Source organism: Syzygium oleosum, unplaced genomic scaffold, assembly GCF_021117445.2.
Source record: "Syzygium oleosum isolate NSW1041296 unplaced genomic scaffold, Sole_v2.1 Sole_v2.04, whole genome shotgun sequence".
Lineage (NCBI taxonomy): Eukaryota > Viridiplantae > Streptophyta > Magnoliopsida > Myrtales > Myrtaceae > Syzygium > Syzygium oleosum.
Genome location: NW_026607488.1, coordinates 7,980,673 through 8,121,403, shown reverse-complemented (window position 1 = coordinate 8,121,403; position 140,731 = coordinate 7,980,673). Strand labels below are relative to the sequence as shown.

General features: G+C 40.6%; 4 protein-coding genes and 5 long non-coding RNA genes across 19 annotated transcripts; 3 read left to right on the top strand and 6 right to left on the bottom strand.

The window, feature by feature from the left end:
* Nucleotides 1-12,096: 12,096 nt before the first annotated feature.
* On the top strand, nucleotides 12,097-16,784 carry LOC115685334 (reticulon-like protein B21). Of its 3 annotated transcripts, XM_056310951.1 has the most exons (10): nucleotides 12,109-12,751; nucleotides 12,782-13,474; nucleotides 13,612-13,665; nucleotides 13,758-13,860; nucleotides 13,972-14,046; nucleotides 14,149-14,293; nucleotides 14,407-14,476; nucleotides 14,951-15,016; nucleotides 15,992-16,114; nucleotides 16,430-16,784. In XM_056310951.1, the coding sequence occupies exons 1-10, from the start codon at nucleotides 12,226-12,228 to the stop codon at nucleotides 16,597-16,599; spliced, it is 2,025 nt and encodes a 674-aa protein (XP_056166926.1). In that variant the 5' UTR covers nucleotides 12,109-12,225; the 3' UTR covers nucleotides 16,600-16,784. The 3 variants fall into 3 exon arrangements, with proteins under 3 accessions (XP_056166927.1, XP_030466248.1, XP_056166926.1); XM_030610388.2 differs by having other exon boundaries at nucleotides 12,106-13,474; XM_056310952.1 differs by lacking the exon at nucleotides 14,951-15,016 and having other exon boundaries at nucleotides 12,097-13,474.
* A 3,809-nt stretch (nucleotides 16,785-20,593) lies between these two features.
* Nucleotides 20,594-23,101, bottom strand: LOC130137961 (uncharacterized). Of its 3 annotated transcripts, XR_008816412.1 has the most exons (5): nucleotides 22,960-23,101; nucleotides 22,664-22,788; nucleotides 21,930-22,111; nucleotides 21,668-21,820; nucleotides 20,594-21,124 (listed from the first exon to the last, which is right to left on the bottom strand). It is a non-coding gene; the product is annotated as an uncharacterized LOC130137961 (long non-coding RNA). The 3 variants fall into 3 exon arrangements; XR_008816410.1 differs by lacking the exon at nucleotides 22,960-23,101 and having other exon boundaries at nucleotides 22,664-22,951; XR_008816411.1 differs by lacking the exon at nucleotides 22,960-23,101 and having other exon boundaries at nucleotides 20,594-21,120; nucleotides 22,664-22,951.
* Nucleotides 23,102-27,003: 3,902 nt separating this feature from the next.
* On the top strand, nucleotides 27,004-28,906 carry LOC130137963 (uncharacterized). The gene is made up of 2 exons (XR_008816414.1): nucleotides 27,004-27,817; nucleotides 28,552-28,906. It is a non-coding gene; the product is annotated as an uncharacterized LOC130137963 (long non-coding RNA).
* Nucleotides 28,907-42,426: 13,520 nt separating this feature from the next.
* On the bottom strand, nucleotides 42,427-43,076 carry LOC130137865 (polyol transporter 5-like). Its single transcript, XM_056310361.1, has 2 exons — nucleotides 42,930-43,076; nucleotides 42,427-42,756 (listed from the first exon to the last, which is right to left on the bottom strand). The coding sequence occupies exons 1-2, from the start codon at nucleotides 43,074-43,076 to the stop codon at nucleotides 42,427-42,429; spliced, it is 477 nt and encodes a 158-aa protein (XP_056166336.1).
* A 611-nt stretch (nucleotides 43,077-43,687) lies between these two features.
* On the bottom strand, nucleotides 43,688-44,909 carry LOC130137864 (polyol transporter 5-like). Its single transcript, XM_056310360.1, has 3 exons — nucleotides 44,858-44,909; nucleotides 44,306-44,475; nucleotides 43,688-44,188 (listed from the first exon to the last, which is right to left on the bottom strand). The coding sequence occupies exons 1-3, from the start codon at nucleotides 44,907-44,909 to the stop codon at nucleotides 43,688-43,690; spliced, it is 723 nt and encodes a 240-aa protein (XP_056166335.1).
* A 161-nt stretch (nucleotides 44,910-45,070) lies between these two features.
* On the bottom strand, nucleotides 45,071-119,253 carry LOC130137960 (uncharacterized). Of its 4 annotated transcripts, none has more exons than XR_008816408.1 (5): nucleotides 119,193-119,253; nucleotides 83,369-83,502; nucleotides 82,512-82,833; nucleotides 48,568-48,786; nucleotides 45,071-45,555 (listed from the first exon to the last, which is right to left on the bottom strand). It is a non-coding gene; the product is annotated as an uncharacterized LOC130137960 (long non-coding RNA). The 4 variants fall into 4 exon arrangements; XR_008816406.1 differs by lacking the exon at nucleotides 119,193-119,253 and adding an exon at nucleotides 86,337-86,515; XR_008816407.1 differs by lacking the exon at nucleotides 119,193-119,253 and adding an exon at nucleotides 83,631-83,943.
* Nucleotides 49,153-52,907, bottom strand: LOC130137962 (uncharacterized). Its single transcript, XR_008816413.1, has 3 exons — nucleotides 52,854-52,907; nucleotides 49,868-50,001; nucleotides 49,153-49,322 (listed from the first exon to the last, which is right to left on the bottom strand). It is a non-coding gene; the product is annotated as an uncharacterized LOC130137962 (long non-coding RNA).
* Nucleotides 119,254-123,105: 3,852 nt separating the features above from the next.
* LOC130137959 (uncharacterized) lies at nucleotides 123,106-126,023 on the bottom strand. 3 transcript variants are annotated; one of them, XR_008816404.1, is made up of 5 exons: nucleotides 125,428-126,023; nucleotides 125,141-125,311; nucleotides 124,400-124,579; nucleotides 124,146-124,289; nucleotides 123,106-123,619 (listed from the first exon to the last, which is right to left on the bottom strand). It is a non-coding gene; the product is annotated as an uncharacterized LOC130137959 (long non-coding RNA). The 3 variants fall into 3 exon arrangements; XR_008816405.1 differs by having other exon boundaries at nucleotides 123,106-123,512; nucleotides 125,448-126,021; XR_008816403.1 differs by having other exon boundaries at nucleotides 123,106-123,512; nucleotides 125,428-126,020.
* A 1,884-nt stretch (nucleotides 126,024-127,907) lies between these two features.
* LOC115685314 (RNA polymerase II C-terminal domain phosphatase-like 4) lies at nucleotides 127,908-134,308 on the top strand. Of its 2 annotated transcripts, none has more exons than XM_030610353.2 (9): nucleotides 127,908-128,040; nucleotides 129,388-129,530; nucleotides 129,813-129,898; nucleotides 131,368-131,483; nucleotides 131,569-131,749; nucleotides 131,928-132,217; nucleotides 132,886-133,071; nucleotides 133,286-133,324; nucleotides 133,771-134,308. In XM_030610353.2, the coding sequence occupies exons 2-9, from the start codon at nucleotides 129,388-129,390 to the stop codon at nucleotides 134,083-134,085; spliced, it is 1,356 nt and encodes a 451-aa protein (XP_030466213.1). In that variant the 5' UTR covers nucleotides 127,908-128,040; the 3' UTR covers nucleotides 134,086-134,308. The 2 variants fall into 2 exon arrangements, with proteins under 2 accessions (XP_030466213.1, XP_056166795.1); XM_056310820.1 differs by having other exon boundaries at nucleotides 127,926-128,062.
* Nucleotides 134,309-140,731: the final 6,423 nt, after the last annotated feature.

Below are 140,731 nucleotides of genomic sequence, written 5' to 3'. Positions count from 1 at the left end.
TATGCTCCGGACAGGGACGATAAGAAAAAGAATATCTTTCCTCGTCTCCTTTTTATCTGGATTCTGGAGCAATATGACATTATGTTATGACAAAAACAACACATGATTAGCTGTCCAAGGACCGGTCTGGCGACCCCGATTTGCTTTCCCACAAGATTCAAATAAACAAATAAATTAATTAAAAAAAAATTGTTGGCGCAAATGTTGGCTGATGTGAACAGTGCCTCTGGCCAGTAAGTCCTGGAGTTAGTAGGAGAATACGTTGTAAGAGAGCACTTGTTCGCGAATCGAATCATCCTTAATTTATTCCAATCAATTCGAGGAAAATCTCGTAAAACAATTTTTTTTGGTTTTTCCCTTATCAACTTGTAAGAACAATGCACGTAATTTGACCCCGGAGGGTCAACGCGATTTTCCCATATTTTAGGTTAAAAAACGTGGGAGTCGCATTGAATAAAATACTCGAGATCAAAGACAGCAGTTTCCAACTTTCAAGATTTTGTATAATTGCGTCTATTAAAACATTATAACAATAAAAAATAAAAATATAAGAAAGGTGGCAGCAGGTGACCCGCCCATCAAGCCTAAAGAAAAGCGTGGCGGAACGTGAGACCTGTGTAAATGTTCCGTTCCTTCTCCTCCCTCGGCGTTGAATGCCATGCAGCTACTGGCTTTGGAAAAAGTAATCTCCCCCTCGCACCCATCACGTGCCGTCGACGGAATCGCAGGGCGTGGGGGCCAGCGCGCGACCAGAAGATCGCCACCGTCGCTGGCGGTGGACAGGTGGCGCGTCTGATCATTGTCTCCCCCAAGAACGATCCCGATGTACCCTCTGCAAATTCCCAAGAACACCCCCCCCCCCCCCCAAACCATGGATTTTCCCCCAATTTAGGGTTTTTCTGCTGCGTTTCGTTTTCGGACTTCAGTGAAGTTCTGGGTCGGTGTGCCAATTCCGGACTAAACAGTTATTAATGATTAGGGATTTTGATATGGATTTTCTACAAATTTAAGTAATTCATTAAGAAAACTCTTAGGTTGCGTTTGTTCGACCGGATAAAAGTCAGGATAGGATATGTTTTATCATATCCTGTGTTTGGTGGTGGTCCAGAATAGGATAAGGTCGGATATAGATCGGATAAAAAAATCCGAGGGGGGTGGGATAGACCTGGATAGGATTTCTAATGCCTATTTTTCCAGAAACCCTACGCTCCACTTGTCGTCATCTTCATACCTACTCCTTGTGCGCTTTCACCAAAAAAATTTCTCGGCTTTTTTTCCTTCACCGACTCCTCCGGACCCGTGAATAGCAAAAAAAAAAAATTATCTTATCCGACTTTAAATCCGTAGTCTACCAAACAGTGGATAGGATATGAAGAAATCCCAGGATTTCTTATCCTATCCTATCCAGTCCTATTCTGTTTAGAAATCCGGACAACCAAATGCAGCCTTACAGTTTTTTAATGTACTGAGATCTTATTGAGGACAGTCCGCTTGGGCGCTCGTTAACTATGCTTATCGTAGAATCGTTTTTGATTTTCGATGCACCGATTAGGCATGGTACGAAAGAGACCGGTACATGAAAAATAATAGACTTTCTTTAATTAGGCGCTTAACGGGTTGTCGACAAAATTTAACACACGCTTTGTTTGATTAAGTGTAATTAACAAGTGATCCGAGACCGCCCGTTATACCGTCTTCTAGAAATATTCGCTACTTTTTTTTTTTTAACGTTGGGATTCCTCATCGAAATTAAGACCAAGAAATTACATTATTACATCGTCGTCTTGCGTCGGTGAGCGTTAAAGAGAGAGACAAGCGCTTGCTTGTCGCCATCCGAATCCAAAGGGGAGAGCTCTCTCTCTCTCAGTCTCGCTCTAACAACGTACGATTTGGCCTCACATGGTCAGTCCTCCAAAAGGGCTCATCAATTGTATATGTCTCCCACTTTTTCTTTAGTGACGCTTTTGATTCCATCGGCCGGTCCTCCGCCAAACATTCTCTTCCCCACAACACAACCATGCGATCAAATCATGGTTCGCACTCGATTTTTCTAACTGTTGAAGGAGCGGGCGATTCACGTTTTTTTTGGACCACGGATCTCTCTCGGTGTAAAGAAGATCAGCTGAGATGATGTACCTCTCTTAAACATGATCACGATCAAGTTGTAGGACGACAACTGGGTCATTGAGATGCCAATTATTATCGTGGGTAGCACTATCGTTGTTATCATCATTATTGTTGTTATTATAATCGTTATGATTGAACATAACATTGGCCCTTTTAATCTTTCTTTCCGATAATGTGCCGTGATATTAATAGCGTGTGATGTTCATCGACCGGCTTAAGCCCTAATGGGATGATGATGGCTCCGACCATGTCTTTGATTGGTGGTTACAAACATGTACATCACTCACACTTGTACCTGATTAGATCGATTTCAAATTGCTTAGTACATGAGTTTTCCAAGGTGTGGGTTGGGTTGTTTTTAATTTCGGTCGGGATGAGTTTGGGTTATTGGCTTTTTTAAATCAACTCGGATGTGAATTGAGTTTGATCTTCGGATGGGTTCGTCGAGTTTATCAGGGTTAAGTCGCAAATTGCCACCTCTACCTAAATGGCAACACCCGATATTTCCCTTGCTAAAAATAAACGCAAAACAATGGGATAATTGTCCAAAAAATCATAAACATAGTATACGGCAATCAATTTAATCTTAAACCTTTCAATTGTGTTAATTTAATCCTAAACATTTTTTCAACCAAAAAAAAAAAAAATCCTAAACATTTTAATGATTTTCTAATATAATTCTTCCGACTAATTTTGGCCAGAAATCGCTAACGTGGACCCTGGCCATACAGTCAGCGCAGATGTGGACAATTTTTTCAATTTATTTTAAATTTTTTTATGAATTCTTATTCTTTTATTTTCTTCTTGAAATTAAAAAATTAATAGAAAATTAAATAAATTGAAAAATTGAAAAACCTATCCACATCAACATTGGCCATGCCACGTAAGACGGTCAACATCCATATCAGCAATTTCCTGCTAAAATTGGCTGGAATGACTACATTGGCAAATCGTCAAAAGGTTTAAGACTAAATTGGCACAATTGAATTTAAGACTGAATTGACTATCATACAATAAGTTTAGGACTTTGTGGACAATTTTCCTCGGAACAATCCAACACTGAATCCAAGAAGATAGGCAAATTTGAGGACAGGTTATACATGTTGGTGCTTGTACTTTTGGATCAGAATGATCATTTTGTTCCTTCCCTGAGAGGCATAAGTTTGACATCTTCTCATTTTGGGTCATGTGGATATGTTTATACATACAAAGGAACGGCATTGCATTATTGATTGTACATTCAATTCAACCCTGCCAAAATTTAATAGAAAAAGGTAGACAAGATTGTCACTCTTGATAAAGTAAGAAAATTTGACAGTTTAGTCCTTGAATAAAGACTAGCTACTTTTCCACTTCCATAGATATAATAGGGAGATTTGTTAGGAAATCAGAAAGATAGATTACATTACGTAAATACATTTTGATGATTAACAAAATCACAATTAATTACGGGCAATGGATTATCTAATCACGAAATGTAATTTCTCGTGAATCACGGTGCAAAGGAGAGAGGAATCGAAGAGGGTAAAGCTTGAAGTGAACTACTTTTGACGAGATTTTGTTAGTATATTCAATTAGATTCTTCGAGGTTAGAAGTGTTGGTCGATATTATATGTAGCGTTGGCACTATGTCACATGACCTAATCACATAACAAATGGTTATACCAAAATAAGCAATCGATTCAAGATAATACAAGCTAATTTTGTAGAACCAACACCAACAAAAATATTGTTCTACCCGTAAAGTGAACTAGCGATATAAACAATAGTGGTTTGCCTTGGGTATGCCTACTCCTCTCTTCCTGCTCCAACAGTCCAGTAGACTACCCTCCACTAGTTATGCCAAGCGTACGCACCGTTATAAATGCAGAAACCGCTATCACGCAGAATTTGACTTCTTTCTACAGCATTTTCGCTATAGACTGAGAAACTATCGGACCCCTCAATAGTCGTTCTCACTTAATACACAGAGCATAGTAGATCCTCTCCCCAAACCATAAACCCCACCTCTAAGTGTCTAGAAAGAATCTTATGCGCGCTTTGTCTCTCACCGACACAAATGACTTCGCTCTAAGTACAGCCACTCCTCTTACGTGTTTGTAAATGGGTTTATCACTCTTGCTAACTTTTAAGAATAACGCTTAAACTGGTATTGTAAGCCTACAAAAGAGATGGACCCAAAAAACTCTTAAGAATGCTCAATTTCTCTTGTTTTTGCCTTTCGTTTTTTTTTTGTTTATCTCAAAATAATCATTGGATGTGACTTTTAAGTCCCTTAGGTCAACGGATGCGTTTTCTCATCGGCCAACATCAATGTGGTGTACCAATCGTCTAGCTCAACCAATGCTTGGTGAAGAATAAATTGGCCATTGTGCTACATATACGAACAATCTCGAGTGTCTATAGTGGGGTTCGGATCTTGTACTAAACAAATCGATCGAGCTAATTGGATTTTTCCAATTTGTTTATGTTCTCCCTTTGTTTAATATGCCTAGGTTTATTTTTCAAAGGGTGACCTAAGATTATTCTCACGCATTCTTGTCTCAGAGCAAGAATTTCCCTTTTGTTTAAAGGAGTAATTCATTTGGACGAGAAAAAGAATGAGTCATTCAATTGAATGTGGACGCTACAGAACCCAACTGCAGTACCTAAAAGTTAATGTCATTAGTTGGACTTTGATTAATATTTAAAGAGTCGAGGACTTCATACGTTGTTACGACTTATGAGATGCTTAAGTTAGATTCTTTGAGCACTTCAAGAAATACGTACTAATTTTGTGAAACTGTTAAAATATGTCTCGAGTTTAAACCCGATAGACGAAATCCGATATGAGATTAAATATTATTTATGGAAGTTTGAATATTTCGAATTGGATATTTTAAGGATGTCCGAAAGTTAGCAAAGGAAAATATACGAAATCAAATTCCGAATTAAAGTTGGAATGTGCATCGGAGTCTTTGCCCACTGAAACAGCAAAGTCGAACAGGGAGCTTCCACGTTGAAGTCGGTCAACAAAGAAAGAAAGGAAAGGATATTGTGCCCAAGTGGAAAGAAGAAATAAAATAAAAAGAAAATAAAAGCATGGCTGGATTTTGTTTCCTGATCCCAGGCGTATACTTCTTTTGTTGACCAACATGGGACTACTTTCAGGCGGTGGATATACATGTATATATGCACACATACACACATACACACACACACACATATATATATATATGCTCATGGTCAGGGGATGCTTTTAACGAAGACTTGTTAAAGCGCTGCTTGCTTGCAAGTGCTTGGCAGTTGGTTTTGTTCGTGAATTACATCCAAAAAAGAGTTAGTGTTCAATCTGATTAAATCTTATGGTAAGATTTGTGTATAATTCTTTCGTGAGATTGAGAGATTATTTCGTGAGGAATTGTGAGGGTAAACACTGCGTGAGCTATTAAGTGTAATTGGGGTTTGGGAAATACTTAGAGTGTTTGAGTGACTCGAGTGTGGTTGTAATCTCCGTTGAATCGCTTGATCTATAATGGAATTATGTGCTATTTTCCCCATGGACGTAGGTCACTATGACTAAATCACGTAAATCTAGTGTCCGATTTATTTTCTTGTTCTGTCAATTTTATTGTACGATCACTTGGCTTCCGCAACAGGAACCAACCCCAATAAAAATATTGCTTCCACGCTCGAGTGAAATGGCAATATAAGTAGTGGAAATTAATGAGTTCACGGAAAGAGAAATTTGAAAGAAGATTTATATAAGTTCGCCTTGGGCGTGCCTAGTCTCTTCTTGCTCTAATAGCTCAAACATGCTAAATTTCACTAGTTACTCTGATATGCCGTTCATATCAAACAATAGACAAAATATGACTTAAAAATATTCGGTTTTATCACCGTGATTCACCAGCAGTAGATATGATATTATATCATAGCCGGTCCTATCCTGATTAGAAATCTAGATGATCAAACTTAGCCCAAGAGTATAAGTACCGTCGTGTTACAAGTATAGAACCTTCTACCGCGCAAAAACATTATTTCCTTTTACCTCAACCTCTTTATAGATTTATGATTTTTCCGACAATTTCTGTCTCAAAAACGGTAGAAACAATGTTACTGCTGCTTCACTGCACTCACCTGTTTTCGGTGGTGTTTACACCCGTAGCCTCACGACCCTAGAATTTGACTAATCTTGTTAAATAGTTAGGTTGTTCTAATTGGTCCGTTGTCTTGTACATCTCGTAATCATCAATGGACGTCACTTTCAATCCTTAGAGGTCAATAAATCCGTTTTCTTATTGACCAAAAACATCAATGTGGTGTACCAATCTTCTACTTCAACTAATGCTTGGTGAAGATAAAATTGTTTATTGTGTTGCTACATACATGTCACATTTTAAGTGTCTATAGCGGGTTGGATTTTGCACTAAACAATCAATCAAGCAAATTGGACTTTTCCAATTTGTCTTTACGCTCTCCCTTTGCTCAACCTAGGTTATATTTTTCAGGGGCGACCCAAGATTATTCTCATGGGTTTTTGTGTCGAAGCAAGAATTTCACTCTTGTTTAAAGGAAGCAGTTTGATTGGCCAAGAAAAAGTATAGTTTCATCTAATTTGCCCGTGTATGCTATTGGGCGAAATGTCACGGGCAGTGTCTTCCAAAAATTATGTCATTTGATTGGACTTTGATTAATATCTAAAGACTCGAGGACTGACCAAGGTCGTTGCGACTTATGAGATGCCGTCCGTCTCGTCTCGTCTCGTCTCATCTCATCTCAAGATTTACTCATTTTAAGTTCGATTTCTTTGACCTCTTCTTGCAAAAATAGGGGGGTATCGTTAAAAGTGACATTTTCTTGACCAAGTTGAGTTACCCAAAAGGGGGAGGAAAGAGGAATCATATCAGATGAATTGTCCGACTAGACTCTTGCCCACATTAAGTACAGAAACTCCTCCTTGGCACTAGCATTAGCAATGCTCCACGTAAAAACCTCTACAGAAGTAGATGTAGATTCCACTCTATCGAGGACATATAATCTCCGAAAGAGCTATAATTATGTCTAGGGAGCGCATCATTGGTTTGATAAATTCTAAGGAAAATAACTAGAAACCATCCTTGCGGTTCATTTCATTGTCATTCACGCTCCTCCGTTTTTAAAAACACCGAATCACTATCTGGAGTTTTTATCTATGGAGACTACTTTGGGTCTTCGCAGCTTGCCTTATTAATAAGAACGTCACTTCCTTATCAAAAAAAGGCACCCCCCATCACCCTCTTGCCACACCCAAACCCCCCAAAGTAAACCCAAAATGTAACCACCAGAACCCTAAGCTAGGTTGTGGCCACGGGTGATCGCCGAAAGCCTTAGGGTCCATTTATTTGAAAGAAAACTATCTCACGAAAATTATTTTCAGACTTTCTTATATTTGGATGAAGGAAAATTAGACAATCTACAAAAAGCATTTTCCATGGATTGAAAGCAACAAGACTAGAATAAGACTTTGTTAATTATTTTCGATTAAACGACTTCCCCTTCACGCAAGAAGAAAAGATTTCGTGCTAATTATTTTCGATTAAATTAACTTAAATAAGACTTTGTTAATGCTTTTTAGTGAATTCGCTTATTATCATCAAACACCATAAACTTGATTCTTTTCATCTTGTTTTGGCATAAACAAACACTAGAAAATGATTTCCTTTCTCTAAAATCGGATTTCCCAAAAACTATAAGTTTTCAATGAGATAAACGCACCTTTAGTGAAATTTGACTCATATACTTGTAGAGTCGGATCCTAGTTTCTGCATGGTTTAGATATGAGCCTCTGGACATTTCAATGAGTTCTTTAATTACTCGGACAAAGCTTTTGTTATCATCAAAATCCTTTGGGGATATTTTCAAACTAACACGGTAAATGGATCAATCCATTTACACTTTCAGCTTCAATCCAGCTCATGGTGTTGAATATTAACTAGATGGAAGATCAAAGTTACATTATACACTATTGATGACTCCAAATAATTTGTATGTCATGCCTTACAAATCTGTAAGAACACGGCCACGAAAATATATCTACACCTCCAAAATGGGAAAATTGTCCAAAAATTCCTAAACCTATTGTACAACAGTCAATTCAGTCCTAAAGCTTTCGATTATGCCAATTTAGTCATAAAGCTTTCAATTATATTAATTTAGTCCTAAACGTTTTGAAATTTTGTCAATTTAGTCATAAACCTATCATTTGGATAATTGGCCGAAAGGATTATATTGACAAATCGTCAAAAAGTTTAGAACTAAATTGATAAATCGTCAAAAGGTTTATGACAAAATTAGCTCAATTGAAAAGTTTAGGATTTTCGATAAAAAAAAAAGTTTAGGATTGAATATACCCATGTACAACATGTTTATGACTTTTCCAACAATTTTCCCCTTCCAAAATGGTAGCAACAAGGTTACTGCTGCTTCATTGCACTCGCCAGCTTTCGGTGGTGTTTACACCTATGGCCTCGCGACCCTAAAATTTGACTAATCTTTTTAATTAGTAAGGTTGTTCTAATTGGTCCGTTATCTTGTTTATCTCGTAATAATCAATGGATGTCACTTTCAAGCCCTAGAGGTCAATAAAATCCGTTTTCTTATTGACCAAAACGTCAAGGTGGTGTACCAATCTTCTACTTCAACTAATGCTTGGTGAAGATAAAATTGTTTATTGTGCTACAAACATGTCAAATTTCAAGTGTCTATAGCGGGTTGGATTTTGCACTAAACAATCAATTAGTCAAATTGGATTTTTCCTATTTGTCTTATGCTCTCCCTTTGTTCAACCTAGGTTATATTTTGCAGGAGTGACCCAAGATTATTCTCATGGATTTTTGTGTCGAAGCAAGGATTTCACTCTTGTTTAAAGGAAGCAATTTGATTGGCCAATAAAAAGTATAGTTTCATTTAATTTGCCCGTGTATGCTATTGGGCGAAATGTCACGGGCAGCGTCTTCCAAAAATTATGTCATTTGATTGGACTTTGATTAAATCTAAAGACTCAAGGACTTACCAAGGTCATTGCGACTAATGAGATGCCTTTCCTCTCATCTCATCTCATCTCAAGATTTACTCATTTTAAGTTCGATTTCTTTGACCTCTTCTTGCAAAAATAGGGGGGTATCGTTAAAAGTGACATTTTCTTGACCAAGTTGAGTTACCCGAAAGGGGGAGAAAAGAGGAATCATATCAGATGAATTGTCCGACTAGACTCTTGCCCACATTAAGTAGAAACTCCTCCTTGGCACTAGCATTAGCATCACTCCACGTAAAAACCTCTATAGAAGTAGAAGTAGATTCCACTCTATCGAGGACATATAACCTCTGAAAGAGCTATAATTATGTCTAGGGAGCGCATCATTGGTTCGATAAATTCTGAGGAAAATAATTAAAAACCATCCTCGCATTTCATTTCATTGTCAATTATCTAGAATTTTTATTTATGGGGACCACTTTGCATCATTACATCTTGTCTTATTAATAGGAACGTCACTTCCTTATCGAAAATGTCACCCCCAGTCACCCTCTTGCCACACCCAAACCCCCAAAGTAAACCCAAAATGTAACCACTAGAATCCTAAGCTGGGTCGTGGCCACAGGTCCTCGCCGAAAGCCTTTTACCACCGTGCCCGCCGTCGCCAAGATTAGGGGTGTGTAAAAAAATCGAGAATTGCCCGAACCATCAGGAATTGGACCGGACCGGACCGGACCGGCCCGGAACCGGCAGTTCCCATGAGGATCGATTCGGTTTCCTGTTCTAATTTACTAAAATCAGTGAGTGCCAGTTTGGTTTCCGATTCTAGACGTGGAACTGCCCATCCGCCCACTCGGACAGGATCGGTAATATATATATACATATATATAATTTTTAAAAAAAATTTCAACCCAAAAAAAAAAGAAAACATTTTTAGAAAAATGAAAATCATAAAATCTCTAATATAAAGCTCGACTCTCAACTTCCATCAATTCACGGCCGCGCCTTTAGCAGTTCATCGCTTCCCTCTCTCACTCTCGGTCATCTCCATTTGCGCGAAACTTGGTGGAACAGGTTCCATGGACTCACCTGGGAACCGGACCGGATCGGCGATCCGATTCCCGAGTGGATCCATGGAACTAACGGGCGATTTCAGATTCCAATTTCTCGGAACCGGTCCTTAGTGGGCGGTTCCCGGTTCCATGTTGAGAACCGCCTGCCCGGACCACGCTCACTCCTAACTAAGATCACTGTCGCCAGCCGTTGGCCCCGCCACCTCTCTCTCTACACACTCATGAATCATGATTGGCTATCAAAGTGATTATTAATATATTCCCTATAATTCCAGTTTTATGGGTATTTTGAGAATTCCAATACTATTCCCTTCTATTGTATATGCCATTCATAAAATCAAACAGTGTAACAAGTATTACATTACTTAAACCAAACGAGAAATAATTACTAGAGCTCTAATAATTATTTACATCACAGCAATTTCATTACTCTAATCAAATGGGCTGCACATGATGTGCTACGCCTTTTTTTGGATCTTAAGCATGACCTACTCGATTAAATGTCACACTCAAAAGCCGTCACGTCGCGCGCTTATTAGTCTTACGGGCCAATTTTAGCATAATCAGTGGTGCCCTTTTGACTTAACTCCACTGATCGGCTCAAACTCAGCCCAATTTTTAGTCTTCTTCGATAACCGGCATGACCAACAACAATAACAATAAGCGGTACAACAAAATGCATTCGGGTATGACGTCTTTAAGACGGGATCGGTCCCCGTCCCTCGAGAGACGTTAGAAACTCCGACCCAAAAATGGCACTTTCTATTTTTTTTTTTTTCCCTACTCTTCATCGACGTGCACATTACTCTGCCTCTGCCTCCGGACAAAAGCAGTTAACCTTATTCCCCTTACTATAATATAATCTTTACCATATAGTCTCCTTCTGCATGTGAGATCGGGTGACTTTTGGTTGCCTCGTTCGCAGCGCCTCCTCCTCTGGAGGAATCCCTTTGGTTGCAAAAGTTAAAGTTGCGATAATTTATTTTAATCTTAATCCCGATCTTTGCCCAACAAAAAGCGAAGGTTCGTATCACATCCCTCGGCGCCCCCCATCATTTATCCCCGCTTTTCCCCCCAAATCCAGAGACACGAAAAAGCGAAAGCGTAAAGTTAAGAAAATGCAAAACACAGATTAACAGACCGACAGTACAGAAATATTAGTGATTAAATTATGTCATTAAAACCGACCGACAGTACATAAATTATGTCATTAAAATTCTACATATTTCGTGTTTATCACAATCGACATGAATGGTTTAACTATTAGTGATTACTCGGAGCCTAGGACGTGAGATGCGTAACTCGCGTTCACATAATTCGTGCTAGCTTAGATTACGTAATAAATGGATTTCATAAGTTAAACTTTACGTCTTTCCCATCATTGAAATTGGGAAAAAAAAAACAACCGAGAAAAGCAATCGAAGTTATCGAGCGTTGAATTTGGATGACACAGATCGTGTATCGGAATTACGGCGCGTTCCGTTCAGAGCAATCTTTCGAGACCCGTTTCCCGTTTCATCGATTCCCATGGACGGAGCGGCGGAGCCTTATCCGATGCATGCGGACGAGCGGGAATAATACGAATTCCCAATAGGATTAGTCCAATTATTAGAAGGAAAAAAAGGAAGTGGGAAAAAAAAAAGGAAGGAGGAAAACAAAAAAAATAACCTACACTGTCACTTGCAACACAATCTCTGTCTCTCTCTCTCTCTGTCTCTCTCTGTGCAGTCTGTGGTACAACTCCTCCTATTCTTTTGCCATAGGAATCATGTGTGAGTGTGAGTGTGTGTGTGTTTCCTCTTTTTACCCCTACCCCCACCACCATCACCAAACTCCTGCCCCCCCCATTTCTTTAGCTTAACGCTTCTTATCCAATTCAATCCCCCACCATGTCCCAGTGAGAAAGAGTGTGTGTGTGTACTCATTGGGCCACCGGAAAAGGGAAGAAAAGAGAGAGAGAGAGAGAGAGAGAGAGAGAGAGAGGGGGCGACATTACATTGTAATATCATCCTCATTATAAGGATCGAGGAGATGGACGTGGGCAGGCGAAGGGCGGGTGTCAAGACGGGCGTCGTTGCGGGGTCGGTGTGGGAGAGCAGGATGAGGAGCGACGAAGTCAGGGGCGGCATCAAGGTCTTCAACGGCGACGAGAAGAAGGCGGCGGCGGAGGAGCCCGCCGAGAGTGGCGCCGGCGGCAATGCCGGCAGAGCCAAGCGAGCCGGGCCGGTCGGCGGGAAGAGGAAGACGTGGAAACCCGAGAGCGGCGGCGAGGGTCCGGCTGTTCAAGTACCGAGTGGGAGAGGGAGAGGGAGAGGTGAATTGAGCAAGAGCGGTGATGAGATGGTGAAGGAGCTGAGTGTTTCGGCTGTGGCCAAGAGGGGGAAGAGGGACGCCGTGTCTGGTGCTGATCAGGGGATTCCGAGAAGCCCAGTTCAGATGAGAAGGTCGAGATCCGAAGCTGTTAGGGGGTCGGTTGAGAAGAGTTCGGTTGAATTGACGAAAGTTAAATCTGGTTCTACCAAGATTTTGGATCAATTAAGAAGGGATGGCGATGATGGTAAAAGTGAAGAGAATGCAGTAAGTGAAGAGAATGCAGTTCGGTTGAGTACGGAGAACTCGGAGCCAACCAGTGTTCTTGATGGATCGTGCCAAGACGAGGAGGAAGAGGAGGAGGAGGAGGAGGAGGAGAAGGAAGCGGAGAAGGAAGAGGAGGAGAAGGAAGCCATTGATGGGTCTGCTGATGGATATGAGGAAGACCCAGTTGGCGAGAGCAAATCGGATGAAATTCGCAAGGAGGTCATTTCAAGCAACGCGAGTCAGGTCAAGTCTGATCCAAAAGAAGCATCTCGTGAAGATGATAACATTAGCAATGATAATGCAGCCAACGATTTGGTCGAAGAAGAAAAAGAGGAAGAAGAATTTTCTGAAGAATTTGAGGAAGAGGAAAGAGAAGGAGAGTTTGATGAAGGTACTGACACTGAGCGTGAGAACAAGAGCTTGGAGATCAAAGAAATTGTAGTGACAGAGCAAAAGACCAGCGATGTTGCTGTGAAGGAAGAGACAAAGCCCATCCAAGTCGCTGAAAAACCCAAATCCATTTCTCCAATTGCGAAGAAACAGCCTTCTCCTGTGGTGAAGCCAGCGACAGTAAACAGAAACATTGCGCATCCAACTCCGACCAAGATCTTCACTTCCTCCTCCTCCAATGTCCAAAAACCTCCTCCTCCCGTCACAAGACGTTCCTCGCTTCACCAAAATTTCGCCACCAAGACCAATTCATGTGAGTCCCTCAATTTGTTTTTTCCTTCTACTGTTCGAGAACTTTCATGGGTGGAATTCTGGGTTTTGTCCCATTTTCTTGCATTTTCTCTGTTTTTGACCGTGTTCTTTCTTTCTTTCTTTTTTCTCTCCCTACAGCTTCAGAAAAATACCAGACTTTTCCAGAGAGACAGAACAAGTTGCAGAATTTAGGTCAATTTTACTTCACTCGCTGGCTCTTGACTTACGGTTCTTCGAATTCTCCTTTCTTGGGATGTCTAAATTTGTCTCTTTTTATGTTTCAGTGGATTTGGTTATGTGGAGAGATGTATCAAAATCAACGTTGATCTTCGGATTGGGAACGTTTGTTGTGATCTCATCCTCCTACACAAAGGACATAAGTTTCAGGTAAAAGGATGTCCCCAAAATTTATGAAATTTCATGAAATTTCACCCACACCCATTTCTCAGAGCAGGAGGATCAAGCTAAAAATTCTCTGTTGGTTTTTCCCTTCTGCAGTTTCATCACTGTGACTTCTTATCTGGGTTTGTTCTATCTTGCTGCAATTTTCCTGTACAGATCCATTATTTGCAGGTAATTTTTCAGCTCACTCCTCGACGTGTGTGTCATGACTTGGCAATTGATCAATCGATTTACGATTCTTTCTTCTCATTGGATTTGTGCAATTTATTTCAGAGGTTATGTAGATATAGATGGTAGCAGCTGTGTTTTGGGAGAGGAAGAGGCGATCTGGTTGCTGAAATTGGTGCTCCCTTACTTGAATGAGTTCCTGTTGAAGCTCAAGGCTCTGTTTTCTGGAGATCCAGGAACCACGATGAAGGTCAATTCAATTAATTTTTGTGCAAGTTATTTTTTCAGATAAATTTAGAAAAAGGGAAGAGAGAAAATGGGAAAATTGTAGCGAATTTGATGGATGGTGTTTGACAATGGCAGTTGGCAGTGCTGCTCTTTGTTTTGGCCAGGTGTGGGAGCTCCATCACCATCTGGAAGATGGCAAAATTTGGTAAGTCCACTAACAAATTTTCGTTTTCTGGAACAGTTAAATTTATTATGAATTTTTACTTTTAACTTTTTTTTGTCTAATCTAAATCATATCACGCACTCACTTTGATTTTTTTTCTTAACCCAAAAAATACCTGAAATATTCACAGTATACCAGTGGTGGTACACAAATTCAAATATAATTTTTTCATAATTCTTTGAGACTTAGTTATATATTAGATTTTATACAGAAAGTGCAAAAAAAAAATCTCTTTTTGACTTGGTAAACAAATACTCTTTCTCAATTAAGCATACAGTCATTTTGGGAGGTGGAATTTGTCTTTTTTCTCTTTTAATTTTTATTATTGGTGTGCAGTGCAACTGCAGACAAACAAGAAGGAACTGTTAAATTCTGAATATTCTGTCCAAAATTTTCTTTCCATCTTTTTCTGTCGACTGACGTTTGGGAGTGCTCACATGTACACTGGGCAAACAGGCTTTTTTGGAGTATTCACCGTACCGAAAGTCTGCTCTTCCTATTCCAGCCACATCACTGCATACGGTAAAAAGCCTTGCCTTGAATTCAAGTGCCCTCTTTCTTTCCATCATTGGAGCATCATCACATTGTGCAGTCATAGCATGAAAATGTCGGTGCTTGTAAAATGCATGCATTCTCAAACCGGCAAGCTTTACTCTCTTCTCCTTTCAAATACCGTAGCTAGTAATAGTCTTTTTGCCGGGCAGTTCAGCCTCCCGTGCAGTTCTTTTGCCGGGTTTTTTTTCCCGCTTTTGACCAATTCAACTTATTCAACCGCATCCCACTTAAAAGTCCAGTTCACACTTCCGTACGGTTTCAAAAACTTTGCCATCAACATGCCTTAAAACATTCGACCAAAAAAACAAAGCATGCCTTAAAACATTCAGCAATGCATAATTCGAAACTGGAAATTTCCTATCAATATGGTAATTTATCGGTACGGTATAGGGTCTTCGAGTACTTGCCTCAACTCAAACATCAATTAACGGGTTAGGACAAGGAGTGAGGGTGGGGAGTCATGATAGTAGCCGTTAATGGGACATGGGCCCTCCTGTCTTTTGGACCTTTTGGTGGAAGAACTGAAAGGTTCGTTCTATGTTGTCTCTGTTATCCAACGGCTCTTTTGTTGGATGATGCTTTGCTTTGGCAAAGTTTTAGAACCGAAAACAAATGAACAGGAGAGGAACAGCTTCTAGTAGTGCATGCTGGACCATCTTGCGTCCTTTTTCTTTGGGTCTTTCTATTGGGGCCCATTTGACAGATCATGTGTCAGCAGATCTCATTGCGATTGGGTTAGGCCCCGCAATTATAGGGTCATTATGGCTCTCACCTGCCCCTGCAATTTGCCTTGCCATATTTTCTAATTTCATGCGAGTTACTTAATCGAGCCAAATCGAGTTGATATACCGGTGAATGGCTCGACGAAACTTTAATATGAAGTTCATGAATTTGTCGTAAATCTATTAATGTGTGGTGGTTCCTTTTTTCCTTGGTGTGAAGGTAAATTTTGGATACGGCGCTTCCGAGATGCTTGGAACTCATGTTCTCACAAGAAAGCTGTGGCGGTGGGCATCTTCACTCTCGTGTGGAACTTATGTTCGGTCGTCGCTCGAATTTGGGCAGGTAAAAACAATGTCATGGAAAAAAAGGAAATTAGTTTCTTTGAATTTTGCATAATTTCTTTTCTTTTTTTCGGGTTTACTAGATGTACTCCTGGACTTTGGAATTCCTCGGGAGTTCGATGGGCCCCTTATGGGCCCACCTGGAAAAACCCCATAAACCCTTAAACCCCCCATTCAAAAAAGGGAAGTTTCAAACTCGCCACCTCTCCATTTCTATGCGGGAATGGTGGCCACTGGGGTTTGCACAATTTCGAAGTTGTGATTTTGATGATTTCTAAGTTTGAACTCACCACCTTCTTTTCCTTTTGGGTTTCAGTGTTCATGCTGTACGTGGCCTTCAGATATTATCAACAGAATCTAGTGAGAGAGGATTGGGCCGCGGACGACGAATGCGCAGACGACAAGTGTCGGGGACAAGTAGGGGGGCGCAAAAACAGCTGTGGGCCCACTATAATAGAATCATCAAAGGGAAAGAAAGCCTCCTAAGAATTGTATTAACCTCTTATAGGCCCAATGAGAAAGCCTCTCATCTCATGTGTGTATCCACGTGATGTGTTCATGCTCAGCTTTTGTAAAATAAAGTCAAAAGGGGAAAAAAAAAAGGTGTTGTGCGTGTTGTGCTAAAGCCATGATTTTGATGAGTCAGCTTCACGAGAGCAGCCTTCCTTTCCCTTTTCTTTCTTATCTCCTTTTTACCTCTCCACCACCCTCTTTAATCACAAGTTTGGTTCAAATCGCAATTTAGTTTTAGGCACGAGGAATCTACGTGTTTCGGAAGCAGTGAATACATTTGCCCATGATTAATTTGTATTAAACATGATCATTGTTTTCTTCATGACCCCAAACTTCGTTCACCAATGAATAAGGAGTCTCGATTCATGATAAACTTGTGTCTGGAATGTGATAGGGAGGCTAATTCTTGCTGGACATGTAAAAAATGTGATCTTTCGTGTATGATAAGTGGTAAAAATGATCTTATAATAAAATCATTATTCCATAGTGTTTAAGTGATAGTCACGAACTTATGGTAGTCATTAATTATCTCATTGGAGTGGTTGAATTGTTCTTCAATTCCAAACCAGTTTGAAAGGCAGGTCACCACCACCTTTTGATGGGAAAATTGTTCAAAAAGTCCTAAATCTATAGTGCGGAGGTCAATTGTGCCAATTAGTCCTATACCTTTTGACAAATTGCCAATTTAGTCCTTAATATTTTGACAACTTACCAATTTAGTCATAAACCTTTCAATTATGTCAATTTAATTCTAAAACTTTTGATGATTTGCCAATTTAGTCCCAAACCTTTTAACAATTTGTCAATTTAGTCATTCCTGCCAATTTTGATCGAAAATCGCTGATATGACAGTCTAGTTAGTGTTGACCATCCTATATGGAAACAGCTGACGCTGACGTGGTTAATTTTTACAATTTTTTAATTTTATAACTTATTTTCTTTATTTTCCATTCCATTCCTTTTTTCTTTTTTTCTTTTTCCCTCTGCCGCTGTCACTAGCCTTAGGCGAGGGTGACCATTGCCCAGGTAAGAGTTATCCTTGCATGCCTCGGCAAGGGTGGCCCTCACTCACCTAAGCATGGGCACCCTCGCTTGAGGCTGGCAAGGGCTATCCTTGCTAGCCTAGTTGCGGGCGGTCCTCACTTGAGGCCATCATTCTTTGTTGGCCATCGACAAGGTTCGGCAATGGAAAAAGTAAAAAGAAAAAGAAAAAGAAAAAGGAAAAGGAAAAAAAGAAAAAATTCATAAAATAAAAAAAATTGTAAAAACTTTCAATGTCACTAGAATGGTCAGCGTTAACTAGACCGTCATGGAAACGGCTGACACTGATGTGGAAACGGCTGACGTTGACTTGGTTAATTTTTACAAATTTTTTAATTTTTTTCTTTATTTTCCATTCCTTTCGTTTTCTTTTTTCTTTGTTTCTTTTTCCCTTTGCCGCCATCACTAGCCTCAGGCGAGAGTGACCCTCGCCCAGGTAAGGGTTGTCCTCGCGTGCCTCGGCGAGGGTGGCCCTCGCTCACCCAAGCAAGGGCACCCTCTCCTGAGGCTGGCGAGGACTATCCTTGCTAGGCTAGGTGCGAGCGGCCCTCACTTGAGGCCATCATTCTCTATTGGCCATCAACGAGGTTTGGCAATGGAAAAAGGGAAAAAAGAAAAAGGAAAAAAAGAAAAAGGAAAAAAAGAAAAAAATTCAGAAAATAAAAAAATTGTAAAAATTTTCCACGTCACTAGAATGGTCAGCGCTAACTAAATCGTCATATCAAAATTTTTAGGACTAAATTGGCACAATTGAAAATTTTATTACTAAATTAGCAAGTTATCAAAAGATTTAAGACTAAATTGGAACAATTGAAATGTTTATGACTAAATTTGACTGTCGTACAATAGGTTTAGGACTTTTTGAATAATTTCCTCACTTTTTAACCAACCAATGACAGACTCATAACCTATCAACAAGTAAGTTCGATCCAGTCCATTTATCACACATTGCTGTGCTCTTTTATTTTTTTAGCTTTTTTATTTTGTCCGGTAACGCCTAAAATTTATGGTTTTCAATGTTGTCGTCCATTGTATAAAAAATTAGTAATTGAATTTTACCCTATATCAAAATATCAATATAGTATGATTTGGCATTCACAATGCATCTAGACATTAGGAGCAAATTTCGTTTAGCAAGAAAATGTCCACATTAAGTAAATTTCATGGGTTATATCGAAATTAACCCGACGTGCTTAATGAACTTGGACTTTAGAGAGAGGCGAGGCCCTAAACTTATTGGAACCTTCAAGATCAAGCCTATTTAATCTCGGCTGAGCCCATTGCTTCCCTTGCTTTGGCAGAATACCCCGAGTTCTAAAAAATAAAAAAATTTGGGTCAGACCTGAGTTCGAAACTTTTAATTTTTTGTTCAGACTAGAGTTCTAAATTAGGAGGTAAATTTCTGAAAAAAACTTGGAGAGGAATAAAGATCTTGAAAATTCGACCGCAACGGAGAATGAAAAAGAAATATTCTGGGCAAGAGAAGAATATATGAAGCCAATGGAAGAAAAAAATATTATAGGGATAAGTGCACTAGAAGTTCTAAAACTTATTGCGAAAGTGTAGTTGAATTCTAAAATTTTCTATAAGTGCAATCAACTCCAAACTGCCAAAATTCAGTAATTAGTTCTGAAAATTAAATTCTTAACTACTTAAAAGCTACATATACATAAATTAATTTGAACTACTACAGGGAACGAGGCCAAACCAAAGAACCAGTATTTTGCCCAAATTGCAATTTCAGCCCAGCTTTAAAACTTTTCAGCAAAATACTGCACTTTTTGATTTTGCTTTAGATCTAGCTCGCATGCGCAAGAGCTCACTAGTTAACAGTACAAGACAATTTTAACTACCCTTCGCCACCTAGCGTTTCATTGATGGATCAAGTGCTGAGGCGGTTGAAGGTGGCCTGCCAGTGAACTTTGACCCTTATTTTCGATCTTTAGACATCCAAGATGTACCATCTGTAACCCCGATCACACTAATTCTAATAGTAGGGAAAACAAAATCACAGTTCTTGTGAAAACAAAGATGATGTATGAACCTTTAAGAGAAATTAGCGGTGAAAAGTCGAGCACAGAAAAAGCCATAAAGGAAAAGATAAAAATAAAAAAGATTGGAGCTTGGCCGACCAAGGAGAAAGAAGCTAGAAGAGAGACCATCGGAGATTGTGTACAATTCCTTTTGCCAAAGTTGCTCCCACAAAGGCAAGTTCTCCATCCTCGTGACGCCGGTGGAGGTAGTTGCCATGTACGGGGTTGTCTTGTTTGACAAGAGAAACTCTCCTCTGGTTCTTTCTTTCATGAATAGAATAAACTCTAGAGCGAGCAAATTTGGTCATTTGATTTGAATCGGTAATCTTTGGTGAACCAAATAAGGGTGAGACTCTCTTATTTGTCGATTATTGGGCATGCCTCCTTATTTGTCTTTCATTGAGCATCTCTCCTTATTTTTTGACAATATGAGATCGCGTCCCCCAATTTTTGTTGTGGTAGAGAGAGAGAGAGAGAGAGGCCAACAAGGATGGCTATAAAGTCGAGGATATGATGATGACGGGAAGCAAACGCCGACATGGGGCTGCACGGTTGTCATGCATAACATTCTTTTACTTTAGATATCACATCCTTTAAAAAATGCAAGCTTACCTTACCAACTAAAATGCAAGAAGTTCTATGGTACATTATCTAGTTTAAAATGAAGGACCTTATGGTAATTCATCGATTATGAAAAGTGCCTTCACATTCCTATTGAATATATCATGTAAGCCATGCTTTGCATGAATTTTATCTTTTATAATTTGAGGAGATTCGTATTGACTAAGGTTCCTATCCTAGTTTTGCTTGTTTGACTTGTATGCAAGTATTATATTTTCTAGGAATTATATTAATGACAATCATAGTGAAATTCTAAATATGAGATAGATGAATGATAAAGAAAAATAAAAAATACCTTACAAAAGCAATATAAACTGAAATATACAGTTAATCGAAAATAATATCTTTAAGTCGATTAATCCTGACAAATGCTCTCCGTTGAACATGTGGTGGACATATGGGATCAAGTGGGAGGAGATCCTACCACTTGCCCTCTCTTGTGCTTTGCTTGGTGATCTTGACAACGTCCTAGTTGCAATTCTTAGGGATGTCGGCGAGCTGGAGTGCGGCCTCCTCCTTGGAGTCGGAGGTCCCGGCGAAAAAGCGCTTCGCATGGCCCAGGCAGCCTTGCATGATGAGCCATTAGTGGATTCCAACATGACGAGGACCCCAATGACGAGCAAGACCAAGGAGATTTTCACACGTTGAGCATGATGAGCCAACAGGTCATGTAGCGGCGGCTCATCCAGTTGGAGATTCGCCCTGCAATCACCGACCCAAGGAGAGAGTCCCCGTCTGGACCTTAACCTGCACATCTTCAGCTCCTTCTTTACATATAGCATCGCCCCTTTCATCACTCCTATCTTTGCCAAAATTCAAAAACAAAAAAAGAAAATCTTATAAATCATCAAAATGTTACCACATAATAGTAACCATACACAAGAAATAAAAAAATAAAGAATAAAAGAAAATATTATGTGCCATATCTTCCTCCTTCTTTCTTTGAATTTATTTTCCAAATATATATGATTATAAGATAAAAATTATGAGAAATAATAAGTGCTTGGACTTTTTCTGAAATTAACTCTCTTGGCAAAAAAAAAGTGGATGATGTTTTCAAAATTAGGTAATTTTTTATTTTCTATGCATTAAAAAATTGACCTGTTGCAGTAGATCTATCATTTTTTATCAATAATAAAGCTAGAAAAAGAAAGTGCAATGACTAAGATATAACTTAATTATTATATCTTTTACAACAGAATTAAGTTTCAAGATATTGATTCACTGTATGAAAAATTGATTTGCAGAGACATATTTCCAAACTTTATGGACTACCATGGGGTGAGTCTTCCCATGCTTCACAACATTGAACGTAGAGAGAGAAAAGAGAGAGAGAGAGGACTGACCAAAACCGAGTAAAATAGAGGTAATGGAGGTCACGACGGCGCATTTTAAGGCGTACTTGTTCGAGAGGGGCTTCGCCGGAGGATTGAAGTCTTGGTTGACTTCAGTTGGACGTTGCCGTCGACCTTAGGATCACTGTATGTGTCTTCTAATATCTGCAAAGCAAGTTAATTGGGACTCAATCAGTGGGCGTGTAGCCGCAATAGAAACTCGTGTTAAATTTAAGCATCTGGCTATAAAAGAGGATGAGAAAAGGAAACTTACATCTATCAATTCTTCGGGAGCTTCTTGAATCTCATCATTGGTGTTACTTTCATTTACTATGAGTGCTTGGTCCAACGCTTCTAGATACTCAAGATTTTCTTCCATTTCCCTCATATCCAATAGCCAAACGACATCCATGACGTTTAATGAGCCACTCAGTTTTTCAATTCCAAATTCAGAGGCTTGTTGTTTTTAGCAAGCTGCTTTTCATTAAATATGTAATCAACATATCGAATATGAAAATAGAATCAACCACATGAGTAACGACTCGATTAGTCAGTCTTGTTCATGGTAATTTCAAAGCTACGAAATACGGTTTCCACATCAATAGTTAAATCGACAAACAATGTGAATCGATTTATGCATGATTGAAGTAACATGGTTTTGATGAGTCGGGTTATATAGTTGGGTTTACAAGATATGGCTCTCGGTTCAATCAGGACATATACATACATGAAGATGCGACAATCATATTGCAAGATGTAAAACACCGGACGAAATGGCTATTGAACTTGTTTCCTTCACAGAACATGCATTCTGATTTCACTAAGACATTTCCTCGAATAGGTGGCATGCAATTTGATTAATGAACTTCTACTGACATATAAGGCAAGGAATCACTATGAGGTCTTATTTGAAACATTGATAAAGCTTTTAACCAGAGACGAATTTCACATTACCCTCAGCCACATTTTCAGACTCGATTAGCCATGCTAGATTAAGAATACTCGTACCTGGCAGATGCAATGACCAGGAGCATTGATTAAACAGAGAACCAGAATTTCCAAGACGTCGTGGCCAGTGGTTGACGCTGTAGGAGTAGGATCGAGCAAAGTCCAATTACTTCAAAGCATTTTGGCTGCGAAACAGAGCGGAAACAGAGCATTGCAATTGCGTCTTAGAAACTGAAGACGGAGATAATCGATGCCTCAGACAACGTTCAGAAATAATGGAGAAAGCTTAAAGACTGAAGGGAATTTTCGATCCAGAAGAATTTCGGCTCTCATTTCTGTGACGGATGTGTACGAACCTCGTTCTCTGAATCCTTAACTCCGGTGGCGTCAGCGAATGCTAGTGACCGTAAATGGCGGACTTCAGCATCGATAAGTGTGTTCTCGAAGGCTCTCGCACTTGGTTCGACGAGAGAAATTTTGTGTTCGAGCGTTCCTCTCACGTGCTCTCTCTCTCTCTCTCTCTCTCTCTCTCTCTCTCTCTCTCTCTCTCTCTCTCTCTCTCTCTCTCAGCTGGGAACCGGAACAAAAATAATTTTCTTCCTTCAGTCCTGCGCCCTCTTGAGATTGATGATCGACCCTGACCGGCGAAAACTCTATAAGCTCTCAACCTCAATGCGCCAAGGATGAAGATCAGGGCCGGCGAGCAGAGTCACTTCACACGTTTCCGGCCAGAGAAACAGAGCAGAGCCGAGCTCTCCGATGCACGGCGTTAGAAATGAATATATAGCAGCGGTGAACAGCATCTGGAGACAGTCAGAAACAGAAAATGCCAAGAGAATCGCTCCCTAGAGAGAGAATTTCTCCGTCGGTTCTGCGTGTGCCTCCGCGTGTGCATGAACAAGAACTGATTCCGCCATGCACATCCCAGACCAGTTCAGCCAACTTCTAGAGAAAGAATCGGGCGACCCATTGACAGTTCACCTCCAGACGTGAGCTAATAGGAAGGAAGGGAAATGGAAACGTGGGCTGATCTCTTAATTATATTGGAGCTAAACGAAGAGGGAAGAACGGGTCAAGCTACGAGAAAATTTCTGAGCTGGAACACACTCAGAATCAACCCCCCTCCTCGTTTGACCCGAATACCCGGATCGGGAGGCCCGGTTACTTAGCCCCCGCGTGTGGGACCGCTCGGACTTGGATTGGAGTAGGATAGAATTGATAAAATATGAGATCCTTCATGTATGAAGCTATCGAATGTCCTGTTCGGTTATATACCGAACATAGCGATGGATACAGTGAAAACCAATCCCATGACGTGTTTGGTGAGTTTGGAGTAGGATTATATCACAGAATAGATGAAAGTTTCTAATAAATGGTGGATCAAGGCTTCGTTTGATAATTTAGAATTTTTAAATAATTAAAGGTGGTAGTCTGGCAAACTTTCATAAAATAAAATAAAAAGAATTGAAAGTTCTGAATGGCAACCGCCACCGCCACGCAAGGCGACCGCCATAGGTCCACAACAAAAAAATCCACAGAGATAGAGGGGGCAAGAGTCAAGAAGGGAAAGAAAGAGAATCATGACCACCACACAGTGTTGGTTGAATTGGTTCAAATTAACTTGAGTTTAATCGCTTCTTAATTTTTATTTTTTCCATTTAGTTGAAATGAGCAGTTTTAGTGCCTTTACAGAACATGTCTTGGCTCGATAACTCAACGAAAATTCACAGTCCACACAAAGTCTAAACTGGCAGGAAAGGGTATGCCTTGCCAAGAGTCTACTTTGCCTCTCATGTGATCATCCTCCGTAGTAATTTGCGTAAGCAAAGTTGGATTGAGCAATGTATGATATAAGTCGAGGATCAAGTACAACCTTTTGTAAAGTAGCAAATTTTTCATGTCAGTTTCCGCAACCGGGCAATTTCATCGTTAGCAAGCCTTAAACTTTGCATATACAAATATTAATACGTCATTAGAGTTGTAAAATAATCTTGAACTGTGTGGATCAAGATGTTTGTTTCTTTGAAATAGCTTGGGGGTGACCGTAACATTCTTCTTTCTGCAAAAGGAACTGTTTGACTTTTGGTTTGCCGTTTATGAGTAGCTTTTACCATTTTCATCTTAGCTGGATATGCCTCCTTAGTAAGAGGTTAAACTGCTTCATTTGGGACCTCGTGCGGACCTCAGCATCCCTTAGACGTTAAACATAGAGAGAGTATTCCCTCCCTTTGGAGAAGATAAAAATACAAGGGGAATAAGGGGAGCTCGGCGTGCGGGTATCGGCACATTAAAATAAGAAATGCAGTCCTATTAGCCCGCTAGGTGTACACACCTCGATAGGTGGGGCGCCCCCAATTAGTGCTTCGGCACCTGCTTTGTGAAGGATACCCTAACCACCAAGGATCCATGGAGTACCCCTAGACGACAAACCAAAAGTCAAACATTTCCTTTTGCAAAAAGACAAATGTAACGGTCACCCTGAGCTATTTCAGAGAAATGAACATCTTGATCCACACACTTCAAGATTATTTTGCAACTCTAATTAATTTATACGTTTCCATTCTGGATCACTGTCTATCAATGGCAAAACAGAAATTTTTAGCATATAAAATAGCTTCCGAGGTGCAGGACTTATGCTATCTCGACACAAAACTATTTCTCTAAATTCCTCTTATGGAAAAGAATCACCACTAGATGGCATCCACATTAGCTAAAATGGAAATTAAGTAATTCTTGAATGCTAATCCTAAGCAGGGCTCGTCCAGAAGAGGACCTGGCATTCAGTAAAACGTAAATTTCAACAACAAACAAAAAAATCAGTAAAATGTATGGATTTGATTGGTAATTTTAAATCCTGAATAGAACGTGGGTGTTCAACGTGGGGTTCTCCGTTTTTGGCTACAATAGATGACAATTTCATCGGCATTCATGCCCCCAAGTACCATGTGAAATTTCAAGACAAAAGCCATGTTTCACAAGCAGATGATTCAGCTTGGCAGAGGAGTAATTTGTTCCTTCCAAGGGAGTCTCTCTATAGTTCTTTTGAGTCATCATTTAGATCAGTGAAATGAACGGAAAACAACCTTCAGGAAATTTTTAGATTTTCCGGCATTCGTTTAACGGAAAATAAACTAATCATAAAAAACATTTTTCACTAATGGAAAAAACACTTTCAAAAGAGCAGAAAATATTTGCCGTTTCTTCTTTCACCTCATTTTTTTTAAAATAACACATTTTTCTTTTTCTTTTTAAATCAATTTTTTTTTATTTTTCCCTTTTCTTTCTTTATTTTTTTCTTCCTTGGCCGCCCACGGCGGCGGCGGGTGATCAACCACAGGCGAGCTCTAGCCTTGCCACAGGCTGGTGAGCCAGGCGAGGCTCGAGCCTCGCCTGAGGTTGCCAAAGCCTCATCAACGTCTGGCGACCTCGGGCAAGCCTTGAGCCTCGCCTAGCTCGCTCCATCGGCCTTGGGCGAGCTCGACCTCGCCCGCCTTGCTGGCCGCCGTTGTGGTCAGCCAAGGAAGAAGGAAAAAAAAATTAATGGAAAAAAAGAAGAATAAAAGAAAATTAATTTAATAATTACAATAATTTACAAATAAAAAATAATTAAAAATTTTGAATTTGTTTGATAATTTTCCCTAGAAAATCGATTCGGATACCAAACAGCAAAAAAATATTTTTCATGTCATTTTCGGGTTTTAGCCGAACATCGGAAAATATTATCATTTTCCTATAAAACATTTTCCAAGAAACGTTATATTTTTCGCGAAATGAAGAGAGCCTTAATTATTGAATTCTTCTGTTATTTTAGGCATGGACAAAACGCAAGGATGATTGATACTGACGGAAGGTATCATTACTTTGCTTCAGGCTGTCAAGAATTTAAAATCTCGCGTAGATCACTCTCTGAGATGGAGACGGACGAAAGCGAGTTTGATGGAGCTTTTGCCGCTGCTATTGGAATCCTCAAGCGGATCCATACCATTTTTTTTTTCATTCGTCACCGTTCTCTGGCTTTATAATTGTAGACATCTAAATTTTGGGCTACCATACTTTATTGCATGAGAAAATTAGGGGTTGGTCTAAACAAGTATACCATTTGCATAACTCATATTTGCATCACAAGTGAATTGCATGGCCCTAGCGCAGTGTTATCACGTACCATCGCACGCGTAATCGAAGGGACTCCTTAAAGATGTGATCGGCCGTGGCGTGTTTTAAACTCAGCACTCAACTCCTTGTCGATGAAATTTGATCTCCGGTCGTTATCCGGTTCAACGATTATCCATAGCTAATAACTCTATCCGCCTTTGAATCGTTACCAAACCATGTTTGATCTATAAAGGGAGGTTGGTTTGAACTGTTATTGCTGGGTGACGTGCTCGGCCAGGTGAAGATTTTCCCGTGAGAGTAACGAGATCGAGGACAAAGAAAGAGATTGTACTTCGATCTGTCTCGTCACCGTCGAGATCTTTACCCCACGTAACAGCACAAGAGGGAAGTTCGTAGCAATGGGTTTTGGATGTCAGTTCAAACAGGGGATGAGAAATTTAAAAGAAGATTTGACGCAGAAAATCTCGCTAGATAATGCTCGTAAGGAGAGATTTGCGAAGAGGAAATCCTCTGGAAGTCTTCTTTTCTGGGAGACTCGTTACTTCCTCCTCGTCACGAGCTCCCTTCTTCCATGGCGACCATCTCACGCTGCCGTGCTCCGTCGCCGCCGCAGGGTCGCCGTCGAAGAACTCACGGTCTCTCTTGAAAAGAAAGCTCTCTCGCTGGTGGGTCAAGCTCAGAACCCGAACAAAATCTCTCTCGTCTGAAAAATCTCCAGAGGAAGCGAACCCTCTCAGTCCGACGCCGCCGCTCGTCGGCCTGCGTATTTGCGCCCAGCTCTTACCGGCTCTGCTTCGTTTTCAGGCAAAGAAGGGCTTGAAGCGCTTGGATTTGGTTCGAGGCTTGTCCACTGGCGTCAACCACCAGGGACGGCTTTCTTTGTTGATTTCAAGCCGTCGTAGCCATCTCCGACCGACGTTGTCCACTATTCTCGGAGTCGTGCAGTTTCACCCCTGTTTTACTCTGTATACTGATCCGAGACCTCGAAGAGCCCCCTCATTCTTGCTCGATCTGCTTTTCGTCGTTGATCGATCCTCACCGCCGAACCATCTGAGAACTCCATTCTTCAATCTGCACATCGTTCGAAGCTAAAAGCTCGAGGTATGTTGAACATAAACTCATGTACAGTCTTCGGATGCTTTTCATGTTGAACAATGACCGAGAATTCTAATTTCTCTTTGTGTGAAATTAAATTGCTATTGAAATTCATTCGTTAACCCGAACCTGTAATATTGTCGCTGTGATGGTTTGGTTGTGAATTTGCTATTTCACTGTCGCATTTGGACTTGTAGCCGAGATGCATACCTTCTGTTCGATGAAATGCTCGACTCAAATTAGAGTCATTTAGTTCATTCTCGAGCGTGTCTTTTACTAGCTGAGAGCCAGATGTAGTCCGGCAACAACTGAAACTGAACCAATATTGAAAAATAATTTCCAAATTCGAGTAGAGTCATATGAATCCTCATGTCCATTTGTTTGTTGATTGAATCTGCTCGGTTACACCCTGTTTTTTACGAAGAAAAGTAAGATAAATTTTCGTTCAGAATCAAATCAGTCCTATTCAAGTTTACATCACTTATTACAGACGTTTTGAAAGGATTTCATATAGATTTGGTCCCTACCCGAGCTTGTTATGCCTTTTTTTTAATCCCATCAAATGCATGTGATGTGTTTGATGAAATGTCTCAAAGACGCGACTGAAAAATGCTCCGTGATATTTTGGATCCAAAAGCATGTCAATAAAGATTGCTTGTTTTCAATCGATTTGTTCAAGAAATTAGACCTGATTCCAGTCATATTTCATCATATTCAAATCCGCATGTCATTTTTTCAAGCTGTTCAAGGTCTTTGTTTTGCATATGACCCTGCGACGTCCTTGTGGCAGCTACCAATGAGGCAATGACTTGGAGACAATGATCTTTGTTTACAGTACCGTCGAAGTTCGAGTTGGCTTCTCTGTCGCAGCCCATGTAGCACGCTTATAGTTCGTATTCTTTGATAAAATCTACATCCATGCCCACTGGTCGGAGGTGGCAGCTAATACAGGTAAGTGACTAGAGGCAAGTGACTGATGATTCAGCAACAATGCTTGGTAGGATAGTGATTAGGGTTTGGCGACGGTAGTAGGAAATGACATTTGTGGTAATAGATTTATTTTTTGGTCGGATGTAGTAATAGACTTTTGGTTTAGTTCATCTTTAGAGATTATTGATGGAGGTTCCAAAAAATTCAAGGGTTTAGGCTTGTTCACTTGAGGAAGACGACAGGAACGAAAGAAAAGCAATAAAATGGATAAAATAGAGAAATAAAAAAAAAGTAAAAAATTCTGAATATAAAAAAGTGGAAAATTGATTAAAAAAATAGTCCTTAATTAGGTTGTTAGATTTTTAGTATTGGAATTAGTTTAGTTTCATTTAAAATATATACATGCTTTAGAAAAATTCGTGATTTTCTCTAGTTTAGATATAAGAAAATTAGTTTATTTACAAAATTGGATTCAAATTGAACTAAGTTCATGGGGATTGCTACCTAGTGCTTAATAACAAGGTCCTGTTTTATTCTTTGCTCAACTTCTATCGAATTACTTTACTGCACTATACTCTTTACTTGTTCTTTCCCTACTATTTTTGATGAATTGATTGTGATCATTTTATATTGTTTTTTCTGTGCTATGTTCAGTTTGTGTTAGTTGAATGGTTAGGTTACACTTTAGGATCATAATAAACACAAAAAACATTGATACTTAGCAAACAAGAACCTTACGACTCATAATTGAATAAGAGGACCGCGTGGATACCTTAGTTAATAAACAATCAAGTTTAGGTACCGAAAAGGTACTAGTTAGAAAACTAGTGTAATCAAGTCCCTGAACCTAGAAAACTCTTGTTGCGTAAGAAGTGAGGTGTACTTCCATACCTCAATTGGTTTTTAGCTGACCCCAATATGCTAATGGCGACTCCTCATTTAGAATTCCCGTAGAGTTTACTGAATTAAAATGAAAATCCCAACGTTGCGCGAGGTAAGCATTTGGGAAAACTCACGCCGATTAAGGGTCATTGGTCAACTTGGCATTACCACTAAACCCGTCATTTCCCAATGACTGCATCGTAGTAAAAGGTCGCAACACATTGGCCAACTAATAAGGAGGATCTCTCGACTCCAGTAGCGAACAAATAAAGAGTGTTCGACAAATCAAGAGGGATGCCCAATGGTTGACAAATAAGGAAGGTCTCTCCCTAATGGTCCACAAATAAGGAGAGGATGACAAATATGGAGGGATGCCCAATGACCACAAATACAGAGGGGCCGACAAATAAGGAGAGTCCTTCTCAATGACCAATGAATAAGGAGGGCGATAGGGAATATGGAATTATTTTATAGAGTAATTGGGCGTGATAGCGTATAGATGGAAGGAGTGTAAAAGAAAAACCTAAACCGACCCAGCCTGACTTGAATCGAAAATTTCGAGTCATTTCGCTGTGGCGGCGATGGAGCACGGTAGCGTAATTCCTTGTGTTTCTTCCCATGCCACCTCTCCAATCCCCTATTCTCAGCGAATCCTGATCTCTCGGCCACCACACATTCATCTCTACATGTCCTGCATTGCCGTAGCTCCTCCTCGAGGTGAATTTTAATTACTACAGCAAACACGGCCAAACCAAGGAACTTGTATTTTGCCTAGTTGGCAATTTTAGCGCAACTTTAAAGCTTATCAGCACAATATCGCGCCTTTTGATTTCGCTTAAGATCCACATGCACAATAGCTCACTAGCTTACATTACAATATAACTTTAACTATGGCATTTCATTGCTGGAATCGAGTAAAAGGCAGTCGAAGGTAACTCGCCAATGAGCTAGAATCAAAATGTCACACTGACAAGGTCGAAATTTCGAGCAAAAACCACTTAAAATCAAGGCAAACTTCGACCCTTATGTGTGTTCTTTAGGCATCCAAGATACACTATCTGCAGCTTCAATCACACTAATTCTAACACTAGTGAAAACAAAATCTTGGTTTTTGTGAAAAACAGCAATGATGCATCCTGTACGAGAAATTATCAAGGAAAATTCGAGCTCAGAAAAAGCCATAAAGCAAAAAGAAGGTAAAGGATTAGAGCATGGCCAACCAAGGAGAAAAAAACAAGAAAAGAGAGTGTTGGAGTTTGTGTACCATTCCTTTTGCGGAGTTGCTCCTACAAAGGGAGGTTTTCCATCCTCACCCCACCAGTAGAGGTAGTCGCTGCTTTCGAGATTGTCTTGTGGACAAGAGAAACCCTCCTTTGGTTCTTTCTTTTAAAAATAGAAGAAAATAAAAAAATTCAAAAAGTATTAAATATTATTAAAAATTATCCACGTCAATGTCGACCATGCCACGTAGGACGTCCAATGTTTATGCCATCGATTTCCGGTCAAAATTGATCGAATGGACTCAATTGGTAAAACGCGAAAATGTTTATGACTTAATTGACACAATTAAAAAGTTTATGTCTACTAACAATATAGGAAAAATGAATGCTAACGATATTACAAACCCAAGTTTTTTCGGTCAGCATCAAAATATCACCAAAAATATCAAAGTTTATCAAAAACATGAAGTTAACTTAGGACAACAATTACAAATACAAACACAAATCAAATACGAATCACTCTCTTCTTTTCTTGTAGGATGGATGTGTAATTGAGGGTTCATGATTAGCCTTAAGCACATCATAGCACTTCATGAAATGTAGAGTATGTTCGATTCTGTTTAGGAAATTTCGATAATCAATATACATGGTTTGAAGAAAATCTGTTAGCTTAATCATATGTTCAATAAGGCTTCTAACATTATTTTTCAGCTCAATCAATTCAAAAGATTCTTTATGCTTTTCCCCTCCTCTAGAAGAGTTCCCCCGAATTTTATCCTCCTTCTGCTTTATACTCTTCCCTTTCCAATTAAGCTCTTCATCTTGAGTTCTATGAATTTCAGTTTCCTTTCCTACAGTAGATGAAGGTTCTGGTGTCTGCTCTATGTCAGCTACTTTCTTGGTCTTCTTTAGAGTAGAAGCAACCGCCTTCTTCTTCCTTTTAGTAGTACTATGAGTAGGCATGACAGATTTTTCTGCCTTAGTAGATCCTTCATTTTTGGTTCTTCCCTTCTTTAGAGTTTCCTCTGGAACTTTCTAGCCAGTTTATCATCCCCATCTCCAATCTCCACAACCTTGTTCTCAGCATTTATCCATCCCTTGAAGTGGCTTTTAGATGCATCTTTCTCATGGTCTCTTCAGATTTCCATATGGACCCGTTTTTCTTTTATGAACATTTCTAGAATTTCAATACCCTTGTCCATTATAATTGGGGTAATCGGACCATCATAAGGTAGCTTTCTAGACCTCTTCATGAAGCACAAAGAAGAGGGAGAGTTTAATGAGAAAAATGGAGAGTTTAAGGAGAAAGAAAAAAAGAGAAAGGAGAATAAGACTAAGGGGGAATCCTCCATAGGCGATGAAAAGTATAACGAATCTTCTGAATTGAGTGAGTTGAAAAGTGATCTCAGAAGCCTCATTGAGCATATTACCGAGCTGACAAATTTTCTTCAAATCATGCATATTGGTTTTGGGAATTACCTAGATAGAATCGAAAATACTCTACATTCCATGAAGTACTATGATGCACTTAAGGCTCATCCTAAGCCCTCAATGACACCTCTATCCTCCAAGAAAAGAAGAAGAGAGTGATTTGTATTTGCTTTGTGTTTGTGCTTGTTAATGTTGTCCTAAGTTGACTTCATTTCTTTTTAAACTCTCTCTTTTTCTCATTAAACTCTCCCTTCTTCTTTGTGCTTCATGAAGAGGTCTAGAAAGCTACCTTATGATGGTCCGATTACCCCTATTATGATGGACAAGGGTATTGAAATTCTAGAAATGTTCATAAAAGAAAAACGGGTCCATATGGAAATAGGGAAGAGACCATGAGAAAGATGCATCTAAAGGCCACTTGAAGGGATAGATAAATGCTGAGAACAAGGTTGTGGAGATTGGAGATGGGGATGATAAACTGGCTAGAAAGTTCTAGAGGAAACTCTGAAGAATGGAAGAACCAAAAAGGAAGGATCTAGTAAGACAGAAAAATCTATCATGCCTACGCATAGTATTGCTAAAAGGAAGAAGAAGGCGGTTGCTTCTACTTTAAAGAAGACCAAGAAAGTAGCTGACATAGAGCAGACACCAGAACCTTCATCTACTGCAGGAAAGGAAACTGAAATTCCTAGAACTCAAGATGAAGAGCTTAATGGGAAAGGGAAGAGTATAAAGAGAACGGAGGATAAAACTCAGGGGAACTCTTCTAGAGGAGGGGAAAAGCATAAAGAATCTTCCGAATTGATTGAGCTGAAAAATAATGTTAGAAGCCTTATTGAACATATGATTGAGCTAACGGATTTTCTTCAAACCATGCAGATTGATTTTCAGAATTACCTAAACAGAATTGAACATACTCTACATTTCATGAAGTGCTATGATGTGCTTAAGGCTAATCTGAAACCCTCAATTACGCATCCATCCTCCAAGAAAAGAAGAGAGTGATTTGTATTTGATTTGTGTTTGTATTTGTAACTGTTGTTCTAAGTTAACTTCATGTTTTTGACAAACTTTGATGTTTTTGGTGATGTTTTGATGCTGACTAAAAAAACTTGGATTTGTAATATTGTTAGCATTTATTTTTCCTATGTTGTTAGTAAACATAAACTTTTTAATTGTACCAATTGAGTCATAAATATTTTCACGATTTGTCAATCGAGTCCATCCGGCCAATTTTGGCCGGAAATAAATGGCATAAACACCGGCCGTCCTACATGGCATGATCGGCATTGACGTGGATAATTTTTCATAATATTTTAATATTTTTTCAAATTTTTATTTTCTTTTTTATTTTCTTCTATTTTTAAAAGAAAGAACCAAAAGAGGGTTTCTCTTGTCCACAAGACAACCCCGAAAGCAACGACTTCCTTTGTCGGTATGGTGAGGATGGAAAACCTCCCTTTGTAGGAGCAAATGCGGCTAAAGGAGTGGTACACAAACTCTAACGGTCTCTTTTCTTGTTTTTTTCTTTTCTTGGTTAGCCAAGCTCCAATCCTTTATCTTCTTTTTGCTTTATGGCTTTTTTCTGATCTCAAATTTTCGTTGCTAATTTCTCATAAAGGATGCGTCATCGCTATTTTTCACAAAAACCAAGATTTTGCTTTCACCGGTGTTAGAATTAGTGTGACTGAGGCTGCAAACGGTATATCTTGGATGCCTAAAGAACACACATAAGGGTCGAAGTTTGCCCTGATTTTAAGTGGTTTTTGCCCGAAATTTCGACCTTGTCAGTGTGACATTTTGATTCTAGCTCATTGGCGGGCCACCTTCGACCACCTTTTACTTGATCCCATCAATGAAATGCCATAGTTAAAGTTATATTTTAATGTAAACTAGTGAGCTGTTGTGCATGCAGGCTAGATCTTAAGCGAAATCAAAAGGCGCGATATTGTGCTGATAAGCTTTAAAGTTGCGCTAGAATTGCCATCTCGGCAAAATACAAGTTTCTTGGTTTGGCCGTGTTTGCTGTAGTAATTAAAAATAATTTATGTATATGTAATTTCAGAATTAGTTCTTAATTTTGGCAGTTTGGAGCTTTATAATAAAGTTGTAGACTGAAATCTAGTTAATTAGTGAAATCTCACACTTCTATTTAGCTCGACGATCCAATTTTTTTTGTGAACCTTACCAATATTAAATTAATATGCAAGTTTGTTAACCTTGTTGTTAATCCTTTTGTTCTTATAGGCGACTGTCTGCAAAAAATGTGGGGACATTAGCTTCGATGTTGCTTTGATCTATTGTGACGACTGCCAAAATATATTGTTCATTGGTAAGTTCGTTCTCACATCCTTTACAATCATATCACGTAATCTTGGGCAACTGCGCTCGCAGATGTGCACACGGTAGTCCCTAATAGATGTGTGTGCATGTATGCATGCATGCACAAGAATGTGCATGTGTGGAGATTTATACAAGGTATTGGTTCAACCCGAAATTTGCTCTAGCTAGTTGAGGAAATCATGATGATTTACAAGCCTGTCAAATTCTTAAAATCTCATCATTCCCCACCGGTTGCTACCTAGTGAAAGTCTCACAATTCTCCAACTTTATGTGCAAAAGGCATACGGAGATTTTAAGAATTTTATAGACTTGTAAATTACCATGATTTTCTCAACTAACTAGAGCAAGTTTTAGGAAGAAGTAATACCTTGTATAAATCTCCACACATGCGCATTCACATACATGCATGCATACGGGGGTGCACATGTATCAGGTAGTACTATGTGCACATATGCAAGCGTGGTTGCCTAGGATTTCGTGATGTAATTATAGAGGATGTAAAGGCAAACTTACCGGTGAATATCATAATTTTTACGGTGGTCATAATAGATCAAAGAAACATCGAAGCCACTGTCCCCACATTGTTGGCAAATAGTCGCTTGCAGCAACAAAAGGATGAAGTATATTGACAACAAGGTAAACAAACTTGTATTTTAATCTAATATTGGCAAGTTTCACAAAAAAATTGGATGTTCGAGTTGAATAGAAGTGCGTGATTTCACTATTTACCACAGCTAAGTCTACAACTTGATTATAAAGCTCTAACCTGCCAAAATTCAGCAACTAATTTCGAAATTTAAATTCTTAACTACTTAAAAGCTCTATATACATAATTTTAAATACTACAAGAAACGCAACCAAACCAAGGAACCCATATTTTGCCCAAATTGCAATTTCAGCCCAACTTTAGAACTTATCAGTGTAATACCATGCCTTTTGATTCATTAAAGATCTAACTCGCATGTGCAACAGCTCGCTAGTTAACAGTACAAGATAACTTTAACTACCTTTGCCACCCGGCATGTCATCGATGGAATCAAGTGATGAGGTAGTCGAAGGTGCCCTGCCAATAACAATGAGCTGAAATAAGGATATCGCAATGAAAATGTCGAAATTTCGAGCAAAAACCACTCAAAATCGGCCTAATACCCTAAAAAATCTCAAACTTTAACTTTTGTCCAAATTCTACATTTTGTCTCATAAAAAATCTCTAACTTTAAATCATGTCCCAATTCTACCCTAAATTTTTTTTGTCCCATAAAAAACCCCAAACTTTAGGTCAAATCCCAAATAAACTGGTAGACATTTATAATGTAAGAAAAAAAACATTAACTGAACTTTCAGGGAAATACAAATGTCTAGTACATCAACCTCTACGCAGTCTTAGAGATTTTACATGACCAAGAAAACATCTTTAGCTGTTATCATACTATGCGTAGATATGTACCGCACATTCACATCTTTTCGTGCAATCATGTTTTTAATAAAATTATACTTGGTATCTATATGTTTGGTATTACAATGAAATTTAGGATCCTTAGTGTAAGCAATTGCTGCTTGGCTATCACAATTAACCAATAATGAATTTGCAGTATTCTTAGTAATATCTAAGTGATCCAAAACTCTCTTAAGCTAAACACCCTCCTGTATTGCTGCTGATAGTGCTATAAATTCAGCTTCCATTGTAGACAAGGCTATACAAGTTTGTTTCTTGTTACTCTAAGATTTGGCACCATTATTTAGTAATAATACAAATTCAGAAGTAGACTTCGTTTTTTTCTAAGTCTCCTCCCCAGTTAGCATCAGTATAGCCTTCAAGGTGCAGATCTCTTCCTTAATAACTTACCGAATAATCGGTAGTACCCTTCAGATACTTCAGGATTCTTTTGATGGCAATCTAATGTGCTTCACCTAAATTGGATTGGTATCTACTTACCATTCCAACTGCAAACAAATGTTAAATCTTGTACACATCATAGCGTACATTAAGCTTTCAACGGCACTAGTATATGGAACTAGGGGTGAGCATGGTCCGGATTGGGCCGATCCAACACCGAACCCTGGGACCAACCCGCATAGTGTTGGTCCCAATTTTTGGGACCGAGGACCGACCCTATTGAGCTTGGATCGTGGATTGGACCGACTTTCTGGGTCCAGTCCGGTTCCAGGGTCAACTCGGGACCAACCGATTTTTTTTATGTTTCATTTTCTTTATTCTTTGAAAGGACAAATGGTAAACTTTGAAAATACATATCCATTGACAATGCAATATTGAGTAACCAAACTATGGACCCCGGTACAAATCAAATAAAAATCTAATATAACGCAACAACAAAATTTCCACTTAGTAGTATACGAACACATGAAATAAAATTAAAAAATAAAATGGTCAAAATACATAACATAAACCACAAATTGTACAATTTCATATCTTGTTCATTCTCAAAAGTTTGCTTTAATTTCTAAACACTTGAAAACAAAACAAACAACTTCATATCTTGTTTGTGAGACATCGAGGAGGGCCAAGTGAGGCAACCTGTGTTCGCCGTTCGCGAGGCACCGAGGCAAGCCAAGAGAGGCAAGCTAGTTCGTGAGGCAAGCAAGGAGAGGTAAATCTAGCGAATAGCCACAGAGAAGCGATGGAACCAGAGAGACGACGCTCAATAATCAATAGGGTTTCTATTTTCAACGCTAGAAGAAGAGGAGGGAGGGGCCTTAGGTTCTTGGGAAAACAAATAAATATATTTTTATTTATATATATAGGGTTGGTCTGGATTGGACCAACCCTAAACTCCCAAGACCAAGGACCAACCCGCATAGTGCAGGTCCAGAGGTCCTAGGACCAAGGACCGACCCAGTCCCCCAAGGAACCGGACCAGGACCGGCCGGGTGGGGCTGGTTCAGGGTTGGTCCAGGGTCAACCCTGGACCGTTGGTCACCCCTATATGGAACACATTTGATTCGTTCTTCTTCTTGTGGAGTCTCAAGACATATTGTACGGCTCAATCCTTCACCTTTTGCAATAAAAGTAACTATAAGTTTGTTGTCTTGAATATAAAATCGTTTAAGAAATTTATTTATATACATTTCTTGTCAAAGAGATAATGATCTCTTTAACCGATCTCTTGAAATCTTAACACCAAGAATATATGCAACTTCATCCATATCTTTCATTTCAAAATTAGAAAATAGCCAATTCTTGACCGTATTAACAAACTCCATATTACTCCCGGCAATTAATATATCATCCATATATAATGATAAGATCACAAATTGATGTTTGGATCTTTTGATTTATACACAATGATCTTCATCGATCATCACAAAATCATACGCCATCATACGCCATTATGACATTATGAAAATGTGTATACCCGTGTTTCAAAGAATGCTTAAGCCCATATATCGATCATAAAAGTCGACATACCTTTTGTTCTTAGCCATTTGTAATGAAACCAATGGGTTGTTCCATATAGATTTCTTCATCTAATTCTCCATTGAAAAAAGCAATCTTTACATCCATTTAATGTAATTCAAGATCCGTACTCGCTATTATTGCCAGAATAAAGCGAATTGAAGTAAATTTCACCACAAGAGAAAAAGTTTCTTCATAATCAATTGAGCCATTAGCTTTACGCTTTATTTTGAAAATCCACTTGTTACCAATGGCTTTGCGTCCTTTTGGGAGATCAACCAATTCCCAAACTCGGTTGGATTTCATTGACTCCATTACTTTTTCCATTGCTTGCATCCATTTTTCCTTATCACAGCATGTTAGAACCTCATTTGCATTCCTCAGCTCATCCTCTTGTTATGGAGTAGCCATGAAAGCTTCCTCTTCAATATCGAAATGTCGATGGGGAATGCTTCAACAACTTGTTCGCCGTATTGGAGACGGTACACTTGGTGAATCACCATGCTCCATTACGCTCCCACTTGGATTAGATAATGGTGGCATCGTCTTATTAAGTGGTTGCAATTGAGATTTGTTTGAATTTAATTCCTCACTTCTCACATTGCTCCCACTTGGATGAGATGATGGTATTGTAACTCCAATAGTTTCATTATCGCGATCCAAGGTTTCAAATAGAGAATAGTCTTCACCTATTTCACCCTTTTTTTGGAAATTTGTTCTTTAAGATTGTAATATCTTGTTATTCAAATTCAGTCACACTTCCACTCTGTTGTTCACCCATAAACACGTATCCTTTTGAGCACTCAGCTCTTTTTGCCTCTTTGTCCCTTTTTCAAATGGTTTTCGTGTTGTTTTTCCCGCTAGGCAACACTCGCAAATAGGCAAATCAACTTTTTAATATTGTCCATTAAGCCTCTTTGGCTAATCTATTCATTTGTTGTTGGCCTATATGACCTAGTCTAGCATGCCATACATTCATATAATTATCATAAGATTTAGGAGATGTGAATAAGGAATAGCAAACATTAACATCACTGTAGTTAATATCCAACACAATAAAACCATTTAGAAAATGTCCAAAACCATACATACTCATTCCTAAATACAAGTCAATACAATTGTTATGAAAGTTTAAATTAAAGCCAAGCTTAATCAAAACCAATACAGAAACTAAATTCCGACGAATTTCAGGAGCATATAACACATCATGTAGGAACAAGGTGTGACCACTACACATATTCAATTGGTAGGTGCTAATCCCTTTAACTTCTGCTCTGGAATTGTTCCACATATATATCCACTTTGCTCCTTGTGAAACTCATCGCAACTCTACAATGGCATCTCTGTCCTTCCCTACAAGGTCTGTGGCTCCTAAGTCTAACAGTTCATAAAGGATGAGATTCAGTTAGCAAAACAGAACTTAATACATTAGTATACTTAGAGTTTCTACTTTCTTTGGCTCGCCATAATCGCGAGCAAAGTGACCATTCTTGCCACAGTTAAAACATTTCCCTTTTGAGATGTTCCTTCTGAAAGGACGCTTTCATTTCTCATGTTGGTTAAACCTTGGTTTCTTTCCTGAAGAATTTGCTCCCTCGCCCTTCCACTTCTTGAACCCACCATGATGCTTGCGCTTGGAGCCCAAAGTTCCATGTGAGCAAGAACCAGATGTCGGATTCTGGTTTAGTTGCCATAAGGCGGTCCTCTTCCAGCTCAAGATGGCACATAGCATCCTCAAAAGTCTTTATATTGGATGTGTGCTATGGGCACATGTTGGACGGTTCGTGATTGGATTCTTTTGGGAGCAGGCAGCAAAGCTTGGACTTTTGTTTACATGGAAATAAATTTCTTCATGAACATATCGAAAATGTCACATCTGTATGGGAGGAGATTTTGGTATTTTAATCAAAACTTGTGACTCCTCCATTGTAGCATCTGTTGACCATGCACCAGTGAGGAGACGCCATCTGGATAGAGCGAAAGCACTAAGGACATTGGATTTGTGGGGTTAAAGACCACGCTCGTTCTTCTTCCCTTACGGTCTACACCTTTAAGTAATCTAGAAAATGATTCAACATTCCATGTTACCATTCTTACACGTCGAGCATTAGGAGGGACTCTCGTTATTTGTCGACCCTTCCTAATTTATGGCCATTCGACATCCTTCCTTATTTGTCGACCACTGGGGAGAGACCCTCCGTCTTTGTCGGCCATTGGACTCGAGCGACCATCCTTATTTGTAGGCCACTGGGCATCTCTTATAAAAGAGGTGAGCACCGGTTGATACAAAACAATCAATCATCCCAAATTTAACTTGGAAAAGTAGCTTGCTAAAAAAACAAGCCTTAGAATATGGAATGGAACAACTGAGCGACTCATTAAACGTCATAGAGTACATGGAGGACCAGGATGTAAAGGATGGTGTCAATACCACAGGCCTATTGGAAGAAGTGGATCCCAATGATTCACGTGAGCATGTGGCGAAAGGATGAGATTAGTTGGAGAAGGATATCCTGCCACATGCCCTCTCCGGTGCTTTGCTTGGTGATCTTGACAATGTCCTCGTTATACTTCTTAGGGATGTTGGTAGCCTCATTGATGTTGGTGAGCCGGAGTGCGACCTCTTGACCTGGCGAGGAAGTGATTCGCGTTGCCTAGGTAGCCTTGCATAATGAGCCATCGGAGATTCCGACCTGACGAGAACCCAGATGACAACTAGGACCAAGGAGATTGCTCTCATGCTGAGCTTGACACGCCACCCAAAGTTGAAATAGAGCTTGGAGAAGACGTAGATGGAGATGTAGCCAGCATGGTGCCAACATTGATGAACACCCGAACCATCGAAACGATGTATAAAAAATTAATTGCCTTTCTAATTTTTATTTTTCCCGAAACAAGAATAATGCAACTTTAACATGAAGACGACAAATGTTGATGACAAATAAAAAAATGAAAAAGATGCTACAAAATTAGGGGGATAAAAAGAAAAGAAAATGAGTTGATACCTCAGGGAATGGGGTAAAGAAGCCACGGGAGAAGGCAGAGGGGACCTCGAAGATGTAGATAGGTGTAATCAACGTCGATGTTAGCGACGTTGAGGCCCAACACAAGGAAGGTGTAGTCACGGGCAAAGCCCATGTTGGATAGTTGTGATTGGATTCCTTGAGAGCATGCAACAAAGCTCGAAGTTTTGTTTATGTGGAAACAAGCTTCTTCATGCACATAACGTCTCATCTGCATTGGAGGAGATTTCGGGATTTTAATTAAAACTTGTACCTCCTCCAATGTAGCGTCTATTGACCATGCACCAGCGAGGAGATGCTATCTAGATAGAGCGGAAGCACGAAGGACGCTAGATTTTTGGGTTTAAAGATCACGTTCGTTCTTCACCCCTTATGGTTTATAGCTTTAAGTACTTTAGAAAATGATTCATGATTCCCTATTGCCCTTCTTATTCGTTGAGCATTAGAAGGGACTCTCCTTGTTTATTAGCCCTTCCTAATTTATGTCCATTTGGCATCCTTCCTTATTTATAGACCATTAGGGAGAGACCCTCTGTCTTTGTCAGCCATTATGATCGAGAGACCGTCCTTATTTGTTGGCCACTGGGCATCTCTTATAAAAGGGGCAAGAACCGATTGATGTAAAACAATTAATCATCCAAAATTCAACTTGGAAAAGTAGGGTATGCATGATAATCATTCTATTTTTCCGTTTTTCTATTTTTCTATTCCCCGGAATAGATTTGGAACAAAAATCTGTTTGGTAACGCAATTTCATTTTTCAATTTCTGAAACAAACTTTTAGTCCAGAAATAGGTTTGCAAAAGAAATAAGAAGTAAAAATTTTCTAATTTTCTATTTCTAAAACAAAAGGAAAATAAAAACTCTTCTCATTGCTCGCCTTGCCTCCCATCGCCGGCGGGCCGGCATTGCCACCCCTTACAGCCAACGACTGCCACCCACTCATCATCAGGCCACCGGTCGCGTCCCGCCTCCTACCAACCGCTGCGGCCGCCTGACGACTACCATCGCCGGCCACCGCCACTCCCCGCTGGCCACCACCGGTCAATGAATGGAAAAGAACGTAAGAGAGAGAAATTTTGTGTCGTTATCAAACGAATTTCTATTCTGGGAAAAGAAATTTTATGTCGTTATCAAACATATATCTCTGTTCAAAAACTCATCCAGGGAATAGGTAGAAATCTATTTCTCGAATAGAATGGTTATTATTCGCGCCCGTAGCTTAAACGTCATAGAGTATAAGGAGGACCAGGATGTAGATGATGGTGTTAATGCCACAGGCCTATTGGAAGAAGTGGATCCCAACAATGCAGATGAGCATGTGGCGAACGGACGGGTCAGTTGGAGGAGATCTTGCGATACATCCTCTCGTCATATGCTCTCTCCGGCGCTCTGCTTGGTGATCTTAACAACACACTTGTTGCACTCCTTAGGGATGTCAACAGCCTCATTAATGTCTACGCGTCGGAGTGCAACCTCCTTCTGAGAGTCGGAGGTCCTAGTGAGGAAGTGCTTTGTGTCGCCCAGGCGGCCTTGCATGACGAGCCACGAGGGATTCCAACTTGACGAGTACCTTGATGACAAAAAGGACCAAAGAGATTGCTCCCATACTAAGCTTGACATGCCACCCGAGGTTGAAGTAGAGCTTGGAGAAGGCACAGATGGAGATGTAGCCAACATGGTGCCGACATTGATGAACATCTGAACCACCGAAACGATGTATAAAAAAACGATCGTCTTTCTAATTTTCACTTTTCCCGAAACAAGAACAATGAAAGTTCAACATGAAGAAGACAAAAGTTGATGACAAATAAAAAAATGATAGAGATGCTACAAAATTAAGGGGAAAAAAAGAAAAGAAAATGAGTTGGTACCTCAGGGAAGGAGGTAAAGAAGCTGTGGGAGAAGGCAGAGGAGACCTCGGCAATGTAAACGAGGGCGATTATGAAGGTGTAGTCAACGTCGATGTTAGCAACGTCAAGGCCTAACACGAGGAAGGTGTACTCATGAGTGAAACCCATGTTGGACGGTTGTGATTGGATTCCTTGGGAGCAGGCAACAAATCTCGAAGTTTGGTTTATGTGGAAACAGACTTCTTCATGCATATATTGAAAACGTCTTGTCTACATGGAAAAGATTTTGGGATTTTAATCAAAACTTGTGCCTCCGCCAATGTAGCGTCAATTGACCATGCACCAATGAGGAGACGTAATGTGTATAGAGCGAAAGCACAAAGAATGCTGGATTTTTGGGGTTAAAGACCATGCTCGTTGTTCCCTTATGGTCTACACCTTTAAGTACTTTAGAAAATGATTCCACATTCCCTGTTACCCTTCTTATTCATCGAGCATTAGAAGGGAATATCCTTATTTGTCGGCCCTTCCTCATTTATGGCCACTCGGCATCCTTTCTTATTTGTCAACCTCTCCTTATTTATGGACTATTAGGGAGAGTCCCTCCATCTTTGTCAGCCACTGCGCATCTCTTATAAAAGGGGTAAGCACCGGTTAATGCAAAACAATTAATCACCCCTAATTCAACTTGGAAAAGTAGCTTGCCAAAAAAATGCCTTGGAGTGTGGAATGGAACAACCGAGTGACTTGTTAAACGTCATAGAGATGGAGGACCACAATTAAGAGGATGGTGTCAATATGACAGACCAGTTGAAAGAAATGGATCCCAACGATGCATATAAGCATGTGGCGGATAGACGGGTCAGTTGGAGAGTAAGATCCCGCCACACGTCCTCTCGCCACATGCCCTCCTCGGCACTTTGCTTGGTGATCTTAACAACATCCTCGTTGCACTCCTTAGGGAAGTCGGAAGCCTCATTAATGTTAGCGAGCCGTAGTGCGGCCTCCTTCTTAGAGTCGAAGGTCCTAGCGAGGAAGTGCTTTGTGTCGCCTAAGCAACCTTGCAAGATGAGCCACCGGGAATTTCGACTTGACAAGGACCACGAGTAGGACCAAGGAGATTGCTCCCATACTAAGCTTGACACAACACCCGAGGTTGAAGTGGAGCTTGGAGAAGGTGTAGATGGAGACGTAGCCAACATGGTGCCGACATTGAAGAACACCTGAACTAGTGAAACGATGTATAAAAAGACAATCGCCTTTCTAATTTTCATTTTTCCCTAAACAAAAACAATGCAAGTTCACCATGAAGAAGACAAAAGTTGATGACAAACAAACAAATGAAAAAGATGCTACAAAATTAAAAGGGAAAAATAGAAAAGAAAAGGAGTTAGTACCTCAGGGAAGGAGGTAAAGAAGCCACGGGAGAAGACAGAGGAGATCTCAATTATGTAGACGGGGGCGATCATGAAGGTGTAGTCAACGTCGATTTTAGAGACGGCGAGACCCGACACGAGGAAGGTGTAGTCACAGGCGAAACCCACGTTGGACAGTTGTGATTGGATTCCTTAGGAGCAGGCAACAAAGCTCGGAGTTTCGTTTACGTGGAAATAGACTTCTTCATGTACATATCGAAACGTCTCGTCTGCATAGGAGGAGATTTCGGGATTTTAATCAAAACTTATGCCTCCTCCAATAAAGAGTCTATTGACCATGCACCAATGAGGAGAAGCTATGTAGATAGAGCAAAAGCACTAAGGATGCTGGATTTTTGGGGTTAAAAACCATACTTGTTCTTCACACCTTATGGTCTACAGCTTTAAGTACTTTAGAAAATGATTCCACATTTTCTATTACCCTTCTTATTCGTCGAGCATTAGAATGGACTATCCTTATTTGTCGGCCCTACCTAATTTATGGCCCTTCGACATCCATTCTTATTTGTCAACCTCTCCTTATTTGTGGACCATTGGAGAGGGACCCTTCGTCTTTGTCGGCCATTGGGATCAAGAAACCATCTATATTTGTCGGCCACTGGGCATCTCTTATAAAAGGGGTAAGCACAGGTTGACGCAAAACAATCAATCACCCCTAATTCAACTTGGAAAACTAGTTTGCTAAAAAAAAAGGCCTTGGAATACGAAATGGAAATAATGAGTGGCTTATTAAACGTCATGGAGTACATGGAGGACCACGATTTAGAGGATGGTGTCGATGCCACATGCTTGATGCAAGAAGTGGATCCCAACGATCCAATTGAGCATGTGGCGGATGGACAGATTAGTTGGAGAAGGAGATTCCGCCATATGTCCTCCGGCCACATGCCCTCTCCGACGCTTTGCTTGATGATCTTGACAACATCCTCGTTGCACTCCTTTGGGATGTCGGCAGCCTCATTGATATTGGCGAGCCGGAGTGCGGCCTCCTTCTTCGAATCGGAGGTCCTGGCGAGGGAGTGATTTGCGTCGCCTAGGCAGCCTTGCATGATGAGCCACCAGGGATTGTGACTTGACAAGGATCCCGATGACGACCAGGACCAAAGAGATTGCTCCCATGCTGAGCTTGACACGCCACCCGAGGTTGAAATGGAGCTTTGAGAAGGTGTAGATGGATATGTAGCCAACATGGTGCCGACATTGATGAACACCTGAACCACCAAAACGATGTATAAAAAAGCAATCACCTTTCTAATTTTCATTTTTCCCAAAACAACAACAATGGAAGTTCAACATGAAGAAGACAAAAGTTGATTACAAATAAAAAAATGAAAAAGATGCTACAAAATTAAAGGGGAAAAATAGAAAAGAAAAAGAGTTAGTACCTCAGGGAAGGAGGTAAAGAAGCCACGGGAGAAGGCAGAGGAGACCTCAATTATGTAGACAGGGGCGATCATGAAGGTGTAGTCAACGCCAATTTTAGCGACGGCGAGGTCCAACACAAGGAAGGTGTAGTCAGGGGCAAAATCTACGTTGGACAATTGTGATTGGATTACATAGGAGCAGGCAACAAAAGCTCGAACTTTCGTTTATGTGAAAATAGACTTCTTCATGCACATATTTAAAATGTCTCGTCTGCATGGGAGGAGATTTCGGGATTTTAATCAAAACTTGTGCCTCCTCCAACGTAGCGTCTATTGATCATGTACTAATGAGGAGACACCATGTAGATAGAGCAAAAGCACTAAGGATAATGGCTTTTTGGAGTTAAAGACCACGATCGTTCTTCACCCCTTACGATCTACACCTTTCAGTACTTTAGAAAATGATTCCACATTTCCTGTTACCCTTCTTATTCGTCGAGCATTAGAATGGACTATCCTTATTTGTCGGCCCTGCCTAATTTATGGCCCTTCGACATCCTTCCTTATTTGTCGACCTCTCCTTATTTGTGGACCATTGGAGAGGGGCCCTCCGTCTTTGTCGGCCATTGGGATCGAGAAACCATCTATATTTGTCGGCCACTGGGCATCTCTTATAAAAGGGGTAAGCACCGGTTGACGCAAAACAATCAATCACCCCTAATTCAACTTGGAAAACTAGCTTGCTAAAAAGAAAGGCCTCGAAATACGAAATGGAACAACTGAGTGGCTCCTTAAATATCATGGAGTACATGGAGGACCACGATTTAGAGGATGGTGTTGATGCCACATGCCTGATCGAATAAGTGGATCCCAACGATCCAATTAAGCATGTAGCAGACGAACGGATCAGTTGGAGAAGGAGATCCCACCACACGTCCTCTGGCCACATGCCTTCTCCGAAGCTCTGCTTGGTGATCTTGACAACATCCTCATTGCACTCCTTTGGGATGTCAGCAGCCTCATTGATATTGGCGTGCCGGAGTGCGGCCTCCTTCTTGGAATTAGAGGTCTTGGCAAGGAAGTGATCGCGTCGCCTAGGCAGCCTTGCATGATGAGCCACCAGGGATTCCGACTTGACGAGGATCCCAATGACGACCAGGACCAAGGAGATTGCTCCCATGCGGAGCCTGACATGCCACTCGAGGTTGAAGTGGAGATTTGAGAAGGCGTAGATGGATATGTAATCAACAAGGTGCTGACATTGATGACCACCTAAACACCAAAACGATGTATAAAAAAGCAATCACCTTTCTAATTTTCATTTTTCCCAAAACAACAGCAATGGAAGTTCAACATGAAGAAGACAAAAGTTGATTACAAATAAAAAAATGAAAAAGATGCTACAAAATTAAAGGGGAAAATAGAAAAGAAAATGAGTTAGTACCTCAGGGAATGAGGTAAAGAAGCCATGGGAGAAGGCAAAGGAGACCTCAATTATGTAGACGAGGGCGATCATGAAGGTGTAGTCAACGTCAATTTTAGCAACGGCGAGGCCCAACACAAGGAAGGTATAGTCATGGGCGAAACCTACGTTGGACGATTGTGATTGGATTACTTAGGAGCAAGCAGCAAAGCTTGGAGTTTCGTTTACGTGGAATCAGACTTTTTCATGCACATATCGAAAATGTCTCGTTTGCATGGGAGGAAATTCATGATTTTAATCAAAACTTGTGCCTCCTCTAATGTAGCGTCTATTGACCATGTACCAATGAGGAGACACCATGTAGATAGAGCGAAAGCACTAAGGATGCTGGATTTTTGGAGTTAAAGAGCACGCTCGTTCTTCACCCCTTACGATCTACAGCTTTAAGTATTTTAGAAAATGATTCCACATTCCCCGTTGCCCTTCTTATTCATCAAGCATTAGAATGGACTATCCTTATTTATCGGTCCTTCCTAATTTATTGCCCTTCGGCATCCTTCCTTATTTGTCGACCTCTCTTCATTTGTGGACCATTGGCGAGAGACCCTCCGTCTTTGTCAGCCATTGGGATTGAGAGACCGTCCTTATTTGTCAGCCATTAGGCATCTCTTATAAAAGGGGTAAGCTCTGGTTGATGCAAAACAATCAATCACCCCTAGTTCAACTTGGAAAAGTTGCTTGCTAAAAATAAAAGGCCTTGGAATACGGATTGGAACAACCAAGTGGCTCATTAAACATCATGGAGTACATGGAGGACCACGATTTTAAGGATGGTGTCAATGCCACAGGCCTATTGGAAGAAGTGGATCCCAACGATGCAGATAAGCATGTGGCGGACGGACAAGTTAGTTGGAGAAGGAGATTCCGTCACTTGTCCTCTCGCCACATGTCCTCTCCGACACTCTGCTTGGTGATTTTGACAATATCCTCGTTGCACTCCTTAGGGATGTCGGCAGCCTTATTGATGTCGGGGAGCCGGAGTGCGGCTCCTTCTTGGAGTCGGAGGTCCTTGCGAGGAAGTGCTTCGCGTCACCTAGGCAGCCTTGCATGATAAGCCACCGGGGATTCCGACTTGACGAGGACCCCGATGGCAAATAGGACCAAGAAGATTGCTCCCTTGCTGAGCTTAACACATCACCCCAGGTTGAAGTGTAGCTTGGAGAAGGCATAGATGGAGATATAGCCAACGTGGTGCCGACATTGATGAACACTCGAAACGATGTATAAAAAAGCAATTGCCATTCTAATTTTCATTTTTCCCGAAACAAGAACAATGCAAATTCAACATGAAGAAGACAAAAGTTGATGACAAATAAAAAATGAAAAAGATGCTACAAAATTAAGGGGAAAAAAAAGAAAAGAAAATGAGTTGGTACCTTAGGGAAGGAGGTAAAGAAGCCACGGGAGAAGGCAGAGGAGACCTCAATGATGAGCTACTGGGGATTCCGACTTGACAAGGACTCCGATGAAGAGCAGGACCAAGGAGATTGCTCCCATGCTAAGCTTGACACGCCACCCGAGGTTGAAATGGAGCTTTGAGAAAGCTTAGATGGAGATGTAGCCAACGAGGGTGCTGACATTGATGAACACTTGAACTATCGAAACGATGTATAAAAAAGCAATCGCCTTTCTAATTTTCATTTTTCCCTAAACAAGAACAATGAAAGTTTAACATGAAGAAGACAAAAGTTGATGACAAATAAAAAAATGAAGTAGATGCTACAAAATTAGGAAAAAAAAAAAGAAAAGAAAATGAGTTAGTACTTGAGGGATGGAGGTAAAGAAGCCATAGGAGAAGGCAAAGGAGACCTCTGCGATGTAGACAGGGGCGATCATGAGGGTCCAGTCAACGTCAATGTTAGCGACGGCAGGGGCCAATACGAGGAAGGTGTAGTCACGGGCGAAGCCCATGAGGATGGGCGGGAAGAAGAAAATGGCCCTTGCCAATAGGATCGTGGCCCTTGCCAATAGGATCGTGTAACGGTGGCCAATCCTGTCATAGATTCGACCCGTAATTGCCGACTCGAGGGGCAAGAACACGTTGAGGATCCCTGTAAAGACGTCAGCCTACACGTTGGTTATCTTCAACTCCCTCTTTACGTATAGCATGCCCCGCTCATCACTCCTTTCTCTGCCAACATTTAAAAAAAAAAATTCCTATATATCATCAAAATGTTACCACGTAAATAGTAACCATATACAAAATATTGAAAAAATAAAACATAAAAGAAAATATTATGTGTTTTATCTTCATCCTTCTTTCTTTGTATTTATTTTCCAAATATATATGATGATAAGAATGATGAGAAATAATAAGTGTGATGGACTTTATCTGAAATTAATTTTGTTGGCTAAAAAAAAGTGGAGAATGTTTTTGAAATTAAGTAATTTTTTTCTTTTTTTTTCTTTTTGCTTTTTTTTCATTTTATATGCATTAAAAAATGACTTTTGATAATAAATGTATCATTTTTCAGTAATAAGGCTAGAAAGAAAAAAGTACTATGACAAAGATATAATTTTATTTTATATTTTTGCAGCAGAATTAAGTTGCAAGAGATTGATTCACTGTATAAAAAATTGACTCGCAAAGATATATTTCCAAACGTCATGGACGATCATGGGTTGAGTCTTCCCATGCTTCACAACATTGGAGGGAGAGGGGGGGGGAGGACTAACCAAAATCAAGTAAAATGGTGGTCATGTAGGCCGCTCTAGCACATTTGAAGGAATACTTGTTCGGGTGTGGCTTCACAAGAGGATCGAAGTCTTCGGTTGACTTCGGTTGGATGTTGCCGTCAACCTTAGGATCACTACATGTCTATTATAATACCTACAAAGTAAGTCAATTGGCACTCAATATGTAGTGTATAGCCGCAAGAGAAACTTGTGTTAAATTTAAAAATCTAGTTATAAAAGAGTAAGAGAAAAGCAAACTTACATCCACCAATTTTCGGGAGCTTCTTAAATCTCATCGTTGGTTTTGCTTTCAATTAATATGAGTGGTTGGTCCGGCGCTTCTAGATACTCAAGACTTTCCTCCCTTTCCCTCATATTTAATAGCCAAACGACTTCCTCATCCTCCATGTGATCTATAATGTTTAACGAACCACTCGGTTGTTCCATTCCAAATTCCAAGACTTTTTTTAGCAAGCTGCTTTTCCAAGTTGAATCATGGGGTGATCGATTGTTTTGCATCAACCGATGCTCACCCCTTTTATAAGAGATGCCCAATGACCGATAAATGAGGAGGGTCTCTCGACCCCAATGGGGGTCTTGGCCCAATGTTCCAAAAATAAGGAGCGGTCGACATAGAAGGAGGGATGCCCAATGGCCACAAATAACAAGAAGCTGACAAATAAGGAGAGTCTATCCCAATAGCCAATGAATAAGGAGGGCAACAGGGAACATGGAATCAATTTCCAGAGTACTTAAAGTTGTACACCATAACGGGTGATGAACAAGCATGATCTTCAGCCTGACAAATCCAGCATCCTTAGTGATTTTGCCCTATCCATGTGGCGTCTCTTCACTGCTGCGTGCTCAAAAGACGCTACATTGGAGGAGGCGCAAGTTTTGATTAAAATCCCAAAGTCTCCTCCCATGCAGACATGACATTTTCAATATGTGAAAGGAGAAGTTTGTTCCAAGTAAACAAAACTCCGTGCTTCTCTGCTTGTTCCCATTGAATCGAATCGAAACCATCTGACATGTGCCTATATCGCACATTAATCCCCAAGCAAAGACCATTGATATTTTGTGGACAAAACATGCAATAGTACACGGTACCTGTTTGCCACATTAACCCCTAACTTACAATTCATAAAGACCGTTGATACATTGTTGGCAGCACGTTAAAATTGTAGTAAAAATGACCCGTTAAAATTGTTGTATCACACATTAACCCTTTACTTACAACTCATAAACACCGTTGATACAAGTCACAATCATGCATAGAAGAAATCATATCTACTGCAATTTGCATGCCCGTATCGAAAACGCCTTGTCTGCATGGGAGGGGATTTAGGGATTTTAATCAAAGTTTGCACCTCCTCCAATGTAGCGTCGGTTAAGCATGCACTAGTGAGGAGACACTATGTGGATAGGGTAAAAGCACTAAGTACGTTGGATTTGTTGGTTGAAGACCATCCTCGACCTTCACCCGTTATGGATTATGGCGTTAAGTACCTTGGAAAAATGATTCCATAGTACCTGTTGCCCACCTTTTTCCTCGGCTATTGAGAGAGACTCTCCTCAATTTTTTGGCCCCTCCTAATTTGTGGCCATTGGACATCCCTCCTTATTTATCAACCTCTCCTCATTTGTGAATCACTGGGAAGAGACCCTCCTTATTTGTCAGCCATTGGGCATCCCTCCCGACCTGTTGACCCTTCTTTGTTTGTTGGCCATTGGGGTCGAGAAACCCTTCTCATTTGTCGGCCACTGGGCATCCCTTGTAAAAGGGGTGAGCATCGTTTGATGCAAAACAATCGATCACCCTTGATTCAACTTGGAAAAGTAACTTGCTAGAAAACAAGTCTCGGAATTTGGAATTGAATAACTGAGTGGCTCGTTAAACGTCAAGGAGTACATAAAAGAAAAACAGCTTGTTGAAAAATGAGGATGTCATTTGGCTATCGGTTATGAGGTAAAGGGAGGAAAATCTTGAATGTATAGAAGTGCCAGACCAACCCCTCATTGTAAATGAAAGTAACACCAATAATGAGATTCAAGAAGCTCCCGAAGAATTGATGGATGTAAGTTTGCTTTTCTCTTCCTCTTTCATAGCCAGATTTTTAAACTTAACGAGAATTTCTCATGCAGCTATACGTCACGAATTAAGTGCCAATTAACTAATTTTGCAAGTATTAGAAGACACTTGCAGTGATCCTGAGGCTGACAACAATGTCCAACCGAAATCGAATGAGGACTCCAATCCTCCAGCAAAACCACACCCGAACAAGTACGCTTTCAAATGCGTCATCGCGGCCTCTCTCTCTCTCTCTCTCTCTCTCTCTCTCTCTCTCTCTCTCTCTCTCTCTCTCTCTCTCTCTCTCTCTCTCTCTCTCTCTCTCTCTCTCTCTCTCTCTCTCTCTCTCTCTCTCTCTCTCTCTCCGCATCCAATGTTGTGAAGCATGGGAAGACTCACCCCATGGTCATTAATGGAGTTTGGACATATATCTCTACAGATCAATTTTCCATACAGTGAATCAATCTCTTGCAACTTAGTTCTGTTGCAAAAAAAATCATAATTAAGTTTTATTTTAGTCAATGCAATTTTTTTTAGCTTTATTACTGATAAAATGATAGATCTATCTCCAAAGGTCATTTCTTTAATGCATGGCAAAGGAAAAAAAAAGTTGAATAAATTACTTAATTTCAAAAGCATCATCCCCTTTTTTTTAGCCAATCAGGTTAATTTGAGATAAAGTTTATCACACTTATCTTATAATCATACACTTTTTGAAGATAAATTCAAAGAAAGAAAGAGGAAAATATGGCACATAATATTTTCTTTTATTTTTTCAATTTCTTGCATATAGTTACTATTTACGTGGTGATAAAAAAAATTTTGAATTTTCATAGAGATAGGAGTGATGATTGGGCCGATGCTATATGTAAAGAAGGAGCTAAAGATAACCAATGTGCAAGTTGAGGTCCTGACGGGGATCCTCAACATGTTCTTGCTCTCGAGTCGACGATTGCGAGGCGGATGTCCAATGGGAATGCAATCCTAATGACGAGGGCCATTTTCTTCTTCAGACCCCTCCTCATGGGCTTCACCCACGATTATACCTTCCTCTTATTGGGTCGCGTCGTCGCTAACATCAGCATTGACTATACCCTCATAATTGCCCCCATCTACATGACGAGGTCTCCCCTACCTTCTCCAGCGGCTTCTTGACCTCATTCCTGGGGTCTTAACTCATTTTCTTTCTTTTTTTCCCTTAATTTTGTGGCATCATTTTTCATTTTTTTTATTTGTCATCAATTTGTGACTTCCTTATGTTGATGGAAAAATTAAAGTTCGAAAGGTAATTGCTTTTTATACATCGATGTCGTGACTCTTTTTTAGCAACATGGTTGAGGAAAAGACGGATTTAGAGATAATGCCAAGGGTGGCCAACAGTCTTCAATTGGCGCAGATTCACCAAAACCCTTACCTTATGCAACGTTGAGATTTTTCACTTAGATTTGTTTAATCCTATCATATTCCAGTATGATGACTCGCCACAAGTCTATTGGGGTCGGTTAGAAACCAAGTGAGATATGAGAGTATATCTCACTTCCCACACAACCAAAGATCTAGGGCCGAGGACTTTATTACACTAGTTAGCCAAACTAATGTCATTTCGGTACCTAAGCTTGATTATTTGTCAACTAACGTATCTATGCAATCTGTTTCCAATTATGAGTCCTAAAGTTCTTGTCGACTAACTGTCCATGCAATGCTTTTATGTTCATTATGATCCTACAATAAAACCTAACCACTCAACTATGAAAATGAATTGCAACACAAAAAATGATATAAAAGTAATCACAACAAACACATCAAAAACAGCAATAAAAAACTCGTAAAATATACAATGCAGTAAAATAATCCGATACAAGTCGAGCAAATAATATAATAAGCCTTTTCATTAAGCCCCTGGACAACAACCCCATGAACTTAGTTCAATTTCTTTTCTAAAGTATTAACCTTCTTAGATTAAACTAAATCAAAGGTGTCCACTAAAACCCTAAATCATATGCACACTGACTAAATGAAACTATGCTAATTTTTAGCTAATTCTAATACTAAAATCAAATAACCTAATCAAGGCCTATTTCTCTAACCAAATTTCAATTTTTTTTATTTTCAGGAATTTTTATATTTATTATTTTTTACAAAAAATCTGGAAAATAGGGACTAAAGCCAGGCACTTAAATGGACTTGCTCGTTATATCTATTTCAATTAAACCTCACAAACCCAACTTCGAATAAAAGCTCACTCAAGCCCATTCTTTTGTCAAATCATGCTTAAGCCCACATTAAAGCCATCTTCCATCACAACCACACCAAGGTTAAAACCCTAACCCAATTTCTAATATCTTTGCTGAACCGTTTTTTTTTATTTCTTTTCTTCTCTTTTATTATTCATTTCATTTCATTTTTCAATCCTATAATATATTTCTAGAACATGAGTTCCTCCTCTTTTAACTTTCCGTCTGTCTCTTCTTTTTTATTCATGACTATACTCTCCGAACCATAACTCGACTCACACATCATTGATGCAAATTTTTACTTCCTGAACAACAAATCGCAAACACACTTCACCTCAGCAGTGAACACAACCGGAATATGTAGTCAACATATCGAATATGAATGCGGAAAAAACACAACAATGATGGAAACACGGCAGAATCAACACTTGAGCAACAGCTCGATTGTTGGGTCTTGTTCATGGTAATTTGAGAGCTATGAAATATGGTTTCCACATCAATCGTTAAATCGACAAGCAACACAAATCGATACATGCATGATCCAAAACTAGTTAGGTTATGGTTGGGTTTACAAGATATATGGCTCTCGATTTATTCATGAAAAATGACATATACATACATGAAGATGCGACAATCATATTGCGAGAAGTAAAACACCGAACGAATTTCACGTGAGCCTCAACCACATTTATGAGACTCGATTAGCCATATTAGATTAAGAATATTCGTACGTGGTAGATGCAATGACCAGGAACACCAATTGAACAGAGAACCCGAATTTCCAAGACGACATGGTCGTCGGTGGTTGAAGCTGCAGGATCGAGCAGAGTCCAATTACTCCAAGGCCTTTTGGCTGCGAAACAGAGTCGAAACAGAGCATTGCAACTGCCATCTTAGAAACTAAAGACGGCGATGATCCATGCCTCGGACAGCGTTCAGAAACGATGGAGAAAGCTTGAAGACGAAGCAAATTTTCCATCCAGAAGATTTTTGGCTCTCGCTTCTATGACCGATGCGTACGTACGAACGTGTTTTTTCTAAATCCGTAACTCCGGTGGTAAGTGGAACGCAATCGTCCACGAATGCTCGAATGGTGGATTTCAGCGTCGATCGGTCATTTCTCAAAGCCTCTTGCACTTGGTTCGACAGGAGAAAATTTTGTGTTCGAGCATTCCTCTCTCGTGCTCTCTCTCTCTCTCTCGGCCGTGAATGGGAACAAAAATAATTTCCTTATAGTTCTGCGCCTGCCCTCTGATCAACGCTGGCTGGCGAAAACTCCATAACTCTCATGCACGGCGTTAGAAATGAATAGATAGCGGCAGCAGCGAAGGCGGCGGCGAACAGCGTCTTGGAGACGTCAGAAGAGAATCGCTTCCTCGAGCGACGGTTCCGCGTGTGCCTGTGCGGGTGCACGATTTAAAACCGATTCCGTTATGCACATGCGGAGCCATTACCTATGGACGTGGGCCTTTTCTCTTGGGCTTTTCTTATTCTTGCTTGCTAGGCTCACTTAGGTGTTTCTTTCCTCGTATTAACATGGGCTAATTTCCTTCAAGTTTAATGGGCCAAAATGTTGAGATTGGGCATGGGCCGTGCGGAATGACTCAGGCTGAAAACGAGCTGGACCGGTTCTTTTTTTATTATTGGTTGTTTTGATGTGCCCGTTAAAATTCATGCATTGATAATCACTCCGGCGGTTCAGGTGTTCAGCAAGGTCAGAACTCTCTTTGGCTACATCTCCATCTAATATCTTCTCCGAGCTCCACGTCAACCTCGGGGTGGCGTGTCCTTCTCGACGAGGGAGCAATCTCCTTGGCTCTGCTCGTTATCGAGGTCCTCGTCATGTTGGAATCCCCTAGTGGCGGTAATTTATGGTTCTTTCTTTCACGAACAAAAGAAAGTCTAAAGCGAGCAAATTTAGTCATTTGTTTTGAGTCGGGTTATCTCTAGTGAATCAGATGCGGGTGAGACACCGTTATTTATTAATCATTGGGCATCCCTCCTTATTTTTTGACGGCATGAGATCGCATCCCCCAATTTTTGTTGAGGGAGAGAGAGAGGGCAATGAGAATGTCTATAAAGTCGAGGATATGATGATGGCGGGAAGCAAACGTCAACAGGGGCTGCATAGTCGTCATGCATATCATTCCTTTACATTAGAGGATTCATATCCTTACAAAAATGCAAAACTTACCTTACTAACTAAAATGCAAGAAATTCAAATGTACATTGTCTATTTTAAAATGAAGGACCTTATGGTAATTCATCGATTATGAAATGTGCCTTCACAATCCTATGTAAGCCATGCTTTGCATGAATTTTATCTCTTATAATTTTTAGGAGATTCATATTGACTAAGGTTCCTATCCTAGTTTTGCGCGTTTAGCTTGTATGAAAATATCATATTTTTTAGGAATTATATTAATGACAACCGTTGTGAAATTTTAAATATGAGATAGACAAATAAGAAAAATAAAAAATATTTTACAAAACAATATATTGATATATACTATAAATCAAAAATAATATCTTCAAGTCGATTAATCCTCACAAATGCTCTCCGGTGTTCTCCGGTGAGCATGCGGCGAACGTATGCGACCACGGGAGGAGAAGTTCCCTCCACTTGCCCTCTCTTGTGCTCTGCTTAGTGGTCTTGACAAGATCCTAACAACACTTCTTAGCAATGTCGGCAACCTCCTTGATGTCGGCAAGCCGAAGCGCAGCCTCCTCGAAGTCGGAGGTCCCGGCGAAAAAGCACTTCGCGTCGGCCTCCTCCTTAACTTGCACATCAGTTATCTTCAGTTCCTTTTTTACTTATAGGATCGCCCCGCTCATCACTCCTGTGTCTGCCAAAATTCAAAAACAAAAAAACAAAACCTTATATATCATCAAAATTTTGCCACATAACAGTAACCATACACAAGAAATTGAAAAAATAAAAGAAAATATTATGTGCCCTATCTTCCTCCTTCTTTCGTTGAATTTATTTTCCAAATGTATATGATTATAAGATTAGAATGATAAGAAATAATAAGCATGATGAACTTTTCTGAAATCAACTTGCTTGGCTAAAAAAAATGGATGCTGTTTTCAAAATTAAGTAATTTTTTATTTTTTATTTTTCTATACATTAAAAAAACGACCTCTGGCCGTAGATCTATCATTTTTATCACTAACAAAGCTAGGAAAAGAAATTACAATGACAGTGATATAACTTAATTACTATTTCCTTTTGTAACAGAATTAAGTTGCAAGAGATTAATTCACTCTATGGAAAATTGATTTGTACAGACATATTTCCAAACTTCATGGATGACCATGGGTGAGTCTTTCCATGCTTGACAACATCGGACGTAGAGAGAGAGAGGGGACTGACCAAAACCAAGCAAAATGGAGGCAATGGAGGCTGCGATGGCGCATTTGAAGGCATACTTGTCTAGGAGGGGGATCAGAGTCCTCGGACGACTTCAGGTGGATGTTGCCATCGACCTCAGGATCATTGCATGTGTCTTCTGATACTTGCAAAATAAGTCAATTGGCACTCAATCAGTGGGCGTATAACCTCAAGAGAAACTCGTGTTAAATTTAAACATTTAGTTCTAAAAGAGGATGAAAAAAGCAAACTTACATCCATCAATTTTTCAAGAGCTTCTTGAATTTTATCATTGGTGTTACTTTCATTCACTATAAGTGGTTGGTCTAGCGCTTTTGGATACTCAAGATTTTCCTCCTTTTCGCTCATCTCCAACAGCCAAACGACATCCATCACATTTTTTGAGCCACTTAGTTGTTCCATTCCAAATTCTGAGGCTTGTTTTTTTAGCAAGCTGCTTTTCATTAAATATGTAGTCAACATATCGAATATGAAAATAGAATCAATCACATGAGCAACGATTCAATTAGTCAGTCTTGTTCATGGTGATTTCAGAGCTACAAAATACGGTTTCCTCACATCAAACATTAAATCGACAAACACCATGAATCTATTTTTGCATGACTAAAGTAACATGGTTTTGACGAGTCGGGTTATATAGTTGAGTTCATAATATATGGCCCTCGGTTCAATCATGAAAAAGGACATGGATGCAACAATCATATTGCGAGAAGTAAGACACTGGACGAAATGGCTATTGAACTTGTTTCCTTCACAGAACATGCATTCGGATTTCACCAAGACATTTCCTCAAATTGGTGGCATGCACTACGATTAATGAACTTCTACTCACATATAAGGCAAAGAACCACTAAGAGGTCACCACGACAGCATCAATACATAATTGAAACATCGATAAAGCTTTTAACCAGAGACGAATTTCACATGAGTCCCAACCCCATATCTCATACTCGATTAGCCATATTAGATTAAGAACACTCGTACCTGGTAGATGCATGACCAGGAACATTGATTGAACTGAGAACCAGAATTTTCAAAACTGCCGTCGCTGGTGGTTGAAGCTGCAGCAGTATGATCGAGCAAAGTCCAATTACTTCAAGGCTTTTTGGCTGCAAAACAGAGCCAAAACAGAGCATTGCAATTGCGTCTTGGAAACTGAAGACGGTGATGATCGATGCCTCAGACAACGTTCAGAAATAATGGAGAAAGCTTAAAGACTGAAGGGAATTTTTGATCCAGAAGATTTTCGGCTCTCGCTTCTATGACGGATGTGTACGAACCTCTTTCTCTGAATCCGTAACTCCGGTGGCCTCGGCGTATGCTAGTGACCGTAAATGGTGGACTTCAGCGTCGATAAGTGTGTTCTCGAAGGCTCTCGCACTTGGTTCGACCAGAGAAAATTTTGTGTTCGAGCGTTCCTCTCTCGTGCTCTCTCTCTCTCTCTCTCTCTCTCTCTCTCTCTCTCTCTGTCTCTCTCTCTCTCTCTCAGCCGTGAACCGGAGCAAAAATAATTTCGTTCCTTCAGTCCTGCGCCCTCTTGAGATTGATGATCAACCGTGACCGGCGAAAACTCTATGACTCTCAGCCTCAGTGCAACAGCGATGAAGAACGGCGCCAGCAAGCCGAGTCAGTTCACACGTTCCCGGCAAGAGAAACAAAGCAGAGCCAAGAGCTCCGATGCACGGCGTTAAAAGTGAATAAAAGCGGCGGTGAACGTACAATGCCAAGAGAATCGCTCCCTAGAGAGAGAATTTCTCCGTCGTTTCTGCGTGTGCCTACGCGTGTGCATGAACAAGAGCTGATTCCGCCATGCACATCCCAGACCAGTTCAGCCAACTTCTAGAGAAGGAATCGGGCGACCCGTTGACAGTTCACCTTCAGACGTGAGCTAATAGGAAGGAAGGGAAATGGAAACGTGGGCTGATCTCTTAATTATATTGGAGCTAAACGAAGAGGGAAGAACGGGTCAAGCAACGAGAAAATTCCGGAGCTGGAACACACTCAGAATCAACCCCCCTCCTCGTTTGACCCAAATACCCGGAACAGGAGGCCCGGTTACTTAAACCCCGCCCGCGTGTGGGACCGCTCGGATTTGGATTGGAGTAGGATATAATTTCATAAAATATGAGATCCTTCGCGTATGAAGCTATCGAATGGCCTGTTCGGTTAAATACTGAACATAGCGATGGATGCAGTGAAAACCAATCCCATGATGTGTTTGGTGAATTTAGAGTAGGATTATATAACAGAATAGATGAAAGTTTCTAACAAATGGTGGACCAAGGCTTCCTCCAATAATTTAGAATTTTTAAGTAATTAACGGTGGTGGCCTGGCAAACTTTCATAAAATGAAAGTTCAGAACGGCGACCGCCACTACCGCCGAGGCGACCACCACAAGTCCACAACAAAAAATCCACAGAGATAGAGGGGGCAACAGTCGAGAAGGGAAAGAAAGAGAATCACGACCACCACACGGTGTTGGTTGAATTGGTTCACATTAACTTGAGTTCAATCGCTTCTTTATTTTTATTTTTTCCATTTAGTTGAAATGAGCAGTTTTAGTGCCTTTAGAGAACGTCTTAGCTCAATAACTCAACGAAAATTCACAGTCCACACAAAATCTAAACTGGTAGGAAAGGGTATGCCTTGCCAAGAGTCTACTTTGCCTGTCAGGTGATCATCCTCCGTAGTAATTTGCGTAAGCAAAGTTGAATTGAGCAATGTATGATAAAAGTCGAGGACCAAGTACAACCTTTTGTAAAGTAGCCAATTTTTCATGTCAGTTTCCGCAACCGAGCAATTTCATCGTTAGCAAGCCTTAAACTTTGCATATGCAAATATTAATACATCATTAGAGTTGTAAAATAATTTTGAACTGTGTGGATCAAGATGTTTATTTCCGTGAAATAGCTTAGGGGTGACCGTAACATTCTTCTTTCTGCAAAAGGAAATGTTTGACTTTTGGTTTGTCGTTTATGAGTAGCTTTTACCATTTTCATCTTAGCTAGATATGCCTTCTGAGTAAGAGGTTAAACTGCTTCATTTGGAATCTTGTGTGGACCTCAGCATCTCTTAGACGTTAAACACAGAGGGGGTATTCCCTCCCTTTGGTAAAGATAAAGATACAAGGGGAACAAGAGGAGCTGGGCGTGCGGATATTGGCACATTAAAGTAAGAAATGCAGTTCTATCAACCCGTTAGGTGTATTCACCTCGATAGGCAGGGCAGCCCCGATTAGTACTTCGGCACCTGCTCTGTGGTGAGGATACCCTAACCACCAAGGATCCATGGAGTATCCCTAGACGACAAACCAAAAGTCAAACATTTCCTTTTGCAAAAAGACAAATGTAACAGTCACCTTGAGCTATTTCAGAGAAATGAACATCTTGATCCACACACTTCAAGATTATTTACAACTCTAATTAATTTATACGTTTCCATGTTGGATCACTGTCTAACAACAGCAAAACAGAAATTTTTAGCATATAAAATAGCTTCCGAGGTGCTGGACTTATGCTATCTCGACACAAAACTATTTCTCTAAATTCCTCTTAGGCCTAATTCCCAAAAAAACCCCAAACTTTATACTTTGTCCCAATTATATCCTGAACTTTTTTTGTCTCAAGAAAAACCTCAAACTTTTATCGAGTCCCAAATCTACCCTACCGTTATAAATCCGTCCAATTAACGTCGGAAAAAAAAAAAAAACAGAACCAGCAGCTGCGGCGTGGCCAAGCCTTCGCCGGTGGCCGTCGCCACAGCCGCCGGGAAGGAGCGGCGGCCCTCGCCTCGGGCCTTCCGAAGGCCGGCGACCTCGCGCCGGCCGGGCGAGTCGCCGGCGGGGCACTCGGCCCCGATCCGGGGCGAAGGTCGCGCCCTCCCCGGATCGGGGCTGCGAGGCCCTCGCCGGCGACTCGCCCGGGCCGGCGAAGGTCGCCGGCCGGAAGGCCCGGCGAGGCCTCACCCAGGGTGGGCGACCCCGGGCGAGGCCTCGCACGGGGTCGGCGGCCCTCGCCCGGGCCTTCCCGAAGGTGGCGACCTCGCCGGCCCCCCGAGGCCTCGCCCGGGGTCTGGCGGCCCTCACCTAGGCCTTCGGTGCCGGCGACCACTCGCCGGCTCCCGGGCGAGTCGCCAATGGCAGGGCTCGTGCCGTCCCCCGGATCGGGGGCTGCAGGCCCTCGCCGGAGACTCGCCCAGGGCCGGCGAGGGTCGCCGGCCTTCGGGAAGGCCCAAGCAAGGGCCGCCGCTCCCTCCCGGTGGCTGTGGCGGCGGCCATCGGCGAAGGCTTGGCCACGCCGCAGCTGCTGGTTCTGTTTTTTTTTTTTCTGACGTTAATTAGACGGATTTATAACGGTAGGGCAGATTTGGGACTCGGACAAAAGTTTGAGGTTTTTCTTGAGACAAAAAAAAATGTTAGGATATAATTGGGACAAAGTGTAAAGTTTGGGGTTTTTTTGGGAATTAAGCCTTCCTCTTATGGAAAAGAATCACCACTAGATGGCATCCACATTAGCTAAAATGGAAATTAAGTAATTCTTGAATGCTAATCCTAAGCAGGGCTCGTCCAGAAGAGGACCTGGCATTCAGTAAAACGTAAATTTCAACAACAAACAAAAAAATCAGTAAAATGTATGGATTTGATTGGTAATTTTAAATCCTGAATAGAACGTGGGTGTTCAACGTGGGGTTCTCAGTTTTTGGCTACAATAGATGACAATTTCATCGGCATTCATGCCCCCAAGCACCATGTGAAATTTCAAGACAAAAGCCATGTTTCACAAGCAGATGATTCAGCTTGGCAGAGGAGTAATTTGTTCCTTCCAAGGGAGTCTCTCTATAGTTCTTTCGAGTCATCATTTATATTAGTGAAACGAACGGAAAACAACTTCCAAGAAATTTTTAGATTATCTAGCATTCATTTCATGGAAAATAAATTAATTATGGAAAAGATTTTCCACTAATGGAAAAAATACCTTCAAAAGAGCAGAAAATATTTTCCGCTTCTTTCACCTCATTTTTTTTAAAATAACACATTTTTCTTTTTTTAAAATCAAATTTTTATTTCTGTCCCTTTTCTTTCTTTCTTTTTTCTTCCTTGGCTGGCCACAGCGACGGCCGACAACCGGCCACAGGCGAGCTCTAGCCTCGCCACAAGCCGACAAGCTAGGTGAGGCTCGAGCCTCGCTCGAGGTTGCTAGAGCCTCATGAACGTCTGGCGACCTTGGGCGAACCTTGAGCCTCGCCCAGCTCGCTCGACCGGCCTTGGGCGAGCTCAACCTTGCCCACCTCGTCGGCCGCCACTGTGGTCGGCCAAGGAAGAAGGAAAAAAAAAGAAAAATAATTTAATAATTATAATAATTTACAAATAAAAAATAATTAACATTTTTGAATTTTTTGATAATTTTCCTTAGAAAATCAATTCGAGTACCAAACGGCAGAAAAAAAATTTTCATGTTATTTTCAGGTTTAAGCCGAATACTAAAAAATATTATCATTTTCATGGAAAATATTTTTTAAGAAACATTACATTTTCTGTGAAACGAACGGAGCCTTAATTATTGAATTCTCCTGTTAGTTTAGGCATGGACAAAACACAAAGATAATTTGATACTGATGGAAGGTATCATTACTTTGCTAAGCTGTCAAGAATTTAAACTCTTATGTAGATCACTCTCTAAGATGGAGACGGACGAAAGCGAGTTTGGTGGAGCTTTTGCCACTGCTATCAGAGTCCTCAAGCGGATCCATACCATTTTTTTTCGTGCATGCACCGTTCTCTGGCTTTATAATTGTCGAAGCCTAAATTTTGGGCTACCATACTTTATTGCATAAGGAAATTAGGGGTTGGTCCGATCCTTAAACAAAAATACCGTTTGCATAACTCATATTTGCATCACAGGTGAATCACGTGGCCCTCGCGCGATATTATCACGTACCATCGCACGCGTAATCGGAGGAACTACTTAAAGATGTGATCGGCCGTGGCATGTTCAAACTTCGCACTCAACTCCTTGTCGATGAAATTTGATCTCCAATGGTTATCCGGTTCGACGGTTATCCATAGCTAATAACTCTATCTGCCTTCGAATCATTACAAACCCATGTTTGATCTATAAAGGGAGGTTGGTTTGAACTGACGTGCGCGGCCAGGGGAAGATTTTCCAATCGACTTCGATCTGTCTCGTCAACATCGAGATCTTTGACCCACGTAACAGCACAAGAGGGAAGTTCGTAGCAATGGGTTTTGGCTGTCAGTTCAAACAGGGGATGAGAAATTTCAAAAAGATTTGACGCAGGAAATCTCGCTAGATAAGAAGGAGAGATTTGGGAAGAGCAAATCCTCTGGAAGTCTTCTTTTCTCGGAGACTCGTTACTCCTCATCACGAGCTCCCTTCTTCCATGGCGACCATCTCACGCTGCCGTGCTCCGTCATTGCGGCCGCACCTCCTGTACTCTCGGTCGCCGTCGAAGATCTCACGGTCTCTCTTGAAAAGAATGCTCTCTCGCTCATGGGTCAAGCTCAGAACCCGAAGAAAATCTCTCTCGTCTGAAAAATCTCCGGAGGAAGCGAACCCTCTCGGTCCAACGCCACCACTCGTCGGACTGCGTACTTGCGCTCGGCTCTTACCGCGTACTTGCGCTCGGCTCTTACCGGCTCTGCTTTGTTTTCCGGCGAAGAAAGCTTGAAGGACTTGGACTTCGTTCGAGGCTTGTCCGCTGGCGTCAGCCACCTGGGACGGCCTCCTTTATTGATTTCAAGCTGTCGTATCCATCTCCGACGCTGTCCACTATTCTCAGAGTCGTGCAGTTTCACCCCTGTTTTACTCTGTACACTGATCCGAGACCTCGAAGAGCCTCCTCATTCTTGCTCGATCTGCTTTTCGTCGGAGATTGATCCTCACCACTGAACCATCTGAGAACTCTATTCTTCAATCTGCACATCGTTCGAAGCTAAAAGCTCGAGGTATGTTGAACATAAACTCATGTTCAGTCTTCGGATGCTTTTTGTGTTGAACAGTGACCGAGAATTCTAATTTCTCTTTGTGTGAGATTTAATTGCTATTGAAATTAATTCGATAACCCGAACCTGTAATATTGTCGCTGTGATGGTTTGGTTGTGAATTTGCTATTTCACTGTCGCATTTGGACTTAGAGCGGAGATGCATACCTTCTGTTCGATGAAATGCTTGAGTCAAATTAGAGTCATTTAGTTCATTCTGGAGCGTGTCTTTTACTTGCTGATTGCCAGATGTAGTCGGGTCATAACTGAAACTGAACCAATATTGAAACAAGTTTGCCAAATTCTAGTAGAGTCATATGAATCCTCATGTCAATTTGTTTGTGGATTGAATCTGCTTGGTTACACCCTGTTTTTACGCAGAAAAGTAAGACGGATTCTCATTTAGAATCAAATCAGTCCTATTCAAGTTTACATCACTTATTGCAGACGTTTTGAAAGGATTTTATACGTAGATTTGGTCCCTACCCGAGCTTATTATGCCTTTGTGTCATTCCTCAATCAATGCATGCGATGTGTTTGATGAAATGCCTTAAACACGCGACGGAAAAATGATCCATGATACTTCGGATCAAAGCATGTCAATAAAGATTGCTTGTTTTCAATCGATTTGTTAAAGAAATTAGACCTGATTCCAGTCATATTTCATCATATTCAAATCCGCATGTCATTTTCTTAAGCTGTTTTTCGGTCTTTGTTTTGCATATGACCCTGCGACATCCTTGTGGCGGCTACCAATGAGGCAATGACTTGGAGACAATGATCTTTGTTTTCATCTCTGTTGAAGTTCGAGTTGGCTTCTCTGTCGCAGTCCATGTACCACGCTTATACTTTGTATTCTTTGATAAAATCTACATCCATGCCCACTGGCCGGATGTGGCAGCTAATACAGGTAAGTGACTAGAGGCACGTGACTGTGATGGTTCAGCAACAATGTTTGGTAGGATATTACATATATACCTTTCTCCCCATTTTTGTCATGATAAAAAAAATCAAATATAGGCAAAATAACTACAAAGAATATTACAAACCCAAGTATTTTCAGTCCACATCAAATCATCACCAAAAACATCAAAGTTTGTAAAAAGAAATGAAGTCAACTTAGGACAACATTAACAAGCACAAACACAAAGCAAATACAAATCACTCTCTTCTTCTTTTCTTAGAGGATAGAGGTGTCATTGAGGGTTTAAGATGAGCCTTAAGTGCATCATAGCACTTCATGGAATGTAGAGTATTTTCGATTCTGTCCAGGTAATTCCCAAAACCAATATGCATGGTTTAAAGAAAATTTGTCAGCTCGGTAATATGCTCAATGAGGCTTTTGAGATCACTTTTCAACTCACTCAATTCATAAGATTCCTCATACTTTTCACCTCCTCTGGAAGATTCCCCCTTAGTCTTATTCTCCTTTCTCTTTTCTTCTTTCTCCTTAAACTCTCCCTTTTTCTCATTAAACTCTCCCTCTTCTTTGTGCTACATGAAGAGGTCTAGAAAGCTACCTTATGATGGTCCGATTACCCCTATTATGATGGACAAGGGTATTGAAATTCTATAAATGTTCATAAAAGAAAAACGGGTCCATATGGAAATAGGGAAGAGACCATGAGAAAGATGCATCTAAAGGCCACTTGAAGGGATAGATAAATGCGGAGAACAAGGTTGTGGAGATTGGAGACAGGGATGATAAACTGGCTAGAAAGTTCTAGAGGAAACTCTGAAGAAGGGAAGACCAAAAAGGAAGATCTAGTAAGGCAGAAAAATCTGCCATGCCTACAGTATTGCCAAAAGGAAGAAGAAGGCAATTGCTTCTGCCCTAAAGAAGACCAAGAAAGTAGCAGACACCAGAACCTTCATCTACTGTAAGAAAGGAAACTGAAATTCCTAGAACTCGAGATGAAGAGCTTAATGGGAAAGGGAAGAGTATAAAGAGAAAGGAGGATAAAACTCTGGGGAACTCTTCTAGAGGAGGGGAAAAACATAAAGAATCTTTTGAATTGATTGAGCTAAAAAATAATGTTAGAAGCCTTATTGAACATATGATTGACCTAACAAATTTTCTTCAAACCATGCAGATTGATTTTCAGAATTACCTAAACAGAATCGAACATACTCTACATTTCATGAAGTGCTATGATGTGCTTAAGGCTAATCTGGAACCCTCAATTACACATCCATCCTCCAAGAAAAGAAGAGAGTGATTTGTATTTGGTTTGTGTTTGTATTTGTAACTGTTGTTCTAAGTTAACTTCATGTTTTTGACAAACTTTGATGTTTTTGGTGATGTTTTGATGCTGACTAAAAAAACTTGGGTTTGTAATATTGTTAGCATTCATATTTCCTATGTTGTTAGCAAACATAAACTTTTTAATTGTACCAATTGAGTCATAAATATTTTCACATTTTGTCAATCGAGTCCATCCGGCCAATTTGGCCGAAATTAATGGCATAAATACCGGCCGTCCTACATGGTTGGCATTGACGTAGATAATTTTTAATAATATTTTTTTATTTTCTTTTTTAATCTTTCCTTTAATTTTATTTTTAAAAGAAAGAACCAAAAGAGGGTTTCTCTTGTCCACAAGACAACCCCGAAAGCAACGACTACCTTTGCCGATACGGTGAGGATAGAAAACCTCCCTTTGTACGAGCAACTATTGCTAAAGGAGTGGTACACAAACTCCAACGGTCTCTTTTCTTGTTTTTTTCTCCTTGGTTAGCCAAGCTCCAATCCTTTATCTTCTTTTTGCTTTATGTCTTTTTCTGATCTCGAATTTTTGTCACTAATTTCTCGTAAAGGATGTGTCATCGCTATTTTTCACAAAAACCAAGATTTTGTTTTCACTGGTGTTAGAATTAGTGTGACTGAGGCTGCAAACGGTATATCTTGGATGCCTAAAGAACACACATAAGGGTCGAAGTTTGCCCTGATTTTAAGTGGTTTTTGCCCGAAATTTCGACCTTCTCAGTGTGTGACATTTTGATTCTAGCTCACTGGCGGGCCACCTTCGACCGCCTTTTACTTGATTCCATCAATGAAATGCCATAGTTAAAGTTATATTGCAATGTAAACTGGTGAGCTGTTGTGCATGCGAGCTGGATCTTAAGTGAAATCAAAAGGCGCGATATTGTGCTGATAAGCTTTAAAGTTGCGCTAAAATTGCCATCTCGGCAAAAAACAAGTTCCTTGGTTTGGCCATGTTTGCTGTAGTAATTAAAATTAATTTATGTATATGTAATTTTAGAATTAGTTCTGAATTTTGGTAGTTTGGAGCTTTATAATAAAGTTGTAGACTGAAATCTAGTTAATTAGTGAAATCTCACACTTCTATTCAGCTCGATGATCCGATTTTTTTTTTAAACCTTACCAATATTAAATTAATGTGCAAGTTTATTTACCTTGTTGTTGGTATATTTAATCCTTTTGTTCTTATAGGCGACTGTCTACAAAAAGTGTGGGGACAATGGCTTCGATGTTGCTTTGATCTATTGTGACGACTGCCAAAATATATTGTTCATTGGTAAGTTCGTTCTCACATCCTTTACAATCATATCACGTAATCCTGGGCAACTGCGCTCGCAAATGTGCACACGGTAGTCCCTAATAGATGTGCATGCCTGTATGCATGCATGCACATGAATGTGCATGTGTGGAGATTTATACAAGGTATTAGTTCAACCTGAAATTCGCTCTAGCTAGTTGAGGAAATCAAGATGATTTACAAGCCTGTCAAATTCTTAAAATCTCATCATTCCCTACCGGTTGCTACTAGTGAAAGCCTCACAATTCTCCAACTTTATGTGCAAAAGGCATACGGAAAATTTTAAGAATTTTATAGGCTTGTAAATTACCATGATTTTCTCAACTAACTAGAGCAAGTTTTCGGAAGAAGTAATACCCTGTATAAATCTCCACACATGCGCATTCACATACATGCATGCATACAGGCACGCACATGTATCCGGTAGTATTGCGTGCACATATGCAGGCGTGGTTGCCTAGGATTTCGTGATGCAATTATAGAGGATGTAAGGGCAAACTTACCGGTGAATAACATATTTTTTACGGTGGTCAAAATAGGTCAAAGAAACATCGAAGCCACTGTCCCCACATTATTGGCAAATAGTCGCCTGCAGCAACAAAAGGATGAAGTATATTGACAACAAGGTAAACAAACTTGTATTTTAATCTAATATTGGTAAGTTTCACAAAAAAATTGAATGTTCGAGTTGAATAGAAGTGCGTGATTTCACTATTTACCATAGCTAAGTCTACAACTTGATTATAAGGCTCTAACCTGCCAAAATTCAGCAACTAATTTCGAAATTTAAATTCTTAACTACTTAAAAGCTCTACATACATAATTTTAAATACTACAAGAAATGCGGCCAAACCAAGGAACCCATATTTTGCCCAAATTGCAATTTCAGCCCAACTTTAGAACTTATCAGTGTAATACCACGCCTTTTGATTCATTAAAGATCTAACTTGCATGTGCAACAGCTCGCTAGTTAACGATACAAGATAACTTTAACTACCTTTGCCACCCGGCATTTCATCGATGGAATCAAGTGATGAGGCAGTCGAAGGTGCCCCGCCAATAACAGTGAGCTGAAATAAGAATATCACAATGAAAATGTCGAAATTTCGAGCAAAAACCACTCAAAATCGGCCTAATACCCTAAAAAATCTCAAACTTTAACTTTTGTCCAAATTCTACCTTTTTGTCTCATAAAAAATCTCTTAACTTTAAATCATGTCCCAATTCTACCCTAAATTTTTTTTTGTCTCATAAAAAACCCCAAACTTTAGGTCAAATCCCAAATAAACTCATAGACATTTATAATGTAAGAAAAAACCATTAACTACACTTTCAGGGAAATACAAATGTCTAGTACATCAACCTCTACGCAGTCTTAGAGATTTTACATGACCAAGAAAAACATCTCTAGCTATTATCATACTATGCGTAGATATGTATTGCACGTTCACATCTTTTAGTGTAACTATGTTTTTAACAAAATTATACTTGGTATCTATATGTTTGGTATTACAATGAAATTTAGGATCCTTAGTGTAAGCAATTGCTGCTTGGCTATCACAATTAACCAATAATGAATTTGCAGTATGTAAGCAATTGATCCAAAACTCTCTTTAGCTAAACACCCTCTTGTATTGTTGGTGACAGTGCTACAAATTCAGCTTCCATTGTAGACAAGGCTATACAAGTTTGCTTCTTGCTGCTCACCATTATTTAGTAATAACATAAATTCAGAAGTAGACTTCCTTTTATCTAAATCTCCTCCCCAGTCAGCATCAGTACAACCTTCAAGGTGCAGATCTCTTCCTTAATAACTTAGCGAATAATCGGCAATACCCTTTAGATACCTTAAGATTCTTTTGACGGCAATTCAATGTGCTTCACCTAGATTTGATTTGTATCTACTTTCCATTCCAACTACAAAACAAATGTCAAATCTTGTACACATCATAGCGGACATTAAGCTTCCAATAGCACTAGTATATGGAACTAGGGGTGAGCATGGTCCGGAATGGGCCGATTCAACACCTAACCCTAGGACCAACCCGCACAATGTTGATCCTTAATTTTTAGGACCGAGGACCGACCCTATTGAGCTTGGGACCGAGGACTAGACCGACCCTCTGGGTCCAGGTCCAGTTCGATTCCAGGATCAACCCGAGATCAACCGATTTTTTTTATGTTTCGTTTTTTTTATTCATTGAAAGGACAAATGGTACACTTTGAAAATATATATCCATTGACAATGCAATATTGAGTAACCAAACTATGGACCCCGGTATAAGTCAAATAAAAATCTAATATAACGCAATAACAAAATCTCCACTTAGTAGTATACGAACACGTGAAATAAAATTAAAAAATAAAATGGTCAAAATGCATAACATAAACCACAAATTATACAATTTCATATCTTGTTCATTCTCAAAAGTTTGCTTCAATTTCTAAACACTTGAAAAACTTCATATCTTGTTTGTGAGACGCTGAGGAGGGCCAAGTAAGGCGACCTGCGTTCGTCGTTCATGAGGCGTCGAGGCAGGCCAAGAGAGGTAAGCTAGTTCGTGAAGCAAGCGAGGAGAGGCAGATCTAGCGAATAGCCACAGACAAGCGATGGAACAAGAGAGACGGCTCAATAGTCAATAGGGTTTCTATTTTCAACGCAAGAAGAAGAGAAGGGAGGGGCCTTAGGTTCTTTGGAAAACAAATAAATATATTTTTATTTATATATTTTATATATATAGGGTTGGTCCAAGTTGGACTAACCTTAAACTCTTAGGACCGAGGACCAACCCGCATAATGCAGGGTCCAGAGGTCCCAGGACTAAGGACCGACCCAGTCCCCTTGGGAACCAGACCAGGACCGGCCGGGTGGGGTTGGTCCAGGGTCGGTCCAGGGTCAACCCTAGACCGTTGCTCACCCCTATATGGAACACGTTTCAATTGTTCTTTTTCTTGTGGAGTCTCAGGACACATTCTACGGCTTAATCCTTCACCTTTTGCAATAGAAGTAAGTATAGGTTTATAGTCTTGAATATGAAATCTTTTAAGAACTTTATTTATATACTTTTCTTGTGAAAGAGATAATGATCTCTTTAACCGATCTCTTGAAATCTTAACACTAAGAATATATGCAACTTCACCTATATCTTTCATTTCAAAATTGGAAAATAGCCAATTCTTGATCGTATTAACAAACTCCATATTATTCCCGGCAATTAGTATATCATCCATATATAATGATAAGATCACAAATTGATCTTTGGATTTTTTTATATATACACAATGATCTTCATCGATAATCACAAAATCATATGCCATTATGGCACTATGAAACCGTATATACCAGTGTTTCGAAGACTTCTTAAGCCCATATATCTTGGCCATTTGTAATGAAACCAATGGGTTGTTCCATATAGATTTCTTCATCTAATTCTCCATTGAGAAAAGCAATCTTTACATCCATTTAATGTAATTCAAGATCCATAGTTACCATTATTGCTAGAATAAAGCAAATTGAAGTAAATTTCACCACAAGAGAAAAAGTTTCTTCATAATCAATTGAGCCATCAGCTTTACGCTTTATTTTGAGAATCCATTTGTTCCCAATGGCTTTGTGTCCTTTGGGGAGATCAACCAATTCCCAAACTCAGTTGGATTTCATTGACTCCATTTCTTCTTCCATTGCTTGCATCCACTTTTCCTTATTAGGGCATGTTAGAGCCTCATTTGCATTCCTCGGCTCATCCTCTTCTTGTAGAGCAACCATGAAAGCTTCCTCTTCAATATCGAAACGTCGACGGGGAATGCTTCTACAACTTGTTCGCCGTATTAGAGACGGTACACTTGGTGAATCACCATGCTCCATTACGCTCCCACTCGGATTAGATAATGGTGTCATCGTCTCATTAAGTGGTTGCAATTGAGATTTGTTTGAATTTAATTTCCCACTTCTCACATTGCTCCCACTTGGATGAGATGATGGTATTGTAACTCCAGTAGTTTCATTATCGCCATCAAAGGTTTCAAATAGAGAATAGTCTTCACCTATTTCGCCCTTTTTTCGAAATTCGTTCTTTAAGATTGTGACATCTCATTATTCAAATTCAGTTCCACTTCGACTCTGTTGTTCACCCATAAACACGTATCCTTTTGAGCACTCAGCTCTTTGTGCCTCTTTGTCCCTTTTTCCAATGGTTTTCGTGTTGTTTTTCCCGCTAGGTAATACTCGCAAATAGGCTAATCAACTTTTTCAATATTGTCTATTAAGCCCTCTTTAGCTAATCTATTCATTCGTTGTTGGCTTATATGACCAAGTCTAGCATGCCATACATTCACATCATTATCATAAGAGTTAGGAGATGTGAATAAGGAATAACAAACATTAACATCACTCTAGTTAATATCCAACATAATAAAACCATTTAGAAAATGTCCAAAACCATACATACTCATTCCTAAATACAAGTCAACACAATTGTTGTGAAAGTTCAAATTAAAACCAAGCTTAATCAAAACCAATACAGAAACTAAATTCTGACAAATTTTTGGAGCATATAACACATCATGTAGGAACAAGGTGTGACCACCACACATATTAAATTGGCAGGTGCCAATCCCTTTAACTTCCGCTCTGGAATTGTTCCCCACATATATCCACTTTGCTCCTTGTGAAACTTGTCTCAACTCTACGATGGCATCTCTGTCCTTCGCTACATGGTTCGTGACTCCTAAGTCTACAGTTCACAAAGGATGAGATTCAGTTAGCAAAATAGAACTTAATACATTAGTGTACTAAGAGTTTCTACTTTCTTTGGCTCACCATAGTCGCGAGCAAAGTGACCATTCTTGCCACAATTAAAACATTTCACTTTTGAGATGTTCCTTCTAAAAGAACGCTTTCATTTCTCATGTTGGTTAAACCTTGGTTTCTTTCATGAAGAATTTTGCTCCCTCGCCCTTCCACTTCTTGAACCCACCATGATGCTTGCGCTTGGAGCCCAAAGTTCCATGTGAGTAAGAACCAAATGTCGGATTCTGGTTTAGTCGCCATAAGGCGGTCCTCTTCCAGCTCAAGATGGCGCATAGCATCCTCAAAAGTCTTTATATGGGATGTGTGCTATGGGCACATGTTGGACGGTTCGTGATTGGATTCTTTTGGGAGCAGGCAGCAAAGCTCGGACTTTTGTTTACATGGAAACAAATTTCTTCATGAACATATCGAAAATGTCATGTCTGTATGGGAGGAGATTTTGGTATTTTAATGAAAACTTGTGACTCCTCCATTGTAGCATCTGTTGACCATGCACCAGTGAGGAGATGCCATATGGATAGAGCGAAAGCACTAAGGACGCTGGATTTGTGGGGTTAAAGACCATGCTCGTTCTTCACTCCCTACGGTCTACACCTTTAAGTACTCTAGAAAATGATTCAACATTCTATGTTACCATTCTTACACATCGAGCATTAGGAGGGACTCGCTATTTGTCGGCCCTTCCTAATTTATGGCCATTCGGCATCCTTCCTTATTTGTCGACCATTAGGGAGAGACCCTCCATCTTTGTCGGCCATTGGACTCGAGCGACCATCCTTATTTGTAGGCCACTGGGCATCTCATATAAAAGAGGTGAGCACCGGTTGATACAAAATAATCAATCATCCCAAATTTAACTTGGAAAAGTAGCTTGCTAAAAAAACAAGCCTTAGAATATGGAATGGAACAACTGAGTGGCTCATTAAACGTCATAGAGTACATGGAGGACCAGAATGTAAAGGATGGTGTCAATACCATAGGCCTGTTGGAAGAAGTGGATCCCAATGATGCACGTGAGCATGTGGCGAAAGGATGAGATGAGTTGGAGAAGATATCTCGCCACATGCCCTCTCCAGCGCTTGCTTGGTGATCTTGACAACGTCCTCATTATACTCCTTAGGGATGTCGGCAGCCTCATTGATGTTGGCGAGCCGGAGTGCGGCCTCCATACCTAGTGAGGAAGTGATTCGCGTCGCCTAGGTAGCCTTGCATAATGAGCCACCAAAGATTCCGACTTGACGAAAACCCCGATGACAACCAGGACCAAGGAGATTGCTCCCATGCTGAGCTTGACACGCCACCCAAAGTTGAAATAGAGCTTGGAGAAGACGTAAATGGAGATGTAGCCAACATGGTGCCAACATTGATGAACACCTGAACCACCGAAACGATGTATAAAAAAGCAATTGCCTTTCTAATTTTTATTTTTCCCGAAACAAGAATAATGCAACTTCAACATGAAGAAGACAAATGTTGATCACAGATAAAAAAAAATGAAAAAGATGCTACAAAATTAGGGGGATAAAAAGAAAAAAACATGAGTTAGTACCTTAGGGAATGGGGTAAAGAAGCCGCGGGAAAAGGCAGAGGAGACCTCGGCGATGTAGACAAGTGTAATCAACGTCGATGTTAGCGACGGTGAGGTCCAACATGAGGAAGGTGTAGTCACGGGCAAAGCCCATGTTGGACAGTTGTGATTGGATTCCTTGAGAGCATGTAGAAAAGCTTGAAGTTTCGTTTACGTGGAAACAAGCTTCTTCATGCACATAACGTCTCGTCTGCATTGGAGGAGATTTCGGGATTTTAATCAAACTTGTACCTCCTCCAATGTAGCATCTATTGACCATGCACCAGTGAGGAGACGCTATCTGGATAGAGTGGAAGCACTAAGGACGCTTGATTTTTGGGGTTAAAGACCACTCTTGTTCTTCACCCCTTATGGTTTACAGCTTTAAGTACTTTAGAAAATGATTCCAGATTCCCTATTGGCCTTCTTATTCGTCGATCATTAGAAGGGACTCTCCTTGTTTATCAACCCTTCCTAATTTATGTCCATTTGGCATCCTTCCTTATTTGTCGACCTCTCATTATTTGTAGACCATTAGGGAGGGACCCTTCGTCTTTGTTGGCCATTATGATCGAGAGACCGTCCTTATTTGTCAGCCATTGGGCATCTCTTATAAAAGGGGTAAGCACCGATTGATGCAAAACAATTAATCATCCAAAATTCAACTTGGAAAAGTAGGGCGTGTATGATAACCATTCTATTTCTCTGTTTTTCTATTTTTCTATTCCCCGTAATAGGTTTGGAACAAAAATCTGTTTGGTAACGCAATTTCATTTTTCAATTTCTGAAACAAACTTTTAGTCTAGAAATAGGTTTGGAAAAGAAATAAGAAGTAAAAATTTTCTAATTTTCTATTTCTAGAACAAAATGAAAAATAAAAACTATTCTCATTGCTCGCTCTCGCCTCCCGTCGCCGGCCGGCCGGCACCGCCACCCCCCACAGCCGACGACTGCCACCCACTCGTCATCAGGCCGCTGGTCGCCTCCCACCCCTTACCAACTGCTACGGCCGCCCGACGACTGCCGCCGCCAGCCACCGCCACCCCCCGCCGGCCACCACTGGTTGATGAATGGAAAAGAGCGTAAGAGAGAGAAATTTTGTGTCGTTATCAAACGAATTTTTGTTCTGAAAAAAGAAATTTTGTGTCGTTATCAAACATACATCTCTGTTCAAAAACTCATCCAGGGAATTGGCAGAAATCTATTTTTCGGATAGAATGATTATCATTCGCGCCCATAACTTGCTAAAAAGACAAGCCTTGGAATAAGGAATGGAACAACTGAGTCGCTCATTAAACGTCATAGAGTACAAGGAGGACCAGGATGTAGAGGATGGTGTTAATGCCACAGGCCTATTGGAAGAAGTGGATCCCAACAATGTAGATGAGCATGTGGCGGACGAACAGGTCAGTTGGAGAAGGAGATCTCGCGACACATCCTCTCGTCATATGCTCTCTCCGGGGCTCTGCTTGGTGATCTTAACAACACACTCGTTGCACTCCTTAGGGATGTCAGCAGCGTCATTAATGTCGACGAGTCGGAGTGCAACCTCCTTCTCAGAGTCAGAGGTCCTACTGAGGAAGTGCTTTGTGTCGCCTAGGCGGCCTTGCATGACGAGCCACCGAGGATTCCAACTTTATGAGTACCTCGATGACAAAAAGGACCAAGGAGATTGCTCCAATACTGAGCTTGACACGCCACCCGAGGTTGAAGTAGAGCTTGGAGAAGGCACGGATGGAGATGTAGCCAACATGGTGCCGACATTGATGAACACCTAAACCACCGAAACGATGTATAAAAAAGCAAAGCAATCGCCTTTCTAATTTTCACTTTTCCCAAAACAAGAACAATGAAAGTTCAACATGAAGAAGACAAAAGTTGATAACAAATAAAAAAATGAAAGAGATGCTACAAAATTAAGGGGAAAAAAAGAAAAGAAAATGAGTTGGTACCTCAGGGAAGGAGGTAAAGAAGCCGCGGGAGAAGGCAGAGGAGACCTCGGTGACGTAAATGGGGGTGATCATGAAGGTGTAGTCAACGTCGATGTTAGCGACATCGAGGCCTAACACGAGGAAGGTGTAGTCATAAATGAAACCCATGTTGGACGGTTGTGATTGGATTCCTTGGGAGCAGGCAACAAATCTCGGAATTTGGTTTATGTGGAAACAAACTTCTTCATGCACATATCAAAAACGTCTTGTCTACATGGAAAAGATTTCGGGATTTTAATCAAAACTTGTGCTTCCTCCAATGTAGCGTCAATTGACCGTGCACCAATGAGGAGACGCAATGTGTGTAGAGCGAAAGCACTAAGAATGTTGGATTTTTGGGGTTAAAGACCACGCTCGTTGTTCCCTTATGGTCTACACCTTTAAGTACTTTAGAAAATGATTCCACATTCCCTGTTACCCTTCTTATTCGCCGAGCATTAGAAGGGAATATCCTTATTTGTCGGCCCTTCCTCATTTATGGCCACTCGGCATCCTTCCTTATTTGTCAACCTCTCCTTATTTGTGGACCATTAGGGAGAGTCCCTCCATCTTTGTCGGCACTACGCATCTCTTATAAAAGGGGTAAGCACCGGTTAATGCAAAACAATCAATCATCCCTAATTCAACTTGGAAAAGTAGCTTGCTAAAAAAAAATGCCTTGAAGTACTGAATGGAACAACCGAGTGACTCGTTAAACTTCATGGAGATAGAGGACCACAATTTAGAGGATGGTGTCAATACGACATACCTGTTGAAAGAAATGGATCCCAACGAAGTAGATAAGCATGTGGCGAATAGACGGGTCAGTTGGAGAAGAAGATCCCGCCACACGTCCTCTCGTCACATGCCCTCTTTGGCACTCTGCTTGGCGATCTTGACAACATCCTCGTTGCACTCCTTAGGGATGTCGGAAGGCTCATTAATGTTAGTGAAGCCGGAGTGCGGTCTCCTTCTTGGAGTCGGAGGTCCAGGCTAGGAAGTGCTTCGCATCGCCTAAGCAACCTTGCCAGATGATCCACCGGGGATTTCGACTTGACGAGGACCACGAGCAGGACCAAGGAGATTGCTCCCATGCTAAGCTTGACACAACACTCGAGGTTGAAGTGGAGCTTGGAGAAGGCATAGATGGAGAAGTAGCCAACATGATGCCGACATTGATGAGCACCTGAACCATCAAAACGATGTATAAAACGACAATCGCCTTTCTAATTTTCATTTTTCCCTAAACAAAAACAATGCAAGTTCACCACGAAGAAGACAAAAGTTGATGACAAATAAACAAATGAAAAAGATGCTACAAAATTAAAGGGGACAAAAAGAAAAGAAAATGAGTTAGTACCCAGGGAAAGAGGTAAAGAAGCCATGGGAGAAGGCAAAGGAGCACTCAATGATGTAGATGGGGGCGATCATGAAGGTGTAATCAACATTGATTTTAGAGACGGCGAGACTTGACACGAGGAAGGTGTAGTCACGGGCAAAACCCACGTTGGACGATTGTGATTGGATTCCTTGGGAGCAGGTAGCAAAGCTTAGAGTTTCGTTTAAGTGGAAATAGACTTCTTCATGCACATATCGAAAACGTCTTGTCTGCATAGGAGGAGATTTCGGGATTTTAATCAAAACTTGTGCCTTCTCCAATATATAGTCTATTGGCCATGCATCAGTGAGGAGATGCCATGTAGATAGAGCAAAAGCACTAAGGATGCTGGATTTTTGGGGTTAAAAACCATGCTCGTTCTTCACACCTTACGGTCTACAGCTTTAAGTACTTTAGAAAATGATTCCACATTTCCTGTTACCCTTCTTATTCGTCAAACATTAGAATGGACTATCCTTATTTGTTGGCCTTGCCTAATTTATGGCCCTTCAACATCCTTTTTTATTTGTCGATCTCTCCTTATGTGTGGACCATTGGGGAGGGACCCTTCGTCTTTGGTGGCCATTGGGATCGAGAAACCATCCTTATTTGTCAGCCACAGGGCATCTCTTATAAAAGGGGTAAGCACCAGTTGACGTAAAACAATCAATCACCCTAATTCAACTTGGAAAACTAGCTTGCTAAAAAGAAAGGCCTCGGAATACGGAATGGAACAATTGAGTGGCCCATTAAACGTCATGGAGTACATGGAGGACCACGATTTAGAGAATGGTGTCGATGCCACATGCCTGATGCAAGAAGTGGATCCCAACGATCCAATTGAGATTGTGGAGGACGGACGAATCAGTTGGAGAAGGAGATCCCGCCACATGTCTTCTCGCCGCATGCCTTCTCCGATGCTCTGCTTGGTGATCTTGACAACATCCTCGTTGCACTCCTTTGGGATGTTGGCAGCCTTATTGATAATGGCGAGCTACAGTGCTGCCTCTTTCTTGGAATCGGAGGTCCTGGCGAGGAAGTGATTCGCGTTGCCTAGGTAGCCTTGCATGATGAGCCACCGGGGATTCTGACTTGACGAGGATCCCGATGACGACCAGGACCGAGGAGATTGCTACCATGCTGAGCTTGACACGCCACTCGAGGTTGAAATGGAGCTTTGAGAAGGCGTAGATGGATATGTAGCCAACATGGTGCCGACATTGATGAACACCTAAACCACCGAAACGATGTATAAAAAAGCAATCACCTTTCTAATTTTCATTTTTCCTGAAACAAAAACAATGCAAGTTCAACGTGAAGAAGAAAAAAGTTGATTGCAAATAAAAAATGAAAAAGATGCTACAAAATTAAAGGGGAAAATATAAAAGAAAAAGAGTTAGTACCTCAAGGGAGGAGGTAAAGAAGCCACGGGAGAAGGCAGAGGAGACCTCAATTATGTAGACGGGGGCGATCATGAAGGTGTAGTCAACGTCAATTTTAGCGACGGCGAGGTCCAACACAAGGAAGGTGTAGTCAGGGGCGAAACCTACGTTGGACGATTGTGATTGGATTACTTAGGAGCATGCAGCAAAGCTCGAAGTTTCGTTTACGTGAAAATAGACTTCTTCATGCACATATCGAAAATGCCTTATCTGCATGGGAGGTGATTTCAGGATTTTAATCAAAACTTGTGCCTCCTCCAATGTAGCGTCTATTGACCATGTACCAATGAGGAGACACCATGTAGATAGAGCGAAAGCACTAAGGATGCTAGATTTTTGGAGTTAAAGACCACGCTCATTCTTCACCCCTTACGATCTACAGCTTTAAGTACTTTAGAAAATGATTCCGCATTTCCCGTTACCCTTCTTATTCGTTGAGCATTAGAATGGACTATCCTTATTTGTCGGCCCTGCCTAATTTATGGCTCTTCGATATCCTTCCTTATTTGTGGACCATTGGAGAGGGACCCTCCGTCTTTGTCGGCCATTGGGAGTGAGAAACCATCCTTATTTGTCGGCCACTGGGCATCTCTTATAAAAGGGGTAAGCACCGGTTGATGCAAAACAATCAATCACCCCTAATTCAACTTGGAAAAGTTGCTTGCTAAAAATAAAAGGCCTTTAAATACGGAATGGAACAACTGAGTGGCTCATTAAACGTCATGGAATATATGGAGGACCATGATTTAGAGGATGGTGTCGATGCCACATGCTTGATGGAAGAAGTGGATCCCAACAATCCAATTGAGCATGTGGCGGACTGACGAATCAGTTGGAGAATGAGATCTCGGCACACGTCCTCTCGCCACATGCCCTCTTCGACGCTCTGCTTGGTGATCTTGACAACATCCTCGTTGCACTCCTTTGGGATGTCAGAAGCCTCATTGATATTGGCGAGCCGGAGTGCGGCCTCCTCCTTGGAATCGGAGGTCTTGGCGAGGAAGTGATTTGCGTCGCCTAGGTAGCCTTGCATGATGAGCCACCAGGGATTCTGACTTGACGAGGATCCCGATGACGACCAGGACCGAGGAGATTGTTCCCATGCTGAGCTTGACACGCCACCCGAGGTTGAAATGGAGTTTTGAGAAGGCGTAGATGGATATGTAGCCAACATTGATGAACACCTGAACCACCAAAGCGATGTATAAAAAAGCAATTGCCTTTCTAATTTTCATTTTTCCTGAAACAAGAACAATGCAAGTTCAACATGAAGAAGACAAAAGTTGATTACAAATAAAAAAAATGAAAAAGATGCTACAAAATTAAAAGGGAAAAATAGAAAAGAAAATGAGGTAGTATCTCAAGAAAGGAGGTAAAGAAGCCACAGGAGAAGGCAGAGGAGACCTCAATTATGTAGATGAGGGCAATCCTAAAGGTGTAGTCAACGTCAATTTTAGCAACGGCGAGGCCCAACACAAGGAAGGTGTAGTCATGGGCAAAACCTACGGTGGACGATTGTGATTGGATCACCTAGGAGCAGGCAACAAAGCTCGGAGTTTCGTTTACGTGGAAACAGACTTCTTCATGCACATATCGAAAATGTCTCGTCTGCATGGGAGGAGATTTCAGGATTTTAATCAAAACTTGTGCCTCCTCCAATGTAGCATCTATTGACCGTGTACCAATGAGGAGACACCATGTAGGTAGAGTGAAAACACTAAGGATGCTAGATTTTTGGAGTTAAAGACCACGCTCGTTCTTCACCCCTTACGATCTACAGCTTTAAGTACTTTAGAAAATGATTCCACATTTGTTGTTACCGTTCTTATTCGTCGAGCAATAGAATGGACTATCCTTATTTGTCGGCCCTGCCTAATTTATGGCCCTTCGACATCCTTCCTTATTTGTCGACCTCTCCTTATTTGTGGACCATTAGAGAGGGACCCTCCATCTTTGTCGGCCATTGGGATCGAGAAACCATCCTTATTTGTCAGCCACTGGGCATCTCTTATAAAAGGGGTAAGCACCGGTTGATGCAAAACAATCAATCACCCCTAATTCAACTTGGAAAAGTTGCTTGCTAAAAATAAAAGGCCTTAGAATACGGAATGGAACAACTGAGTGGCTCATTAAACGTCATGGAGTACATGGAGGACCACGATTTTGAGGATGGTGTCAATGCCACAGGCCTATTGGAAGAAGTGGATCCCAACAATGCAGATCAGCATGTGGCAGACGAACAAGTTAGTTAGAGAAGGAGATCCCGCCACATGTCCTCTTGCCACATGCCCTCTCTGACACTCTGCTTGGTGATTTTAACAACATCCTTGTTGCACTCCTTAGGGATGTCGGCAGCCTTATTGATGTTGGCGAGCCGGAGTGCGGCTCCTTCTTGGAGTCGGAGATCCCGGTGAGGAAGTGCTTCGCGTCACCTGGGCAACCTTGCATGATGAGCCACCTGGGATTCCGACTTGACAAGGACCCCCCAATGACAAACAGGACCAAGAAGATTGCTCCCTTGCTGAGCTTGACACATCACCCTAGGTTGAAGTGTAGCTTGGAGAAGGCGTAGATGGAGATATAGCCAACGTGGTGCCAACATTGATGAACACCTGAACCACCGAAACGATGTATAAAAAAGCAATTGCCATTCTAATTTTCATTTTTCCCGAAACAAGAACAATGCAAATTCAACATGAAGAAGACAAAAGTTGATGACCAATAAAAAATGAAAAAGATGTTACAAAATTAAGGGGAAAAAAAAGAAAAGAAAATGAGTTGGTACCTTAGGGAAGAATATAAAGAAGCCACGGGAGAAGGCAGAGGAGACCTCAATGATGAGCCACTAGGGATTCCGACTTGACAAGGAATCCGATGAAGAGCAAGACCAAGGAGATTGCTCCCATGCTAAGCTTGACACGCCACCCGAGGTTGAAATGGAGCTTTGAGAAAGCTTAGATGGAGATGCAGCCAATGAAGGTGCCGACATTGATGAATGCCTGAACAACCGAAACGATGTATAAAAAAGCAATCGCCTTTCTAATTTTCATTTTTCCCGAAACAAGAACAATGAAAGTTTAACATGAAGAAGACAAAAGTTGATGACAAATAAAAAAATGAAGCAAATGCTACAAAATTAGGAAAAAAAAAAGAGAAGAAAATGAGTTAGTACTTGAGGGATGGAGGTAAAGAAGCCGCAAGAGAAGGCAGAGGAGACCTCTGCGATGTAAATAGGGGCGATCATGAGGGTGTAGTCAACGTCGATGTTAGCAACGGCAGGGCCCAATACAAGGAAGGTGTAGTCATGGGCGAAGCCCATGAGGATGGGCGGGAAGAAGAAAATGGCCCTTGCCAACAGGATCGTGGCCCTTGCCAATAGGATCGTGTAACGGCGGCCAATCCTGTCATAGATTCGACCCGCAATTGCCGACTCGAGGGGCGAGAACACGTTGAGGATCCCTGTAAAGACGTCAGCCTACACGTCGGTTATCTTCAACTCCCTCTTTACGTATAGCATGCCCCGCTCATCACTCCTTTCTCTGCCAACATTCAAAAAAAAAATTCCTATATATCATCAAAATATTACCACGTAAACAATAACCATATACAAAATATTGAAAAAATAAAAGAAAATATTATGTGTTTTATCTTCATCCTTCTTTCTTTGTATTTATTTTCCAAATATATATATGATGATAAGAATGGTGAGAAATAATAAGTGCGATGGACTTTATCTAAATTAATTTTGTTGGCTAAAAACAAAGTCGAGGATAATTTTGAAATGAAGTAATTTTTTTTCTTTTTTTTCTTTTTGCTTTTTTTTTCATTTTATATGCATTAAAAAATTACCTTTGATAATAAATGTATCATTTTTCAGTAATAAAGCTAGAAAGAAAAAAGTACTATGACTAAGATATAATTTTATTTTATATTTTTGCAACATAATTAAGTTGCAAGAGATTGATTCACTGTATAAAAAATTGACTCGCAAAGATATATTTCCAAACTTCATGGACGATCATGGGTTGAGTCTTCCCATGCTTCACAACATTGGAGAGAGAAGGGGGGACTAACCAAAATCGAGTAAAATGGGGATCATGTAGGCCGCTATAGCACATTTGAAGGAATACTTGTTCGGGTGTGGCTTCGCAAGAGGATTGAAGTCCTCGGTTGACTTCGGTTGGATGTTGCCGTCGACCTTAGAATCACTGCATGTCTATTATAATACGTACAAAGTAAGTCAATTGGCACTCAATCTGTAGTGTATAGCCGCAAGAGAAACGTGTGTTAAATTTAAAAATCTGGTTATAAAAGAGTAAGAGAAAAGCAAACTTACATCCACCAATTTTCGGGAGCTTCTTAAATCTCATCATTGGTTTTGCTTTCAATTAATATGAGTGGTTGGTCCGGCGCTTCTAGATACTCAAGATTTTCCTCCCTTTCCCTCATATTTAATAGCCAAATGACTTCCTCGTCCTCCATGTGATCTATAACGTTTAACGAGCCACTCGGTTGTTCCATTCCAAATTCCAAAACTTTTTTTAGCAAGCTACTTTTCCAAGTTGAATCATGGGGTGATTAATTGTTTTGCATCAACTGATGCTCACCCCTTTTATAAGAGATGCCCAATGACTGATAAATGAGGAGGGTCTCTCCCCAATGTTCCAAAAATAAGGAGCAGTCGACATATAAGGAGGGATGCCCAATGGCCACAAATAAGAAGAAGCTGACAAATAAGGAGAGTCTATCCCAATAGCCAATGAATAAGGAGGGCAACAGGGGACATGGAATCAATTTCTAGAGTACTTAAAGCTGTAGACCGCAACGGGTGATGAACAAGCATGATCTTCAGCCCCACAAATCCAGCATCCTTAGTGATTTTGCCCTATCCACATGGCGTCTCGTCATCGGTGCGTGCTCAATAGACGCTATACGGGAGGAGGCGCAAGTTTTGATTAAAATTCCAAAATCTCCTCCCATGCAGACAAGACGTTTTCAATAGGTGAATGGAGAAGTTTCTTTCCAGGTAAACGAAACTCCGAGCTTCTCTGCCTGTTCCCAATGAATCGAATCAGAACCGTCTGACATGTGCCCATATTGCACATTAACCCCTAAGCAAAGACCATTGATATTTTGTGGACAAAACATGCAGTAGCACGCAGTGCCTGTTTGCCACATTAACCCCTAACTTACAATTCATAAAGACCGTTGATACATTGTTGGCAGCACGTTAAAATTGCAGTAAAAAAGACCCATTAAAATTGTTGTATCGCACATTAACCCTTACTTACAACTCATAAACACCGTTGATACAAGTCGCAATCATGCATAGAAGAAATCATATCTATTGCAATTTGCATGCCCATATCGGAAACGCCTTGTCTGCATGGGAGGAGATTTAGGGATTTTAATCAAAATTTGCACCTCCTCCAATGTAGCGTCGGTTGAGCATGCACTAGTGAAGAGACACCATGTGGATAGGATGAAAGCACTAAGTATGTTGGATTTGTGGGTTGAAGACCATCCTCGATCTTCACCCGTTACGGATTATGGCGTTAAGTACCCTAGAAAAATAATTCCATAGTACCTGTTGCCCACCTTATTCATTGGCTATTGAGAGAGACTCTCCTTAATTTTCGGCCCCTCCTTATTTGTGGCCATTGGGCATCCCTTCTTATTTATCGACCTCTCATTATTTGTGGATCACTGGGAAGAGACCCTCCTTATTTGTCGGCCATTGGGCATCCCTCCTGACCTATCGACCCCTCTTTGTTTGTTGGCCACTGGGTTTGAGAAACCCTTCTCATTTATCGGCCACTGGGCATCCCTTGTAAAAGGGGTGAGCATCGTTTGATGCAAAACAATCGATCACCCTTGATTCAACTTGGAAAAGTAACTTACTAGAAAACAAGTCTCGGAATTTGGAATTGAATAACTGAGTGGCTTATTAAACGTCAAGGAGTACTAAAAGAAAAACAGCTTGCTAAAAAACGAGGATGTCATTTGGCTATCGGTTATGAGGCAAAGGGAGGAAAATCTTGAATATATAGAAGCGCCGGACCAACCACTCATTGTAAATGAAAGTAACACCATAATGAGATTCAAGAAGCTCCCGAAGAATTGATGGGTGTAAGTTTGCTTTTCTCTTCCTCTTTCATAGCCAGATTTTTAAACTTAACGAGAGTTTCTCATGCAGCTATACATCACTAATTAAGTGCCAATTGACTTATTTTGCAAGTGTTAGAAGACACTTGCAGTGATCCTGAGGCTGACGGTAATGTCCAACCGAAATCGAATGAGGACTCCGATCCTCCAGCAAAACCACACCCAAACAAGTAAGCTTTCAAATGCATCATCGCGACCTCCATGACCTCCATTTGGCTCTCTCTCTCTCTCTCTCTCTCTCTCTCTCTCTCTCTCTCTCTCTCTCTCTCTCTCTCTCTCTCTCTCTCTCTCTCTCTCTCTCTCTCTCTCTCTCTCTCTCCGCGTCCAATGTTGTGAAACATGGGAAGACTCACCCCGTGGTCGTTAATGAAGTTTGGAAATATATCTCTGCGAATCAATTTTCCATACAGTGAATCAATCTCTTGCAACTTAATTCTGTTGCAAAAAAAATCATAATTCAGTTTTATTTTAGTCATTGCATTTTTTTTCTAGCTTTATTACTGATAAAAATGGTGGATCTATCGTCAAAGGTCTTTCTTTAATGCATGGCAAAGGAAAAAAAAAGCAAAAAGTTAAAGAAATTACTTAATGTCAAAAACATTATCCACTTTTTTTTTGCCAATCAGGTTAATTTGAGATAAAGTTTATCACACTTATCTTATAATCATATACTTTTTAAAGATAAATTCAAAGAAAGAAAGAGGAAAATATGGCACATAATATTTTCTTTTATTTTTTCAATTTCTTGTATATAGTTACTATTTACGTGGTGATAAAAAAATTTTTGAATTTTCATAGAGATAGGAGTTATGATTGGAGCGATGCTATATGTAAAGAAGAAGCTAAAGATAACCAACGTGCAAGTTGAGGTCCTGACGGGGATCCTCAACATGTTCTTGCTCTTGAGTTGACGATTGCGAGGCGGATGTCCGATGGGATCGCGAGCCTGATGACGAGGGCCATTTTCTTCTTCGGACCCCTCCTCATGGGCTTCACCCGCGATTACACCTTCCTCCAATTGGACCACATCTTTGCTAACATCGGCATTGACTACACCCTCATGATTGCCCCCATCTACATGTCGAGGTCTCCCCTACCTTCTTCCGCGGCTTCTTGACCTCATTCATGAGGTCTTAACTCATTTTCTTTCTTTTTTTCCTTAATTTTGTAGCATCTTTTGTTTTTTTTTAATTTGTCATCAATTTGTGACTTAGTTATGTTGATGGAAAAATTAAAGTTAGAAAGGTAATTGCTTTTTATACATCAATGTCGCAACCCTTTTTTAGCAACACGGTCAAGGAAAAGATAGATTTAGAGATAATGCCAAGGGTGGCCAGTAGTCTTCAATCGGCGCAAATTCATCAAAACCTTTACCTCACGCAACGTTGAGATCTTTCACTTAGATTTGTTTAACCCTATCAGATTCCAATAAGATGACTCGCCACAAGTCTATTGGGGTTGGTCAGAGACCAAGTGAGATATGAGAGTATATCTCACTTTCCACACAACCAAAGATTTAGGGCCGAGGACTTTATTACACTAGTTAACTAAATTAATACCATTTCGATACTTATGATTATTTGTCAACGAAAGTGTCCATGCAGTCTTTTTCCAATTACGAGTCCTAAAGTTCTTGTCAGCTAACTGTCCGTTCAATGTTTTTATGTTCATTATGATCCTACAATAAAACCTAACCACTCAACTATGAAAATGAATCGCAACACAAAAAATGATAGAAAAGTAATCACAACAAACACATCAAAAACAGCAATAAAGAACTCGTAAAATATACAATGCAGTAAAATAACCTGATACGAGTCGGGCAAAGAATATAATATGGCCTTTTCATTAAGCCCCGGGACAACAACCCCCATGAACTTATTTCAATTTCTTTTCTAAAAGATTAACCTTCTTAGGTTAAACTAAATCAAAGGTGTCCACTAAAACCCTAAACCATATGCACACTAACTAAATGAAACTATGCTAATTTTTAGCTAATTCTAATACTAAAATCTAATAACCTAATCAAGGCCTATTTCTCTAACCAAATTTTCAATTTTTTTTTATATTCAGGAATTTTTATATTAATTTTTTTAAAAAAAAATTCTGGAAAATAGGGACTCAAGCCAGGCCCTTAAATGGACTTACTCGTTATATCTATTTCAATTAAAACCTCACAAACCCAACTTCGAATAAAAGCTCACTCAAGCCCATTCTTTTGTCAAATCATGCTTAAGCCCACATTAAAGCCATCTTCCATCACAACCACACCAAGGTCAAAACCCAACCCCAATTTCTAATATCTTTGCTGAACCCTTTTTTTTTTATTTCTTTTCTGCTCTTTTATTATTCATTTCATTTCATTTTTCAATCCTATAATATATTTCTAGAACATGAATTTTTCCTCATTTAACTTCCCGTCTGTCTCTTCTTTTTTATTCATGACTATACTGTCCGAACCATAACTCAACTCACACATCATTGATGCAAATTTTTACTTCCTGAACAACAAATCGCAAACACACTTCACCTGAGCAGTGAGCATGATGATATTCATGGGGCCTCATCATGCCCGCCACATATACACAACCGGAATACGTGGTCAACATATCGAATATGAATATGGAAAAAACACAACAATGATGGAAACACGGCAGAATCAACACTTGAGCAACAGCTTGATTGTTGGGTCATGTTCATGGTAATTTGAGAGCTATGAAATACGGTTTCCACATCAATCGTTAAATCGATAATCAACACGAATCGATTTATGCATGACTGAATGTAATATGGTTTTGACTGGTTAGGTTGTGAAGATATATGGCTCTCGATTTAATCATGAAAAAGGACATATACATTCATGAAGATGCGACAATCATACTGCAAGAAGCGAAACACTGAACGAATTTCACATGAGCCTCAATCACATTTATCGGACTTGATTAGCCATATGAGATTAAGAATATTCTTACCTGGTAGATGCAATGACCAGGAACACCAATTGAAGAGAGACCCCGAATTTATAAGACGACGTGGTCGCTGGTGGTTGAATGCTGCAGGAGTAGGATCGAGCAAAGTACAATTACTTCAACGCTTTACGGCTGCGAAACAGAGCCAAAACAGAGCATATTGCAACTGCCATCTTAGAAACTGAAGACGGCGATGATCCATGCCTCGGACAGCTTGAAGACGAAGCAAATTTTCCATCCAGAAGATTTTTGGCTCTCGCTTCTATGGCCGATGTGTACGTACGAACGTCTTTCTCGAAATCCGTAACTCCGGTGGCGAGCCGTGGAACACGATCGTCGGCATTGCTCGCGACTGTAAATGGTGGATTTCAATGTCCATCGGCGATTTCTCGAAGCCTCTCGCACTTGGTTCGAACGGAGAAAAATTTTGTGTTCGAGCGTTCCTCTCTCGTGCTCTCTCTCTCTCTCTCTCTCTCTCTCTCTCTCAGCCGTGAATGGGAACAAAAATAATTTTCTTACAGTTCTGCACTGCCCTCTGATCAGCAAAAACCCCATAACTCTCAGCCTCGGTGCGCCAGCGATGAAGACCCGCGCCAGCAAAGGAATCTCGAACGGGAGCTGAGTCACTTCCCGGCCAAGAAACAAAGCAGAGCCGAGAGCTCCGATGCACGGCGCTGGCGAACGGCGTCTGGAGACGTCAGAGGAGAATCGCTTCCTAGAGCGACGGTTCCGCGTCTGCCTATGCGTGTGCACGATCCAAAACTGATTTCGTCGTGCAAATGCCAGGTCAGCAACTTCAAGAAGGAATCGTGTAGGGTCACTTGGGTTTTTCATTCCTCGGATTAACATGGGCTAATTTCCTTCGAGCTTAATGGGCCGAAATGTGGAGATTGGGCATGGGCCGCGCGGAATGACTCTGGCTGAAAACGAATTGGACCAGTTTTTTTCATTATCGTTTATTTTGATGCATCGGCTAAAATTCATGCGTCGATAATCGCTTCGGGTGTTCATCAATGTCAATACGCTCGTTGGCTACATCTCCGTCTATACCTTCTCCAAGCTCCACTTCAACCTCAGGGTGGCGTGTCGTGCTCGACGTGGGAGCAATCTGTTTGACCCTGCTTGATATCGGGGTCCTCATCATGTTGGAATCCCCCAGTGGCAGCAATCTCTGGTTCTTTCTTTCACGAACAGAAGAAACTCTAGAACGAGCAAAATTGGTCATTTGATTTGAGTCGGGTTATCTTCAGTGAATCAAGTACGGGTGAGACACCTTTATTTGTCGATCATTAGTCACCCGTCCTTATTTGTCGTTCATTGAGCATCCCTTCTTATTTTTTGACAGCATGAGATCACGTCCCCCAATTTTTTGTTAAGAGAGAGAGAGGCCAACAAGAATGGCTATAAAGTCGAGGATATGATGATGGCGGGAAGCAAACGTCGACATGGGGCTGCACGGTCGTCATGCATATCATCCCTTTACTTTAGAGGATTCATATCCCTACAAAAATGCAAAACTTACCTTACTAACTGAAATGCAAGAAATTCAAATGTACATTGTCTATTTTAAAATGAAGAACATTATGATAATTCATCAATTATGAAATGTGCCTTCACAATTCTATGTAAGCCATGCTTTGCATGAATTTTATCTCTTATAATTTTTAGGAGATTCGCATGGACTAAGGTTCCTATCCTAGTTTTGCGCATTCGACTTATATGAAAATATTATACTTTCTAGAAATTATATTAATAACAACCGTTGTGAAATTTTAAATATGAGATAGACAAATAAGAAAAAAAAAATTACAAAAACAATATATTGATGTATACTATAAATCAAAAATAATATCTTCAAGTCGATTAATCCTCACAAATGCTCTCCGGTTCTCTCCAATGAGCATGTGGCGGATGTAGGAGACAAAGGGGAGGAGGAGTTCCCTCTACTTGCCCTCTCTTGTGCTCTGCATAGTGATCTTGACAACGTCCTAGCAACACTTCTTAGGGATGTCAGCAACCTCCTTGATGTCGGTGAACCGAAGTGCGGCCTGCTCCTTGGAGTCGGAGATCTTGGAGAAAAAGCACTTCGCGTCTCCCAATCGGCCTCCTCCTTAACCTACACGTCAGTTATCTTTAGCTCCTTTTTTACTTATAGCATCGCCCCACTCATCACTCCTATGTTTGCCAAAATTCAAAAAAAAATCTTATATATCATCAAAATTTTTCCACATAACAGTGACCATACACAAGAAATTGAAAAAATAAAAGAAAATATTATGTGCCCTATCTTCCTCCTTCTTTTGTTGAATTTATTTTACAAATGTATATGATTATAAGATAAGAATGATAAGAAAGAATAAGGATGATGAACTTTTTTGAAATCAATTTGCTTGCCTAAAAAAAATGGATGCTGTTTTCAAAATTAAGTAATTTTTTTTATTTTTTATTTTCTATGCATTAAAAAAATGACCTCTGGCGGTAGATATATCATTTTTATCAGTAATAAAGCTAGGAAAAGAAAGTGCAATGACAATGTTATTACTTAATTATTATTTCCTTTTGTAACAGAATTAAGTTGCAAGAGATTAATTCACTGTATGGAAAATTGATTCGCACATACATATTTTCAAACTTCATATATTACCATGGGTGAGTCTTCCCATGCTTCACAACATCGGATGTAGAGAGAGAGAGGGGACTGACCAAAACCGAGCAAAATGGAGGTAATGGAGGCCGCGATGGCGCATTTGAAGGCGTACTTGTCCAGGAGGGGGATCGCAGTCCACGGACGACTTCGGGTGGATGTTGCCATCGACCTCAGGATCATTGCATGTGTCTTCTGATACCTGCAAAATAAGTCAATTGACACTCAATCAGTGGGCATATAGCCTCCAGAGAAACTCGTGTTAAATTTAAACATCTAATTATAAAAGAGTATGAAAAAAGCAAACTTACATCCATCAATTTTTCAGGAGCTTCTTGAATTTCATCATTGGTGTTACTTTCATTCACTATAAGTGGTTGGTCCAGCGCTTCTGGATACTCAAGATTTTCCTCCCTTTCGCTCATCTCTAATAGCCAAACAACATCCATGACATTTTTTGAGCCACTTAGTTGTTCTATTCCAAATTCCGAGGCTTGTTTTTTTAGCAAGCTGCTTTTCATTAAATATGTAGTCAACATATCGAATATGAAAATAGAATCAATCACATGAGCAACGACTCAATTAGTCTTGTTCATGGTAACTTCAGAGCTACAAAATACGGTTTCCTCACATCAAACATTAAATCGACAAGCAACATGAATCAATTTTTGCATGACTGAAGTAACATGGTTTTGACGAGTCGGGTTATATAGCTGAGTTCACAATATATGGCTCTCCGTTCAATCATGAAAAAGGACATGGGTGCAACAATCATATTGCGAGAAGTAAACACCGGACGAAGTGGCTATTGAACTTGTTTCCTTCACAGAACATGCAGTCTGATTTCACCAAGACATTTCCTCAAATTGGTGGAATGCACTACGATTAATGAACTTCTACTCATATATAAAGCAAAGAACCACTATGAGGTCACCACGACAGCATCAATACAAAATTGAAACATCGATAAAGCTTTTAACCAGAGACGAATTTCACATGAGTCCCAACCCCATATCTCATACTCGATTAGCCATATTAGATTAAGAACACTCGTACCTGGTAGATGCATGACCAGGAACATTGATTGAACTGAGAACCAGAATTTTCAAGACTGCCGTCGCCGGTGGTTGAAGCTGCAGGAGTATGATTGAGCAAAGTCTAATTACTTCAAGGCTTTTTGGCTGCAAAACAGAGCCAAAACAGAGCATTGCAATTGCGTCTTAGAAACTGAAGACGGTGATGATCGATGCCTCAGACAACGTTCAGAAATAATGGAGAAAGCTTAAAGACTGAAGGGAATTTTTTATCCAGAAGATTTTCGGCTCTCGCTTCTATGACGGATGTGTACGAACCTCTTTCTCTGAATCCGTAACTCCGGTGGCATCGGCAAATGCTAGTGACCATAAATGGCGGACTTCAGCGTCGATAACTGTGTTCTCAAAGGCTCTCGCACTTGGTTCAACGAGAGAATTTTGTGTTTGAGCGTTCCGCTCTCTCTCTCTCTCTCTCTCTCTCTCTCTCTCTCTCTCTCTCTCTCTCTCTCTCTCTCTCTCTCTCAGCCGGGAACCGGAACAAAAATAATTTCCTTGCTTCAGTCGTGCGCCCTCTTGAGATTGATGATCAACCGTGACCGGCAAGCGATGAAGAACGGTGCCAGCAAGCCGAGTCAGTTCCCACGTTCCCGGCCAGAGAAACAAAGCAGAGCCGAGAGCTCCGATGCATGGCGTTAAAAGTGCATAAAAGCGGCGGTGAACATAAAATGCCAAGAGAATCGCTCCCTAGAGAGAGAAAACTAATTTTCTTCCTTCAGTTCTGCGCCCTCTTGAGATTGATGATCGACCCTGACCGGCGAAAACTCTATAAACTCTCAACCTCAATGCGCCAAGGATGAAGATCGGGGCCGGCGAGCCGAGTCGCTTCACACGTTTCCGGCCAGAGAAACATAGCAGAGCCGAGCTCTCCGATGCACGGCGTTAGAAATGAATATATAGCAGCGGTGAACAGCATCTGGATACAGTCAGAAACAGAAAATGCCAAGAGAATCGCTCCCTAGAGGGAGAATTTCTCCGTCGGTTCTGCGTGTGCCTACGCGTGTGCATGAACAAGAACTGATTCCGCCATGCACATCCCAGACCAGTTCAGCCAACATCTAGAGAAGGAATCGGGCGACCGATTGACAGTTCACCTTCAGACGCGAGCTAATAGGAAGGAAGAGAAATGGAAACGTGGGCTGATCTCTTTATTATATTGGAGCTAAACGCAGAGGGAAGAACGGGTCAAGCTACGAGAAAATTTCTGAGCTGGAGCACGCTCACAACCAACTCCATCCTCATTTGACCCGAATACCCAGATCCGGAGGCCCGGTTACTTAGCCCCCGCGCGTGGGACCGCTCGGACTGGATTGGAGTAGGATAGAATTGATAAAATATGAGATCCTTCATGTAAGAAGCTATCGAATGTCCTGTTCGGTTAAATACCGAACATAACGATGGATGCAATGAAAACCAATCCCATGACGCTTTTGGTGAATTTAGAGTAGGATTATATCACAAAATAGATGAAGGTTTCAAATAAACGGTGGACCAAGGCTTCCTCTAATAATTTAGAATTTTTAAGTAATTAACGGTGGTGGCCTGGCAAACTTTCATAAAATGAAAGTTCAGAACAGCGACCACCACTGCCGCCGAGGCGACCACCACAAGTCCACAACAAAAAATCCACAAAGATAGAGGGGCCAAGAGTCGAGAAGGGAAAGAAAGAGAATCGCGACCACCACACGGTGTTGGTCGAATTGGTTCACATTAACTTGAGTTATTTTTATTTTTTCCATTTAGTTGAAATGAGCAGTTTTAGTGCCGTTAGAGAACATGTCTTAGCTCAATAACTCAACGAAAATTCACAGTCCACACAAAATCTAAACTGGCAGGAAAGGGTATGCCTTGCCAAGAGTCTACGTTGCCTCTCAGGTGATCATCCTCCGTAGTAATTTGCGTAAGCAAAGTTGAATTGAGCAATGTATGATATAAGTCGAGGACCAAGTACAACCTTATGTAAAGTAGCAAATTTTTCATGTCAGTTTCCGCAACCGAGCAATTTCATCAGCAGCAAGCCTAAAACTTTGCATATACAAATATTAATACATCATTAGAGTTGTAAAATAATCTTGAACTGTGTGGATCAAGATGTTTATTTCTCTGAAATAGCTTGGGGGTGACCATAACATTCTTCTTTCTGCAAAACGAAATGTTTGACTTTTGGTTTGTTGTTTATGAGTAGCTTTTACCATTTTCATCTTAGCTGGATATGCCTCCTGAGTAAGAGGTTAAACTGCTTCATCTGGGATCTCGTGCGAACCTCGGCATCCCTTAGACGTTAAACACAGAGAGAGTATTCCCTCCCTTTGGGGAAGATAAAGATACAAGGGGAACAAGGAGAGCTGGGCGTGCGAGTATTGGCACATTAAAATAAGGAACGCAGTCCTATCAGCCCGCTAGGTGTATAGACCTCGATAGACAGGGCGGCCCCGATTAGTGTTTTGGCACCTGCTTTGTGGTGAGGACACCCTAACCACCAAGGATCCATGGAGTACCCCTAGACGACAAACCAAAAGTCAAACATTTCCTTTTGCAGAAAGACAATTGTAACCGTCACCCTGAGCTATTTCAGAGAAATGAACATCTTGATCCCACACTTCAAGATTATTTTACAACTCTAATTAATTTATACGTTTCCATGTTGGATCTGTCTAACAATGGCAAAAAAGAAATTTTTAGCATATAAAATAGCTTCCGAGGTGCTGGACTTATGCTATCTCGACACAAAACTATTTCTCTAAATTCCTCTTATGGAAAAGAATCACCACTAGATGGCATCCACATTAGCTCAAATGGAAATTAAGTAATTCTTGAAGGCTAATCCTAAGCAGGGCTCGTCCAGAAGAGGACGCGGCAATCAGTAAAACGTAGATTTCAACAACAAACAAAAAAATCAGTAAAATGTATTGATTTGATTGGTAATTTTAAATCCTGAATAGAACGTGGGTGTTCAACGTGGGGTTCTCAGTTTTTGGCTTCATTAGATAACAATTTCATTGGCATTCATGCCCCCAAGCACCATGTGGATTTTCAAGACAAAAGCCATGTTTCACAAGCAATTGATTCAGCTTGGCAGAGGAGTAATTTGTTCCTTCCAAGGGAGTCTCTCTATAGTTCTTTTGAGTCATCATTTAGATTAGTGAAATGAACGGAAAACAACTTTCAGGAAATTTTTAGATTTTTTTTTTTTTTATGACCCAGGGAACCCCCGCACGGCCGACAGCTGGGAGGTAAACCCTGAGGGCGACACGTGCTAGCCACCACACACGTACACCGGTTAAGTCACCCTGCGGCACCCGGGATTCGAACACTCAACCTTTTGCGAGAGGAAGAGTGCGCGCTCCAGCGGCGCCACCCAGGCGGGTGGTGGAAATTTTTAGATTTTCTGACATTCGTTTCACAAAAAATAAACTAATCATGAAAAACGTTTTCCACTATTGGAAAAAACACCTTCAAAAGAGCGGAAAATATTTGCCGCTTCTTCTTCCACCTCATTTTTTTAAAAATAACACATTTTTCTTTTTTTTAAATCAATTTTTTATATTTTTTCCTTTTTTTCTTCCTTGGCCGGCCACGGTGGCAGCCGGCGATTAGCCACAGGCGAGTGCTAGCCTCGCCACAAGTTGGCGAGCTAGGCGAGGCTTGAGCCTTGCCCAAGGTTGCTAGAGCCTCATCAACGTCTGGCGACCTTGGGCAAGCCTTGAGCCTCGCCAGCTCGCCCGATCGGCCTTGGGCGAGCTCAACCTCGCCCATCTCGCTGGCCGCTGTTGTGGTCAACCAAGGAAGAAGGAAAAAAAATAATAATAAATAAATAAATGGAAAAAAATAAAAATAATTTAATAATTACAATAATTTACAAATAAAAAATAATTAAAAATTTTGAATTTTTTTATAATTTTCACTAGAAAATCAATTCGGATACCAAACGACGAAAAAATATTTTTCATGTCATTTTCAGATTTCAGCCGAACACCGAAAAATATTATCATTTTCCTGTAAAAAAATTTTCAAGAAACGTTATATTTTTCGCGAAATGAATGGAGCCTTAATTATTGAATTCTTCTGTTATTTTAGGCATGGGCAAAACACAAGGATGATTTGATACTGATGGAAGGTATCATTACTTCGCTTCAGGCTGTCAAGAATTTAAAATCTCATGTAGATCACTCTCTGAGATGGAGACGGACGAAAGCGAGTTTGATGGAGCTTTGCCACTGCTATTGGAGTCCTCAAGCGGATCCACACAATTTTTTTTTCGTGCATGCACTGCTCTCTGGCAATATAATTGTCGACACCTAAATTTTGGGCTACCATACTTTATTGCATAAGAAAATTAGGAGTTGGTCTGATCCCTAAACAAAAATACCATTTGCATAACTCATATTTGCATCACATGTGAATCACATGGTCCTAGCATGGTGTTATCACGTACCCATCACACGTGTAATCGGAGCGACTCCTTAAAGATGTGATCGGCCGTGGCGTGTTCAAACTCCGCACTCAACTCCTTGCCGATGAAATTTGATCTCCAATGGTTGTCCAGTTCGACGGTTATCCATAGCTAATAACTCTATCCGCCTTTGAATCGTTACAAACCCATGTTTGATCTATAAAGGGAGGTTGGTTTGAACTCTTATTGCTGGGTGACGTGCACGGCCAGGTGAAGATTTTCCAATCGACTTCGATCTCTCTCGTCAACATCGAGATCTTTACCCCACGTAACAGCACAAGAGGGAAGTTCGTAGCAATGGGTTTTGGATGTCAGTTCAAACAGGGGACGAGAAATTTCAAAAAGATTTGACGCAGGAAATCTCGCTAGATAAGAAGGAGAGATTTGGGAAGAGCAAATCCTCTGGAAGTCTTCTTTTCTCGGAGACTCGTTATTCCTCATCACGAGCTCCCTTCTTCCATGGCGACCATCTCACGCCGCCGTGCTCCGTCGTCACGGCCGCACCTCCTGTACTCTCGGTCGCCGTCGAAGATCTCACGGTCTCTCTTGAAAAGAATGCTCTCTCGCTCATGGGTCAAGCTCAGAACCCGAAGAAAATCTCTCTCGTCTGAAAAATCTCCGGAGGAAGCGAACCCTCTGGGTCCAACGCCACCACTCGTCGGACTGCGTACTTGCGCTCGGCTCTTACAGGCTCTGCTTTGTTTTCCGGCGAAGAAAGCTTGAAGGACTTGGACTTCGTTCAAGGCTTGTCCGCTGGCGTCAGCCACCTGGGACGGCCTCCTTTATTGATTTCAAGCCGCGTATCCATCTCCGACGCTGTCCACTATTCTCAGAGTCGTGCAGTTTCACCCCTGTTTTACTCTGTATACTGATCCGAGACCTCGAAGAGCCTCCTCATTCTTGCTCGATCTGCTTTTCGTCGGAGATTGATCCTCACCACTGAACCATCTGAGAAATCTATTCTTCAATCTGCACATCGTTCGAAGCTAAAAGCTCGAGGTATGTTGAACATAAACTCATGTTCAGTCTTCGGATGCTTTTCGTGTTGAACAGTGACCGAGAATTCTAATTTCTCTTTGTATGAGATTTAATTGCTATTGAAATTAATTCGATAACCCGAACCTGTAATATTGTCGCTCTGATGGTTTGGTTGTGAATTTGCTATTTCACTGTCGCATTTGGACTTAGAGCGGAGATGCATACCTTCTGTTCGATGAAATGCTTGAGTCAAATTAGAGTCATTTAGTTCAGTCTCGAGCGTGTCTTTTACTTGCTGATTGCCAGATGTAGTCGGGTCATAACTGAAACTGAACCAATATTGAAACAAGTTTGCCAAATTCTAGTAGAGTCATATGAATCCTCATGTCAATTTGTTTGTGGATTGAATCTGCTTGGTTACACCCTGTTTTTACGCAGAAAAGTAAGACAGATTCTCGTTTAGAATCAAATCAGTCCTATTCAAGTTTACGTCACTTATTACAGACGTTTTGAAAGGATTTTATACATAGATTTGGTCCCTACCCGAGCTTATTATGCCTTTGTGTCATTCCTCAATCAATGCATGCGATGTGTTTGATGAAATGCCTTAAAGACGCGACTGAAAAATGATCCATGATACTTCGGATCAAAGCATGTCAATAAAGATTGCTTGTTTTCAATCGATTTGTTAAAGAAATTAGACCTGATTCCAGTCATATTTCATCATATTCAAATCCGCATGTCATTTTCTTAAGCTGTTTTTCGGTCTTTGTTTTGCATATGACCCTGCGACATCCTTGTGGCGGCTACCAATGAGGCAATGACTTGGAGACAATGATCTTTGTTTTCATCTCTGTTGAAGTTCAAGTTGGCTTCTCTGTCGCAGTCCATGTACCACGCTTATACTTTGTATTCTTTGATAAAATCTACATCAATGCCCACTGGCCGGAGGTGGCAGCTAATACAGGTAAGTGACTAGAGGCAAGTGACTGTGATGGTTCAGCAACAATGTTTGGTAGGATAGTGATTAGAGTTTGGCGACGGTAGTAGGAAATGACATTTGTGGTAATAGATTTATTTTTTGGTCCGATGTAGTAATAGATTTTTGGTTTAGTTCATCTTTAGAGATTATTGATGGAGGTTCCAAAAAATTCAAGTGTTTAGACTTGTTCACTTGAGGAAGACGACAGGAACGAAAGAAAAGCAATAAAATGGATAAAATAGAGAAATAAAAATAAAAAAGTAAAAAATTCTGAATATAAAAAAAAGTGGAAAATTGATTAGAAAAATAGTCCTTAATTAGGTTGTTAGATTTTTAGTATTGGAATTAGTTTAGTTTCATTTAAAAAATATACATGCTTTAGAAAAATTCGTGATTTTCTCTAGTTTAGATATAAGAAAATTAGTTTATTTACGAAATTGGATTCAAATTGAACTAAGTTGATGGGGATTGCTACCTGGTGCTTAATAACAAGGTCGTGTTATATTCTTTGCTCAGCTCCTATCGGATTACTTTACTGCACTTTACTCTTTACTCGTTCTTTCCCTACTATTTTTTATGAATTGATTGTGATCATTTTATTTTATTTTTTCTGTGTTGTGTTCAGTTTGTCTTAGTTGAATGGTTAGGTTACACTTTTGGATCATAATAAACACAAAAAACATTGATTCCTAGCAAACGAGAACCTTACGACTCATAATTGAATAAGAAGACTGTGTGGATACCTTAGTTGATAAACAATCAAGTTTAGGTATCGAAAATGCATTAGTTAGAAAACTAGCGTAATCAAATCCCCGAACCTAAAAAACTCTTATTGCGTAAGAAGTGAGGTGTACTTCCATACCTCACTTGGTTTTTAGCCGACCCCAATATGCTAGTGGCGACTCCTCATTTAGAATTCCCGTAGAGTTAACTGGATTAAAATGAAAATCCCAAATGAAAATCCCAACGTTGCGCGAGGTAAGCGTTTGCGAAAACTCACGCCGATTAAGGGTCATTGGTCCCTAACTTGGCATTACCACTAAAACCCGTCATTTCCCAACGACTGTGTCGTAGTAAAAGGTCGCAACACATTGGCCGACAAATAAGGAGGGTCTCTCGACCCCAATAGTGAACAAATAAAGAGGGGTCGACAAATCAAGAGGGATGCCCAATGGTTGACAAATAAGGAAGGTCTCTCCCCAATGGTCCACAAATAAGGAGAGGACGACAAATAAGGAGGGATGCCCAATGACCACAAATACGGAGGGGCCTATAAATAAGGAGAGTCCTTCTCAATGACCAATGAATAAGGAGGGCGACAGGGAATATGGAATTATTTTCCAGAGTAATTGGGCATGATAGCGTATAGATGGAAGGAGTGTAAAAGAAAAACCTAAACCGACTCCTTGAACCGAAAATTTCAGGTCATTTTGATGTGGCGGTGATGGAGCCCGGCAGCGTAATTCCTTGTGTTTCTTCCCATGCCACCTCTCCAATCCCCTGTTCTCAGTGAATCCTGATCTCTCAGCCACCACACGTTCATCTCCACTCATCCTGCATTGTCGTAGCTCCTCCTCGAGGCGAATTTTAATTAATACAGCAAACACAACCAAACCAAGGAACTTGTATTTTGCCTAGATGGCAATTTTAGCGCAACTTTAAAGCTTATTAGCACAATATCGTGCCTTTTGATTTCGCCTAAGATCCGGCCTGCATGCACAGCAGCTCACTAGTTTACATTACATTATAACTTTAACTATGGCATTTCATTGATGGAATCAAGTAAAAGGCGGTCGAAGGTGGCCCGCCAGTGAGCTAGAATCAAAATGTCACACTGACAGGGTCGAAATTTCGGGCAAAAATCACTTAAAATCAGGGCAAACTTCGACCCTTATGTTTGTTCTTTAGGCATCCAAGATATACCGTCTGCAGCCTCAATCACACTAATTCTAACACCGGTGAAAACAAAATCTTGGTTTTTGTGAAAAATAGCGATGACGCATAATTTACGAGAAATTAGCGACGAAAATTCGGGCTTAGAAAAAGCCATAAATCAAAAAGAAGATAAAGGAGTGGAGCTTGGCTAACCAAGGAGAAAAAAAACAAGAAAAGAGACCGTTGGAGTTTGTGTACCATTCCTTTAGCCGGAGTTGCTCCTACAAAGGGAGGTTTTCCATCCTCACTGCACCGGCAGAGGTAGTCGCTACTTTCGGGGTTGTCTTGTGGACAAGAGAAACCCTCCTTTGGTTCTTTCTTTTAAACATAGAAGAAAATAAAAAAAGGAAAAAGAAAATAAAAAATTTTGAAAAATATTAAAATATTATTAAAAATTATCCATATCAATGCCGACCATGCCACGTAAGATGGCCAGTGTTTATGCCATCGATTTCCGGCCAAAATTGATCAGATGGACTCGATTGACAAAATGCAAAAATATTTATGATTCAATTGGCAAAATTAAAAAAATTGTGTCTGCTAACAATATAGGAAAAATGAATGCTAACAATATTACAAACCCAAGTTTTTTCATTTAGCATCAAAACATCACCAAAAACAACAGTTTGTCAAAAACATGAAGTTAACTTAGAACGACAGTTACAAATACAAACACAAATCAAATACAAATCACTCTCTTCTTTTCTTAGAGGATGGATGTGTAATTGAGGGTTCAAGATTAACGTTAAGCACATCATAACACTACATGAAATGTAGAGTATGTTCGATTCTGTTTAGATAATTTCGAAAATCAATCTACATGGTTTGAAGAAAATTTGTTAGCTCAATCATATGTTCAATAAGGCTTCTAACATTATTTTTCAGCTTAATCAATTCAGAAGATTCTTTATGCCTTTCCCCTCGTCTAGAAGAGTTCCCCTGAGTTTTATCCTCCTTTCTCTTTATACTCTTCCCTTTCCCATTAAGCTCTTCATCTTGAGTTCTAGGAAATTCTACTGTAGGAAAGGAAACTGAAATTCCTAGAACTCAAGATGAAGAGCTTAATGGGAAAGGGGAGAGTATAAAGAGAAATGAGGATAAAACTCAGGGGAACTCTTCTAGAGGAGGGGAAAAGCATAAAGAATCTTCTGAATTGATTGAGCTGAAAAAAAATGTTAGAAGCCTTACTGAACATATGATTGAGCTAGCAGATTTTCTTCAAACAATGCAGATTGATTTTCGGAATTACCTAAACAGAATCGAACATACTCTACATTTCATGAAGTGTTATGATGTACTTAAAGCTAATCTTGAACCCTTAATTACACATCCATCCTCCAAGAAAAGAATAGAGTGATTTGTATTTGATTTGAGTTTGTATTTGTAACTGTCGTTCTAAGTTAACTTCATGTTTTTGACAAACTTTGATGTTTCTGGTGATGTTTTGATGCTAACCGAAAAAACTTGGGTTTGTAATATTGTTAGCATTCATTTTTCCTATATTGTTAGCAGACACAAATATTTTAATTTTACCAATTGAGTCATAAATATTTTCGCATTTTGTCAATCGAGTCCATCTGGTCAATTTTGGCCGGAAATCGATGACATAAACACCGGCCATCTTACGTGGCATGGTCGGTATTGATGTTGATAATTTTTAATAATATTTTAATATTTTTCAAAATTTTATTTTCTTTTTCCTTTTTTTCTTTTCTTCTATTTTTAAAAGAAAGAACCAAAGGAGGGTTTCTCTTGTCCACAAGACAACCCCAAAAGTAGCGACTATCTCTGCCGGTGCGGTGAGGATGGAAAACCTCCCTTTCTAGGAGCAACTCCGGTTAAACGGATGGTACACAAACTCCAACGGTCTCTTTTCTTGTTTTTTTTCTCCTTGGTTAGCCAAGCTCTAATCCTTTATCTTCCTTTTGCTTTATGGCTTTTTCTGAGCCCGAATTTTCGTCGCTAATTTCTCGTAAATTATGCGTCATCGCTATTCTTCACAAAAACCAAGATTTTGTTTTCACCGGTGTTAGAATTAGTGTGATTGAGGCTGCAGACGGTATATCTTGGATGCCTAAAGAACAAACATAAGGGTCGAAGTTTGCCCTAATTTTAAGTGGTTTTTGCCCGAAATTTCGACCTTGTCAGTGTGACATTTGGATTCTAGCTCACTGGTAGGCCATTCGATTGCCTTTTACTTGATTCCATCAATGAAATGCCATAGTTAAAGTTATATTGTAATGTAAACTAGTGAGCTATTGTGCATGCAGGCCGGATCTTAGGCGAAATCAAAAGGCACGATATTGTGCTAATAAGCTTTAAAGTTGCGCTAAAATTGCCATCTAGGCAAAATACAAGTTCCTTGGTTTGGCCGTGTTTGCTGTAGTAATTAAAATTAATTTATGTATATGTAATTTCAGAATTAGTTCTGAATTTTGGCAGTTTGGAGCTTTATAATAAAGTTGTAGACTGAAATCTAGTTAATTAGTGAAATCTTACACTTCTATTCAGCTCGATGATCCGATTTTTTTTGTGAACCTTATCAATATTAAATTAATATGCAAGTTTGTTTACCTTGTTGTTGGTATACTTAATCCTTTTGCTCTTATAGGCGAATGTCTGCCAAAAATGTGGGGATAATGTCTTCGATGTTGCTTTGATCTATTGTGACGACTGCCAAAATATATTGTTCATGGGTAAGTTCGTTCTCACATCCTTTACAATCATATCACGTAATCCTGGGCAACTGCGCTCGCAGATGTGCACACGGTAGTCGCTAATAGATGTGCGTGCCTGTATGCATGCATGCACATGAATGTACATGTGTGGAGATTTATACAAGGTATTAGTTCAACCCGAAATTTGCTCTAGCTAGTTGAGGAAATCATGGTGATTTACAAGCCTGTCAAATTCTTAAAATCTCATCATTCCCCACCTATTGCTACTAGTGAAAGCCTCACAATTCTCCAACTTTATGTCCAAAAGGCATACAGAGATTTTAAGAATTTTATAGGCTTGTAAATTACCATGATTTTCTCAACTAACTAGAGCAAGTTTTTGGAAGAAGTAATACCTTGTATAAATCTCCACACATGCGCATTCACATACATGCATGCATACGGGCGCGCACATGTATCAGGTAGTACTGTGTGCACATATGCAAGCGTGGTTGCCTAGGATTTCGTGATGTAATTATAGAGGATGTAAGGGCAAACTTACCGGTGAATAACATATTTTTACGGTGGTCAAAATAGATCAAAGAAACATTGAAGCCATTGTCCCCACATTGTTGGCAAACAATTGACTGCGGCAACAAAAGGACAAAGTATATTAACAACAAGGTAAACAAACTTGTATTTTAATCTAATATTGGTAAGTTTCACAAAAAAACTGGATGTTCGAGTTGAATAGAAGTACGCGATTTCACTATTTACCAAATCTAAGTCTACAACTTGATTATAAAGCTCTAACCTGCCAAAATTCAGCAACTAATTTCGAAATTTAAATTCTTAACTACTTAAAAGCTCTATATACATAATTTTAAATACTACAAGAAACGCGGCCAAACCAAGGAACCCATATTTTGCCCAAATTGTAATTTCAGCCCAACTGTAGAACTTATCAGTGTAATACCATGCCTTTTGATTTCATTAAAGATCTAACTCGCATGTGCAGCAGCTCGCTAGTTAACAGTACAAGATAACTTTAACTACCTTTGCCACCTGGCATTTCATCAATGGAATCAAGTGATGAGGCAGTCGAAGGTGCCCCGCCAATAACAGTGAGCTGAAATAAGAATATCGCAATGAAAAAGTCAAAATTTCGATCAAAAACCACTCAAAATCGGCCTAATATCCTAAAAAATCTCCAACTTTAACTTTTGTCCACATTCTACCTTTTGTCTCATAAAAAAATCTCCAACTTTAAATCATGTCCCAACTCTATCCTAATTTTTTTTGTCCCATAAAAAACCCCAAACTTTAGGTCAAATCCCAAATAAACTCAGACATTTATAATGTAAGAAAAAAACATTAACTGAACTTTCATGGAAATACAAATATCTAGTACATTAATCTCTACGCAGTCCTAGAGATTTTACATGACTAAGAAAAACATCTCTAGCTGTTATCATACTATGCATAGATATGTACTGCACGTTCACATCTTTTCGTGCAGCCATGTTTTTATCAAAATTATACTTAGTATATATATGTTTGGTATTACAATGAAATTTAGGATCCTTAGTGTAAGTAATTGCTGCTTGGCTATCACAATTAACCAATAATGAATTTGCAGTATTCTTAGTAACATCTAAGTGATCCAAAACTCTCTTAAGCTAAACACCCTCTTGTATTGCTGCTGACAGTGCTACGAATTCGGCTTCCATTGTAGACAAGGCCATACAAGTTTGCTTCTCGCTACTCCAAGATTTGGCACCATTATTTAGTAAGAACACAAATCTAGGAGTAGACTTCTTTTTGTCTAAATCTCCTGCCCAATCAGTATCAGTATAGCCTTCAAGGTGCAGATTTCTTCCTTAATAACTTAGCGAATAATAGGCAGTACCCTTCAAATACCTCAGGATTCTTTTGACGGCAGTCCAATGTACTTCACCTGGATTGGATTGGTGTCTACTTACCATTCCAACTGCAAAACAAATGTCAAATCTTGTACACATCATAACGTACATTAAGCTTCCAACAGCACTAGTATATGGAACATGTTTCATTCGTTCTTTTTCTTGTGGAGTCTCAGGACACATTATACGGCTCAATCCTTCACCTTTTGCAAAAGAAGTAACTATAGGTTTGTAGTCTTGAATATGAAATCATTCAAGAACTTTATTTATATACGTTTCTTGTGAAAGAGATAATGATCTCTTTGACCGATCTCTTGAAATCTTAACACCAAGAATATACGCAACTTCACCCATATCTTTCATTTCAAAATTGGAAAATAGCCAATTCTTGACCGTATTAACAAACTTCATATTACTCCCGGCAATTAGTATATCATCCATATATAATGATAAGATCACAAATTGATCTTTGGATCTTTTGATATATACACAATGATCTTCATCGATCATCATAAAATCATACGCCATTATGGCGTTATGAAAACGTATATACCAGTGTTTCAAAGACTGCTTAAGCCCATATATCGATCTTAAAAGTCGACATACCTTTTGTTCTTAGCCATTTGTAACGAAACCAACGAGTTGTTCCATATAGATTTATTCATCTAATACTCCATTGAGAAAAGCAATCTTTACATCCATTTAATGTAATTCAAGATCCATACTGGCCATTATTGCCAAAATAAAGCGAATTGAAGTAAATTTCACCACAAGAGAAAAAGTTTCTTCATAATTAATTGAGTCATCAGCTTTACGTTTTATTTTGAGAATCCACTTGTTCCCAATGGCTTTGCGTCCTTTTGGGAGATCCACCAATTCCCAAACTCAGTTGAATTTCATTGACTCCATTTCTTCTTCCATTGCTTGCATCCACTTTTCCTTATCAAGGCATGTTAGAGCCTCATTTGCATTCCTCGGCTCATCCTCTTCTTGTGGAGCAACCATGAAAGTTTCCTCTTCAATATCGAAACGTTGACGGGGAATGCTTCTACAACTTGTTCGCCGTATTGGAGACGGTGCACTCGGTGAATCACCATGCTCCATTACGCTCCCACTTGGATTAGATAATGGTGGCAACGTCTCATTAAATGGTTGCAATTGAGATTTGTTCGAATTTAATTCCCCACTTCTCACATTGCTCCCACTTGGATGAGATAATGGTATAGCAACTCCAATAGTTTCATTTAGTTTCATTATCGCGATTCAAGGTTTCAAATAGAGAATAGTCTTCACCTATTTTGCCCTTTTTTGGAAATTCATTATTTAAGATTGTAACATCTCATTATTCAAATCCAGTTACACTTCCATTCTGTTGTTCACCCAAAAACACGTATCCTTTTGAGCGCTCAACTCTTTGTGCCACTTTGTCCCTTTTTCAAATGGTTTTCGTGTTGTTTTTCCCGCTAGGCAATGATCGCAAATAGGCAAATCAACTTTTTCAATATTGTCCATTAAGCCCTCTTTGGCTAATCTATTCATTCGTTGTTGGCCTATATGACCAAGTCTAACATGCCATACATTCACATCATTATCGTAAGAGTTAGGAGATGTGAATAAGGAATAGCAAACATTAACATCACTGTAGTTAATATCCAACACAATAAAACCATTTAGAAAATGTCCAAAACCATACATATTCATTCCTAAATACAAGTTAACACAATTGTTATGAAGGTTCAAATTAAAACAAAGCTTAGTCAAAACCAATGCAAAAACTAAATTCCGACGAATTTCTGGAGCATATAACACATCATGTAGGAACAAGGTGTGACCACCACACATGTTCAATTGGCATGTGCCAATCCCTTTAACTTCCGCTCTGGAATTGTTCCCCACATATATCCACTTTGCTCCCTGTGAAACTCGTCGCAACTCTACGATGTCATCTATGTCCTTCGCTACATAGTCCGTGGCTCCTAAGTCTACAGTTCACAAAGGATGAGATTCAGTTAGCAAAATAGAACTTAATACATTAGTGTACTGAGAGTTTCTACTTTCTTTGGCTCACCATAGTCGCGAGCAAAGTGACCATTCTTGCCACAGTTAAAAAATTTCACTTTTAAAATGTTCCTTCTAAAAGGATGTTTTCATTTCTCATGTTGGTTAAACATTGGTTTCTTTCCTAAAGAATTTGCTCCCTTGCCTTTCCACTTCTTGAACCCACCATAATGCTTGCGCTAGGAGCCCAAAGTTCCATGTGAGCTTGAACCAGATGTCGGATTCTGGTTTAGTCACCAGAAGGCGGTCCTCTTCCAGCTCAAGATGGCGCATAGCATCCTCAAAAGTCTTTATATTGGATGTGTGCTATGGGCACAAGTTGGATAGTTCGTGATTCGATTCTTTTGGGAGCAGGCAGCAAAGCTCGGACTTTTGTTTACATGGAAACAAATTTCTTCATGCACATATCTAAAATGTCTCGTCTACATCGGAGGAGATTTTGGTATTTTAATCAAGACTTGTGACTCCTCCATTGTAGCATATGTTGACCATGCACCAGTGAGGCGACGCCATCTGGATAGAGCGAAAGCACTAAGGACGCTAGATTTGTGGGGTTAAAGACCACGCTCGTTCTTCACCCCTTACGGTCTACACCTTTAACTACTTTAGAAAATGATTCGACATTCCATGTTGCCATTCATACACCTCGAGCATTAAGAGGGACTCTCGTTATTTGTCAGCCCTTCATAATTTATAGCCATTCAGCATCCTTCCTTATTTGTCGACCTCTCCTTATTTGTCGACCATTGGGGAGAGACCCTCCATCTTCGTTGGCCATTGGACTCGAGCGACCATCCTTATTTGTAGGCCATTGGGCATCTCTTATAAAAGGGGTGAGCACCGGTTGATACAAAACTATCAATCATCCCAAATTTAACTTGGAAAAGTAGCTTGCTAAAAAAAATAAGCCTTAGAATATGGAATGGAACAACTGAGTGGCTCATTAAATGTCATGGAGTACAAGGAGGATCAGGATGTAGAGGATGGTGTCAATACCACAGGCTTGTTGGAAGAAGTGGATCCCAATGATGCATGTGAGCATGTGGCGAACGGATGAGATTAGTTGGAGAAGGATATCCCGCCACATGCCCTCTCCAGCGCTCTGCTTGGTGATCTTGACAACGTCCTCGTTGCACTCCTTAGGGATGTCGGCAACCTCATTGATGCTGGTGAGCCGGAGTGCGGCCTCCTTACCTGGCGAGGAAGTGATTCGTGTTGCCTAGGTAGCCTTGCATGATGAGCCACCGGAGATTCCGACCTAATGAGGACCCCGATGACGACCAGGACCAAGGAGATTGCTCCCATGCTGAGCTTGACACGCCACCCAAGGTTGAAATAGAGCTTGGAGAAGACGTAGATGGAGATGTAGTCAGCATGGTACCGACATTGATGACCACCTGAACCACCGAAACGATGTATAAAAAAGCAATTGCCTTTCTAATTTTTATTTTTCCCGAAACAAGAATAATGCAACTTCAACATGCAGAAGACAAAAGTTGATGACGAATAAAAAAAATGGAAAAGATGCTACAAAATTAGGAGGAAAAAAGAAAAGAAAATGAGTTAGTACCTCAGGGAATGGGGTAAAGAAGCCGCGGGAGAAGGCAAAAGAGACCTCGGCGATGTAGACAGGTGTAATCAATGTCGAAGTTAGCGACGGTGAGGCCCAACACGAGGAAGGTGTAGTCACGGGCAAAGCCCATGTTGGACAGTTGTGATTGGATTCCTTGAGAGCAGGCAGCAAAGCTCGGAGTTTCGTTTACGTGGAAACAAACTTCTTCATGTACATATCGAAAACGTCTCATCTGCATGGGAGGAAATTTTGGGATTTTAATCAAAACTTGTACCTCCTCCAATGTAGCGTCTATTGACCATGCACCAGTGAAGAGATGCCATCTGGATAGAGCGAAAGCACTAACGACGCTGGATTTTTTGGGGTTAAAGACCACGCTCGTTCTTCACCCCTTACAGTTTATAGCTTTAAGTACTTTAGAAAATGATTCCAGATTCCCTATTGCCCTTCTTATTCGTCGAGCATTAGAAGGGACTCTCCTTGTCTGTCGGCCCTTCCTAATTTATGTCCATTTGGTATCTTTCCTTATTTGTCGACCTCTCCTTATTTGTAGACTACTGGGGAGAGACCCTCCGTCTTTGTCGGCCATTATGATCGAGAAACCGTCCTTATTTGTCGGCCACTGGGCATCTCTTATAAAAGGGGTAAGCATCGGTTGATGCAAAAAAATCAATCATCCAAAATTCAACTTGGAAAAGTAGGGCGTGCATGATAACCATTCTATTTCTCTGTTTTTCTATTTTTCTATTCCCCGAAATAGGTTTGGAACAAAAATCTGTTTGGTAATGCAATTTCATTTTTCAATTTCTGAAACAAACTTTTAATCCAGAAATAGGTTTGGCAAAAAAATGAGAAGTAAAAATTTTCTAATTTTCTAATTCTAGAACAAAAGGAAAAATAAAAACTCTTCTCGTTGCTCGCCCTTGCCTCCGGTCGCCAGCCGGCCAGCAATGACACCCCCCGCAGCCAATGACTGCCACCCGCCCGTTATCGGGCCGCCTCCCACCCCCTACCAATCGCTGCGGCCGCCCGACAACTACCATCGCCGGCCACCGCAACCCCTCACCGGCCACCACCAGTAGATGAATGGAAAAGAGCGTAAGAGAGAGAAATTTTGTGTCGTTATTAAACAAATTTCTGTTATAGGAGAAGAAATTTTGTGTCGTTATCAAACATGCATCTTTGTTCAAAAACTTTCTAAGGAATAGGCAAAAATCTATTTCTCGAATAGAATGGTTATCATTCGCGCCCATATCTTGCTAAAAAAGCAAGCCTTGGAATATGGAATGAAACAACTGAGTGGCTCATTAAACGTCACAGAGTACAATGAGGACCAGGATGTAGAGGATGGTGTCAATGCCACAGGCCTATTGGAAGAAGTGGATCCCAACAATGCAGATGAGAATGTGGCGGACGAACAGGTTAGTTGGAGAAGGAGATCTCGCGACACATCCTCTCGTCATGTGCTCTCTCCGATGCTCTGCTTGGTGATCTTAACAACACACTCATTGCACTCCTTAGGGATGTCAGCAGCCTCATTAATGTCAGCAAGTCGGAGTGCAGCCTCCTTCTGGGAGTCGAAGGTCCTAGTGAGGAAGTGCTTTGTGTTGCCTAGGCGGCCTTGCATCACGAGCCATCGAGGATTCCAACTTGACGAGTACCTCGATGACAAAAAGGACCAAGGAGATTGCTCCCATATTGAGCTTGACAAGCCACCGAAGGTTGAAGTGAAGCTTGGACAAGGCACAGATGGAAATGTAGTCAACATGGTGCCGACATTGATGAACACCTGAACCACCAAAATGATGTATAAAAAAGCAATCGCCTTTCTAATTTTTACTTTTCCCGAAACAAGAACAATGAAAGTTCAACATGAAGAAGACAAAAGTTAATGACAAATAAAAAAATGAAAGAGATGCTACAAAATTAGGGGGAAAAAAAGAAAAGAAAATGAGTTGGTACCCTGGGGAAGGAGGTAAAGAAGCCGCGGGAGAAGGTAGAGGAGACCTCGGCGATGTAAACGGGGGTGATCATGAAGGTGTGGTTAATGTCGATGTTAGTGACGTCGAGGCTCAACATGAGGAAGGTGTAGTCATGAGTGAAACCCATGTTGGACGATTGTGATTGGATTCCTTGGGAGCAGGCAACAAAGCTCGGAGTTTGGTTTATGTGGAAACAAACTTCTTCATGCACATATCAAAAACGTCTCGTCTGCATGGAAAAGATTTCAGAATTTTAATCAAAACTTGTGCCTCCTCCAATGTAGTGTCAATTGACCATGCACCAGTGAGGAGACGCAATGTGTATAGAGCGAAAGCACTAAGAATGCTGGATTTTTGGGGTTAAAGACCACGCTCGATGTTAACCCCTTACGGTCTACACCTTTAAGTACTTTAGAAAATGATTCCACATTCCCTGTTACCCTTCTTATTCGTCGAGCATTAGAAGGGAATATCCTTATTTGTCGGCCCCTCCTAATTTATGGCCACTTGGCATCCTTCCTTATTTGTCAACCTCTCCTTATTTACCATTAGGGAGAGTCCCTCCGTCTTTGTCGGCCATTGGAATCAAAGGACCGTCCTTATTTGTCGGCCACTGTGCATCTCTTATAGAACGGGTAAGCATCGGTTAATGCAAAATAATTAATCATTCCTAAATCAACTTGGAAAAGTAGCTTGCTAAAAAAAATGCCTTGGAGTACGAAATGGAACAACTGAGTGACTCATTAAACGTCATGGAGATGGAGGACCGCAATTTAGAGGATGGTGTCAATACGACAGGCCTGTTGAAAGAAATGGATCCCAACAATGCAAATAAGCATGTGGCGGACAGACGGGTCAGTTGGAGAAGGAGATCTCGCCACATGCACTCTCCGGCACTCTGCTTGGTGATCTTGACAATATCCTCGTTGCACTCCTTAGGGATGTCAGAAGCCTCATTGATGTTGGCGAGCCGGAGTGCAGCTTTCTTCTTGGAGTCGGAGGTCCTGGCGAGGAAGTGCTTTGCGTCGCATAGGCAACCTTGCAAGATGAGCCACCGAGGATTTCAACTTGACGAGGACCACGAGCAAGACCAAGGAGATTGCTCCCATGCTGAGCTAGACACACCACCCGAGGTTGAAGTGGAGCTTGGAGAAGGCGTAGATGGAGAAGTAGCCAATATGGTGATGACATTAATGAACACCTGAATCACCGAAACGATGTATAAAAAGACAATCGCCTTTCTAATTTTCATTTTTCCCTAAACAAAAACAATGCAAGTTTAACATGAAGAAGACAAAAGTTGATGACAAATAAACAAATGAAAAATATGCTACAAAATTAAAGGGGAAAAAACGAAAAGAAAATGAGTTAGTACCTAGGGAAGGAGGTAAAGAAGCCACGGGAGAAGGCAAAGGAGACCTCAATGATGTAGACGGGGGCGATCATGAAGGTGTAGTCAACGTCAATATTAGAGACGGCGAGACCCAACATGAGGGAGGTGTAGTCACAGGCGAAACCCACGTTGGACGGTTGTGATTGGATTCCTTGGGAGCGGGCAACAAAGCTCGGAGTTTCGTTTACATGGAAATAGACTTCTTCATGCACATATCGAAAACGTCTCATCTGCATGGGAGGAGATTTCGAGATTTTAATCAAAACTTGTGCCTCCTCCAATATAGCGTCTATTGACCATGCACCAGTGAGGAGACGCCATGTAGATAGATCGAAATCACTAAGGATGCTGGATTTTTGGGGTTAAAAACCATGCTCGTTCTTCACACCTTACGGTCTACAGCTTTAAGTACTTTAGAAAATGATTCCGCATTTCCTGTTACCCTTCTTATTCGTCGAGCATTAGAATGGACTATCCTCATTTGTCGGCCTTGCCTAATTTATGGCCCTTCGACATCCTTCCTTGTTTGTCGACCTCTCCTTATTGGTAGACCATTGGGGAGGGACCCTCCGTCTTTTTTGGCCATTGGGATTGAGAAACCATCCTTATTTATCGGCTACTGGGCATCTCTTATAAAAGGCGTAAGATTTGATTGATGCAAAACAATCAATCACCCCTAATTCAACTTGGAAAACTAGCTTGCTAAAAAGAAAGGTCTCGAAATACAGAATGGAACAACTGAGTGGCTCATTAAACGTTATTAAGTACATGGAGGACCACGATTTAGAAGATGGTGTCAATGCCACATGCTTCATGGAAAAAAGTGGATCCTAACTATCCAATTGAGCATGTGGTGGACGGACATATCAGTTGGAGAAGGAGATCCTGCATCCTCTCGCCACATGCCCTCTCTAATGCTCTGCTTGGTGATCTTGACAACATCCTCATTGCACTCCTTTGGGATGTCGGCAGCCTCATTGATATTGGCGAGCCGGAGTGCGGCCTCCTTCTTGGAATCGAATGTCCTGGGGAGGAAGTGATTTGCGTCGCCTAGGCAGCCTTGCATGATGAGCCACCAAGGATTTCGACTTGACGAGGATCCCAATGACGACCATGACCAAGGAGATTGCTCCCATGCTGAGCTTGACACGCCACCCAAGGTTGAAGTGGAGCTTTGAGAAGGCGTAAATGGAGATGTAGCCAACATGGTGCCGACATTGATGAACACCTGAACCACTGAAATGATGTATAAAAAAGCAATCGCCTTTCTAATTTTCATTTTTTCCCAAACAAGAACAATGCAAGTTCAACATGAAGAAAATAAAAGTTGATTACAAATAAAAAAATGAAAAAGATGCTACAAAATTAAAGGAGAAAAATAGGAAAAAAAAATGAGTTAGTACCTTAGGAAAGGAGGTAAAGAAGCCACGGGAGAAGGCAGAGGAGACATCAATTATGTAGACGGGGGCGATCATGAAGGTGTAGTCAACGTCAATTTTAGCGACAGTGAGGCCCAACACAAGGAAGGTGTAGTCACGGGCGGAACCTACGTTGGACGATTGTGATTGGATTACTTAGGGGCAGGCAGCAAAGCTCGGAGTTTCGTTTACGTGGAAATAGACTTCTTCATGCACATATCGAAAATGTCTCATCTGCATAGGAGGAGATTTCGGGATTTTAATCAAAACTTATGCCTCCTCCAATGTAGCGTCTATTGACCATGTACCAGTGAGGAGACACCATGTAGATAGAGTGAAAGCACTAAGGATGCTGGATTTTTGGAGTTAAAGACCACGCTCGTTTTTCACCCCTTACGATCTACAACTTTAAATACTTTAGAAAATGATTCCACATTCTCCTTGCCCTTCTTATTCATCGAGCATTAGAATGGACTATCCTTATTTGTCAACCCTTCCTAATTTACGGCCCTTTAGCATCCTTCCTTATTTGTCGACCTCTCCTTATTTGTGGACCATTGGCGAGAGACCCTCCGTCTTTGTCAGCCATTGGGATCGAGAGACCGTCCTTATTTGCCGGCCATTAGGCATCTATTATAAAAGGGGTAAGCACTGGTTGATGCAAAACAATCAATCACCCCTAGTTCAACTTGGAAAAGTTGCTTGCTAAAAATAAAAGGCCTTGGAATACGGATTGGAAAAACTGAGTGGCTCATTAAACGTCATGGAGCACATGGAGGACCACGATTTTGAGGTTGGTGTCAATGCCACAGGCCTACGTGAAGAAGTGAATCCCAACGATGCAGATAAGCATTTGGCGGATGGACAGGTTAGTTGGAGAAGAAGATCCCGCCACACGTCCTCTCGCCACATGCCCTCTCCGGCACTCTGCTTGTGATCTTGACAACATCCTCATTGCACTCCTTAGGGATGTCGGCAGCCTTATTGATATTGGCGAGCTGGAGTACAGCTCCTTGGAGTCGGAGGTCCTGGTGAGGAAGTGCTTCGCGTCACCTAGGCAGCCTTGCATGATGAGCCACCGGGGATTCAGACTTGACGGACCCCGATGACAAACAAGACCAAGGAGATTGCTCCCTTGTTGAGCTTGACACATCACCCCAGGTTGAAGTGTAGCTTAGAGAAGGCGTAGTGGAGATATAGCCAACGTGGTGCCGACATTGATGAACACCTGAACCACCGAAACGATGTATAAAAAAGCAATTGCCGTTCTAATTTTCATTTTTCCCAAAACAAGAACAATGCAAATTCAACATGAAGAAGACAAAAGGTGATAACAAATAAAATATGAAAAAGATGCTACAAAATTAAGGGGAAAAAAAAAGAAAAGAAAATGAGTTGGTACCTTAGGGAATGAGGTAAAGAAGCCACGGGAGAAGGCAGAGGAGACCTCAACGATGAGCCATTGGGGATTCCAACTTGACGAGGACTCCGATTACGAGCAGAACCAAGGAGATTGCTCCCATGCTAAGCTTGACACGCCACCCGAGGTTGAAATGGAGAAAGCTTAGATGGAGATGTAGCCAACGAGGGTGCCGACATTGATGAATACCTTAACTACCGAAATGATGTATAAAAAAGCAATCGCCTTTCTAATTTTCATTTTTCCCGAAACAAGAACAATGAAAGTTTCACATGAAGAAAACAAAAGTTGATGATAAATAAATAAAAAAGAAGCAGATGCTACAAAATTAGGAAAAAAGAAAAGAAAAGAAAATGAGTTAGTACTTGAGGGATGGAGGTAAAGAAGCCGCAGGAGAAGGCAGAGGAGACCCCTGCGATGTAAACAGGGGCGATCATGAGGGTGTAGTCAACGTCGATGTTAGCGATGGCAGGACCAATACGAGGAAGCTGTAGTCACGGGCGAAGCCCATGAGGATGGGCGGGAAGAATAAAAAATAGCCCTTGCCAATAGGATTGTGGCCCTTGCCAACAAGATCGTGTAGCGGCGGCCAACCCTGTCATAGATTCGACCCGTAATCGTCGACTCGAGGAGCGAGAACATGTTGAGGATCTCTGTAAAGACGTCAGCCTACACGTTGGTTATCTTCAACTCCCTCTTTACGTATAGCATGCCCCGCTCATCACTCCTTTCCCTACCAACATTTAAAAAAAAATTCCTATATACCATCAAAATGTTACCACGTAAATAGTAACCATATACAAAATATTGAAAAAATAAAAAATAAAAGAAAATATTATGTTTTTCCAAATATATATGATGATATGAATGATGAGAAATAATAAGTGTGATGGACTTTATCTGAAATTAATTTTGTTGGCTAAAAAAAAAGTGGAGGATGTTTTTGAAATTAAGTAATTTTTTTTCTTCTTTTTTTTCTTTTTGCTTTTTTTTCATTTTATATGCATTAAAAAATGACCTTTGATAATAAATGTATCATTTTTCAGTAATAAAACTAGAAAAAAAAAGTACTATGACTAAGATATAATTTTATTTTATATTTTTGCAACAAAATTAAATTGCAAGAGATTGATTCACTGTATAAAAAATTAACTCGCAGAGATATATTTCCAAACTTCATGGGCGATCATGGGTTGAGTCTTCCCATGCTTCACAACATTGGAGAGAGGGGGCGACTAACCAAAATCGAGTAAAATGGAGGTCCTGTAAGCTGCTATAGCACATTTGAAGGAATACTTGTTCGGGTGTGGCTTCGCAAGAGGATCGAAGTCCTCGGTTGACTTCGGTTGGATGTTGCCGTCGACCTAAGGATCATTGCATGTCTATTATAATACCTACAAAGTAAGTCAATTGGCACTCAATCTGTAGTGAATAGCCGCAAGAGAAACTAGTGTTAAATTTAAAAATTCGGTTATAAAAGAGTAAGAGAAAAGCAAACTTACATCCATCAATTTTCGGGAGCTTCTTAAATCTCATCATTGGTTTTGCTTTCAATTAATATGAGTGATTGGTCCGGCGCTTCTAGATACTCAAGATTTTCCTCCCTTTCCCTCATATTTAATAGCCAAATGACTTCCTCGTCCTCCATGTGATCTATAACCTTTAACGAGCCACTCTGTTGTTCCATTCCAAATTCTAAGGCTTTTTTTAGCAAGCTACTTTTCCAAGTTGAATCATGGGGTGATCAATTATTTTGCATCAACCGCTGCTCACCCCTTTTATAAGAGATGCCCAATGACCGATAGATGAGGAGGGTCTCTTGACCCCAACGGGGTCTCTCCCAAATGTTTCAAAAATAAAGAGCGGTCGACATATAAGGAGGGATGCCCAATGGCCACAAATAAGAAGAAGTTGACAAATAAGGAGAGTCTATCCCAATAGCAAATGAATAAGGAGAGCAACAGGGAACTATGAATCAATTTCCAGAGTACTTAAAGCTGTAGACCATAACGGGTGATGAACAAGCATGATCTTCAGCCCCACAAATCCAGCATCCTTAGTGATTTTGCCCTATCCACATGGCGTCTCTTCACTGGTGCATGCTCAATAGACGCTACATTGGAGGAGGCGCAAGTTTTGATTAAAATTCCAAAATCTCCTCCCATACAGACAAGACGTTTTCGATATGTGAATGGAGAAGTTTGTTTCCAGGTAAACAAAACTCTGAGCTTCTCTGCCTGTTCCCAATGAATCGAATCAAAACCATCTAACATGTGCCCTATCGCTCATTAACCCCTAAGCAAAGACCATTGATATTTTGTGGACAAAACGTGCAGTAGCACACGGTGCCTGTTTGCCACATTAACCCCTAACTTACAATTCATAAAGACCGTTGATACATTGTTGGCAGCACATTAAAATTGTAGTAAAAATGACCCATTAAAATTGTTGTGTTGCACATTAACCCCTTACTTACAACTCATAAACACCGTTGATACAAGTCACAATCATGCATAGAAGAAATCATATCTACTGCAATTTGCATGCCCATATCTGAAACGCCTTGTCCGCATGGAAGGGGATTTAGGGATTTTAATCAAAATTTGCACCTCCTCCAATGTAGCGTCAGTTGAGCATGCACTAGTGAAGAGACACCATGTGGATAGGATGAAAGCACAAAGTACGTTTGTGGGTTGAATACCATCCTCAACCTTCACCTATTACAGATTATGGCATTAAGTACCCTGGAAAAATGATTCCATAGTACCTGTTGCCCACCTTATTCGTCGGCTATTGAGAGAGACTCTCCTTAATTTTCGGCCCCTCCTTATTTGTGGCCATGGGGCATCCCTCCTTATTTATCGACCTCTCATTATTTGTGGATCACTGGGAAAAGACCCTCCTTATTTGTCGGCCATTGGGCATCCCTCCTGACCTATCGACCCCTCTTTGTTTGTTGGCCATTGGGGTCGAGAAACCCTTCTCATTTATTGGCCACTGGCCATCCCTTGTAAAAGGGGTGAGCATCGTTTGATGCAAAACAATCGATCACCCTTGATTCAACTTGGAAAAGTAACTTGCTAGAAAACAAGTCTCGAAATTTGGAATTGAATAACGGAGTGGCTTATTAAACGTCAAGGAGTACACAAAAGAAAAACAGTTTGCTCAAAAATGAGGATGTCATTTAGCTATCGGTTATGAGGCAAAGGGAGGAAAATCTTGAATATATAGAAGCGCCGGACCAATCACTCATTGTAAATGAAAGTAACACCAATAATGAGATTCAAGAAGCTCCCGAAGGATTGATGGGTGTGAGTTTGCTTTTCTCCTCCTCTTTCATAGCCAGATTTTTAAACTTAACAAGAGTTTCTGATGCAGCTATACGTCATTAATTAAGTGCCAATTGACTTATTTTGCAAGTATTAGAAGACACTTGCAATGATCCCGAGGCTGACGGCAATGTCCAACCGAAATCAAATGAGGACTCCAATCCTCCAGCCAAACCACACCCAAAAAAGTACGCTTTCAAATGCGTCATCGCGACCTCCAAGACCTCCATTTTGCTCTCTCTCTCTCTCTCTCTCTCTCTCTCTCTCTCTCTCTCTCTCTCTCTCTCTCTCTCTCTCTCTCTCTCTCTCTCTCTCTCTCTCTCTCTCTCTCTCTCTCTCTCTCTCTCTCTCTCTCTCTCTCTCTGCGCGTCCAATGTTGTGAAGCATGGGAAGACTCACCCCATGGTTGTTAATCAAGTTTTGAAATATATCTCTGCAAATCAATTTTCCATACAGTGAATCAATCTCTTGCAACTTAATTATGTTGCAAAAAAAATCATAATTAAGTTTTATTTTAGTGATTGCAATTTTTTTCTAGCTTTATTACTGATAAAAATGATAGATCTATCGCCAAAGGTCATTTCTTTAATGCACGGCAAAGGAAAAAAAAAAAAGCAAAAAGTTAAAGAAATTACTTAATTTCGAAAACATCATCCACTTTTTTTAGCCAATCAGGTTAATTTGAGATAAAGTATATCACACTTAACTTATCTTATAATCATATACTTTTTTAAGATAAATTCAAAGAAAGAAAGAGGAAAATATGGCACACAATATTTTCTTTTATTTTTTCAATTTCTTGTATATAGTTACTATTTACGTGGTGATAAAAAAAATTAAATTTTCATGGAGATGGGAATGATGATTGGGGCGATGCTATGTGTAAAGAAGGAGCTAAAGATAACCAACGTGCAAGTTGAGGTCCTGACGGGGATCCTCAACATGTTCTTGCTCTCGAGTTGACGATTGCGAGGCGGATGTCCAATGGGATTGTGATCCTGATGACGAGAGCCATTTTCTTCTTCGGACCCCTCCTCATGGGCTTCACCTGCGATTACACCTTCCTCCTATCAGGCCGCGTCGTCGCTAACATCAGCATTGACTACACCTTCATGATTGCCCCCATCTACATGTCGATGTCTCCCTACCTACTTCCGCTGCTTCTTGACCTCATTCCTGAGGTCTTAACTCATTTTCTTTCTTTTTTTCCCTTAATTTTGTAGCATCTTTTTCTTTTTCTTTTTTAATTTGTCATCAATTTGTGACTTCTTTATGTTGATCGAAAATTAAAATTAGAAAGGTAATTGTTTTTTATACATCGTTGTCGCGACCCTTTTTTAGCAACACGGTCGAGGAAAAGACAGATTTAGAGATAATGCTAAGGGTGGCCAACAGTCTTCAATCGACGCAGATTCACCAAAACCCTTACCTCACGCAACGTTGAGGTTTTTCACTTAGATTTGTTTAAACCTATTAGATTCCAATATGATGACTCGCCACAAGTTTATTAGGGTCGGTCCGAAACCAAGTGAGATATGAGAGTATATCTCACTTCCCACGCAACAAAAGATCTAGGGCTGGGGACTTTATTACACTAGTTAGCTAAACTAATGTCATTTCGGTACCTGAACTTGATTATTTGTCAACTAACGTGTCCATGCAGTCTTTTTCCAATTATGAGTCCTAAAGTTCTTGTCAGCTAACTGTCCATGCAATGTTTTTATGTTCATTATGATCCTACAATAAAATCTAACCACTCAACTATGAAGATGAATCGCAACACAAAAAATAATATAAAAGTAATCACAACGAACACATCAAAAACCGCAATAAAGAACTCGTAAAATATACAATGCAGTAAAATAACCCGATACGAGTCAGGCAAAAAATATAATATGGCCTTTTCATTAAGCCCCGAGACAACAACCCGCGTGAACTTAGTTCAATTTATTTTCTAAAGGATTAACCTTCTTAGATTAAACTAAATCAAAGGTGTCCACTAAAACCCTAAACCATATGCACGCTAACTAAATGAAACTATGCTAATTTTTAGCCAATTCTAATACTAAAATCTAATAACCTAATCAAGGCCTATTTCTCTAACAAAATTTTCAATTTTTTTTATATTCAGGAATTTTTATATTTATTTTTTAAAAAAAAAAAATCTGGAAAATAGGGACTCAAGCCAAGCCCTTAAATGGACTTACTCCGTTATATCTATTTCAATTAAAACCTCACAAACCCAACTTCGAATAAAAGCTCACTCAAGCCCATTCTTTTGTCAAATCATGCTTAAGCCCACATTAAAGCCATCTTCCATCACAACCACACCAAGGTCAAAACCCTAACCCAATTTCTATTATCTTTGCTGAACCCTTTTTTTTTAATTTCTTTTCTTCTCTTTTATTATTCATTTCATTTCATTTTTCAATCCTATAATATATTTCTAGAACATGAATTTCTCCTCTTTTAACTTTCCGTCCCTCTCTTCTTTTTTATTCATGACTATACTGTCCGAACCATAACTCAACTCACACATCATTGATGCAAATTTTTACTTCCTGAACAACAAATCGCAAACACACTTCACCTGAGCAGTGAGCATGATGATTTTCATGGGGCCTTATCATGCCCGCCACGTGTATACAACCGGAATATGTAGTCAACATATCGAAAATGAATACGGGAAAAACACAACAATGATGGAAACACGGCAGAATTAACACTTGAGCAACAGCTCGATTGTTGGGTCTTGTTCATGGTAATTTGAGAGCTACGAAATGCGGTTTCCACATCAATCGTTAAATCGACAAGCAACACAAATCGACTCATGCATGATTCAAAACTAGTTAGGTTATGGTTGGGTTTACAAGATATATGGCTCTCGATTTAATCATGAAAAAGGACATATACATACATGAAGATGAGACAACCATATTGCAAGAAGCGAAACACTGAACGAATTTCACATGAGCCTCAATCACATTTATCGAACTTGATTAGCCATATTAGATTAAGAATATTCGTACCTGGTAGATGCGATGACCAGGAACACCGATTGAAGAGAGACCCCGAATTTATAAGACGACGTGGTCGCTGGTGGTTGAATGCTGCAGGAGAAGGATCGAGCAAAGTACAATTACTTCAAGGCTTTTCGGCTGCGAAACAGAGCCGAAACAGAGCATATTGCAACTGCCATCTTAGAAACTGAAGACGGCGAGGATCCATGCCTCGGACAGCTTGAAGACGAAGCAAATTTTCCATCCAGAAGATTTTTGGCTCTCGCTTCAATGGCCGATGCGTACGTACGAACATTTTTCTCTAAATCCTTAACTCCGGTGGCGAGCGGTTAAACGCGATCGCCGGCGAATACTAGCGATCGTAAATGGCGGATTTCAGTGCCGATCGTCGGCGAACGCTAGTGACCGTAATTCTGTATTCGAGCGTTCCTCTCTCGTGCTCTCTCTCAAGCCATGAATCGGAACAAAAATAATTGTCCTTCCTTCAGTTCTGCGCCCTCTTGACATTGATGATCCATGCTGACCGGCGGATACTCCATAACTTTCGGTCTCAGTACGCCGGCGATGAAGATCGGCGCCGGCGAGCCGAGTCACTTCACGCGGCTCCCGGCCGACAAACAGAGCAGCGCCGAGCTCCGATGCACGGCGTTAGAGATGAATCATAGAGGCGGCGGTGGTGAACAGCGTCTGGAGACGTCGGAAACAGCAAATCCCAAGAGAATCGCTCCCTTCGAGAGAGAGAGTTTCTCCGTCGGTTCGGCGTGTGCCCGGGAGCGTGCCGATCAGAAACTGATTCCGTCGTGCAAATGCCAGGTCAGCAACTTCCAGAAGGAACCGTGTAGGGCCACTTGGGGTTTTCGTTCCTCGAATTAACATGGGCTAATTTCGTTCAAGCTTAGTGGGCCAAAATGTTGAGATCGGGCATGGGGCGCGCGGAATGACTCGGGCTGGAAACGAATTGGACCAGTTTCTTTTATTATCATTTATTTTGATGTGCCGGCTAAAATTCATGCATCAATGATCGTTTCGGTGGTTCAGGCATTCATCAAGGTCAACACCCTCGTTGGCTACATCTACATCCGATGCCTTCTCCAAGCTCCATTTCAACCTCGGGTTGTGTTATGCTCAACGTGGGAGCAATCTCCCAGGTCCTGCTCGTTATCAAGGTCCTCGTCATGCTGGAATCTCCCGGTGGCAGCAATCTCAGGTTCTTTCTTTCATGAACAGAAAAGAAACTCTAGAGCAAGCAAATTTGGTCATTTGATTTGAGTCGGGTAATCTCTAGTGAATCAAATAAGGGTGAGACTCCTTTATTTGTCGATCATTGGGCATCCCTATTATTTGTTGTTCTTATTTTTTGACAGCATGAGATCGCGTCCCCAATTTTTATTGAGGGAGAGAGAGAGAGGCTGAGGATATGATGATGGCGGGAAGCAAACGCCGACATGGGGCTTCACAGTCATCATGCATATCATCCCTTTACTTTAGAGGATTCATATCCTTTCGAAAATGCAAAACTTACCTTACCAATTGAAATGCAAGAAATTCTATGGTACATTGTCTATTTTAAAATGAAGGACCTTATGGCAATTCATCGATTATGAAAAGTGCCTTCACATTCTTATTGAATATATCATGTAAGCCATGCTTTGCATGAATTTTATCTTTTATAATTTTTACGAGATTTGTATTGACTAAGGTTCCTATCCTAGTTTTACATGTTCGGCTTGTATGAAATTATTATATTTTTTAGGAATTATATTAATGACAATCGTCGTGAAATTTTAAATATGAGATAGACGAATAAGAAAAATAAAAAATACTTTACAAAAACAATATATTGATATATACTATAAATCGAAAATAATATCTTCAAGTCAATTTAATCATCACAAACGCTCTGCAGTGAGTATGTGGCGAACGGACGGGATCAGGGGAGGAGTTCCCTCTACTTCCCCTCTCTTGTGCTCCGTTTGGTGATCTTGACAACGTCTTAGTTGCACTTCTTAGGGATGTTGGCGAGCCGAAGCACGGCTTCCTCCTTGGAGTCGGAGGTTGTGGCGAAATAGTGTTTCTCATCACCCAAGCGGCCGTGCATGATGAGCCACTAGGGGATTTCAGCATGACAAGGACCTGGATGACGAGCGAGCACAAGGCGATTTTTACACGCTGAGCATGACAAGCACGTACAATGGTGGTTGATCCAATTGGAGATTCGCCCTGCAATCACTGACCCAAGGAGCGAGAACGCATTGAGAATCTTGTCAGGTCTTTAACTTACACGTTAGTTATCTTTAGCTCCTTTTTTATGCACAGCATCACCCCGCTCATCACTCCTATTTCTGCCAAAATCCAAAAAAAAAAATCTTATATATCATCACAATTTTACCATATTACAATAAACATACACAAGAAATTGAAAAAATAAAAAAATAAACGAAAATATTATGTGCCCTATGTTCCTCCTTCTTTCTTTGAATTTACTTTCCAAATATATATGATTATAAGATAAAAATGATGAGAAATAATAAATGCGATGAACTTTTTCTAAAATTAACTTGATTGGCTAAAAAAAGTAAATGTTGTTATCAAAATCATTTTTTTTTATTTTTTTCATTTTCAATGCATTAAAAAAATGACTTCTAGCGGATCTATCATTTTGATCAGTAACAAAGCTAGGAAAAAAAGTGAAATGACTAAGATATAACTTAATTATTATTATTTTTGTAACAAAATTAAGTTGCAAGAGATTAATTCACTGTATGGAAAATTGATTAGAATAGACATATTTCCAAACTTCATGGACGACCATGAGTCTTCCTATGCTTCACAACATCAGACATAGAGAGAGAGAGGACTGACCAAAACCGAGCAAAACGGAGGTAATGGAGGTCGCGATGGTGCATTTGAAGGCAGGAGGGCCTTCGCCGGAGGATCAAAGTCCTTGGTTGACTTCGGTTGGACGTTGCCGTCGACCTCGGGATCATTGCATGTATCTACTGATACCTGCAAAGTAAGTCAATTGGCACTCAATCGGTGGGCGTATAGCCACAAGAGAAATTCGTGTTAAATTTAAACATGTGACTATAAAAGAGGATGAGAAAAAGCAAACTTACATCATCAATTCTTCCGGAACTTCTTGAATCTCATCATTGGTGTATAGTTGGTCCGGCGCTTCTAGATACTCAAGATTTTCCTCCCTTTCCATCATATCCGATAGCCAAACGACATTCATGACATTTAATGAACCACTTAGGTCTTCCACTCCAAATTCCGAGGCTTGTTTTTTTAGCAAGCTGCTTTTCATTAAATATGAGGTCAACATATCGAATATGAAAATAGAATCAACCACATGAGCAACGACTCGATTAGTCGGTCTTGTTCATGGTAATTTCAAAGCTACAAAATACAATTTCCTCATCAATCGTTAAATCAACAAACAACATGCATCGATTTATGCATGACCGAAGTAACATGGATTTGATGAGTCGGGTTATATAGTTGGGTTCACAAGATATGGCTCTCGGTTCAATCTTGAAAAAGGACATATACATACATGATGATGCGACAATCATATTGCGAGAAGTAAAACACTAGATGAAATGGCTATCGAACTTGTTTCCTTCACAGAACATGCATTCTGATTTCACCAAGACATTTCCTCAAATAGGTGGCATGCACTACGATTAATGAACTTCTACTCACATATCAGGCAAAGAACCACTATGAGGTCATCATGACAGCATCAATACATAGTTGAAACATCGATAAAGCTTTTAACAAGAGACGAATTTCACAAGAGTCCCAACCCCATATCTCATACTCGATTAGCCATATTTGATTAAGAACACTCGTACCTGGTAGATGCATGACCAGGAACATTGATTGAACTGAGAACTAGTATTTCCAAGACTGCCGTCGCCGGTGGTTGAAGCTGCAGGAGTGTGATCGAGCAAAGTCCAATTACTTCAAGGCTTTTTGGCTGCGAAACAGAGCCAAAACAGAGCATTGCATCTGCGTCTTAGAAACTGAAGACGGCGATGATCTATGAGCGTTCAGAAACATTGGAGAAAGCTTAAAGACGAAGGGAATTTTCAATCGAGAAGGCTTTCGGCTCTCGCTTCAATGACGGATGTGTACGAACCTCTTTCTCTGAGTCCGTACCTCCGGTTGCGAGCGGTGCAAGGCGATTGTCGGCGAATGCTAGTGACCTTAAATGGCGGATTTCAGCGTCGATCAGCGTGTTCTCGAAGCCTCTCGCACTTGGTTCCACGAGAGTAAATTTTGTGTTCGAGCGTTCCTCTCTCGTACTCTCTCTCTCTCTCTCTCTCTCTCTCTCTCTCTCTCTCTCTCTCTCTCTCTCTCTCTCTCTCTCTCTCTCTCTCAGAGCCGCGAATCGGAACAAAAAATAATTTCCTTCCTTCAGTTCTGCGCCCTCTTGAGATTGATGATCGACCGTGACCGGCGAAAACTCTATAAACTCTCAACCTCAATGCGCCAAGGATGAAGATCGAGGCCGGCGAGCCGAGTCACTTCACACGTTCAGGGCCAGAGAAACAGAGCAGAGCCGAGCTCTCCGATGCACGGCGTTAGGAATGAATATATAGCAGCGGTGAACAGCATCTGGAGACAGTCAGAAGCAGAAAAATGCCAAGAGAATCGCTCCCTAGAGAGAGAATTTCTCCGTCGGTTCTGCGTGTGCCTACGCGTGTGCATGGTCAAGAACCGATTCCGCCATGCACATCCCAGACCAGTTCAGCGAACTTCTAGGGAAGTGACTCGGCTAACTTGGGCTTTTCTTTCCTCGAATTAACATGGGCTTATTTCGTCCAAGCTTAATGGGCCGAAATGTTGAGATTGGGCATGGGCCCCGCGGAATGACTCGGGCTGGAAACGAATTCGACCGGGTTTTGTTTTTCATCATTTATTCATTTTGATGCATCAACCAAAAATTCAGGTGTTTCGGTGGTTCAGGTGTTCATCAACGCCGGCACCCACGTCGGCTACATTTCCATCTATGCCTTCTCCAAGCTCCACTTCAACTTTGGGTGGCCTGTCATGCTCAGCATAGCAGTCAGAGTAGGGTGCATACATGAAAAAATATGGTAGAGATCCGCTTGATAACGAACCTTGATCATTAATTGATGAAGAGTATGGTAGAGATCTGCTTGATACCGAACCTCGTTCATTAATTGATGAAGAGTCTTAGTTCACGATAAATACGAGTCTTGAATGTGATAGGAAGGCTGATTTGTGCTGAACATATCACAAATGTTATTTTTAGTGCGTGCGCGTGTGTATATATATATTTTTTGGTCGTGATCTTTAGTATATGATTAGTGTTAAAAATGCTGTCATAGTAAAAGCATTATTCCGTAGTATTTAGGTAATGGTCATGAAGTTATGATAGCGTTAGAGCAGTTAAATAATTCTTCGAAACCCTAAGTAGTTTGAAAGTCGGGCCACCGCCATGTTCTGATTAACCAATGACAGGCCCATAACACATCAACAAGTCAGTCCGATCTTAGTCCGTTTACTACGCATTGCTTTGCTCTTTTATTCTTTACCTCTTTATTTCTTGTGCAACACTTGAATTTTTCGATTCGTAATCTTGTCATTCATTATATTAGAAATTTAGGGATCGAATTTTACCCCTACACCAAAATATCAAATCATATCATAATTCGACATCCGCTTTACATCCAGACACTAGGAACGATTTTCATTTAGCAATAGCACGTCCACATTAAGTAAATTTCATGGATCATATTGAAATTGCCCCGATATGCTAAATGAACTTGAGCTTAAGCTCACGAGAAATAAGCAAGGCCCTAAACTTATCGGAACCTTCAAGATCAAGCCCATTTGATCTCGGCCGAGCCCATCGCTCCCCCCTCCTTCGGTCGAATGCCTCGAGTCCTGTTTTTTTTTTTTTGGGGTCGGACCCGAGTTCTAAATTTTTATTTTCTTTTTGTTCGGACCCAAATTCTAGATTTTTTTTTTCTTTTTGGGGGTCGAAACCCAAGTTCTAGATTTTTTTCTTTTTGGTTGGAATTTTTTTTTTTTCTAAGATTTAGGAAAGTGGATTTTCGACAAGACTTGGAGAGCAATATTACGCAGAGATGTCGAGGAGTCGGCCACGACAGGGGAAACGAAAAAGGAAAAAAACATCCTGGGCAATATAAGAGGCGCTCTCCCACTTCACAAGCAACTACAACAGCATTACTCTCTCGCGCTCGCGTCTCCCTCTCTCCCTCTCCTCCTCGCCGCGCCGCCTCCAAAATTCGCGACTCCCACCTCCGGCCCCGCCGCCTCCTCCGACGGCCGCGGCTCCCGCCCGCCGGGACCACGGGCCCGAGCGGGGCGTCTTCCTCCGCCGGTCCGCGGCGTCGCGCCCGCGCGACCGAGCCCTACCGAGACGAGATCGCGACCGAGCCTCGCCACCGCGACTCCTGCCCCGTCGCGGCGCTTTCGTTCCTCCGGGGTTACCGAGGCGTCGTCGGCTTGCCGCCGAGTCTTTGACGACCGGACGGAGCTACCCCATCGCCGGTGCCCCATCTCGTGCCCGGCGCCTCCTTTGCCGTTCCTCGGTTCCCCGTCGTCGGCGGCGGCTCTTGGTGCGAGGGCACCGGCGGTATCGTCCCCATCACCGAAGGATACCATCCGCGAACCTGATTCCCGCCCAACGACTCTCCGACGCCCTGGTCCGCGGGTCGCCACCGTGTTCGTCCAATCCTCCGGCGTCATTCCATTGAAGGTATAACTTTGAATCCGGATAGGTTAGACTTTACCCTTGATTGATATCTTGAATGTTCAAGATTGAACCTTTGTTTGCAAGATTACATTTTCGCGCGAGACTCGATTAATTCCATACGTTTACGCCGCATTCATGTTAGATTAGGGTCACTTGCGTGAAGAACCGATCTTTAAGTCCAAAATTCAATCTTTACCCCAATTCGGTCATGCATACATATATGTTAATTAGAGAAATTCATATTCTTGGAGTTGTTGGTTGAATTTTCATTCTAGACGAGGAATTTGATTGACTTAGATTGATTCTTTCGTTTTTCGGGATCTTCCGTAATCTCTTTAATTTTCGTGTCCTTCCCTCGGGACATCATCTTGTGTAGCCATTGGTGAGCATGGAATTGGTCACGGTTTCGTAGACTCCGTTTAAGTATGCACAGTGTCGAGCGAACACTGAACTTGGTCTTGCCTCTTTGGTCCCCTTAGAGATTTTTGTCGATTTTGGGCTGGAAACTGCTATTGATACAGATCGAATATCCGGAGGAGTCATTACTAGATTTTCCTCACATAAGGCGAAGGTATAGGAAAATCTTGTCGTTTAAGATTTAATAGAGGGACATGCACTATTCCACTTCAGGAAAATTCCATGATGGCTTCTCATATGTGGTGCTTATTAGTTTTTTTTTTTCTAGTTTTTGTTGCTGGATATTTAATATTAGTCAAAATACAAGTGCATTTACACGAGATTCGAGAATTATCTGTATCTTTTGTGAGTGAGCATTTCCTTGCCTGTGATGGCTTCTCATATGTGGTGCTTATTAGTTTTTTTTTTTCTAGTTTTTGTTGCTGGATATTTAATATTAGTCAAAATACAAGTGCATTTACACGAGATTCGAGAATTATCTGTATCTTTTGTGAGTGAGCATTTCCTTGCCTGTGAGGGCAGTGTGGGGATTGGGGCGGGGCGGATTGCCTTGCATTGCACGGGTCGCAGGGGTGGTGGCTGGGCAAACCTTCACCCTGACACATTTATTGGCATCTATCTTCATGTTGGTTGAAAGTGCTAACTGTATTCACCATTTCGACCGAGTGGTGTGTATAGATCAAGGCTTTGACCTAATGGCAGTGTATCCTAATTGAGGTCTCAAGGGTCTTCTATTTCGTTCTTATCTTCCCCCTTCCCATCCTTAGCTTGCAAAAAAAGGTGTGTAATGGTCCTGACCTGGTGACTTTTGTTTTTCATTTGATAACAGTTATTTCCACCTTCTTTTGTTGCTTTCATATACATCTTCTCTAAAATGGGCATTCAGTATTCGAAATTTGACAAGGTTTATATTTCGAATGTAACCTGCTTCAGATGAGTCTTGTGACGGATTCGCCAGTGCATTCATCTAGCAGTGATGACTTCGCATCCTACCTCGACACGCAGTTAGCTTCTGGTTCTTCTGGTTCATCGGCCAATGACGAAACTGACGATGAGAGTGATCATGAAAGCGAAAGGTATTGTCCGATGATAGTGTTGTGTTGATGTCTGCAGTGTGAACAGTTTATACCAATGGTTATGTTGCATTGTCCAATTCTGGTGTCAATAGTTTTCTGGTCTTCTATCTGTAACTTTTGGATTTTATATCTACACGATATCAGCTCTCTTAATTTGAATGCACAACTGTGTCAGAGTTCAATGATGTTGGATCTTTTTCTTCTTTTTGTTATACCTATATTTTATTGGCAGGGCGGGTCCCTTGGTTTCCTTTGAGTTTTAACTAACGAGTTCATTGCCAGGATAAAGAGGGGCAAGGTGGAGAACCTGGAAATTTTAGAGGAACCTGAGGGGTCAACTTCAGGCGAATATTCAGAACAAATTGTTGGTAAAAAGTCTGGACTAAATGTGTATCTGTTTCAGTTTCTTTTATTCCTGCGAAAATGGTCTCTAGAGGGTAGGAAATTCTTGATCCCAACCTACTTTAAGGTACATCACATGATCATTAGTTCATTTCTAGTTCAAGAATTTTGTGAATGAGTTTCTGCCTTGAATGCTAAGTTTTGATTGGTTCCGGAGGAAGGAATGTCCTTTCCCTAGGTTCGTGTCAGGTGTAGGCCATGCTTAGTTCATTTTTAATTTACATACAGGTTTCACCACTTTTGGCCCTTGACATAGGTGTATTGGCTTAACTTTGTGGATAACATGTGTGTATTGATTGTATCAAGCACAGCTCTTTGTTATTATCGACTTTAATCATGCACAATCTTATGCAATAGAAAGATGCATTTACTAGGACAAATGTATGAAAACATTAGGAAACTTCATCTAGGAAAGTAGAAAACCGGCAAAAGATGGACTCTGCATGCTGCTCTTGCAAGAACAACCTTTATCACATCGATCTTCCTCATTCATATAAATGTTCGGGTATTTTTTATGCCAAGGTCAGTTAACTTAAAAACTAGTCAATGTTGACATTCTACACGGGTTGATACTAGTAAATTGCTTCGAATTTTGAATGAGATGTGTCTGATGCTGTTCTTAACTTAGGTATTCTTAAGGAGCACATGAAGAGCTAGAGATTTCATGACATAATATATTAACTAGGAGCTCTTATATGATGCTAGCTTTTTATCGACTCAACGGTTTGGCACTTTCATTTACTTATAAGAAAAGTGGTTTGGCAATTTCATGCATAAGAGTTCCTGAAGAGTTAAGTAATAGTTTGCTTGAATTTGAATTATAATAATTGTGGAGATATGCTCACATGCTCTTGTGCGCACGAGCTCACGCGCAATTAAGGTAACCACATACGTATAGATGAATAGAATGTCGTTTGCTGAACTTGCATCCTAATGACCTGTCAACATTATACTTCTGTTAACTTTAGAATGCATTCATTGTAATTACGGGGAAGAAAAGTGGAAGATTCTTCATCGTGGTTGAACTAGGAAGGTTGTGTTACCCTTGTATGTCCAATTTTTTGCATTAGGAATAGCCAGAAACTAAGTCTTGCAATCCTTGTTTTTCAGACAGTGATTAAATAAGTAAGAGAATGAATGGCTTAACTGGCTTTTCCAGTGCTTTGTTTTGGCTTGACATCTAGCATTTTGATGCGGTGATGGAATCTTTGACATGCTCAATGCCACAATGGTGAACTGGCAGCTGGGGAAGTGTTGATTTTATTTATCCAGTTTTTTACTTTCGTTTCAAAACCCATAAGTCCGTGTTGAGCTCCTGTTACAAAATGACAGAATGATCTTAATTATGAGCTAGCAGTCGGTTTTTAGTCACTGATGCTCTTTCGCTGCTTTACTTCTATTTTTCTCTAGGATGACCAGAAAATTTAATGTGCAGAGACAACCATTAAGCAGGATTCGTGTTCACATCCTGGTTCTTTCGGGGGACTGTGCATGCGTTGTGGGAAACGCCTTGAAGAGGAATCAGGTGTAACATTTGGCTATATACACAAGGTATGAAATCAAATCCCATTAATGTGTAACTTTTATACCATTTTTATCTTAACTGGAAATGATGTATTAATACTTGTATATGCAGGGTTTAAGGCTTGCTGACGATGAAATTGCTCGGTTGCGGAATACTGACTTGAAAAATTTGCTGCGTTACAAAAAGCTTTACTTGATCCTTGACTTAGATCATACATTGCTTAATTCAACTTCGCTTGCGCATATTTCTCCGGAGGAGGAACACCTGAGAGGCAAAGTAGATTCTTGGCAAGGTATACCCTTTCCTGCCAGTTTAGATTCTGTGTGGACTGTGAATTTTAAGTTTATGTGGTGTCACGAGCCATATTACAAGTTTCCTCGTGTCTTATTTTCTTGTTTATATTCAGGGCGTATTTCTAAGTCCTGGTTCTTGTGTCGATTGTTGGATTTAATCATAAATGTAATGTGCAGACGTCTCTAAAGGCAGCCTCTTCGTCTTGGAGCATATGCATACGATGACCAAGTTGAGACCCTTTGTGCGGACCTTCTTAAACGAAGCTAGTGATATGTTCGAGATGTATATATACACAATGGGTGATCGATCCTACGCCCGGGAAATGGCTAAGCTACTTGACCCCAAAAGAGAGTACTTCCATGAAAGAGTGATCTCCCGAGATGATGGTACCCAAAGACACCAAAAAGGTCTTGATGTGGTGCTGGGCCAAGAAAATTGTGTACTGATATTAGATGATACAGAACAGGTAAATGGAATTCAAAATAACTCCCAAACAGATTCCTATATGGTTTGCTGTCAATTTTTTTTATGAAGGCGATGATCCCAAGATCACTTTTGGATGGGGTTTTCACAGGATTAGTGTTTGGTTTTGTTCTGCTTTTTCTTCCTGTTCATTGGGTCGGGAGTTTGATCTTAGTCTTTGTTTCCTTGTGTTTTCATGTTTTGGACTGGGTTGCATGAGAATTATTGTTCGGTTTTGTTTTGCTTCCCTTTTTTTGGGTGTTTGAATTTGTATGCATACTTGTATTTGGCTGTATGAAGAATCTGTAACTTTTCTGTAAATGGAGCAATGATTATGTTTTCTGGTGATTTTGTTATATCAAGAAATCAAAGAACATAGCTACAACATGTCAAAATCCCATGTTTCATTCTTTATTGGCTGTTTTTGATTTGATCGATAATTTTAAATCCTGAATAAAACGTGGGTGTTCAACGTGGGGTTCTCAGTTAGTTTTTGGCTTCAATGAATGACATTTTCATTGGCTTTTTATGCCCCAAACACCATGTGCATTTTGAAGCCAAATCAGTAGCAGGAAATTCAGCTTGGTAGAGGAGTATTTGTTCCTTCTGAGGTAGTCTCTCTATATTAATTTTGAGTTATCATTTTAATCCTTGAATTTTCCTATTATTTAGGCATGGACAAAGCACAAGGACAATTTGATACTGATGGAAAGATATCATTACTTTGCTTCAAGCTGTCAACAATTTGGATTCTCATGTAAATCACTTTCGGAGATGGAGACGGATGAAAGCGAGAGTGATGGAGCCCTTGCCATTGTTATGGGAGTCCTCAAACGGATCCATACCGTATTTTTTCATGTATGCTCCATTCTCTAACTGCATAAGAACTTTGTAACCTTTTAGAGTGTGGCTATGGTTTTTAGCGTTGTAAGACAACAAATTCATTGTCCTAGTTGTGGACTGTATGGCCCGCGCGCTCACGCTCGCGCTGCGTTCTTTATATATAACTGAGGTAATAACCGAGTCACTACTGTTTGTTGTCTTTTCTTATGTGTGGATTTTTGCACTGCAGGAACTTGAGGACGAGTTTGCTGGCAGAGACGTTAGACAGGTATATTTCCTGCTAAGGGTTCATTGACCATTTATGATTGGATTTGTATTACTAGTTTCCAATACTCCCGGTGAAGTAAAGAAATTATACTGTTGAAATGAATATGCTGCTGCTTTAGCTAGGAATTTTAGAATTCTGACTTTAAAGTTGGCTTAAACACTTGGATTTTAAGGTGTATTGAAATGATGAATACAGGCAAGAGATTTTCAGAGAGATGCCTTAAGTTCTCTCGGACAAGGATTTTAGTGCTGGGATTGTGATCAGAATAAATAGGCAGTTAAAACAAAACATAGGAACAAGGGAAAGATTGTGGAGCACTACTGGACTGTACTCCTGCAGTACCCTATTTGAGAGCATCCTGAAGTGAAGGGGTCTAGCCAGTAGCTAGATTAAGGAAACCGGTCATTTCACTTCAGACATGTCATCTTGTGTATTCGGTTGGGCAGGTTTTGAAGATGCTCCGCAAGGAAGTCCTTGAAGGCTGTAAGATCGTCTTCAGCCGCGTGTTCCCAACCAACTTCCCTGCCTGCCACCACCAGCTGTGGAAGATGGCGGAGCAGTTGGGAGCCACGTGCACGGTGGACCTCGACGATTCGGTGACCCACGTGGTTGCAACGGATGCCGGGACGGAGAAGTCGCGCTGGTCGGTCAAGGAAAAGAAGTTGCTGGTCCATCCGCGGTGGATCGAAGCTTCCTACTATTTCTGGAAGAGGCAACCGGAAGAGAGCTTCGTAGTTGAAAAAAAAGCCAGTAGTAGTTAGTATTCATCGGTTCGAGGATGAGTAGATAGACACTTGGTAGTCAGATTCATCTAGTGACTTTGACAAATTCCATAGCTGATTTTATTCCTGGTGCATGTAAAGTCTTAATAGTTTTTGCTTGCTGGCTCCTAGTGGTTGAAGAATAAGCTTAGGGAAAACTTTTGGCTCAGGATTTGGACCATTCCTCTGTCTGGAATGGCAATGGAAAACTTAGGTTCAGATATTGAAGGCGTTTGAAATCTACTGGAGAGTTGGTGCACTTGAAACTCATTTTCCAAATTTGGCCCCTGCCTTTTTCATAAAATTCCCAATTGCCACCTTCAGCCGTTTCTTTCATTTCAACATTTCTCTCTCTAAAATATTGCTCTCATGTAATCAAAGAAACCGTGGGTACCGAGCTGGCCTTGCGGGTTGATTCGCGTTAGCGGCTAGTTAGCAGGAGCCGAAACTCCCATCCGTCACCTTAGGCGCGCGAGGCTTTATACCTATCTACCCGGAGGTAACCAGCTGAAGCTAATGTGAAGTCTACCTTCTCTACCGAACGCTCCCCAAGTCCCTCCCAACCTTTTTCTTTTTGAGAAAAAGAATATAGGGATGCTATAGGGGTCTCCCACCCCAGACAGATTCTCTTTACGGCGGAGCCCTTTGAGCTTTTTAAGGACTTGCTCAGGTCCGATGTTTTTGCTTTATACTCGGATAACAAATAAATCAACTTGTTCACATATCCTTCATCCTTAATTAGGGGCTGGCCTATGGGCCGTGTGCTCAGGCAGACACGGATGGCCCGTCGCTCTAGCGGGCCGTGCCGGCCCATGTGCGAGGCTTCGGTAGCCCATTAAAGTGATTAGACAAAAATTAAAGCTGAGATAATGATAGCAGGTTCCATGAGACAACACTCTATTTAGGACCTAAATAATGACAAGATTAATGATGGAAATCACGTATCTACCTTACACAGAAAACGTAGCTGCAATGGAGAAACTTACTTCTCTTTACAAACTTACCAAGCCGGCAAGCACAAAAAAAAAATGTATTCTTTTTATGCTCAAAACAATAAACAAGTGAGCGCGTAGTAGATGCATGACATATGTTTCCTCTAAGAATACTAAGAACGTCTTGAACTCGGACGTCCGTGACATCTTGTGAAACCGATTGCTCTTTTAACATGTGTTGTATGTGATACAAATTCACTGAATCAGTGCAATATTATCGGATGTCTACGAAGAGACGATACCAACGCGCACCTAGATTTGCCTAGCTAGTTGTGTTCAAAGGCTACCGTTTCCACCCCCGTTCCAATATGTTGTAGGCTCTAATTCTAGTGTCCTGAAACTATCATTTTGCAGTGAAATTTATCCAATCTGCCTCTTGGTCCGGAATCGAAGCTCAAACATTCATTAGACCTGTTTACAAATATATTCATGTAATGCTTGCGTGGTAGAGTCCACATGTATCATAGACATAGCCTTTACATGACTCATATCACAGAGACTGGATCCCTATATATATGTGTATATGTATGTATGTATTTTGCGGTCATTGAACCCTAGTGTATTGAATTTTCTTTTCTTTTAGTTCTTTTTCTTTTTTTGGACCGTATCGCCCAATCACCATTCTGATTGATGGGTTACAAGTTGTGAACATCACCAACATTTATTGTTGCATTCAGCGATGTCTATGAATATTATCCACCGATCGACGCTCCTCACACTCATTGCACCTCATCGCCCGCAGGGTAGCCGTTGCTCATCATCGACCCCATAACTTTGTCTCTCTCTTTCTTGTCTGTCTCAATTATCTAGAGGTGATAAATTTAATGGAGCTCACGACTATATCTCCACATGTCCAGACTACGACTAAACGATCTTAGTAAACAAAAGTATAAACTAACAAGTACAATTGGATGGAACACTTCATCGTCTGCCATGCAAGGAGTATACCTAACTGAACCTGGCTCATGTGAGTCGAGTAAGAATATAGATCGATTCAATTACCTCTTGAAGATATGACGTGTGTCACCCAAACTCAAATTGATTGTGATGTGTCATGATCTTAGTCATAAGTTGGGGATAGAATATCACCAGGCAATTAGCAGTCCTCTACCTAATAGACATGGACAAAACATAGAAAGCAGATGGATCGAAACCCCCCCTTGCTTGCGTGAAGGACGCTTATGATCATATCAACGATTTATGAAACGATCGAGGACGGAGAAACTTCATGTGCACTTCGTTTTGGAGCACATGAAATGCATGAAATTAGATACACATCCACATACTTCTAAGTCTTCAATCTACATTATAGGTGGACGATGATGTGAAAGATCAAATGGTCCTTCACATCAGTCCGTATTGTGTGCATGGCTATTTTCACGGATCCATCGAATTTGCGTGTTAACTTGTCGAAAGGAATCTCTCTTCCGTGTCGAAGGTTGATGGGTTCAAATCTTCCTCATGGAGTGTTGGAAAAGTAAGATGACTAGTCAGCATAGTTCAAATTTAGTAGGAGACTCGGCTCAAATCAATAAAGAAGGAAATAATAATTATATTTGCCTTTCCAATAGATATTTACGTTTATCCCCATAAATGTAGATTCTCACTTATTTAAAGATAATGAAATCCTCCCAAAGTGATATAATGAATTGGGGGTTTCTCATCATGGACGTCGCCTTCCAAAGGTTCTCTCCTTCGTCGACTGAACCATGTTTAATCTTGTTCTCCTTCTTCGTCTGTGTGTGATTACAAAGAAAACATGGAGACATAAAGAGAGACGAGATATTTTTACAGACGTAACTTTGGTTTGATTAAATCAGTTTCTTAAGCTGTATATTCTACCTCGAGTTATTTGGTTAGCCTGAACCTTGATTTGTGACACGACGCGCTAAATTTGAAGATTAATCGGATTAAGGGTTTTCCGGAGGTGCATGGTGGAAGCAGAGCTTGCTAGCTACCTTCAGCAAATTAAGATCATTGACGTTACTTAATAGCTCTATTAGCTAGCGATTGGGGTTTGTAATTGTTGTCTCTTTGTTTCTAGAACCAGAGGTGTGAGATATAGAGGGGATTCCTTCCCATCGCCACCCTAATAGGTCTTAAACAGATTGCAAATGGTATTTGGGATTTCATCCACAATGTCCTATGGCTGCGTTTAGTCGTCAAAGTAAGGATTGTGATGGGATAGGACAAGATGGAATAAGAAATCCCCTAGATCGTACATGTAAAAAATTGGACATTTCTATTCCCGTCAAGTATTTGGCACTCTTAGAATAGGAATGAAACAAATAAAAAAATCAGTTAAATTGCTTGGGAGGGAAGTCGCCTAAGAGCCACGATCACCACTGGGGTCACCTACGAGTAGCGACTGCTGCGCGGTGGTAGTTTGTTGCGCCTCCAAGTCCGTTGATTGTGGTGCCGATCACCTTCCTTTTTTCTGAGTCGATCTTGCTTCTAGTTCCAAAAAGGCTTTTTATAGGGACATTTCTTGCTATCCCGTTCAGATGATATCGTCAAGCACCAAATAAGATAATAATGTTTAGGACGATTGAATTGGGGATTTACTTAATGGTTAACCGGAGATCTGACTTGATAAGTCATTTACTGAAGTAAACTTACTTTGTTAAAACTTTAGCTTAGTTATATATATTTTAATTGTGAAGCCTAAACAGAAAATTAATTATAATCTATAATTTCTAACCAACAACCCCCTATTTCGGGCCTGACTTCTTCTTTTACGATTGTTAGGATCTAAGATTTTTAATGTTGAGCCCTTAAAGTTCTACAATATTATGCTTTGCACTCTAACTTTTCTAACTGGAGATCTACAATGCAAAGTGTTCAGGAAATGTTTAAAAAGTTTAATGACGTATGGATATCCATTGTGAAAAAATAATTCGCAAGTATATAAACGCGATAGCCAACGTTTAGTGGATATTAGCCGGACAAATTGATCTTGTTGTTAAGCTTAGTCAAGACTAAATTACAATATATAATTTTAAGTTTTAGAAATAGTTTACTCTAAGGTAATTTTGATGATGCACTAGGATGAAAAAAAAATATCAAATATGTTTTTTAGAGTACATTGCTCTAAATTGCATCATTACAAGAGAGTATGATTGTGAAATTAGCCTCAAAATTTATTACTTATAAACTGATATAAGTTTCGTTAATACGACAAAAGATGTTAGCAAAAATATTAACATGCATTGCATTGTCACGTCGCAATTAAAAAATAGTTAGATCAACATAAACTTTTCTAAAATACGGAACTTTTAGGGATTCAAATGAACTTTTTAACAACGCCCTTTTCATCCCTCTTCTTTTCCCGGCAATTGTGGGGATGGGACTAAAGAGACTATTTGTTTACAGCTAATCATGTTCTTAAATTATCTTTTAAAAGATAAAAAGTTTCGCTCTTTCATCCAAGGAGCGTACGGAGATCTCTATCTCTACTTTTACATGAAAGTATACGATCACCTTATTTAATTTTCTAAAAAAAGATTCCACCCGGTACCGACCTGGGCAAGGGTGGGCGGGCTCGTTCGGTCTCGACGGCATCGATTCAATGTCATTTCGCTTTTTCTTGATGTCATTATCCGTTCGCCGTGTCATCAAACAAAGCAATTGCCGAGGGGGACCTCTGCGTTGAAAACAACCACACGTAGCTGAAATAACAGAACTTCTAATGAGTCCAAAAGTGTCCAAGTCATTCTTCAGGTAACGTGGCTTGTATTTCCTATAGAGGATGTTCTACACAGTACTCTCCAGAGAGCTTACGACTTCTGCCCTAATGACTAATAACTCGATACCTATGAAACAGGAGACGAAACCCTACTGGTTTGAACGTGGAGCTGCTGGTAAGTAGAAGTTACTGTCACCACCTTATCTTGAAAGCTTCGTCATTGAGAGGCGTTTGTTAGTTGAGAGCCCGAGTCGAGTGGCCAAAGTGGGGTGATAGCTTATGTTTCCACAACCAGACGTAATGACAGAAGGCAATTATTCGGGAAAAGAGAATAGGAAAGTACACAACACGACGCCTAAATCCCACTTGTCACGGGGAAAATCCGTTCCTCGATGCGACAATTCCGAGGATGAATTCGGAGTCACTACTCACTAGTCACCAATCACGAGCGGTGTGTCACCTCGTAATGACCGGCCACAGGCCTAACCTTTGGCGACACTGGCTTAGCGAATGCTTGATCTCGAAGTGGCATCATCAGTTAGGCTCTTCGACGCGACGAGGATAAGAAAGTTTCCAGGATGAGTGCAAGAACGACATGTGTTCGACGTACTTGTTATGATGGAATTGGGCAGAAGACAGTACTTCTATGCTCTTCTTTGCCTACGATGTTTCTTTTGTTTCTCTAGCTTTTTTGACAGGTTGATGGGGGCAACCTTGTGCTCTCGTTCTTTGAACGCACGATGCATGTTTGTGCTTTCACATGTCTAGCGATTACTGTCTCGGAGAATCAACGGTTTTGGGAAAATGAATATCCATTATCCATAAGGTTAGGCGACCCATTTTTGGGAGGAGAAGGCATAGTGGCAATCAATTGTCCTGCGAGATACCCACCTCTCTGTCTCTCCTAATCAAAGAGACGTTTCACCAAGCCAAGCCTTACTTGCGACGACCGTCCGATCCAAATACTTGGCCGGCATATCGGCCGCTGGGTCTTTGATATAGAAAACCAAACGAGCGAGTACATATTGCGGTTGAGTTATACGAGTGGGGGAGCCTATCCTCATCCTCATGGTGCTATTCCCACCTCCTTATGCTAATCGAACGCGCCATTTGGATAGCTAAATCTCCTCAATATTGCTCGGCTCTTGTTATTTTTCCTTTTTTGGGTTTAACGGCCAGATGGGGTTTGAGCTAGTTTTATCACACCTCTTCGGGCAATTTTAAAGGCACACTCTCTCACATCAAGTCTAGTGCATTGTAATTTGGGTTAATACTTCGAAAAATTTCAAATTAGTATATCTATAATAATTTTACCCTAAACTAATTTTTTTACCACCAAAAATTCCAAACCGATATACCTGCGATAAATTTACCCTCCATTAGTTTCCGTTAAATTTTACTGTAGAATTTCTAAGTTGGATGACACGTGACTGTTGACTGGTGTAGCAGTTTTGGGTTTTATCCTCCGTTTATCATAAGTATACCAGTTTGTGATTTTTCGCAGTATTAATCCAATTTAACGGAGGGTAAATTTGCCACAAATATACCAGTTTGGGGTTTTTAATGGTCAAAAAATTAGTTTGCGGTAAATTTATCACAGATATACCAGTTTGAAATTTTTTGTGATCAAAAAATTAGTTTTTGGTAAATTTATCACAGACGTACCAGTTTGGAGTTTTTCGTGGCATTAACCCTTAAAATTTTACTCCTCGAGGGATCCTGATGATGCTTAGTTTAACTATTTATAGTATATGACCACAGTCTCAAACTTTGATTCTATTCCAGAGTGCAAGGTATTATTTGCCCGACCTTGCTTTGACATATCCAAAGAAAATAGTCACGTGAGAATCAGGTCTGAATTGAGATCGAGTGACCTTATGGCTGATCTTACCCAAAATATGAGAAACAAGATCATGAAGATTTAAGTATATGGTGCAACTCACTGTAGAGAAGTTTCAAGAAATTGTCC

Bases quoted from the DNA above. Each gene is read 5' to 3' on its own strand.
- LOC115685334 (XM_030610388.2), top strand. From the start codon at position 12,226: ATGGACGTGGGCAGGCGAAGGGCGGGTGTCAAGACGGGCGTCGTTGCG. The intron at 13,475-13,611 runs GTGAGTCCCTCA...CTCTCCCTACAG, and splicing joins CGCCACCAAGACCAATTCAT to CTTCAGAAAAATACCAGACT. The intron at 14,477-14,950 runs GTAAGTCCACTA...CTGGGCAAACAG, and splicing joins CTGGAAGATGGCAAAATTTG to GCTTTTTTGGAGTATTCACC.
- LOC130137865 (XM_056310361.1), bottom strand. From the start codon at position 43,076: ATGGGTTTCACTCATGAGTACACCTTCCTCGTGTTAGGCCTTGACGTT. The intron at 42,757-42,929 runs GTACCAACTCAT...TCGGTGGTTCAG, and splicing joins TCTTTACCTCCTTCCCTGAG to ATGTTCATCAATGTCGGCAC.
- LOC115685314 (XM_030610353.2), top strand. From the start codon at position 129,388: ATGAGTCTTGTGACGGATTCGCCAGTGCATTCATCTAGCAGTGATGAC. The intron at 129,899-131,367 runs GTAAAAAGTCTG...TTTAATGTGCAG, and splicing joins ATATTCAGAACAAATTGTTG to AGACAACCATTAAGCAGGAT. The intron at 131,750-131,927 runs GTATACCCTTTC...TGTAATGTGCAG, and splicing joins CAAAGTAGATTCTTGGCAAG to ACGTCTCTAAAGGCAGCCTC.
- LOC130137864 (XM_056310360.1), bottom strand. From the start codon at position 44,909: ATGGCCGACAAAGACGAAGGGTCCCTCTCCAATGGTCCACAAATAAGG. The intron at 44,476-44,857 runs GTTGACAAATAA...CCTGCTCCTAAG, and splicing joins TGGTCCACAAATAAGGAGAG to GAATCCAATCACAACTGTCC. The intron at 44,189-44,305 runs GTACTAACTCCT...GTTTTTGTTTAG, and splicing joins TCTTTACCTCCTTCCCTGAG to GGAAAAATGAAAATTAGAAA.